Below are 144,179 nucleotides of genomic sequence, written 5' to 3' on the forward strand. Positions count from 1 at the left end.
AATTAATTCTTGAAAGGTATTCTTTCATTGGAAATTTCGTGTTGAACGGAGTGCTGGATGAATGTACGTTTAGGCTTAAGTGGCCTAAAAGTCCGAAACAACGAGTACATTTTGGCTTGATCTGTTAATATGCCTGTGATTTCAAAGCCCATAGCAAGAGTTTAAAAGTTAAATCAGGTTATTTCAAACTCTTGCTTGGAGGGCAGTTCAGACACCATTCCATTTTTGGGTAAAGCACTATATACAGCCACATAGGTCAGAAAAAAATGTTTAGAAAACATTGAAAGAACTATATTCCTAAGTATCCTCTGAGCCCTAAAACACAGCCATGCCGTTAAAAACTGTCTACATTGTATGGTTTATGTAACCCTAACCCTAGCTTCGGGTTTTGCTAGTTAGGGTTAAGTGGTCAAAACTTTCTCAAAGACAATTTTCTTAATATTCCACTCATTTGACTGGGAAATTTGCTTCTCTGAATCAAAATATGAGTCTGAAAAGACAATACAACACTGTCTAACCCAAAAAAAGTGTGACAGGAGTGGTCAAATTAATTCTTGAAAGGTATTCTTTCATTGGAAATTTCGTGTTGAACGGAGTGCTGGATGAAGGTACGTTTAGGCTTAAGTGGCCTAAAAGTCCGAAACAACTAGTACATTTTGGCTTGATCTGCTAATATGCCTGTGATTTCAAAGCCCATAGCAAGAGTTTAAAAGTTAAATCAGGTTCTTTCAAACTCTTGCTTGGAGGGCAGTTCAGACACCATTCCATTTTTGGGTAAAGCACTATATACAGCCACATAGGTCAGAAAAAAATGTTTAGAAAACATTGAAAGAACTATATTCCTAAGTATCCTCTGAGCCCTAAAACACAGCCATGCCGTTAAAAACTGTCTACATTGTAGGGGAATGTAACCCTAACCCTAGCTTCGGGTTTTGCTAGTTAGGGTTAAGTGGTCAAAACTTTCTCAAAGACAATTTTCTTAATATTCCACTCATTTGACTGGGAAATTTGCTTCTCTGAATCAAAATATGAGTCTGAAAAGACAATACAACACTGTCTAACCCAAAAGAGTGTGACAGGAGTGGTCAAATTAATTCTTGAAAGGTATTCTTTCATTGGAAATTTCGTGTTGAACGGACTGCTGGATGAATGTACGTTTAGGCTAAAGTGGCCTAAAAGTCCGAAACAACAAGTACATTTTGGCTTGATCTGCTAATATGCCTGTGATTTCAAAGCCCATAGCAAGAGTTTAAAAGTTAAATCAGGTTCTTTCAAACTCTTGCTTGGAGGGCAGTTCAGACACCATTCCATTTTTGGGTAAAGCACTATATACAGCCACATAGGTCAAAAAAAATGTTTAGAAAACATTGAAAGAACTATATTCCTAAGTATCCTTTGAGCCCTAAAACACAGCCATGCCGTTAAAAACTGTCTACATTGTATGGGAATGTAACCCTAACTCTAGCTTCGGGTTTTGCTAGTTAGGGTTAAGTGGTCAAAACTTTCTCAAAGACAATTTTCTTAATATTCCACTCATCTGACTGGGAAATTTGCTTCTCTGAATCAAAATATGAGTCTGAAAAGACAATACAACACTGTCTAACCCAAAAGAGTGTGACAGGAGTGGTCAAATTAATTCTTGAAAGGTATTCTTTCATTGAAAATTTCATGTTGAACAGAGTGCTGGATGAATGTACGTTTAGGCTTAAGTGGCCTAAAAGTCCGAAACAACGAGTACATTTTGGCTTGATCTGTTAATATGCCTGTGATTTCAAAGCCCATAGCAAGAGTTTAAAAGTTAAATCAGGTTCTTTCAAACTCTTGCTTGGAGGGCAGTTCAGACACCATTCCATTTTTGGGTAAAGCACTATATACAGCCACATAGGTCAGAAAAAAATGTTTAGAAAACATTGAAAGAACTATATTCCTAAGTATCCTCTGAGCCCTAAAACACAGCCATGCCGTTAAAAACTGTCTACATTGTATGGTTTATGTAACCCTAACCCTAGCTTCGGGTTTTGCTAGTTAGGGTTAAGTGGTCAAAACTTTCTCAAAGACAATTTTCTTAATATTCCACTCATTTGACTGGGAAATTTGCATCTCTGAAGCAAAATATGAGTCTGAAAAGACAATACAACACTGTCTAACCCAAAAGAGTGTGACAGGAGTGGTCAAATTAATTCTTGAAAGGTATTCTTTCATTGGAAATTTCGTGTTGAACGGAGTGCTGGATGAATGTACGTTTAGGCTTAAGTGGCCTAAAAGTCCGAAACAACGAGTACATTTTGGCTTGATCTGTTAATATGCCTGTGATTTCAAAGCCCATAGCAAGAGTTTAAAAGTTAAATCAGGTTCTTTCAAACTCTTGCTTGGAGGGCAGTTCAGACACCATTCCATTTTTGGGTAAAGCACTATATACAGCCACATAGGTCAGAAAAAAATGTTTAGAAAACATTGAAAGAACTATATTCCTAAGTATCCTCTGAGCCCTAAAACACAGCCATGCCGTTAAAAACTGTCTACATTGTATGGTTTATGTAACCCTAACCCTAGCTTCGGGTTTTGCTAGTTAGGGTTAAGTGGTCAAAACTTTCTCAAAGACAATTTTCTTAATATTCCACTCATTTGACTGGGAAATTTGCTTCTCTGAATCAAAATATGAGTCTGAAAAGACAATACAAGACTGTCTAACCCAAAAGAGTGTGACAGGAGTGGTCAAATTAATTCTTGAAAGGTATTCTTTCATTGGAAATTTCGTGTTGAACGGAGTGCTGGATGAATGTACGTTTAGGCTTAAGTGGCCTAAAAGTCCGAAACAACGAGTACATTTTGGCTTGATCTGTTAATATGCCTGTGATTTCAAAGCCCATAGCAAGAGTTTAAAAGTTAAATCAGGTTCTTTCAAACTCTTGCTTGGAGGGCAGTTCAGACACCATTCCATTTTTGGGTAAAACACTATATACAGCCACATAGGTCAGAAAAAAATGTTTAGAAAACATTGAAAGAACTATATTCGTAAGTATCCTCTGAGCCCTAAAACACAGCCATGCCGTTAAAAACTGTCTACATTGTATGGTTTATGTAACCCTAACCCTAGCTTCGGGTTTTGCTAGTTAGGGTTAAGTGGTCAAAACTTTCTCAAAGACAATTTTCTTAATATTCCACTCATTTGACTGGGAAATTTGCTTTTCTGAAGCAAAATATGAGTCTGAAAAGACAATACAACACTGTCTAACCCAAAAGAGTGTGACAGGTGTGGTCAAATTAATTCTTGAAAGGTATTCTTTTATTGGAAATTTCGTGTTGAACGGAGTGCTGGATGAATGTACGTTTAGGCTTAAGTGGCCTAAAAGTCCGAAACAACGAGTACATTTTGGCTTGATCTGTTAATATGCCTGTGATTTCAAAGCCCATAGCAAGAGTTTAAAAGTTAAATCAGGTTCTTTCAAACTCTTGCTTGGAGGGCAGTTCAGACACCATTCCATTTTTGGGTAAAGCACTATATACAGCCACATAGGTCAGAAAAAAATGTTTAGAAAACATTGAAAGAACTATATTCCTAAGTATCCTCTGAGCCCTAAAACACAGCCATGCTGTTAAAAACTGTCTACATTGTATGGTTTATGTAACCCTAACCCTAGCTTCGGGTTTTGCTAGTTAGGGTTAAGTGGTCAAAACTTTCTCAAAGACAATTTTCTTAATATTCCACTCATTTGACTGGGAAATTTGCTTCTCTGAATCAAAATATGAGTCTGAAAAGACAATACAACACTGTCTAACCCAAAAGAGTGTGACAGGAGTGGTCAAATTAATTCTTGAAAGGTATTCTTTCATTGGAAATTTCGTGTTGAACAGAGTGCTGGATGAATGTACGTTTAGGCTTAAGTGGCCTAAAAGTCCGAAACAACGAGTACATTTTGGCTTGATCTGTTAATATGCCTGTGATTTCAAAGCCCATAGCAAGAGTTTAAAAGTTAAATCAGGTTCTTTCAAACTCTTGCTTGGAGGGCAGTTCAGACACCATTCCATTTTTGGGTAAAGCACTATATACAGCCACATAGGTCAGAAAAAAATGTTTAGAAAACATTGAAAGAACTATATTCCTAAGTATCCTCTGAGCCCTAAAACACAGCCATGCCGTTAAAAACTGTCTACATTGTATGGTTTATGTAACCCTAACCCTAGCTTTGGGTTTTGCTAGTTAGGGTTAAGTGGTCAAAACTTTCTCAAAGACAATTTTCTTAATATTCCACTCATTTGACTGGGAAATTTGCTTCTCTGAATCAAAATATGAGTCTGAAAAGACAATACAACACTGTCTAACCCAAAAGAGTGTGACAGGAGTGGTCAAATTAATTCTTGAAAGGTATTCTTTCATTGGAAATTTCGTGTTGAACGGAGTGCTGGATGAATGTACGTTTAGGCTTAAGTGGCCTAAAAGTCCGAAACAACGAGTACATTTTGGCTTGATCTGTTAATATGCCTGTGATTTCAAAGCCCATAGCAAGAGTTTAAAAGTTAAATCAGGTTCTTTCAAACTCTTGCTTGGAGGGCAGTTCAGACACCATTCCATTTTTGGGTAAAGCACTATATACAGCCACATAGGTCAGAAAAAAATGTTTAGAAAACATTGAAAGAACTATATTCCTAAGTATCCTTTGAGCCCTAAAACACAGCCATGCCGTTAAAAACTGTCTACATTGTATGGGAATGTAACCCAAACCCTAGCTTCGGTTTTGCTAGTTAGGGTTAAGTGGTCAAAACTTTCTCAAAGACAATTTTCTAAATATTCCACTCATCTGACTGGGAAATTTGCTTCTCTGAAGCAAAATATGAGTCTGAAAACACAATACAACACTGTCTAACCCAAAAGAGTGTGACAGGAGTGGTCAAATTAATTCTTGAAAGGTATTCTTTCATTGGAAATTCCGTGTTGAACGGAGTGCTGGATGAATGTACGTTTAGGCTTAAGTGGCCTAAAAGTCCAAAACAACTAGTACATTTTGGCATGATCTGCTAATATGCCTGTGATTTCAAAGCCCATAGCAAGAGTTTAAAAGTTAAATCAGGTTCTTTCAAACTCTTGCTTGGAGGGCAGTCCAGACACCATTCCATTTTTGGGTAAAGCACTATATACAGCCACATAGGTCAAAAAAAATGTTTAGAAAACATTGAAAGAACTATATTCCTAAGTATCCTCTGAGCCCTAAAACACAGCCATGCCGTTAAAACCTGTCTACATTGTATGGGAATGTAACCCTAACCCTAGCTTCGGGTTTTGCTAGTTAGGGTTATGTGGTCAAAACTTTCTCAAAGACAATTTTCTTAATATTCCACTCATTTGACTGGGAAATTTGCTTTTCTGAAGCAAAATTTGAGTCTGAAAAGACAATACAACACTGTCTAACCTAAAAGAGTGTGACAGGAGTGGTCAAATTAATTCTTGAAAGGTATTCTTTCATTGGAAATTTCGTGTTGAACGGAGTGCTGGATGAATGTACGTTTAGGCTTAAGTGGCCTAAAAGTCCGAAACAACTAGTACATTTTGACTTGATCTGTTAATATGCCTGTGATTTCAAAGCCCATAGCAAGAGTTTAAAAGTTAAATCAGGTTCTTTCAAACTCTTGCTTGGAGGGCAGTTCAGACACCATTCCATTTTTGGGTAAAGCACTATATACAGCCACATAGGTCAGAAAAAAATGTTTAGAAAACATTGAAAGAACTATATTCCTAAGTATCCTCTGAGCCCTAAAACACAGCCATGCCGTTAAAAACTGTCTACATTGTATGGTTTATGTAACCCTAACCCTAGCTTCGGGTTTTGCTAGTTAGGGTTAAGTGGTCAAAACTTTCTCAAAGACAATTTTCTTAATATTCCACTCATTTGACTGGGAAATTTGCTTCTCTGAAGCAAAATATGAGTCTGAAAAGACAATACAACACTGTCTAACCTAAAAGAGTGTGACAGGAGTGGTCAAATTAATTCTTGAAAAGTATTCTTTCATTGGAAATTTCATGTTGAACAGAGTGCTGGATGAATGTACGTTTAGGCTTAAGTGGCCTAAAAGTCCGAAACTACTAGTACATTTTGGCTTGATCTGCTAATATGCCTGTGATTTCAAAGCCCATAGCAAGAGTTTAAAATTTAAATCAGGTTCTTTCAAACTCTTGCTTGGAGGGCAGTTCAGACACCATTCCATTTTTGGGTAAAACACTATATACAGCCACATAGGTCAGAAAAAAATGTTTAGAAAACATTGAAAGAACTATATTCCTAAGTATCCTCTGAGCCCTAAAACACAGCCATGCCGTTAAAAACTGTCTACATTGTATGGGAATGTAACCGTAACCCTAGCTTCGGGTTTTGCTAGTTAGGGTTAAGTGGTCAAAACTTTCTCAAAGACAATTTTCTTAATATTCCACTCATTTGACTGGGAAATTTGCTTCTCTGAAGCAAAATATGAGTCTGAAAAGACAATACAACACTGTCTAACCCAAAAGAGTGTGACAGGTGTGGTCAAATTAATTCTTGAAAGGTATTCTTTTATTGGAAATTTCGTGTTGAACGGAGTGCTGGATGAATGTACGTTTAGGCTTAAGTGGCCTAAAAGTCCGAAACAACTAGTACATTTTGGCTTGATCTGTTAATATGCCTGTGATTTCAAAGCCCATAGCAAGAGTTTAAAAGTTAAATCAGGTTCTTTCAAACTTTTGCTTGGAGGGCAGTTCAGACACCATTCCATTTTTGGGTAAAGCACTATATACAGCCACATAGGTCAAAAAAAAATGTTTAGAAAACATTGAAAGAACTATATTCCTAAGTATCCTCTGAGCCCTAAAACACAGCCATGCCGTTAAAACCTGTCTACATTGTATGGGAATGTAACCCTAACCCTAGCTTCGGGTTTTGCTAGTTAGGGTTATGTGGTCAAAACTTTCTCAAAGACAATTTTCTTAATATTCCACTCATTTGACTGGGAAATTTGCTTTTCTGAAGCAAAATTTGAGTCTGAAAAGACAATACAACACTGTCTAACCTAAAAGAGTGTGACAGGAGTGGTCAAATTAATTCTTGAAAGGTATTCTTTCATTGGAAATTTCGTGTTGAACAGAGTGCTGGATGAATGTACGTTTAGGCTTAAGTGGCCTAAAAGTCCGAAACAACGAGTACATTTTGGCTTGATCTGTTAATATGCCTGTGATTTCAAAGCCCATAGCAAGAGTTTAAAAGTTAAATCAGGTTCTTTCAAACTCTTGCTTGGAGGGCAGTTCAGACACCATTCCATTTTTGGGTAAAGCACTATATACAGCCACATAGGTCAGAAAAAAATGTTTAGAAAACATTGAAAGAACTATATTCCTAAGTATCCTCTGAGCCCTAGAACACAGCCATGCCGTTAAAAACTGTCTACATTGTATGGTTTATGTAACCCTAACCCTAGCTTCGGGTTTTGCTAGTTAGGGTTATGTGGTCAAAACTTTCTCAAAGACAATTTTCTTAATATTCCACTCATTTGACTGAGAAATTTGCTTCTCTGAAGCAAAATATGAGTCTGAAAAGACAATACAACACTGTCTAACCCAAAGAGTGTGACAGGTGTGGTCAAATTAATTCTTGAAAGGTATTCTTTTATTGGAAATTTCGTGTTGAACGGAGTGCTGGATGAATGTACGTTTAGGCTTAAGTGGCCTAAAAGTCCAAAACAACTAGTACATTTTGGCATGATCTGCTAATATGCCTGTGATTTCAAAGCCCATAGCAAGAGTTTAAAAGTTAAATCAGGTTCTTTCAAACTCTTGCTTGGAGGGCAGTCCAGACACCATTCCATTTTTGGGTAAAGCACTATATACAGCCACATAGGTCAAAAAAAATGTTTAGAAAACATTGAAAGAACTATATTCCTAAGTATCCTCTGAGCCCTAAAACACAGCCATGCCGTTAAAAACTGTCTACATTGTATGGTTTATGTAACCCTAACCCTAGCTTCGGGTTTTGCTAGTTAGGGTTAAGTGGTCAAAACTTTCTCAAAGACAATTTTCTTAATATTCCACTCATTTGACTGGGAAATTTGCTTCTCTGAAGCAAAATTTGAGTCTGAAAACACAATACAACACTGTCTAACCCAAAAGAGTGTGACAGGAGTGGTCAAATTAATTCTTGAAAGGTATTCTTTCATTGGAAATTTCGTGTTGAACGGAGTGCTGGATGAATGTACGTTTAGGCTTAAGTGGCCTAAAAGTCCGAAACAACGAGTACATTTTGGCTTGATCTGTTAATATGCCTGTGATTTCAAAGCCCATAGCAAGAGTTTAAAAGTTAAATCAGGTTCTTTCAAACTCTTGCTTGGAGGGCAGTTCAGACACCATTCCATTTTTGGGTAAAGCACTATATACAGCCACATAGGTCAGAAAAAAATGTTTAGAAAACATTGAAAGAACTATATTCCTAAGTATCCTCTGAGCCCTAAAACACAGCCATGCCGTTAAAAACTGTCTACATTGTATGGTTTATGTAACCCTAACCCTTGCTTCGGGTTTTGCTAGTTAGGGTTAAGTGGTCAAAACTTTCTCAAAGACAATTTTCTTAATATTCCACTCATTTGACTGGGAATTTTGCATCTCTGAATCAAAATATGAGTCTGAAAAGACAATACAAGACTGTCTAACCCAAAAGAGTGTGACAGGAGTGGTCAAATTAATTCTTGAAAGGTATTCTTTCATTGGAAATTTCGTGTTGAACGGAGTGCTGGATGAATGTACGTTTAGGCTTAAGTGGCCTAAAAGTCCGAAACAACGAGTACATTTTGGCTTGATCTGTTAATATGCCTGTGATTTCAAAGCCCATAGCAAGAGTTTAAAAGTTAAATCAGGTTCTTTCAAACTCTTGCTTGGAGGGCAGTTCAGACACCATTCCATTTTTGGGTAAAACACTATATACAGCCACATAGGTCAGAAAAAAATGTTTAGAAAACATTGAAAGAACTATATTCGTAAGTATCCTCTGAGCCCTAAAACACAGCCATGCCGTTAAAAACTGTCTACATTGTATGGTTTATGTAACCCTAACCCTAGCTTCGGGTTTTGCTAGTTAGGGTTAAGTGGTCAAAACTTTCTCAAAGACAATTTTCTTAATATTCCACTCATTTGACTGGGAAATTTGCTTTTCTGAAGCAAAATATGAGTCTGAAAAGACAATACAACACTGTCTAACCCAAAAGAGTGTGACAGGTGTGGTCAAATTAATTCTTGAAAGGTATTCTTTTATTGGAAATTTCGTGTTGAACGGAGTGCTGGATGAATGTACGTTTAGGCTTAAGTGGCCTAAAAGTCCGAAACAACGAGTACATTTTGGCTTGATCTGTTAATATGCCTGTGATTTCAAAGCCCATAGCAAGAGTTTAAAAGTTAAATCAGGTTCTTTCAAACTCTTGCTTGGAGGGCAGTTCAGACACCATTCCATTTTTGGGTAAAGCACTATATACAGCCACATAGGTCAGAAAAAAATGTTTAGAAAACATTGAAAGAACTATATTCCTAAGTATCCTCTGAGCCCTAAAACACAGCCATGCTGTTAAAAACTGTCTACATTGTATGGTTTATGTAACCCTAACCCTAGCTTCGGGTTTTGCTAGTTAGGGTTAAGTGGTCAAAACTTTCTCAAAGACAATTTTCTTAATATTCCACTCATTTGACTGGGAAATTTGCTTCTCTGAATCAAAATATGAGTCTGAAAAGACAATACAACACTGTCTAACCCAAAAGAGTGTGACAGGAGTGGTCAAATTAATTCTTGAAAGGTATTCTTTCATTGGAAATTTCGTGTTGAACAGAGTGCTGGATGAATGTACGTTTAGGCTTAAGTGGCCTAAAAGTCCGAAACAACGAGTACATTTTGGCTTGATCTGTTAATATGCCTGTGATTTCAAAGCCCATAGCAAGAGTTTAAAAGTTAAATCAGGTTCTTTCAAACTCTTGCTTGGAGGGCAGTTCAGACACCATTCCATTTTTGGGTAAAGCACTATATACAGCCACATAGGTCAGAAAAAAATGTTTAGAAAACATTGAAAGAACTATATTCCTAAGTATCCTCTGAGCCCTAAAACACAGCCATGCCGTTAAAAACTGTCTACATTGTATGGTTTATGTAACCCTAACCCTAGCTTTGGGTTTTGCTAGTTAGGGTTAAGTGGTCAAAACTTTCTCAAAGACAATTTTCTTAATATTCCACTCATTTGACTGGGAAATTTGCTTCTCTGAATCAAAATATGAGTCTGAAAAGACAATACAACACTGTCTAACCCAAAAGAGTGTGACAGGAGTGGTCAAATTAATTCTTGAAAGGTATTCTTTCATTGGAAATTTCGTGTTGAACGGAGTGCTGGATGAATGTACGTTTAGGCTTAAGTGGCCTAAAAGTCCGAAACAACGAGTACATTTTGGCTTGATCTGTTAATATGCCTGTGATTTCAAAGCCCATAGCAAGAGTTTAAAAGTTAAATCAGGTTCTTTCAAACTCTTGCTTGGAGGGCAGTTCAGACACCATTCCATTTTTGGGTAAAGCACTATATACAGCCACATAGGTCAGAAAAAAATGTTTAGAAAACATTGAAAGAACTATATTCCTAAGTATCCTTTGAGCCCTAAAACACAGCCATGCCGTTAAAAACTGTCTACATTGTATGGGAATGTAACCCAAACCCTAGCTTCGGTTTTGCTAGTTAGGGTTAAGTGGTCAAAACTTTCTCAAAGACAATTTTCTAAATATTCCACTCATCTGACTGGGAAATTTGCTTCTCTGAAGCAAAATATGAGTCTGAAAACACAATACAACACTGTCTAACCCAAAAGAGTGTGACAGGAGTGGTCAAATTAATTCTTGAAAGGTATTCTTTCATTGGAAATTCCGTGTTGAACGGAGTGCTGGATGAATGTACGTTTAGGCTTAAGTGGCCTAAAAGTCCAAAACAACTAGTACATTTTGGCATGATCTGCTAATATGCCTGTGATTTCAAAGCCCATAGCAAGAGTTTAAAAGTTAAATCAGGTTCTTTCAAACTCTTGCTTGGAGGGCAGTCCAGACACCATTCCATTTTTGGGTAAAGCACTATATACAGCCACATAGGTCAAAAAAAATGTTTAGAAAACATTGAAAGAACTATATTCCTAAGTATCCTCTGAGCCCTAAAACACAGCCATGCCGTTAAAACCTGTCTACATTGTATGGGAATGTAACCCTAACCCTAGCTTCGGGTTTTGCTAGTTAGGGTTATGTGGTCAAAACTTTCTCAAAGACAATTTTCTTAATATTCCACTCATTTGACTGGGAAATTTGCTTTTCTGAAGCAAAATTTGAGTCTGAAAAGACAATACAACACTGTCTAACCTAAAAGAGTGTGACAGGAGTGGTCAAATTAATTCTTGAAAGGTATTCTTTCATTGGAAATTTCGTGTTGAACGGAGTGCTGGATGAATGTACGTTTAGGCTTAAGTGGCCTAAAAGTCCGAAACAACTAGTACATTTTGACTTGATCTGTTAATATGCCTGTGATTTCAAAGCCCATAGCAAGAGTTTAAAAGTTAAATCAGGTTCTTTCAAACTCTTGCTTGGAGGGCAGTTCAGACACCATTCCATTTTTGGGTAAAGCACTATATACAGCCACATAGGTCAGAAAAAAATGTTTAGAAAACATTGAAAGAACTATATTCCTAAGTATCCTCTGAGCCCTAAAACACAGCCATGCCGTTAAAAACTGTCTACATTGTATGGTTTATGTAACCCTAACCCTAGCTTCGGGTTTTGCTAGTTAGGGTTAAGTGGTCAAAACTTTCTCAAAGACAATTTTCTTAATATTCCACTCATTTGACTGGGAAATTTGCTTCTCTGAAGCAAAATATGAGTCTGAAAAGACAATACAACACTGTCTAACCTAAAAGAGTGTGACAGGAGTGGTCAAATTAATTCTTGAAAAGTATTCTTTCATTGGAAATTTCATGTTGAACAGAGTGCTGGATGAATGTACGTTTAGGCTTAAGTGGCCTAAAAGTCCGAAACTACTAGTACATTTTGGCTTGATCTGCTAATATGCCTGTGATTTCAAAGCCCATAGCAAGAGTTTAAAATTTAAATCAGGTTCTTTCAAACTCTTGCTTGGAGGGCAGTTCAGACACCATTCCATTTTTGGGTAAAACACTATATACAGCCACATAGGTCAGAAAAAAATGTTTAGAAAACATTGAAAGAACTATATTCCTAAGTATCCTCTGAGCCCTAAAACACAGCCATGCCGTTAAAAACTGTCTACATTGTATGGGAATGTAACCGTAACCCTAGCTTCGGGTTTTGCTAGTTAGGGTTAAGTGGTCAAAACTTTCTCAAAGACAATTTTCTTAATATTCCACTCATTTGACTGGGAAATTTGCTTCTCTGAAGCAAAATATGAGTCTGAAAAGACAATACAACACTGTCTAACCCAAAAGAGTGTGACAGGTGTGGTCAAATTAATTCTTGAAAGGTATTCTTTTATTGGAAATTTCGTGTTGAACGGAGTGCTGGATGAATGTACGTTTAGGCTTAAGTGGCCTAAAAGTCCGAAACAACTAGTACATTTTGGCTTGATCTGTTAATATGCCTGTGATTTCAAAGCCCATAGCAAGAGTTTAAAAGTTAAATCAGGTTCTTTCAAACTTTTGCTTGGAGGGCAGTTCAGACACCATTCCATTTTTGGGTAAAGCACTATATACAGCCACATAGGTCAAAAAAAAATGTTTAGAAAACATTGAAAGAACTATATTCCTAAGTATCCTCTGAGCCCTAAAACACAGCCATGCCGTTAAAACCTGTCTACATTGTATGGGAATGTAACCCTAACCCTAGCTTCGGGTTTTGCTAGTTAGGGTTATGTGGTCAAAACTTTCTCAAAGACAATTTTCTTAATATTCCACTCATTTGACTGGGAAATTTGCTTTTCTGAAGCAAAATTTGAGTCTGAAAAGACAATACAACACTGTCTAACCTAAAAGAGTGTGACAGGAGTGGTCAAATTAATTCTTGAAAGGTATTCTTTCATTGGAAATTTCGTGTTGAACAGAGTGCTGGATGAATGTACGTTTAGGCTTAAGTGGCCTAAAAGTCCGAAACAACGAGTACATTTTGGCTTGATCTGTTAATATGCCTGTGATTTCAAAGCCCATAGCAAGAGTTTAAAAGTTAAATCAGGTTCTTTCAAACTCTTGCTTGGAGGGCAGTTCAGACACCATTCCATTTTTGGGTAAAGCACTATATACAGCCACATAGGTCAGAAAAAAATGTTTAGAAAACATTGAAAGAACTATATTCCTAAGTATCCTCTGAGCCCTAGAACACAGCCATGCCGTTAAAAACTGTCTACATTGTATGGTTTATGTAACCCTAACCCTAGCTTCGGGTTTTGCTAGTTAGGGTTATGTGGTCAAAACTTTCTCAAAGACAATTTTCTTAATATTCCACTCATTTGACTGAGAAATTTGCTTCTCTGAAGCAAAATATGAGTCTGAAAAGACAATACAACACTGTCTAACCCAAAGAGTGTGACAGGTGTGGTCAAATTAATTCTTGAAAGGTATTCTTTTATTGGAAATTTCGTGTTGAACGGAGTGCTGGATGAATGTACGTTTAGGCTTAAGTGGCCTAAAAGTCCAAAACAACTAGTACATTTTGGCATGATCTGCTAATATGCCTGTGATTTCAAAGCCCATAGCAAGAGTTTAAAAGTTAAATCAGGTTCTTTCAAACTCTTGCTTGGAGGGCAGTCCAGACACCATTCCATTTTTGGGTAAAGCACTATATACAGCCACATAGGTCAAAAAAAATGTTTAGAAAACATTGAAAGAACTATATTCCTAAGTATCCTCTGAGCCCTAAAACACAGCCATGCCGTTAAAAACTGTCTACATTGTATGGTTTATGTAACCCTAACCCTAGCTTCGGGTTTTGCTAGTTAGGGTTAAGTGGTCAAAACTTTCTCAAAGACAATTTTCTTAATATTCCACTCATTTGACTGGGAAATTTGCTTCTCTGAAGCAAAATTTGAGTCTGAAAACACAATACAACACTGTCTAACCCAAAAGAGTGTGACAGGAGTGGTCAAATTAATTCTTGAAAGGTATTCTTTCATTGGAAATTTCGTGTTGAACGGAGTGCTGGATGAATGTACGTTTAGGCTTAAGTGGCCTAAAAGTCCGAAACAACGAGTACATTTTGGCTTGATCTGTTAATATGCCTGTGATTTCAAAGCCCATAGCAAGAGTTTAAAAGTTAAATCAGGTTCTTTCAAACTCTTGCTTGGAGGGCAGTTCAGACACCATTCCATTTTTGGGTAAAGCACTATATACAGCCACATAGGTCAGAAAAAAATGTTTAGAAAACATTGAAAGAACTATATTCCTAAGTATCCTCTGAGCCCTAAAACACAGCCATGCCGTTAAAAACTGTCTACATTGTATGGTTTATGTAACCCTAACCCTTGCTTCGGGTTTTGCTAGTTAGGGTTAAGTGGTCAAAACTTTCTCAAAGACAATTTTCTTAATATTCCACTCATTTGACTGGGAATTTTGCATCTCTGAATCAAAATATGAGTCTGAAAAGACAATACAACACTGTCTAACCCAAAAGAGTGTGACAGGAGTGGTCAAATTAATTCTTGAAAGGTATTCTTTCATTGGAAATTTCGTGTTGAACGGAGTGCTGGATGAATGTACGTTTAGGCTTAAGTGGCCTAAAAGTCCGAAACAACGAGTACATTTTGGCTTGATCTGTTAATATGCCTGTGATTTCAAAGCCCATAGCAAGAGTTTAAAAGTTAAATCAGGTTCTTTCAAACTCTTGCTTGGAGGGCAGTTCAGACACCATTCCATTTTTGGGTAAAGCACTATATACAGCCACATAGGTCAGAAAAAAATGTTTAGAAAACATTGAAAGAACTATATTCCTAAGTATCCTCTGAGCCCTAAAACACAGCCATGCCGTTAAAAACTGTCTACATTGTATGGTTTATGTAACCCTAACCCTAGCTTCGGGTTTTGCTAGTTAGGGTTAAGTGGTCAAAACTTTCTCAAAGACAATTTTCTTAATATTCCACTCATTTGACTGGGAAATTTGCTTTTCTGAAGCAAAATTTGAGTCTGAAAACACAATACAACACTGTCTAACCTAAAAGAGTTGTGACAGGAGTGGTCAAATTAATTCTTGAAAGGTATTCTTTCATTGGAAATTTCATGTTGAACAGAGTGCTGGATGAATGTACGTTTAGGCTTAAGTGGCCTAAAAGTCCGAAACTACTAGTACATTTTGGCTTGATCTGCTAATATGCCTGTGATTTCAAAACCCATAGCAAGAGTTTAAAATTTAAATCAGGTTCTTTCAAACTCTTGCTTGGAGGGCAGTTCAAACACCATTCCATTTTTGGGTAAAGCACTATATACCGCCACATAGGTCAGAAAAATATGTTTAGAAAACATTGAAAGAACTATATTCCTAAGTATCCTTTCAGCCCTAAAACACAGCCATGCCGTTAAAAACTGTCTACATTGTATGGGAATGTAACCCTAACCCTAGCTTCGGGTTTTGCTAGTTAGGGTTAAGTGGTCAAAACTTTCTCAAAGACAATTTTCTTAATATTCCACTCATTTGACTGGGAAATTTGCTTCTCTGAAGCAAAATATGAGTCTGAAAAGACAATACAACACTGTCTAACCCAAAAGAGTGTGACAGGAGTGGTCAAATTAATTCTTGAAAGGTATTCTTTCATTGGAAATTTCGTGTTGAACGGAGTGCTGGATGAATGTACGTTTAGGCTTAAGTGGCCTAAAAGTCCGAAACAACGAGTACATTTTGGCTTGATCTGTTAATATGCCTGTGATTTCAAAGCCCATAGCAAGAGTTTAAAAGTTAAATCAGGTTCTTTCAAACTCTTGCTTGGAGGGCAGTTCAGACACCATTCCATTTTTGGGTAAAACACTATATACAGCCACATAGGTCAGAAAAAAATGTTTAGAAAACATTGAAAGAACTATATTCCTAAGTATCCTCTGAGCCCTAAAACACAGCCATGCCGTTAAAAACTGTCTACATTGTATGGTTTATGTAACCCTAACCCTAGCTTCGGGTTTTGCTAGTTAGGGTTAAGTGGTCAAAACTTTCTCAAAGACAATTTTCTTAATATTCCACTCATTTGACTGGGAAATTTGCTTCTCTGAAGCAAAATTTGAGTCTGAAAACACAATACAACACTGTCTAACCCAAAAGAGTGTGACAGGAGTGGTCAAATTAATTCTTGAAAGGTATTCTTTCATTGGAAATTTCGTGTTGAACGGAGTGCTGGATGAATGTACGTTTAGGCTTAAGTGGCCTAAAAGTCCGAAACAACTAGTACATTTTGGCTTGATCTGCTAATATGCATGTGATTTCAAAACCCATAGCAAGAGTTTAAAAGTTAAATCAGGTTCTTTCAAACTCTTTCTTGGAGGGCAGTTCAGACACCATTCCATTTTTGGGTAAAGCACTATATACAGCCACATAGGTCAGAAAAAAATGTTTAGAAAACATTGAAAGAACTATATTCCTAAGTATCCTCTGAGCCCTAAAACACAGCCATGCCGTTAAAAACTGTCTACATTGTATGGTTTATGTAACCCTAACCCTAGCTTCGGGTTTTGCTAGTTAGGGTTAAGTGGTCAAAACTTTCTCAAAGACAATTTTCTTAATATTCCACTCATTTGACTGGGAAATTTGCTTCTCTGAATCAAAATATGAGTCTGAAAAGACGATACAACACTGTCTAACCCAAAAGAGTGTGACAGGAGTGGTCAAATTAATTCTTGAAAGGTATTCTTTCATTGGAAATTTCGTGTTGAACGGAGTGCTGGATGAATGTACGTTTAGGCTTAAGTGGCCTAAAAGTCCGAAACAACTAGTACATTTTGGCTTGATCTGTTAATATGCCTGTGATTTCAAAGCCCATAGCAAGAGTTTAAAAGTTAAATCAGGTTCTTTCAAACTCTTGCTTGGAGGGCAGTTCAGACACCATTCCATTTTTGGGTAAAGCACTATATACAGCCACATAGGTCAGAAAAAAATGTTTAGAAAACATTGAAAGAACTATATTCCTAAGTATCCTCTGAGCCCTAAAACACAGCCATGCCCTTAAAAACTGTCTACATTGTATGGTTTATGTAAACCCTAACTAGCAAAACCCGAAGCTAGGGTTAGGGTAAGTGGTCAAAACTTTCTCAAAGACAATTTTCTTAATATTCCACTCATTTGACTGGGAAATTTGCTTCTCTGAAGCAAAATATGAGTCTGAAAAGACAATACAACACTGTCTAACCTAAAAGAGTGTGACAGGAGTGGTCAAATTACTTCTTGAAAGGTATTCTTTCATTGGAAATTTCGTGTTGAACGGAGTGCTGGATGAATGTACGTTTAGGCTTAAGTGGCCTAAAAGTCCGAAACAACGAGTACATTTTGGCTTGATCTGTTAATATGCCTGTGATTTCAAAGCCCATAGCAAGAGTTTAAAAGTTAAATCAGGTTCTTTCAAACTCTTGCTTGGAGGGCAGTTCAGACACCATTCCATTTTTGGGTAAAGCACTATATACAGCCACATAGGTCAGAAAAAAATGTTTAGAAAACATTGAAAGAACTATATTCCTAAGTATCCTCTGAGCCCTAAAACACAGCCATGCCGTTAAAAACTGTCTACATTGTATGGTTTATGTAACCCTAACCCTAGCTTCGGGTTTTGCTAGTTAGGGTTAAGTGGTCAAAACTTTCTCAAAGACAATTTTCTTAATATTCCACTCATTTTACTGGGAAATTTGCTTCTCTGAAGCAAAATATGAGTCTGAAAAGACAATACAACACTGTCTAACCTAAAAGAGTGTGACAGGAGTGGTCAAATTAATTCTTGAAAGGTATTCTTTCATTGGAAATTTCATGTTGAACAGAGTGCTGGATGAATGTACGTTTAGGCTTAAGTGGCCTAAAAGTCCGAAACAACTAGTACATTTTGGCTTGATCTGTTAATATGCCTGTGATTTCAAAGCCCATAGCAAGAGTTTAAAAGTTAAATCAGGTTCTTTCAAACTCTTGCTTGGAGGGCAGTTCAGACACCATTCCATTTTTGGGTAAAGCACTATATACAGCCACATAGGTCAGAAAAAAATTAGAAAACATTGAAAGAACTATATTCCTAAGTATCCTCTGAGCCCTAAAACACAGCCATGCCGTTAAAAACTGTCTACATTGTATGGTTTATGTAACCCTAACCCTAGCTTCGGGTTTTGCTAGTTAGGGTTAAGTGGTCAAAACTTTCTCAAAGACAATTTTCTTTATATTCCACTCATTTGACTGGGAAATTTGCTTCTCTGAAGCAAAATATGAGTCTGAAAAGACAATACAACACTGTCTAACCCAAAAGAGTGTGACAGGAGTGGTCAAATTAATTCTTGAAAGGTATTCTTTCATTGGAAATTTCATGTTGAACAGAGTGCTGGATGAATGTACGTTTAGGCTTAAGTGGCCTAAAAGTCCGAAACAACGAGTACATTTTGGCTTGATCTGTTAATATGCCTGTGATTTCAAAGCCCATAGCAAGAGTTTAAAAGTTAAATCAGGTTCTTTCAAACTCTTGCTTGGAGGGCAGTTCAGACACCATTCCATTTTTGGGTAAAGCACTATATACAGCCACATAGGTCAGAAAAAAATGTTTAGAAAACATTGAAAGAACTATATTCCTAAGTATCCTCTGAGCCCTAAAACACAGCCATGCCGTTAAAAACTGTCTACATTGTATGGTTTATGTAACCCTAACCCTAGCTTCGGGTTTTGCTAGTTAGGGTTAAGTGGTCAAAACTTTCTCAAAGACAATTTTCTTAATATTCCACTCATTTGACTGGGAAATTTGCTTCTCTGAATCAAAATATGAGTCTGAAAAGACAATACAACACTGTCTAACCCAAAAGAGTGTGACAGGAGTGGTCAAATTAATTCTTGAAAGGTATTCTTTCATTGGAAATTTCGTGTTGAACGGAGTGCTGGATGAATGTACGTTTAGGCTTAAGTGGCCTAAAAGTCCGAAACAACGAGTACATTTTGGCTTGATCTGTTAATATGCCTGTGATTTCAAAGCCCATAGGAAGAGTTTAAAAGTTAAATCAGGTTCTTTCAAACTCTTGCTTGGAGGGCAGTTCAGACACCATTCCATTTTTGGGTAAAGCACTATATACAGCCACATAGGTCAGAAAAAAATGTTTAGAAAACATTGAAAGAACTATATTCCTAAGTATCCTCTGAGCCCTAAAACACAGCCATGCCGTTAAAAACTGTCTACATTGTATGGGAATGTAACCCTAACCCTAGCTTCGGGTTTTGCTAGTTAGGGTTAAGTGGTCAAAACTTTCTCAAAGACAATTTTCTTAATATTCCACTCATTTGACTGGGAAATTTGCTTCTCTGAAGCAAAATATGAGTCTGAAAAGACAATACAACACTGTCTAACCCAAAAGAGTGTGACAGGAGTGGTCAAATTACTTCTTGAAAGGTATTCTTTCATTGGAAATTTCGTGTTGAACGGAGTGCTGGATGAATGTACGTTTAGGCTTAAGTGGCCTAAAAGTCCGAAACAACGAGTACATTTTGGCTTGATCTGTTAATATGCCTGTGATTTCAAAGCCCATAGCAAGAGTTTAAAAGTTAAATCAGGTTCTTTCAAACTCTTGCTTGGAGGGCAGTTCAGACACCATTCCATTTTTGGGTAAAGCACTATATACAGCCACATAGGTCAGAAAAAAATGTTTAGAAAACATTGAAAGAACTATATTCCTAAGTATCCTCTGAGCCCTAAAACACAGCCATGCCGTTAAAAACTGTCTACATTGTATGGTTTATGTAACCCTAACCCTAGCTTCAGGTTTTGCTAGTTAGGGTTAAGTGGTCAAAACTTTCTCAATGACAATTTTCTTAATATTCCACTCATTTGACTGGGAAATTTGCTTCTCTGAAGCAAAATATGAGTCTGAAAAGATAATACAACACTGTCTAACCTAAAAGAGTGTGACAGGTGTGGTCAAATTAATTCTTGAAAGGTATTCTTTAATTGGAAATTTCGTGTTGAACGGAGTGCTGGATGAATGTACGTTTAGGCTTAAGTGGCCTAAAAGTCCGAAACAACTAGTACATTTTGGCTTGATCTGTTAATATGCCTGTGATTTCAAAGCCCATAGGAAGAGTTTAAAAGTTAAATCAGGTTCTTTCAAACTCTTGCTTGGAGGGCAGTTCAGACACCATTCCATTTTTGGGTAAAGCACTATATACAGCCACATAGGTCAAAAAAAATGTTTAGAAAACATTGAAAGAACTATATTCCTACGTATCCTCTGAGCCCTAAAACACAGCCATGCCGTTAAAACCTGTCTACATTGTATGGGAATGTAACCCTAACCCTAGCTTCGGGTTTTGCTAGTTAGGGTTATGTGGTCAAAACTTTCTCAAAGACAATTTTCTTAATATTCCACTCATTTGACTGGGAAATTTGCTTCTCTGAAGCAAAATATGAGTCTGAAAAGACAATACAACACTGTCTAACCTAAAAGAGTGTGACAGGAGTGGTCAAATTAATTCTTGAAAGGTATTCTTTCATTGGAAATTTCATGTTGAACAGAGTGCTGGATGAATGTACGTTTAGGCTTAAGTGGCCTAAAAGTCCGAAACAACGAGTACATTTTGGCTTGATCTGTTAATATGCCTGTGATTTCAAAGCCCATAGCAAGAGTTTAAAAGTTAAATCAGGTTCTTTCAAACTCTTGCTTGGAGGGCAGTTCAGACACCATTCCATTTTTGGGTAAAGCACTATATACAGCCACATAGGTCAGAAAAAAATGTTTAGAAAACATTGAAAGAACTATATTCCTAAGTATCCTCTGAGCCCTAAAACACAGCCATGCCGTTAAAAACTGTCTACATTGTATGGTTTATGTAACCCTAACCCTAGCTTCGGGTTTTGCTAGTTAGGGTTAAGTGGTCAAAACTTTCTCAAAGACAATTTTCTTAATATTCCACTCATTTGACTGGGAAATTTGCTTCTCTGAAGCAAAATATGAGTCTGAAAACACAATACAACACTGTCTAACCCAAAAGAGTGTGACAGGAGTGGTCAAATTAATTCTTGAAAGGTATTCCTTCATTGGAAATTTCGTGTTGAACGGAGTGCTGGATGAATGTACGTTTAGGCTTAAGTGGCCTAAAAGTTCGAAACTACTAGTACATTTTGGCTTGATCTGCTAATATGCCTGTGATTTCAAAACCCATAGCAAGAGTTTAAAAGTTAAATCAGGTTCTTTCAAACTCTTGCTTGGAGGGCAGTTCAGACACAATTCCATTTTTGGGTAAAGCACTATATACCGCCACATAGGTCAGAAAAAAATGTTTAGAAAACATTGAAAGAACTATATTCCTAAGTATCCTTTCAGCCCTAAAACACAGCCATGCCGTTAAAAACTGTCTACATTGTATGGGAATGTAACCCTAACCCTAGCTTCGGGTTTTGCTAGTTAGGGTTAAGTGGTCAAAACTTTCTCAAAGACAATTTTCTTAATATTCCACTCATTTGACTGGGAAATTTGCTTCTCTGAAGCAAAATATGAGTCTGAAAAGACAATACAACACTGTCTAACCCAAAAGAGTGTGACAGGTGTGGTCAAATTAATTCTTGAAAGGTATTCTTTTATTGGAAATTTCGTGTTGAACGGAGTGCTGGATGAATGTACGTTTAGGCTTAAGTGGCCTAAAAGTCCGAAACAACTAGTACATTTTGGCTTGATCTGTTAATATGCCTGTGATTTCAAAGCCCATAGGAAGAGTTTAAAAGTTAAATCAGGTTCTTTCAAACTCTTGCTTGGAGGGCAGTTCAGACACCATTCCATTTTTGGGTAAAGCACTATATACAGCCACATAGGTCAAAAAAAATGTTTAGAAAACATTGAAAGAACTATATTCCTAAGTATCCTCTGAGCCCTAAAACACAGCCATGCCGTTAAAACCTGTCTACATTGTATGGGAATGTAACCCTAACCCTAGCTTCGGGTTTTGCTAGTTAGGGTTATGTGGTCAAAACTTTCTCAAAGACAATTTTCTTAATATTCCACTCATTTGACTGGGAAATTTGCTTCTCTGAAGCAAAATATGAGTCTGAAAAGACAATACAACACTGTCTAACCTAAAAGAGTGTGACAGGTGTGGTCAAATTAATTCTTGAAAGGTATTCTTTTATTGGAAATTTCGTGTTGAACGGAGTGCTGGATGAATGTACGTTTAGGATTAAGTGGCCTAAAAGTCCGAAACAACGAGTACATTTTGGCTTGATCTGTTAATATGCCTGTGATTTCAAAGCCCATAGCAAGAGTTTAAAAGTTAAATCAGGTTCTTTCAAACTCTTGCTTGGAGGGCAGTTCAGACACCATTCCATTTTTGGGTAAAGCACTATATACAGCCACATAGGTCAGAAAAAAATGTTTAGAAAACATTGAAAGAACTATATTCCTAAGTATCCTCTGAGCCCTAAAACACAGCCATGCCGTTAAAAACTGTCTACATTGTATGGTTTATGTAACCCTAACCCTAGCTTCGGGTTTTGCTAGTTAGGGTTAAGTGGTCAAAACTTTCTCAAAGACAATTTTCTTAATATTCCACTCATTTTACTGGGAAATTTGCTTCTCTGAAGCAAAATATGAGTCTGAAAAGACAATACAACACTGTCTAACCTAAAAGAGTGTGACAGGAGTGGTCAAATTAATTCTTGAAAGGTATTCTTTCATTGGAAATTTCATGTTGAACAGAGTGCTGGATGAATGTACGTTTAGGCTTAAGTGGCCTAAAAGTCCGAAACAACGAGTACATTTTGGCTTGATCTGTTAATATGCCTGTGATTTCAAAGCCCATAGCAAGAGTTTAAAAGTTAAATCAGGTTCTTTCAAACTCTTGCTTGGAGGGCAGTTCAGACACCATTCCATTTTTGGGTAAAGCACTATATACAGCCACATAGGTCAGAAAAAAATTAGAAAACATTGAAAGAACTATATTCCTAAGTATCCTCTGAGCCCTAAAACACAGCCATGCCGTTAAAAACTGTCTACATTGTATGGTTTATGTAACCCTAACCCTAGCTTCGGGTTTTGCTAGTTAGGGTTAAGTGGTCAAAACTTTCTCAAAGACAATTTTCTTAATATTCCACTCATTTGACTGGGAAATTTGCTTTTCTGAAGCAAAATATGAGTCTGAAAAGACAATACAACACTGTCTAACCTAAAAGAGTGTGACAGGAGTGGTCAAATTAATTCTTGAAAGGTATTCTTTCATTGGAAATTTCATGTTGAACAGAGTGCTGGATGAATGTACGTTTAGGCTTAAGTGGCCTAAAAGTCCGAAACAACGAGTACATTTTGGCTTTATCTGTTAATATGCCTGTGATTTCAAAGCCCATAGCAAGAGTTTAAAAGTTAAATCAGGTTCTTTCAAACTCTTGCTTGGAGGGCAGTTCAGACACCATTCCATTTTTGGGTAAAGCACTATATACAGCCACATAGGTCAGAAAAAATGTTTAGAAAACATTGAAAGAACTATATTCCTAAGTATCCTCTGAGCCCTAAAACACAGCCATGCCGTTAAAAACTGTCTACATTGTATGGTTTATGTAACCCTAACCCTAGCTTCGGGTTTTGCTAGTTAGGGTTAAGTGGTCAAAACTTTCTCAAAGACAATTTTCTTAATATTCCACTCATTTGACTGGGAAATTTGCATCTCTGAATCAAAATATGAGTCTGAAAAGACAATACAACACTGTCTAACCCAAAAGAGTGTGACAGGAGTGGTCAAATTACTTCTTGAAAGGTATTCTTTCATTGGAAATTTCGTGTTGAACGGAGTGCTGGATGAATGTACGTTTAGGCTTAAGTGGCCTAAAAGTCCGAAACAACGAGTACATTTTGGCTTGATCTGTTAATATGCCTGTGATTTCAAAGCCCATAGCAAGAGTTTAAAAGTTAAATCAGGTTCTTTCAAACTCTTGCTTGGAGGGCAGTTCAGACACCATTCCATTTTTGGGTAAAGCACTATATACAGCCACATAGGTCAGAAAAAAATGTTTAGAAAACATTGAAAGAACTATATTCCTAAGTATCCTCTGAGCCCTAAAACACAGCCATGCCGTTAAAAACTGTCTACATTGTATGGTTTATGTAACCCTAACCCTAGCTTCGGGTTTTGCTAGTTAGGGTTAAGTGGTCAAAACTTTCTCAAAGACAATTTTCTTAATATTCCACTCATTTTACTGGGAAATTTGCTTCTCTGAAGCAAAATATGAGTCTGAAAAGACAATACAACACTGTCTAACCTAAAAGAGTGTGACAGGAGTGGTCAAATTAATTCTTGAAAGGTATTCTTTCATTGGAAATTTCATGTTGAACAGAGTGCTGGATGAATGTACGTTTAGGCTTAAGTGGCCTAAAAGTCCGAAACAACGAGTACATTTTGGCTTGATCTGTTAATATGCCTGTGATTTCAAAGCCCATAGCAAGAGTTTAAAAGTTAAATCAGGTTCTTTCAAACTCTTGCTTGGAGGGCAGTTCAGACACCATTCCATTTTTGGGTAAAGCACTATATACAGCCACATAGGTCAGAAAAAAATTAGAAAACATTGAAAGAACTATATTCCTAAGTATCCTCTGAGCCCTAAAACACAGCCATGCCGTTAAAAACTGTCTACATTGTATGGTTTATGTAACCCTAACCCTAGCTTCGGGTTTTGCTAGTTAGGGTTAAGTGGTCAAAACTTTCTCAAAGACAATTTTCTTAATATTCCACTCATTTGACTGGGAAATTTGCTTTTCTGAAGCAAAATATGAGTCTGAAAAGACAATACAACACTGTCTAACCTAAAAGAGTGTGACAGGAGTGGTCAAATTAATTCTTGAAAGGTATTCTTTCATTGGAAATTTCATGTTGAACAGAGTGCTGGATGAATGTACGTTTAGGCTTAAGTGGCCTAAAAGTCCGAAACAACGAGTACATTTTGGCTTTATCTGTTAATATGCCTGTGATTTCAAAGCCCATAGCAAGAGTTTAAAAGTTAAATCAGGTTCTTTCAAACTCTTGCTTGGAGGGCAGTTCAGACACCATTCCATTTTTGGGTAAAGCACTATATACAGCCACATAGGTCAGAAAAAATGTTTAGAAAACATTGAAAGAACTATATTCCTAAGTATCCTCTGAGCCCTAAAACACAGCCATGCCGTTAAAAACTGTCTACATTGTATGGTTTATGTAACCCTAACCCTAGCTTCAGGTTTTGCTAGTTAGGGTTAAGTGGTCAAAACTTTCTCAATGACAATTTTCTTAATATTCCACTCATTTGACTGGGAAATTTGCTTCTCTGAAGCAAAATATGAGTCTGAAAAGATAATACAACACTGTCTAACCTAAAAGAGTGTGACAGGTGTGGTCAAATTAATTCTTGAAAGGTATTCTTTAATTGGAAATTTCGTGTTGAACGGAGTGCTGGATGAATGTACGTTTAGGCTTAAGTGGCCTAAAAGTCCGAAACAACGAGTACATTTTGGCTTGATCTGTTAATATGCCTGTGATTTCAAAGCCCATAGGAAGAGTTTAAAAGTTAAATCAGGTTCTTTCAAACTCTTGCTTGGAGGGCAGTTCAGACACCATTCCGTTTTTGGGTAAAGCACTATATACAGCCACATAGGTCAAAAAAAAATGTTTAGAAAACATTGAAAGAACTATATTCCTACGTATCCTCTGAGCCCTAAAACACAGCCATGCCGTTAAAACCTGTCTACATTGTATGGGAATGTAACCCTAACCCTAGCTTCGGGTTTTGCTAGTTAGGGTTATGTGGTCAAAACTTTCTCAAAGACAATTTTCTTAATATTCCACTCATTTGACTGGGAAATTTGCTTCTCTGAAGCAAAATATGAGTCTGAAAAGACAATACAACACTGTCTAACCTAAAAGAGTGTGACAGGAGTGGTCAAATTAATTCTTGAAAGGTATTCTTTCATTGGAAATTTCATGTTGAACAGAGTGCTGGATGAATGTACGTTTAGGCTTAAGTGGCCTAAACGTCCGAAACAACGAGTACATTTTGGCTTGATCTGTTAATATGCCTGTGATTTCAAAGCCCATAGCAAGAGTTTAAAAGTTAAATCAGGTTCTTTCAAACTCTTGCTTGGAGGGCAGTTCAGACACCATTCCATTTTTGGGTAAAGCACTATATACAGCCACATAGGTCAGAAAAAAATGTTTAGAAAACATTGAAAGAACTATATTCCTAAGTATCCTCTGAGCCCTAAAACACAGCCATGCCGTTAAAAACTGTCTACATTGTATGGTTTATGTAACCCTAACCCTAGCTTCGGGTTTTGCTAGTTAGGGTTAAGTGGTCAAAACTTTCTCAAAGACAATTTTCTTAATATTCCACTCATTTGACTGGGAAATTTGCTTCTCTGAATCAAAATATGAGTCTGAAAAGACAATACAACACTGTCTAACCCAAAAGAGTGTGACAGGAGTGGTCAAATTAATTCTTGAAAGGTATTCTTTCATTGGAAATTTCGTGTTGAACGGAGTGCTGGATGAATGTACGTTTAGGCTTAAGTGGCCTAAAAGTCCGAAACAACGAGTACATTTTGGCTTGATCTGTTAATATGCCTGTGATTTCAAAGCCCATAGGAAGAGTTTAAAAGTTAAATCAGGTTCTTTCAAACTCTTGCTTGGAGGGCAGTTCAGACACCATTCCATTTTTGGGTAAAGCACTATATACCGCCACATAGGTCAGAAAAAAATGTTTAGAAAACATTGAAAGAACTATATTCCTAAGTATCCTTTCAGCCCTAAAACACAGCCATGCCGTTAAAAACTGTCTACATTGTATGGGAATGTAACCCTAACCCTAGCTTCGGGTTTTGCTAGTTAGGGTTAAGTGGTCAAAACTTTCTCAAAGACAATTTTCTTAATATTCCACTCATTTGACTGGGAAATTTGCTTCTCTGAAGCAAAATATGAGTCTGAAAAGACAATACAACACTGTCTAACCCAAAAGAGTGTGACAGGTGTGGTCAAATTAATTCTTGAAAGGTATTCTTTTATTGGAAATTTTGTGTTGAACGGAGTGCTGGATGAATGTACGTTTAGGCTTAAGTGGCCTAAAAGTCCGAAACAACTAGTACATTTTGGCTTGATCTGTTAATATGCCTGTGATTTCAAAGCCCATAGGAAGAGTTTAAAAGTTAAATCAGGTTCTTTCAAACTCTTGCTTGGAGGGCAGTTCAGACACCATTCCATTTTTGGGTAAAGCACTATATACAGCCACATAGGTCAGAAAAAAATGTTTAGAAAACATTGAAAGAACTATATTCCTAAGTATCCTCTGAGCCCTAAAACACAGCCATGCCGTTAAAAACTGTCTACATTGTATGGTTTATGTAACCCTAACCCTAGCTTCGGGTTTTGCTAGTTAGGGTTAAGTGGTCAAAACTTTCTCAAAGACAATTTTCTTAATATTCCACTCATTTGACTGGGAAATTTGCTTCTCTGAATCAAAATATGAGTCTGAAAAGACAATACAACACTGTCTAACCCAAAAGAGTGTGACAGGAGTGGTCAAATTAATTCTTGAAAGGTATTCTTTCATTGGAAATTTCGTGTTGAACGGAGTGCTGGATGAATGTACGTTTAGGCTTAAGTGGCCTAAAAGTCCGAAACAACGAGTACATTTTGGCTTGATCTGTTAATATGCCTGTGATTTCAAAGCCCATAGGAAGAGTTTAAAAGTTAAATCAGGTTCTTTCAAACTCTTGCTTGGAGGGCAGTTCAGACACCATTCCATTTTTGGGTAAAGCACTATATACCGCCACATAGGTCAGAAAAAAATGTTTAGAAAACATTGAAAGAACTATATTCCTAAGTATCCTTTCAGCCCTAAAACACAGCCATGCCGTTAAAAACTGTCTACATTGTATGGGAATGTAACCCTAACCCTAGCTTCGGGTTTTGCTAGTTAGGGTTAAGTGGTCAAAACTTTCTCAAAGACAATTTTCTTAATATTCCACTCATTTGACTGGGAAATTTGCTTCTCTGAAGCAAAATATGAGTCTGAAAAGACAATACAACACTGTCTAACCCAAAAGAGTGTGACAGGTGTGGTCAAATTAATTCTTGAAAGGTATTCTTTTATTGGAAATTTTGTGTTGAACGGAGTGCTGGATGAATGTACGTTTAGGCTTAAGTGGCCTAAAAGTCCGAAACAACTAGTACATTTTGGCTTGATCTGTTAATATGCCTGTGATTTCAAAGCCCATAGGAAGAGTTTAAAAGTTAAATCAGGTTCTTTCAAACTCTTGCTTGGAGGGCAGTTCAGACACCATTCCATTTTTGGGTAAAGCACTATATACAGCCACATAGGTCAGAAAAAAATGTTTAGAAAACATTGAAAGAACTATATTCCTAAGTATCCTCTGAGCCCTAAAACACAGCCATGCCGTTAAAAACTGTCTACATTGTATGGTTTATGTAACCCTAACCCTAGCTTCGGGTTTTGCTAGTTAGGGTTAAGTGGTCAAAACTTTCTCAAAGACAATTTTCTTAATATTCCACTCATTTGACTGGGAAATTTGCTTCTCTGAAGCAAAATATGAGTCTGAAAAGACAATACAACACTGTCTAACCCAAAAGAGTGTGACAGGTGTGGTCAAATTAATTCTTGAAAGGTATTCTTTTATTGGAAATTTCGTGTTGAACGGAGTGCTGGATGAATGTACGTTTAGGCTTAAGTGGCCTAAAAGTCCGAAACAACTAGTACATTTTGGCTTGATCTCTTAATATGCCTGTGATTTCAAAGCCCATAGGAAGAGTTTAAAAGTTAAATCAGGTTCTTTCAAACTCTTGCTTGGAGGGCAGTTCAGACACCATTCCATTTTTGGGTAAAGCACTAAATACCGCCACATAGGTCAGAAAAAAATGTTTAGAAAACATTGAAAGAACTATATTCCTAAGTATCCTTTCAGCCCTAAAACACAGCCATGCCGTTAAAAACTGTCTACATTGTATGGTTTATGTAACCCTAACCCTAGCTTCGGGTTTTGCTAGTTAGGGTTAAGTGGTCAAAACTTTCTCAAAGACAATTTTCTTAATATTCCACTCATTTGACTGGGAAATTTGCTTCTCTGAAGCAAAATATGAGTCTGAAAAGACAATACAACACTGTCTAACCTAAAAGAGTGTGACAGGAGTGGTCAAATTAATTCTTGAAAGGTATTCTTTCATTGGAAATTTCATGTTGAACAGAGTGCTGGATGAATGTACGTTTAGGCTTAAGTGGCCTAAAAGTCCGAAACAACGAGTACATTTTGGCTTGATCTGTTAATATGCCTGTGATTTCAAAGCCCATAGCAAGAGTTTAAAAGTTAAATCAGGTTCTTTCAAACTCTTGCTTGGAGGGCAGTTCAGACACCATTCCATTTTTGGGTAAAGCACTATATACAGCCACATAGGTCAGAAAAAAATGTTTAGAAAACATTGAAAGAACTATATTCCTAAGTATCCTCTGAGCCCTAAAACACAGCCATGCCGTTAAAAACTGTCTACATTGTATGGTTTATGTAACCCTAACCCTAGCTTCGGGTTTTGCTAGTTAGGGTTATGTGGTCAAAACTTTCTCAAAGACAATTTTCTTAATATTCCACTCATTTGACTGGGAAATTTGCTTCTCTGAAGCAAAATATGAGTCTGAAAAGACAATACAACACTGTCTAACCCAAAAGAGTGTGACAGGTGTGGTCAAATTAATTCTTGAAAGGTATTCTTTTATTGGAAATTTCGTGTTGAACGGAGTGCTGGATGAATGTACGTTTAGGCTTAAGTGGCCTAAAAGTCCGAAACAACTAGTACATTTTGGCTTGATCTGTTAATATGCCTGTGATTTCAAAGCCCATAGGAAGAGTTTAAAAGTTAAATCAGGTTCTTTCAAACTCTTGCTTGGAGGGCAGTTCAGACACCATTCCATTTTTGGGTAAAGCACTATATACAGCCACATAGGTCAAAAAAAATGTTTAGAAAACATTGAAAGAACTATATTCCTAAGTATCCTCTGAGCCCTAAAACACAGCCATGCCGTTAAAACCTGTCTACATTGTATGGGAATGTAACCCTAACCCTAGCTTCGGGTTTTGCTAGTTAGGGTTATGTGGTCAAAACTTTCTCAAAGACAATTTTCTTAATATTCCACTCATTTGACTGGGAAATTTGCTTCTCTGAAGCAAAATATGAGTCTGAAAAGACAATACAACACTGTCTAACCTAAAAGAGTGTGACAGGTGTGGTCAAATTAATTCTTGAAAGGTATTCTTTTATTGGAAATTTCGTGTTGAACGGAGTGCTGGATGAATGTACGTTTAGGATTAAGTGGCCTAAAAGTCCGAAACAACGAGTACATTTTGGCTTGATCTGTTAATATGCCTGTGATTTCAAAGCCCATAGCAAGAGTTTAAAAGTTAAATCAGGTTCTTTCAAACTCTTGCTTGGAGGGCAGTTCAGACACCATTCCATTTTTGGGTAAAGCACTATATACAGCCACATAGGTCAGAAAAAAATGTTTAGAAAACATTGAAAGAACTATATTCCTAAGTATCCTCTGAGCCCTAAAACACAGCCATGCCGTTAAAAACTGTCTACATTGTATGGTTTATGTAACCCTAACCCTAGCTTCGGGTTTTGCTAGTTAGGGTTAAGTGGTCAAAACTTTCTCAAAGACAATTTTCTTAATATTCCACTCATTTGACTGGGAAATTTGCATCTCTGAATCAAAATATGAGTCTGAAAAGACAATACAACACTGTCTAACCCAAAAGAGTGTGACAGGAGTGGTCAAATTACTTCTTGAAAGGTATTCTTTCATTGGAAATTTCGTGTTGAACGGAGTGCTGGATGAATGTACGTTTAGGCTTAAGTGACCTAAAAGTCCGAAACAACGAGTACATTTTGGCTTGATCTGTTAATATGCCTGTGATTTCAAAGCCCATAGCAAGAGTTTAAAAGTTAAATCAGGTTCTTTCAAACTCTTGCTTGGAGGGCAGTTCAGACACCATTCCATTTTTGGGTAAAGCACTATATACAGCCACATAGGTCAGAAAAAAATGTTTAGAAAACATTGAAAGAACTATATTCCTAAGTATCCTCTGAGCCCTAAAACACAGCCATGCCGTTAAAAACTTTCTACATTGTATGGTTTATGTAACCCTAACCCTAGCTTCGGGTTTTGCTAGTTAGGGTTAAGTGGTCAAAACTTTCTCAAAGACAATTTTCTTAATATTCCACTCATTTTACTGGGAAATTTGCTTCTCTGAAGCAAAATATGAGTCTGAAAAGACAATACAACACTGTCTAACCTAAAAGAGTGTGACAGGAGTGGTCAAATTAATTCTTGAAAGGTATTCTTTCATTGGAAATTTCATGTTGAACAGAGTGCTGGATGAATGTACGTTTAGGCTTAAGTGGCCTAAAAGTCCGAAACAACGAGTACATTTTGGCTTGATCTGTTAATATGCCTGTGATTTCAAAGCCCATAGCAAGAGTTTAAAAGTTAAATCAGGTTCTTTCAAACTCTTGCTTGGAGGGCAGTTCAGACACCATTCCATTTTTGGGTAAAGCACTATATACAGCCACATAGGTCAGAAAAAAATTAGAAAACATTGAAAGAACTATATTCCTAAGTATCCTCTGAGCCCTAAAACACAGCCATGCCGTTAAAAACTGTCTACATTGTATGGTTTATGTAACCCTAACCCTAGCTTCGGGTTTTGCTAGTTAGGGTTAAGTGGTCAAAACTTTCTCAAAGACAATTTTCTTAATATTCCACTCATTTGACTGGGAAATTTGCTTTTCTGAAGCAAAATATGAGTCTGAAAAGACAATACAACACTGTCTAACCTAAAGGAGTGTGACAGGAGTGGTCAAATTAATTCTTGAAAGGTATTCTTTCATTGGAAATTTCATGTTGAACAGAGTGCTGGATGAATGTACGTTTAGGCTTAAGTGGCCTAAAAGTCCGAAACAACGAGTACATTTTGGCTTGATCTGTTAATATGCCTGTGATTTCAAAGCCCATAGCAAGAGTTTAAAAGTTAAATCAGGTTCTTTCAAACTCTTGCTTGGAGGGCAGTTCAGACACCATTCCATTTTTGGGTAAAGCACTATATACAGCCACATAGGTCAGAAAAAAATGTTTAGAAAACATTGAAAGAACTATATTCCTAAGTATCCTCTGAGCCCTAAAACACAGCCATGCCGTTAAAAACTGTCTACATTGTATGGTTTATGTAACCCTAACCCTAGCTTCAGGTTTTGCTAGTTAGGGTTAAGTGGTCAAAACTTTCTCAATGACAATTTTCTTAATATTCCACTCATTTGACTGGGAAATTTGCTTCTCTGAAGCAAAATATGAGTCTGAAAAGATAATACAACACTGTCTAACCTAAAAGAGTGTGACAGGTGTGGTCAAATTAATTCTTGAAAGGTATTCTTTAATTGGAAATTTCGTGTTGAACGGAGTGCTGGATGAATGTACGTTTAGGCTTAAGTGGCCTAAAAGTCCGAAACAACGAGTACATTTTGGCTTGATCTGTTAATATGCCTGTGATTTCAAAGCCCATAGGAAGAGTTTAAAAGTTAAATCAGGTTCATTCAAACTCTTGCTTGGAGGGCAGTTCAGACACCATTCCGTTTTTGGGTAAAGCACTATATACAGCCACATAGGTCAAAAAAAAATGTTTAGAAAACATTGAAAGAACTATATTCCTACGTATCCTCTGAGCCCTAAAACACAGCCATGCCGTTAAAACCTGTCTACATTGTATGGGAATGTAACCCTAACCCTAGCTTCGGGTTTTGCTAGTTAGGGTTATGTGGTCAAAACTTTCTCAAAGACAATTTTCTTAATATTCCACTCATTTGACTGGGAAATTTGCTTCTCTGAAGCAAAATATGAGTCTGAAAAGACAATACAACACTGTCTAACCTAAAAGAGTGTGACAGGAGTGGTCAAATTAATTCTTGAAAGGTATTCTTTCATTGGAAATTTCATGTTGAACAGAGTGCTGGATGAATGTACGTTTAGGCTTAAGTGGCCTAAAAGTCCGAAACAACGAGTACATTTTGGCTTGATCTGTTAATATGCCTGTGATTTCAAAGCCCATAGCAAGAGTTTAAAAGTTAAATCAGGTTCTTTCAAACTCTTGCTTGGAGGGCAGTTCAGACACCATTCCATTTTTGGGTAAAGCACTATATACAGCCACATAGGTCAGAAAAAAATGTTTAGAAAACATTGAAAGAACTATATTCCTAAGTATCCTCTGAGCCCTAAAACACAGCCATGCCGTTAAAAACTGTCTACATTGTATGGTTTATGTAACCCTAACCCTAGCTTCGGGTTTTGCTAGTTAGGGTTAAGTGGTCAAAACTTTCTCAAAGACAATTTTCTTAATATTCCACTCATTTGACTGGGAAATTTGCTTCTCTGAATCAAAATATGAGTCTGAAAAGACAATACAACACTGTCTAACCCAAAAGAGTGTGACAGGAGTGGTCAAATTAATTCTTGAAAGGTATTCTTTCATTGGAAATTTCGTGTTGAACGGAGTGCTGGATGAATGTACGTTTAGGCTTAAGTGGCCTAAAAGTCCGAAACAACGAGTACATTTTGGCTTGATCTGTTAATATGCCTGTGATTTCAAAGCCCATAGGAAGAGTTTAAAAGTTAAATCAGGTTCTTTCAAACTCTTGCTTGGAGGGCAGTTCAGACACCATTCCATTTTTGGGTAAAGCACTATATACAGCCACATAGGTCAGAAAAAAATGTTTAGAAAACATTGAAAGAACTATATTCCTAAGTATCCTCTGAGCCCTAAAACACAGCCATGCCGTTAAAAACTGTCTACATTGTATGGTTTATGTAACCCTAACCCTAGCTTCGGGTTTTGCTAGTTAGGGTTAAGTGGTCAAAACTTTCTCAAAGACAATTTTCTTAATATTCCACTCATTTGACTGGGAAATTTGCTTCTCTGAAGCAAAATATGAGTCTGAAAAGACAATACAACACTGTCTAACCTAAAAGAGTGTGACAGGAGTGGTCAAATTAATTCTTGAAAGGTATTCTTTCATTGGAAATTTCATGTTGAACAGAGTGCTGGATGAATGTACGTTTAGGCTTAAGTGGCCTAAAAGTCCGAAACAACGAGTACATTTTGGCTTGATCTGTTAATATGCCTGTGATTTCAAAGCCCATAGCAAGAGTTTAAAAGTTAAATCAGGTTCTTTCAAACTCTTGCTTGGAGGGCAGTTCAGACACCATTCCATTTTTGGGTAAAGCACTATATACAGCCACATAGGTCAGAAAAAAATGTTTAGAAAACATTGAAAGAACTATATTCCTAAGTATCCTCTGAGCCCTAAAACACAGCCATGCCGTTAAAAACTGTCTACATTGTATGGTTTATGTAACCCTAACCCTAGCTTCGGGTTTTGCTAGTTAGGGTTAAGTGGTCAAAACTTTCTCAAAGACAATTTTCTTAATATTCCACTCATTTGACTGGGAAATTTGCTTCTCTGAAGCAAAATATGAGTCTGAAAAGACAATACAACACTGTCTAACCCAAAAGAGTGTGACAGGTGTGGTCAAATTAATTCTTGAAAGGTATTCTTTTATTGGAAATTTCGTGTTGAACGGAGTGCTGGATGAATGTACGTTTAGGCTTAAGTGGCCTAAAAGTCCGAAACAACTAGTACATTTTGGCTTGATCTGTTAATATGCCTGTGATTTCAAAGCCCATAGGAAGAGTTTAAAAGTTAAATCAGGTTCTTTCAAACTCTTGCTTGGAGGGCAGTTCAGACACCATTCCATTTTTGGGTAAAGCACTATATACAGCCACATAGGTAAAAAAAAATGTTTAGAAAACATTGAAAGAACTATATTCCTAAGTATCCTCTGAGCCCTAAAACACAGCCATGCCGTTAAAACCTGTCTACATTGTATGGGAATGTAACCCTAACCCTAGCTTCGGGTTTTGCTAGTTAGGGTTATGTGGTCAAAACTTTCTCAAAGACAATTTTCTTAATATTCCACTCATTTGACTGGGAAATTTGCTTCTCTGAAGCAAAATATGAGTCTGAAAAGACAATACAACACTGTCTAACCTAAAAGAGTGTGACAGGTGTGGTCAAATTAATTCTTGAAAGGTATTCTTTTATTGGAAATTTCGTGTTGAACGGAGTGCTGGATGAATGTACGTTTAGGATTAAGTGGCCTAAAAGTCCGAAACAACGAGTACATTTTGGCTTGATCTGTTAATATGCCTGTGATTTCAAAGCCCATAGGAAGAGTTTAAAAGTTAAATCAGGTTCTTTCAAACTCTTGCTTGGAGGGCAGTTCAGACACCATTCCATTTTTGGATAAAGCACTATATACAGCCACATAGGTCAAAAAAAATGTTTAGAAAACATTGAAAGAACTATATTCCTACATATCCTCTGAGCCCTAAAACACAGCCATGCCGTTAAAACCTGTCTACATTGTATGGGAATGTAACCCTAACCCTAGCTTCGGGTTTTGCTAGTTAGGGTTATGTGGTCAAAACTTTCTCAAAGACAATTTTCTTAATATTCCACTCATTTGACTGGGAAATTTGCTTCTCTGAAGCAAATTATGAGTCTGAAAAGACAATACAACACTGTCTAACCTAAAAGAGTGTGACAGGAGTGGTCAAATTAATTCTTGAAAGGTATTCTTTTATTGGAAATTTCGTGTTGAACAGAGTGCTGGATGAATGTACGTTTAGGCTTAAGTGGCCTAAAAGTCCGAAACAACGAGTACATTTTGGCTTGATCTGTTAATATGCCTGTGATTTCAAAGCCCATAGCAAGAGTTTAAAAGTTAAATCAGGTTCTTTCAAACTCTTGCTTGGAGGGCAGTTCAGACACCATTCCATTTTTGGGTAAAGCACTATATACAGCCACATAGGTCAGAAAAAAATGTTTAGAAAACATTGAAAGAACTATATTCCTAAGTATCCTCTGAGCCCTAAAACACAGCCATGCCGTTAAAAACTGTCTACATTGTATGGTTTATGTAACCCTAACCCTAGCTTCGGGTTTTGCTAGTTAGGGTTAAGTGGTCAAAACTTTCTCAAAGACAATTTTCTTAATATTCCACTCATTTGACTGGGAAATTTGCATCTCTGAATCAAAATATGAGTCTGAAAAGACAATACAACACTGTCTAACCCAAAAGAGTGTGACAGGAGTGGTCAAATTACTTCTTGAAAGGTATTCTTTCATTGGAAATTTCGTGTTGAACGGAGTGCTGGATGAATGTACGTTTAGGCTTAAGTGGCCTAAAAGTCCGAAACAACGAGTACATTTTGGCTTGATCTGTTAATATGCCTGTGATTTCAAAGCCCATAGGAAGAGTTTAAAAGTTAAATCAGGTTCTTTCAAACTCTTGCTTGGAGGGCAGTTCAGACACCATTCCATTTTTGGGTAAAGCACTATATACAGCCACATAGGTCAGAAAAAAATTAGAAAACATTGAAAGAACTATATTCCTAAGTATCCTCTGAGCCCTAAAACACAGCCATGCCGTTAAAAACTGTCTACATTGTATGGTTTATGTAACCCTAACCCTAGCTTCGGGTTTTGCTAGTTAGGGTTAAGTGGTCAAAACTTTCTCAAAGACAATTTTCTTAATATTCCACTCATTTGACTGGGAAATTTGCTTCTCTGAAGCAAAATATGAGTCTGAAAAGACAATACAACACTGTCTAACCCAAAAGAGTGTGACAGGTGTGGTCAAATTAATTCTTGAAAGGTATTCTTTTATTGGAAATTTTGTGTTGAACGGAGTGCTGGATGAATGTACGTTTAGGCTTAAGTGGCCTAAAAGTCCGAAACAACTAGTACATTTTGGCTTGATCTGTTAATATGCCTGTGATTTCAAAGCCCATAGGAAGAGTTTAAAAGTTAAATCAGGTTCTTTCAAACTCTTGCTTGGAGGGCAGTTCAGACACCATTCCATTTTTGGGTAAAGCACTATATACAGCCACATAGGTCAGAAAAAAATGTTTAGAAAACATTGAAAGAACTATATTCCTAAGTATCCTCTGAGCCCTAAAACACAGCCATGCCGTTAAAAACTGTCTACATTGTATGGTTTATGTAACCCTAACCCTAGCTTCGGGTTTTGCTAGTTAGGGTTAAGTGGTCAAAACTTTCTCAAAGACAATTTTCTTAATATTCCACTCATTTGACTGGGAAATTTGCTTCTCTGAAGCAAAATATGAGTCTGAAAAGACAATACAACACTGTCTAACCCAAAAGAGTGTGACAGGTGTGGTCAAATTAATTCTTGAAAGGTATTCTTTTATTGGAAATTTCGTGTTGAACGGAGTGCTGGATGAATGTACGTTTAGGCTTAAGTGGCCTAAAAGTCCGAAACAACTAGTACATTTTGGCTTGATCTGTTAATATGCCTGTGATTTCAAAGCCCATAGGAAGAGTATAAAAGTTAAATCAGGTTCTTTCAAACTCTTGCTTGGAGGGCAGTTCAGACACCATTCCATTTTTGGGTAAAGCACTAAATACCGCCACATAGGTCAGAAAAAAATGTTTAGAAAACATTGAAAGAACTATATTCCTAAGTATCCTTTCAGCCCTAAAACACAGCCATGCCGTTAAAAACTGTCTACATTGTATGGGAATGTATCCCTAACCCTAGCTTCGGGTTTTGCTAGTTTGGGTTAAGTGGTCAAATCTTTCTCAAAGACAATTTTCTTAATATTCCACTCATTTGACTGGGAAATTTGCTTCTCTGAAGCAAAATATGAGTCTGAAAAGACAATACAACACTGTCTAACCCAAAAGAGTGTGACAGGTGTGGTCAAATTAATTCTTGAAAGGTATTCTTTTATTGGAAATTTCGTGTTGAACGGAGTGCTGGATGAATGTACGTTTAGGCTTAAGTGGCCTAAAAGTCCGAAACAACTAGTACATTTTGGCTTGATCTGTTAATATGCCTGTGATTTCAAAGCCCATAGCAAGAGTTTAAAAGTTAAATCAGGTTCTTTCAAACTCTTGCTTGGAGGGCAGTTCAGACACCATTCCATTTTTGGGTAAAACACTATATACAGCCACATAGGTCAGAAAAAAATGTTTAGAAAACATTGAAAGAACTATATTCCTAAGTATCCTCTGAGCCCTAAAACACAGCCATGCCGTTAAAAACTGTCTACATTGTATGGTTTATGTAACCCTAACCCTAGCTTCGGGTTTTGCTAGTTAGGGTTAAGTGGTCAAAACTTTCTCAAAGACAATTTTCTTAATATTCCACTCATTTGACTGGGAAATTTGCTTCTCTGAAGCAAAATTTGAGTCTGAAAACACAATACAACACTGTCTAACCCAAAAGAGTGTGACAGGAGTGGTCAAATTAATTCTTGAAAGGTATTCTTTCATTGGAAATTTCGTGTTGAACGGAGTGCTGGATGAATGTACGTTTAGGCTTAAGTGGCCTAAAAGTCCGAAACTACTAGTACATTTTGGCTTGATCTGCTAATATGCCTGTGATTTCAAAACCCATAGCAAGAGTTTAAAAGTTAAATCAGGTTCTTTCAAGCTCTTGCTTGGAGGGCAGTTCAGACACCATTCCATTTTTGGGTAAAGCACAATATATAGCCACATAGGTCAGAAAAAAATGTTTAGAAAACATTGAAAGAACTATATTCCTAAGTATCCTCTGAGCCCTAAAACACAGCCATGCCGTTAAAAACTGTCTACATTGTATGGTTTATGTAACCCTAACCCTAGCTTCGGGTTTTGCTAGTTAGGGTTAAGTGGTCAAAACTTTCTCAAAGACATTTTTCTTAATATTCCACTCATCTGACCTGGAAATTTGCTTCTCTGAAGCAAAATATGAGTCTGAAAACACAATACAACACTGTCTAACCCAAAAGAGTGTGACAGGAGTGGTCAAATTAATTCTTGAAAGGTATTCTTTCATTGGAAATTTCGTGTTGAACGGAGTGCTGGATGAATGTACGTTTAGGCTTAAGTGGCCTAAAAGTCCGAAACAACTAGTACATTTTGGCTTGATCTGTTAATATGCCTGTGATTTCAAAGCCCATAGGAAGAGTTTAAAAGTTAAATCAGGTTCTTTCAAACTCTTGCTTGGAGGGCAGTTCAGACACCATTCCATTTTTGGGTAAAGCACTATATACAGCCACATAGGTCAAAAAAAATGTTTAGAAAACATTGAAAGAACTATATTCCTAAGTATCCTCTGAGCCCTAAAACACAGCCATGCCGTTAAAACCTGTCTACATTGTATGGGAATGTAACCCTAACCCTAGCTTCGGGTTTTGCTAGTTAGGGTTATGTGGTCAAAACTTTCTCAAAGACAATTTTCTTAATATTCCACTCATTTGACTGGGAAATGTGCTTCTCTGAAGCAAAATATGAGTCTGAAAAGACAATACAACACTGTCTAACCTAAAAGAGTGTGACAGGTGTGGTCAAATTAATTCTTGAAAGGTATTCTTTCATTGGAAATTTCGTGTTGAACGGAGTGCTGGATGAATGTACGTTTAGGCTTAAGTGGCCTAAAAGTCCGAAACTACTAGTACATTTTGGCTTGATCTGCTAATATGCCTGTGATTTCAAAACCCATAGCAAGAGTTTAAAAGTTAAATCAGGTTCTTTCAAACTCTTGCTTGGAGGGCAGTTCAGACACCATTCCATTTTTGCGTAAAACACTATATACAGCCACATAGGTCAGAAAAAAATGTTTAGAAAACATTGAAAGAACTATATTCCTAAGTATCCTCTGAGCCCTAAAACACAGCCATGCCGTTAAAAACTGTCTACATTGTATGGGAATGTAACCCTAACCCTAGCTTCGGTTTTGCTAGTTAGGGTTAAGTGGTCAAAACTTTCTCAAAGACAATTTTCTTAATATTCCACTCATTTGACTGGGAAATTTGCTTTTCTGAAGCAAAATTTGAGTCTGAAAACACAATACAACACTGTCTAACCCAAAAGAGTGTGACAGGAGTGGTCAAATTAATTCTTGAAAGGTATTCTTTCATTGGAAATTTCGTGTTGAACGGAGTGCTGGATGAATGTACGTTTAGGCTTAAGTGGCCTAAAAGTCCGAAACTACTAGTACATTTTGGCTTGATCTGCTAATATGCCTGTGATTTCAAAACCCATAGCAAGAGTTTAAAAGTTAAATCAGGTTCTTTCAAACTCTTGCTTGGAGGGCAGTTCAGACACCATTCCATTTTTGGGTAAAGCACTATATACAGCCACATAGGTCAGAAAAAAATGTTTAGAAAACATTGAAAGAACTATATTCCTAAGTATCCTCTGAGCCCTAAAACACAGCCATGCCGTTAAAAACTGTCTACATTGTATGGTTTATGTAACCCTAACCCTAGCTTCGGGTTTTGCTAGTTAGGGTTAAGTGGTCAAAACTTTCTCAAAGACATTTTTCTTAATATTCCACTCATTTGACTGGGAAATTTGCTTCTCTGAAGCAAAATATGAGTCTGAAAACACAATACAACACTGTCTAACCCAAAAGAGTGTGACAGGAGTGGTCAAATTAATTCTTGAAAGGTATTCTTTCATTGGAAATTTCGTGTTGAACGGAGTGCTGGATGAATGTACGTTTAGGCTTAAGTGGCCTAAAAGTCCGAAACTACTAGTACATTTTGGCTTGATCTGCTAATATGCCTGTGATTTCAAAACCCATAGCAAGAGTTTAAAAGTTAAATCAGGTTCTTTCAAACTCTTGCTTGGAGGGCAGTTCAGACACCATTCCATTTTTGGGTAAAGCACTATATACCGCCACATAGGTCAGAAAAAAATGTTTAGAAAACATTGAAAGAACTATATTCCTAAGTATCCTTTCAGCCCTAAAACACAGCCATGCCGTTAAAAACTGTCTACATTGTATGGGAATGTAACCCTAACCCTAGCTTCGGGTTTTGCTAGTTAGGGTTAAGTGGTCAAAACTTTCTCAAAGACAATTTTCTTAATATTCCACTCATTTGACTGGGAAATTTGCTTCTCTGAAGCAAAATATGAGTCTGAAAAGACAATACAACACTGTCTAACCCAAAAGAGTGTGACAGGTGTGGTCAAATTAATTCTTGAAAGGTATTCTTTTATTGGAAATTTCGTGTTGAACGGAGTGCTGGATGAATGTACGTTTAGGCTTAAGTGGCCTAAAAGTCCGAAACAACTAGTACATTTTGGCTTGATCTGTTAATATGCCTGTGATTTCAAAGCCCATAGGAAGAGTTTAAAAGTTAAATCAGGTTCTTTCAAACTCTTGCTTGGAGGGCAGTTCAGACACCATTCCATTTTTGGGTAAAGCACTATATACAGCCACATAGGTAAAAAAAAATGTTTAGAAAACATTGAAAGAACTATATTCCTACGTATCCTCTGAGCCCTAAAACACAGCCATGCCGTTAAAAACTGTCTACATTGTATGGTTTATGTAACCCTAACCCTAGCTTCGGGTTTTGCTAGTTAGGGTTAAGTGGTCAAAACTTTCTCAAAGACAATTTTCTTAATATTCCACTCATTTGACTGGGAAATTTGCTTCTCTGAAGCAAAATATGAGTCTGAAAAGACAATACAACACTGTCTAACCCAAAAGAGTGTGACAGGAGTGGTCAAATTAATTCTTGAAAGGTATTCTTTCATTGGAAATTTCGTGTTGAACGGAGTGCTGGATGAATGTACGTTTAGGCTTAAGTGGCCTAAAAGTCCGAAACTACTAGTACATTTTGGCTTGATCTGCTAATATGCCTGTGATTTCAAAACCCATAGCAACAGTTTAAAAGTTAAATCAGGTTCTTTCAAACTCTTGCTTGGAGGGCAGTTCAGACACCATTCCATTTTTGGGTAAAGCACTATATACAGCCACATAGGTCAGAAAAAAATGTTTAGAAAACATTGAAAGAACTATATTCCTAAGTATCCTCTGAGCCCTAAAACACAGCCATGCCGTTAAAAACTGTCTACATTGTATGGTTTATGTAACCCTAACCCTAGCTTCGGGTTTTGCTAGTTAGGGTTAAGTGGTCAAAACTTTCTCAAAGACAATTTTCTTAATATTCCACTCATTTGACTGGGAAATTTGCTTCTCTGAAGCAAAATATGAGTCTGAAAAGACAATACAACACTGTCTAACCTAAAAGAGTGTGACAGGAGTGGTCAAATTAATTCTTGAAAGGTATTCTTTCATTGGAAATTTCGTGTTGAACGGAGTGCTGGATGAATGTACGTTTAGGCTTAAGTGGCCTAAAAGTCCGAAACAACGAGTACATTTTGGCTTGATCTGTTAATATGCCTGTGATTTCAAAGCCCATAGCAAGAGTTTAAAAGTTAAATCAGGTTCTTTCAAACTCTTGCTTGGAGGGCAGTTCAGACACCATTCCATTTTTGGGTAAAGCACTATATACAGCCACATAGGTCAGAAGAAAATGTTTAGAAAACATTGAAAGAACTATATTCCTAAGTATCTTTTGAGCCCTAAAACACAGCCATGCCGTTAAAAACTGTCTACATTGTATGGGAATGTAACCCTAACCCTAGCTTCGGTTTTGCTAGTTAGGGTTAAGTGGTCAAAACTTTCTCAAAGACAATTTTCTTAATATTCCACTCCTCTGACTGGGAAATTTGCTTCTCTGAATCAAAATATGAGTCTGAAAAGACAATACAACACTGTCTAACCCAAAAGAGTGTGACAGGTGTGGTCAAATTAATTCTTGAAAGGTATTCTTTCATTGGAAATTTCGTGTTGAACAGACTGCTGGATGAATGTACTTTTAGGCTTAAGTGGCCTAAAAGTGCGAAACAACGAGTACATTTTGGCTTGATCTGCTAATATGCCTGTGATTTCAAAGCCCATAGCAAGAGTTTAAAAGTTAAATCAGGTTCTTTCAAACTCTTGCTTGGAGGGCAGTTCAGACACCATTCCATTTTTGGGTAAAGCACTATATACAGCCACATAGGTCAGAAGAAAATGTTTAGAAAACATTGAAAGAACTATATTCCTAAGTATCCTCTGAGCCCTAAAACACAGCCATGCCGTTAAAAACTGTCTACATTGTATGGTTTATGTAACCCTAACCCTAGCTTCGGGTTTTGCTAGTTAGGGTTAAGTGGTCAAAACTTTCTCAAAGACAATTTTCTTAATATTCCACTCATTTGACTGGGAAATTTGCTTCTCTGAAGCAAAATTTGAGTCTGAAAACACAATACAACACTGTCTAACCCAAAAGAGTGTGACAGGAGTGGTCAAATTAATTCTTGAAAGGTATTCTTTCATTGGAAATTTCGTGTTGAACAGAGTGCTGGATGAATGTACGTTTAGGCTTAAGTGGCCTAAAAGTCCGAAACTACTAGTACATTTTGGCTTGATCTGTTAATATGCCTGTGATTTCAAAGCCCATAGCAAGAGTTTAAAAGTTAAATCAGGTTCTTTCAAACTCTTGCTTGGAGGGCAGTTCAAACACCATTCCATTTTTGGGTAAAGCACTATATACCGCCACATAGGTCAGAAAAATATGTTTAGAAAACATTGAAAGAACTATATTCCTAAGTATCTTTTGAGCCCTAAAACACAGCCATGCCGTTAAAAACTGTCTACATTGTATGGGAATGTAACCCTAACCCTAGCTTCGGTTTTGCTAGTTAGGGTTAAGTGGTCAAAACTTTCTCAAAGACAATTTTCTTAATATTCCACTCCTCTGACTGGGAAATTTGCTTCTCTGAATCAAAATATGAGTCTGAAAAGACAATACAACACTGTCTAACCCAAAAGAGTGTGACAGGTGTGGTCAAATTAATTCTTGAAAGGTATTCTTTCATTGGAAATTTCGTGTTGAACAGAGTGCTGGATGAATGTACATTTAGGCTTAAGTGGCCTAAAAGTCCGAAACAACGAGTACATTTTGGCTTGATCTGTTAATATGCCTGTGATTTCAAAGCCCATAGCAAGAGTTTAAAAGTTAAATGAAGTTCTTTCAAACTCTTGCTTGGAGGGCAGTTCAGACACCATTCCATTTTTGGGTAAAGCACTATATACAGCCACATAGGTCAGAAAAAAATGTTTAGAAAACATTGAAAGAACTATATTCCTAAGTATCCTCTGAGCCCTAAAACACAGCCATGCCGTTAAAAACTGTCTACATTGTATGGTTTATGTAACCCTAACCCTAGCTTCGGGTTTTGCTAGTTAGGGTTAAGTGGTCAAAACTTTCTCAAAGACAATTTTCTTAATATTCCACTCCTCTGACTGGGAAATTTGCTTCTCTGAATCAAAATATGAGTCTGAAAAGACAATACAACACTGTCTAACCCAAAAGAGTGTGACAGGTGTGGTCAAATTAATTCTTGAAAGGTATTCTTTCATTGGAAATTTCGTGTTGAACAGACTGCTGGATGAATGTACTTTTAGGCTTAAGTGGCCTAAAAGTGCGAAACAACGAGTACATTTTGGCTTGATCTGCTAATATGCCTGTGATTTCAAAGCCCATAGCAAGAGTTTAAAAGTTAAATCAGGTTCTTTCAAACTCTTGCTTGGAGGGCAGTTCAGACACCATTCCATTTTTGGGTAAAGCACAATATATAGCCACATAGGTCAAAAAAAATGTTTAGAAAACATTGAAAGAACTATATTCCTACGTATCCTCTGAGCCCTAAAACACAGCCATGCCGTTAAAACCTGTCTACATTGTATGGGAATGTAACCCTAACCCTAGCTTCGGGTTTTGCTAGTTAGGGTTATGTGGTCAAAACTTTCTCAAAGACAATTTTCTTAATATTCCACTCATTTGACTGGGAAATTTGCTTCTCTGAAGCAAAATATGAGTCTGAAAAGACAATACAACACTGTCTAACCTAAAAGAGTGTGACAGGAGTGGTCAAATTAATTCTTGAAAGGTATTCTTTCATTGGAAATTTCGTGTTGAACAGAGTGCTGGATGAATGTACGTTTAGGCTTAAGTGGCCTAAAAGTCCGAAACAACGAGTACATTTTGGCTTGATCTGTTAATATGCCTGTGATTTCAAAGCCCATAGCAAGAGTTTAAAAGTTAAATCAGGTTCTTTCAAACTCTTGCTTGGAGGGCAGTTCAGACACCATTCCATTTTTGGGTAAAGCACTATATACAGCCACATAGGTCAGAAGAAAATGTTTAGAAAACATTGAAAGAACTATATTCCTAAGTATCCTCTGAGCCCTAAAACACAGCCATGCCGTTAAAAACTGTCTACATTGTATGGTTTATGTAACCCTAACCCTAGCTTCGGGTTTTGCTAGTTAGGGTTAAGTGGTCAAAACTTTCTCAAAGACAATTTTCTTAATATTCCACTCATTTGACTGGGAAATTTGCTTCTCTGAAGCAAAATATGAGTCTGAAAAGACAATACAACACTGTCTAACCCAAAAGAGTGTGACAGGTGTGGTCAAATTAATTCTTGAAAGGTATTCTTTTATTGGAAATTTCGTGTTGAACGGAGTGCTGGATGAATGTACGTTTAGGCTTAAGTGGCCCAAAAGTCCGAAACAACTAGTACATTTTGGCTTGATCTGTTAATATGCCTGTGATTTCAAAGCCCATAGGAAGAGTTTAAAAGTTAAATCAGGTTCTTTCAAACTCTTGCTTGGAGGGCAGTTCAGACACCATTCCATTTTTGGGTAAAGCACTATATACAGCCACATAGGTCAAAAGAAATGTTTAGAAAACATTGAAAGAACTATATTCCTAAGTATCCTCTGAGCCCTAAAACACAGCCATGCCGTTAAAAACTGTCTACATTGTATGGTTTATGTAACCCTAACCCTAGCTTCGGGTTTTGCTAGTTAGGGTTAAGTGGTCAAAACTTTCTCAAAGACAATTTTCTTAATATTCCACTCATTTGACTGGGAAATTTGCTTCTCTGAAGCAAAATATGAGTCTGAAAAGACAATACAACACTGTCTAACCCAAAAGAGTGTGACAGGTGTGGTCAAATTAATTCTTGAAAGGTATTCTTTTATTGGAAATTTCGTGTTGAACGGAGTGCTGGATGAATGTACGTTTAGGCTTAAGTGGCCCAAAAGTCCGAAACAACTAGTACATTTTGGCTTGATCTGTTAATATGCCTGTGATTTCAAAGCCCATAGGAAGAGTTTAAAAGTTAAATCAGGTTCTTTCAAACTCTTGCTTGGAGGGCAGTTCAGACACCATTCCATTTTTGGGTAAAGCACTATATACAGCCACATAGGTCAAAAGAAATGTTTAGAAAACATTGAAAGAACTATATTCCTAAGTATCCTCTGAGCCCTAAAACACAGCCATGCCGTTAAAACCTGTCTACATTGTATGGGAATGTAACCCTAACCCTAGCTTCGGGTTTTGCTAGTTAGGGTTAAGTGGTCAAAACTTTCTCAAAGACAATTTTCTTAATATTCCACTCATTTGACTGGGAAATGTGCTTCTCTGAAGCAAAATATGAGTCTGAAAAGACAATACAACACTGTCTAACCTAAAAGAGTGTGACAGGTGTGGTCAAATTAATTCTTGAAAGGTATTCTTTCATTGGAAATTTCGTGTTGAACGGAGTGCTGGATGAATGTACGTTTAGGCTTAAGTGGCCTAAAAGTCCGAAACTACTAGTACATTTTGGCTTGATCTGCTAATATGCCTGTGATTTCAAAACCCATAGCAAGAGTTTAAAAGTTAAATCAGGTTCTTTCAAACTCTTGCTTGGAGGGCAGTTCAGACACCATTCCATTTTTGCGTAAAACACTATATACAGCCACATAGGTCAGAAAAAAATGTTTAGAAAACATTGAAAGAACTATATTCCTAAGTATCCTCTGAGCCCTAAAACACAGCCATGCCGTTAAAAACTGTCTACATTGTATGGGAATGTAACCCTAACCCTAGCTTCGGGTTTTGCTAGTTAGGGTTATGTGGTCAAAACTTTCTCAAAGACAATTTTCTTAATATTCCACTCATTTGACTGGGAAATTTGCTTCTCTGAATCAAAATATGAGTCTGAAAAGACAATACAACACTGTCTAACCCAAAAGAGTGTGACAGGAGTGGTCAAATTAATTCTTGAAAGGTATTCTTTCATTGGAAATTTCGTGTTGAACGGAGTGCTGGATGAATGTACGTTTAGGCTTAAGTGGCCTAAAAGTCCGAAACAACGCGTACATTTTGGCTTGATCTGTTAATATGCCTGTGATTTCAAAGCCCATAGCAAGAGTTTAAAAGTTAAATCAGGTTCTTTCAAACTCTTGCTTGGAGGGCACTTCAGACACCATTCCATTTTTGGGTAAAGCACTATATACAGCCACATAGGTCAGAAAAAAATGTTTAGAAAACATTGAAAGAACTATATTCCTAAGTATCCTCTGAGCCCTAAAACACAGCCATGCCGTTAAAAACTGTCTACATTGTATGGTTTATGTAACCCTAACCCTAGCTTCGGGTTTTGCTAGTTAGGGTTAAGTGGTCAAAACTTTCTCAAAGACAATTTTCTTAATATTCCACTCATTTGACTGGGAAATTTGCTTCTCTGAAGCAAAATATGAGTCTGAAAAGATAATACAACACTGTCTAACCTAAAAGAGTGTGACAGGTGTGGTCAAATTAATTCTTGAAAGGTATTCTTTTATTGGAAATTTCGTGTTGAACGGAGTGCTGGATGAATGTACGTTTAGGCTTAAGTGGCCTAAAAGTCCGAAACAACTAGTACATTTTGGCTTGATCTGTTAATATGCCTGTGATTTTTAAGCCCATAGGAAGAGTTTAAAAGTTAAATCAGGTTCTTTCAAACTCTTGCTTGGAGGGCAGTTCAGACACCATTCCATTTTTGGGTAAAGCACTATATACAGCCACATAGGTCAAAAAAAATGTTTAGAAAACATTGAAAGAACTATATTACTACGTATCCTCTGAGCCCTAAAACACAGCCATGCCGTTAAAACCTGTCTACATTGTATGGGAATGTAACCCTAACCCTAGCTTCGGGTTTTGCTAGTTAGGGTTAAGTGGTCAAAACTTTCTCAAAGACAATTTTCTTAATATTCCACTCATTTGACTGGGAAATTTGCTTCTCTGAAGCAAAATATGAGTCTGAAAAGACAATACAACACTGTCTAACCTAAAAGAGTGTGACAGGAGTGGTCAAAATAATTCTTGAAAGGTATTCTTTCATTGGAAATTTCATGTTGAACAGAGTGCTGGATGAATGTACGTTTAGGCTTAAGTGGCCTAAAAGTCCGAAACAACGAGTGCATTTTGGCTTGATCTGTTAATATGCCTGTGATTTCAAAGCCCATAGCAAGAGTTTAAAAGTTAAATCAGGTTCTTTCAAACTCTTGCTTGGAGGGCAGTTCAGACACCATTCCATTTTTGGGTAAAGCACTATATACAGCCACATAGGTCAGAAAAAAATGTTTAGAAAACATTGAAAGAACTATATTCCTAAGTATCCTCTGAGCCCTAAAACACAGCCATGCCGTTAAAAACTGTCTACATTGTATGGTTTATGTAACCCTAACCCTAGCTTCGGGTTTTGCTAGTTAGGGTTAAGTGGTCAAAACTTTCTCAAAGACAATTTTCTTAATATTCCACTCATTTGACTGGGAAATTTGCTTCTCTGAAGCAAAATATGAGTCTGAAAAGACAATACAACACTGTCTAACCTAAAAGAGTGTGACAGGAGTGGTCAAATTAATTCTTGAAAGGTATTCTTTCATTGGAAATTTCATGTTGAACAGAGAGCTGGATGAATGTACGTTTAGGCTTAAGTGGCCTAAAAGTCCGAAACAACTAGTACATTTTGGCTTGATCTGTTAATATTCCTGTGATTTCAAAGCCCATAGCAAGAGTTTAAAAGTTAAATCAGGTTCTTTCAAACTCTTGCTTGGAGGGCAGTTCAGACACCATTCCATTTTTGGGTAAAGCACTATATACAGCCACATAGGTCAGAAAAAAATGTTTAGAAAACATTGAAAGAACTATATTCCCAAGTATCCTCTGAGCCCTAAAACACAGCCATGCCGTTAAAAACTGTCTACATTGTATGGTTTATGTAACCCTAACCCTAGCTTCGGGTTTTGCTAGTTAGGGTTAAGTGGTCAAAACTTTCTCAAAGACAATTTTCTTAATATTCCACTCATTTGACTGGGAAATTTGCTTCTCTGAAGCAAAATATGAGTCTGAAAAGACAATACAACACTGTCTAACCTAAAAGAGTGTGACAGGAGTGGTCAAATTAATTCTTGAAAGGTATTCTTTCATTGGAAATTTCATGTTGAACAGAGTGCTGGATGAATGTACGTTTAGGCTTAAGTGGCCTAAAAGTCCGAAACAACGAGTACATTTTGGCTTGATCTGTTAATATGCCTGTGATTTCAAAGCCCATAGCAAGAGTTTAAAAGTTAAATCAGGTTCTTTCAAACTCTTGCTTGGAGGGCAGTTCAGACACCATTCCATTTTTGGGTAAAGCACTATATACAGCCACATAGGTCAGAAAAAAATGTTTAGAAAACATTGAAAGAACTATATTCCTAAGTATCCTCTGAGCCCTAAAACACAGCCATGCCGTTAAAAACTGTCTACATTGTATGGTTTATGTAACCCTAACCCTAGCTTCGGGTTTTGCTAGTTAGGGTTAAGTGGTCAAAACTTTCTCAAAGACAATTTTCTTAATATTCCACTCATTTGACTGGGAAATTTGCTTCTCTGAAGCAAAATATGAGTCTGAAAAGACAATACAACACTGTCTAACCTAAAAGAGTGTGACAGGAGTGGTCAAAATAATTCTTGAAAGGTATTCTTTCATTGGAAATTTCATGTTGAACAGAGTGCTGGATGAATGTACGTTTAGGCTTAAGTGGCCTAAAAGTCCGAAACAACGAGTGCATTTTGGCTTGATCTGTTAATATGCCTGTGATTTCAAAGCCCATAGCAAGAGTTTAAAAGTTAAATCAGGTTCTTTCAAACTCTTGCTTGGAGGGCAGTTCAGACACCATTCCATTTTTGGGTAAAGCACTATATACAGCCACATAGGTCAGAAAAAAATGTTTAGAAAACATTGAAAGAACTATATTCCTAAGTATCCTCTGAGCCCTAAAACACAGCCATGCCGTTAAAAACTGTCTACATTGTATGGTTTATGTAACCCTAACCCTAGCTTCGGGTTTTGCTAGTTAGGGTTAAGTGGTCAAAACTTTCTCAAAGACAATTTTCTTAATATTCCACTCATTTGACTGGGAAATTTGCTTCTCTGAAGCAAAATATGAGTCTGAAAAGACAATACAACACTGTCTAACCTAAAAGAGTGTGACAGGAGTGGTCAAATTAATTCTTGAAAGGTATTCTTTCATTGGAAATTTCGTGTTGAACAGAGTGCTGGATGAATGTACGTTTAGGCTTAAGTGGCCTAAAAGTCCGAAACAACGAGTACATTTTGGCTTGATCTGTTAATATGCCTGTGATTTCAAAGCCCATAGCAAGAGTTTAAAAGTTAAATCAGGTTCTTTCAAACTCTTGCTTGGAGGGCAGTTCAGACACCATTCCATTTTTGGGTAAAGCACTATATACAGCCACATAGGTCAGAAGAAAATGTTTAGAAAACATTGAAAGAACTATATTCCTAAGTATCCTCTGAGCCCTAAAACACAGCCATGCCGTTAAAAACTGTCTACATTGTATGGTTTATGTAACCCTAACCCTAGCTTCGGGTTTTGCTAGTTAGGGTTAAGTGGTCAAAACTTTCTCAAAGACAATTTTCTTAATATTCCACTCATTTGACTGGGAAATTTGCTTCTCTGAAGCAAAATATGAGTCTGAAAAGACAATACAACACTGTCTAACCCAAAAGAGTGTGACAGGTGTGGTCAAATTAATTCTTGAAAGGTATTCTTTTATTGGAAATTTCGTGTTGAACGGAGTGCTGGATGAATGTACGTTTAGGCTTAAGTGGCCCAAAAGTCCGAAACAACTAGTACATTTTGGCTTGATCTGTTAATATGCCTGTGATTTCAAAGCCCATAGGAAGAGTTTAAAAGTTAAATCAGGTTCTTTCAAACTCTTGCTTGGAGGGCAGTTCAGACACCATTCCATTTTTGGGTAAAGCACTATATACAGCCACATAGGTCAAAAGAAATGTTTAGAAAACATTGAAAGAACTATATTCCTAAGTATCCTCTGAGCCCTAAAACACAGCCATGCCGTTAAAAACTGTCTACATTGTATGGTTTATGTAACCCTAACCCTAGCTTCGGGTTTTGCTAGTTAGGGTTAAGTGGTCAAAACTTTCTCAAAGACAATTTTCTTAATATTCCACTCATTTGACTGGGAAATTTGCATCTCTGAATCAAAATATGAGTCTGAAAAGACAATACAACACTGTCTAACCCAAAAGAGTGTGACAGGAGTGGTCAAATTACTTCTTGAAAGGTATTCTTTCATTGGAAATTTCGTGTTGAACGGAGTGCTGGATGAATGTACGTTTAGGCTTAAGTGGCCTAAAAGTCCGAAACAACGAGTACATTTTGGCTTGATCTGTTAATATGCCTGTGATTTCAAAGCCCATAGCAAGAGTTTAAAAGTTAAATCAGGTTCTTTCAAACTCTTGCTTGGAGGGCAGTTCAGACACCATTCCATTTTTGGGTAAAGCACTATATACAGCCACATAGGTCAGAAAAAAATGTTTAGAAAACATTGAAAGAACTATATTCCTAAGTATCCTCTGAGCCCTAAAACACAGCCATGCCGTTAAAAACTGTCTACATTGTATGGTTTATGTAACCCTAACCCTAGCTTCGGGTTTTGCTAGTTAGGGTTAAGTGGTCAAAACTTTCTCAAAGACAATTTTCTTAATATTCCACTCATTTGACTGGGAAATTTGCTTCTCTGAAGCAAAATATGAGTCTGAAAAGACAATACAACACTGTCTAACCTAAAAGAGTGTGACAGGAGTGGTCAAAATAATTCTTGAAAGGTATTCTTTCATTGGAAATTTCATGTTGAACAGAGTGCTGGATGAATGTACGTTTAGGCTTAAGTGGCCTAAAAGTCCGAAACAACGAGTGCATTTTGGCTTGATCTGTTAATATGCCTGTGATTTCAAAGCCCATAGCAAGAGTTTAAAAGTTAAATCAGGTTCTTTCAAACTCTTGCTTGGAGGGCAGTTCAGACACCATTCCATTTTTGGGTAAAGCACTATATACAGCCACATAGGTCAGAAAAAAATGTTTAGAAAACATTGAAAGAACTATATTCCTAAGTATCCTCTGAGCCCTAAAACACAGCCATGCCGTTAAAAACTGTCTACATTGTATGGTTTATGTAACCCTAACCCTAGCTTCGGGTTTTGCTAGTTAGGGTTAAGTGGTCAAAACTTTCTCAAAGACAATTTTCTTAATATTCCACTCATTTGACTGGGAAATTTGCTTCTCTGAAGCAAAATATGAGTCTGAAAAGACAATACAACACTGTCTAACCTAAAAGAGTGTGACAGGAGTGGTCAAATTAATTCTTGAAAGGTATTCTTTCATTGGAAATTTCATGTTGAACAGAGAGCTGGATGAATGTACGTTTAGGCTTAAGTGGCCTAAAAGTCCGAAACAACTAGTACATTTTGGCTTGATCTGTTAATATTCCTGTGATTTCAAAGCCCATAGCAAGAGTTTAAAAGTTAAATCAGGTTCTTTCAAACTCTTGCTTGGAGGGCAGTTCAGACACCATTCCATTTTTGGGTAAAGCACTATATACAGCCACATAGGTCAGAAAAAAATGTTTAGAAAACATTGAAAGAACTATATTCCCAAGTATCCTCTGAGCCCTAAAACACAGCCATGCCGTTAAAAACTGTCTACATTGTATGGTTTATGTAACCCTAACCCTAGCTTCGGGTTTTGCTAGTTAGGGTTAAGTGGTCAAAACTTTCTCAAAGACAATTTTCTTAATATTCCACTCATTTGACTGGGAAATTTGCTTCTCTGAAGCAAAATATGAGTCTGAAAAGACAATACAACACTGTCTAACCTAAAAGAGTGTGACAGGAGTGGTCAAATTAATTCTTGAAAGGTATTCTTTCATTGGAAATTTCATGTTGAACAGAGTGCTGGATGAATGTACGTTTAGGCTTAAGTGGCCTAAAAGTCCGAAACAACGAGTACATTTTGGCTTGATCTGTTAATATGCCTGTGATTTCAAAGCCCATAGCAAGAGTTTAAAAGTTAAATCAGGTTCTTTCAAACTCTTGCTTGGAGGGCAGTTCAGACACCATTCCATTTTTGGGTAAAGCACTATATACAGCCACATAGGTCAGAAAAAAATGTTTAGAAAACATTGAAAGAACTATATTCCTAAGTATCCTCTGAGCCCTAAAACACAGCCATGCCGTTAAAAACTGTCTACATTGTATGGTTTATGTAACCCTAACCCTAGCTTCGGGTTTTGCTAGTTAGGGTTAAGTGGTCAAAACTTTCTCAAAGACAATTTTCTTAATATTCCACTCATTTGACTGGGAAATTTGCTTCTCTGAAGCAAAATATGAGTCTGAAAAGACAATACAACACTGTCTAACCTAAAAGAGTGTGACAGGAGTGGTCAAAATAATTCTTGAAAGGTATTCTTTCATTGGAAATTTCATGTTGAACAGAGTGCTGGATGAATGTACGTTTAGGCTTAAGTGGCCTAAAAGTCCGAAACAACGAGTGCATTTTGGCTTGATCTGTTAATATGCCTGTGATTTCAAAGCCCATAGCAAGAGTTTAAAAGTTAAATCAGGTTCTTTCAAACTCTTGCTTGGAGGGCAGTTCAGACACCATTCCATTTTTGGGTAAAGCACTATATACAGCCACATAGGTCAGAAAAAAATGTTTAGAAAACATTGAAAGAACTATATTCCTAAGTATCCTCTGAGCCCTAAAACACAGCCATGCCGTTAAAACCTGTCTACATTGTATGGTTTATGTAACCCTAACCCTAGCTTCGGGTTTTGCTAGTTAGGGTTAAGTGGTCAAAACTTTCTCAAAGACAATTTTCTTAATATTCCACTCATTTGACTGGGAAATGTGCTTCTCTGAAGCAAAATATGAGTCTGAAAAGACAATACAACACTGTCTAACCTAAAAGAGTGTGACAGGTGTGGTCAAATTAATTCTTGAAAGGTATTCTTTCATTGGAAATTTCGTGTTGAACGGAGTGCTGGATGAATGTACGTTTAGGCTTAAGTGGCCTAAAAGTCCGAAACTACTAGTACATTTTGGCTTGATCTGCTAATATGCCTGTGATTTCAAAACCCATAGCAAGAGTTTAAAAGTTAAATCAGGTTCTTTCAAACTCTTGCTTGGAGGGCAGTTCAGACACCATTCCATTTTTGCGTAAAACACTATATACAGCCACATAGGTCAGAAAAAAATGTTTAGAAAACATTGAAAGAACTATATTCCTAAGTATCCTCTGAGCCCTAAAACACAGCCATGCCGTTAAAAACTGTCTACATTGTATGGGAATGTAACCCTAACCCTAGCTTCGGGTTTTGCTAGTTAGGGTTATGTGGTCAAAACTTTCTCAAAGACAATTTTCTTAATATTCCACTCATTTGACTGGGAAATTTGCTTCTCTGAATCAAAATATGAGTCTGAAAAGACAATACAACACTGTCTAACCCAAAAGAGTGTGACAGGAGTGGTCAAATTAATTCTTGAAAGGTATTCTTTCATTGGAAATTTCGTGTTGAACGGAGTGCTGGATGAATGTACGTTTAGGCTTAAGTGGCCTAAAAGTCCGAAACAACGCGTACATTTTGGCTTGATCTGTTAATATGCCTGTGATTTCAAAGCCCATAGCAAGAGTTTAAAAGTTAAATCAGGTTCTTTCAAACTCTTGCTTGGAGGGCAGTTCAGACACCATTCCATTTTTGGGTAAAGCACTATATACAGCCACATAGGTCAGAAAAAAATGTTTAGAAAACATTGAAAGAACTATATTCCTAAGTATCCTCTGAGCCCTAAAACACAGCCATGCCGTTAAAAACTGTCTACATTGTATGGTTTATGTAACCCTAACCCTAGCTTCGGGTTTTGCTAGTTAGGGTTAAGTGGTCAAAACTTTCTCAAAGACAATTTTCTTAATATTCCACTCATTTGACTGGGAAATTTGCTTCTCTGAAGCAAAATATGAGTCTGAAAAGACAATACAACACTGTCTAACCTAAAAGAGTGTGACAGGAGTGGTCAAAATAATTCTTGAAAGGTATTCTTTCATTGGAAATTTCATGTTGAACAGAGTGCTGGATGAATGTACGTTTAGGCTTAAGTGGCCTAAAAGTCCGAAACAACGAGTGCATTTTGGCTTGATCTGTTAATATGCCTGTGATTTCAAAGCCCATAGCAAGAGTTTAAAAGTTAAATCAGGTTCTTTCAAACTCTTGCTTGGAGGGCAGTTCAGACACCATTCCATTTTTGGGTAAAGCACTATATAGAGCCACATAGGTCAGAAAAAAATGTTTAGAAAACATTGAAAGAACTATATTCCTAAGTATCCTCTGAGCCCTAAAACACAGCCATGCCGTTAAAAACTGTCTACATTGTATGGTTTATGTAACCCTAACCCTAGCTTCGGGTTTTGCTAGTTAGGGTTAAGTGGTCAAAACTTTCTCAAAGACAATTTTCTTAATATTCCACTCATTTGACTGGGAAATTTGCTTCTCTGAAGCAAAATATGAGTCTGAAAAGACAATACAACACTGTCTAACCTAAAAGAGTGTGACAGGAGTGGTCAAATTAATTCTTGAAAGGTATTCTTTCATTGGAAATTTCATGTTGAACAGAGAGCTGGATGAATGTACGTTTAGGCTTAAGTGGCCTAAAAGTCCGAAACAACTAGTACATTTTGGCTTGATCTGTTAATATTCCTGTGATTTCAAAGCCCATAGCAAGAGTTTAAAAGTTAAATCAGGTTCTTTCAAACTCTTGCTTGGAGGGCAGTTCAGACACCATTCCATTTTTGGGTAAAGCACTATATACAGCCACATAGGTCAGAAAAAAATGTTTAGAAAACATTGAAAGAACTATATTCCCAAGTATCCTCTGAGCCCTAAAACACAGCCATGCCGTTAAAAACTGTCTACATTGTATGGTTTATGTAACCCTAACCCTAGCTTCGGGTTTTGCTAGTTAGGGTTAAGTGGTCAAAACTTTCTCAAAGACAATTTTCTTAATATTCCACTCATTTGACTGGGAAATTTGCTTCTCTGAAGCAAAATATGAGTCTGAAAAGACAATACAACACTGTCTAACCTAAAAGAGTGTGACAGGAGTGGTCAAATTAATTCTTGAAAGGTATTCTTTCATTGGAAATTTCATGTTGAACAGAGTGCTGGATGAATGTACGTTTAGGCTTAAGTGGCCTAAAAGTCCGAAACAACGAGTACATTTTGGCTTGATCTGTTAATATGCCTGTGATTTCAAAGCCCATAGCAAGAGTTTAAAAGTTAAATCAGGTTCTTTCAAACTCTTGCTTGGAGGGCAGTTCAGACACCATTCCATTTTTGGGTAAAGCACTATATACAGCCACATAGGTCAGAAAAAAATGTTTAGAAAACATTGAAAGAACTATATTCCTAAGTATCCTCTGAGCCCTAAAACACAGCCATGCCGTTAAAAACTGTCTACATTGTATGGTTTATGTAACCCTAACCCTAGCTTCGGGTTTTGCTAGTTAGGGTTAAGTGGTCAAAACTTTCTCAAAGACAATTTTCTTAATATTCCACTCATTTGACTGGGAAATTTGCTTCTCTGAAGCAAAATATGAGTCTGAAAAGACAATACAACACTGTCTAACCTAAAAGAGTGTGACAGGAGTGGTCAAAATAATTCTTGAAAGGTATTCTTTCATTGGAAATTTCATGTTGAACAGAGTGCTGGATGAATGTACGTTTAGGCTTAAGTGGCCTAAAAGTCCGAAACAACGAGTGCATTTTGGCTTGATCTGTTAATATGCCTGTGATTTCAAAGCCCATAGCAAGAGTTTAAAAGTTAAATCAGGTTCTTTCAAACTCTTGCTTGGAGGGCAGTTCAGACACCATTCCATTTTTGGGTAAAGCACTATATACAGCCACATAGGTCAGAAAAAAATGTTTAGAAAACATTGAAAGAACTATATTCCTAAGTATCCTCTGAGCCCTAAAACACAGCCATGCCGTTAAAACCTGTCTACATTGTATGGTTTATGTAACCCTAACCCTAGCTTCGGGTTTTGCTAGTTAGGGTTAAGTGGTCAAAACTTTCTCAAAGACAATTTTCTTAATATTCCACTCATTTGACTGGGAAATGTGCTTCTCTGAAGCAAAATATGAGTCTGAAAAGACAATACAACACTGTCTAACCCAAAAGAGTGTGACAGGAGTGGTCAAATTAATTCTTGAAAGGTATTCTTTCATTGGAAATTTCGTGTTGAACGGAGTGCTGGATGAATGTACGTTTAGGCTTAAGTGGCCTAAAAGTCCGAAACAACGCGTACATTTTGGCTTGATCTGTTAATATGCCTGTGATTTCAAAGCCCATAGCAAGAGTTTAAAAGTTAAATCAGGTTCTTTCAAACTCTTGCTTGGAGGGCAGTTCAGACACCATTCCATTTTTGGGTAAAGCACTATATACAGCCACATAGGTCAGAAAAAAATGTTTAGAAAACATTGAAAGAACTATATTCCTAAGTATCCTCTGAGCCCTAAAACACAGCCATGCCGTTAAAAACTGTCTACATTGTATGGTTTATGTAACCCTAACCCTAGCTTCGGGTTTTGCTAGTTAGGGTTAAGTGGTCAAAACTTTCTCAAAGACAATTTTCTTAATATTCCACTCATTTGACTGGGAAATTTGCTTCTCTGAAGCAAAATATGAGTCTGAAAAGACAATACAACACTGTCTAACCTAAAAGAGTGTGACAGGAGTGGTCAAAATAATTCTTGAAAGGTATTCTTTCATTGGAAATTTCATGTTGAACAGAGTGCTGGATGAATGTACGTTTAGGCTTAAGTGGCCTAAAAGTCCGAAACAACGAGTGCATTTTGGCTTGATCTGTTAATATGCCTGTGATTTCAAAGCCCATAGCAAGAGTTTAAAAGTTAAATCAGGTTCTTTCAAACTCTTGCTTGGAGGGCAGTTCAGACACCATTCCATTTTTGGGTAAAGCACTATATAGAGCCACATAGGTCAGAAAAAAATGTTTAGAAAACATTGAAAGAACTATATTCCTAAGTATCCTCTGAGCCCTAAAACACAGCCATGCCGTTAAAAACTGTCTACATTGTATGGTTTATGTAACCCTAACCCTAGCTTCGGGTTTTGCTAGTTAGGGTTAAGTGGTCAAAACTTTCTCAAAGACAATTTTCTTAATATTCCACTCATTTGACTGGGAAATTTGCTTCTCTGAAGCAAAATATGAGTCTGAAAAGACAATACAACACTGTCTAACCTAAAAGAGTGTGACAGGAGTGGTCAAATTAATTCTTGAAAGGTATTCTTTCATTGGAAATTTCATGTTGAACAGAGAGCTGGATGAATGTACGTTTAGGCTTAAGTGGCCTAAAAGTCCGAAACAACTAGTACATTTTGGCTTGATCTGTTAATATTCCTGTGATTTCAAAGCCCATAGCAAGAGTTTAAAAGTTAAATCAGGTTCTTTCAAACTCTTGCTTGGAGGGCAGTTCAGACACCATTCCATTTTTGGGTAAAGCACTATATACAGCCACATAGGTCAGAAAAAAATGTTTAGAAAACATTGAAAGAACTATATTCCCAAGTATCCTCTGAGCCCTAAAACACAGCCATGCCGTTAAAAACTGTCTACATTGTATGGTTTATGTAACCCTAACCCTAGCTTCGGGTTTTGCTAGTTAGGGTTAAGTGGTCAAAACTTTCTCAAAGACAATTTTCTTAATATTCCACTCATTTGACTGGGAAATTTGCTTCTCTGAAGCAAAATATGAGTCTGAAAAGACAATACAACACTGTCTAACCTAAAAGAGTGTGACAGGAGTGGTCAAATTAATTCTTGAAAGGTATTCTTTCATTGGAAATTTCATGTTGAACAGAGTGCTGGATGAATGTACGTTTAGGCTTAAGTGGCCTAAAAGTCCGAAACAACGAGTACATTTTGGCTTGATCTGTTAATATGCCTGTGATTTCAAAGCCCATAGCAAGAGTTTAAAAGTTAAATCAGGTTCTTTCAAACTCTTGCTTGGAGGGCAGTTCAGACACCATTCCATTTTTGGGTAAAGCACTATATACAGCCACATAGGTCAGAAAAAAATGTTTAGAAAACATTGAAAGAACTATATTCCTAAGTATCCTCTGAGCCCTAAAACACAGCCATGCCGTTAAAAACTGTCTACATTGTATGGTTTATGTAACCCTAACCCTAGCTTCGGGTTTTGCTAGTTAGGGTTAAGTGGTCAAAACTTTCTCAAAGACAATTTTCTTAATATTCCACTCATTTGACTGGGAAATTTGCTTCTCTGAAGCAAAATATGAGTCTGAAAAGACAATACAACACTGTCTAACCTAAAAGAGTGTGACAGGAGTGGTCAAAATAATTCTTGAAAGGTATTCTTTCATTGGAAATTTCATGTTGAACAGAGTGCTGGATGAATGTACGTTTAGGCTTAAGTGGCCTAAAAGTCCGAAACAACGAGTGCATTTTGGCTTGATCTGTTAATATGCCTGTGATTTCAAAGCCCATAGCAAGAGTTTAAAAGTTAAATCAGGTTCTTTCAAACTCTTGCTTGGAGGGCAGTTCAGACACCATTCCATTTTTGGGTAAAGCACTATATACAGCCACATAGGTCAGAAAAAAATGTTTAGAAAACATTGAAAGAACTATATTCCTAAGTATCCTCTGAGCCCTAAAACACAGCCATGCCGTTAAAAACTGTCTACATTGTATGGTTTATGTAACCCTAACCCTAGCTTCGGGTTTTGCTAGTTAGGGTTAAGTGGTCAAAACTTTCTCAAAGACAATTTTCTTAATATTCCACTCATTTGACTGGGAAATTTGCTTCTCTGAAGCAAAATATGAGTCTGAAAAGACAATACAACACTGTCTAACCTAAAAGAGTGTGACAGGAGTGGTCAAATTAATTCTTGAAAGGTATTCTTTCATTGGAAATTTCGTGTTGAACAGAGTGCTGGATGAATGTACGTTTAGGCTTAAGTGGCCTAAAAGTCCGAAACAACGAGTACATTTTGGCTTGATCTGTTAATATGCCTGTGATTTCAAAGCCCATAGCAAGAGTTTAAAAGTTAAATCAGGTTCTTTCAAACTCTTGCTTGGAGGGCAGTTCAGACACCATTCCATTTTTGGGTAAAGCACTATATACAGCCACATAGGTCAGAAGAAAATGTTTAGAAAACATTGAAAGAACTATATTCCTAAGTATCCTCTGAGCCCTAAAACACAGCCATGCCGTTAAAAACTGTCTACATTGTATGGTTTATGTAACCCTAACCCTAGCTTCGGGTTTTGCTAGTTAGGGTTAAGTGGTCAAAACTTTCTCAAAGACAATTTTCTTAATATTCCACTCATTTGACTGGGAAATTTGCTTCTCTGAAGCAAAATATGAGTCTGAAAAGACAATACAACACTGTCTAACCCAAAAGAGTGTGACAGGTGTGGTCAAATTAATTCTTGAAAGGTATTCTTTCATTGGAAATTTCATGTTGAACAGAGTGCTGGATGAATGTACGTTTAGGCTTAAGTGGCCTAAAAGTCCGAAACAACGAGTGCATTTTGGCTTGATCTGTTAATATGCCTGTGATTTCAAAGCCCATAGCAAGAGTTTAAAAGTTAAATCAGGTTCTTTCAAACTCTTGCTTGGAGGGCAGTTCAGACACCATTCCATTTTTGGGTAAAGCACTATATACAGCCACATAGGTCAGAAAAAAATGTTTAGAAAACATTGAAAGAACTATATTCCTAAGTATCCTCTGAGCCCTAAAACACAGCCATGCCGTTAAAAACTGTCTACATTGTATGGTTTATGTAACCCTAACCCTAGCTTCGGGTTTTGCTAGTTAGGGTTAAGTGGTCAAAACTTTCTCAAAGACAATTTTCTTAATATTCCACTCATTTGACTGGGAAATTTGCTTCTCTGAAGCAAAATATGAGTCTGAAAAGACAATACAACACTGTCTAACCTAAAAGAGTGTGACAGGAGTGGTCAAATTAATTCTTGAAAGGTATTCTTTCATTGGAAATTTCGTGTTGAACAGAGTGCTGGATGAATGTACGTTTAGGCTTAAGTGGCCTAAAAGTCCGAAACAACGAGTACATTTTGGCTTGATCTGTTAATATGCCTGTGATTTCAAAGCCCATAGCAAGAGTTTAAAAGTTAAATCAGGTTCTTTCAAACTCTTGCTTGGAGGGCAGTTCAGACACCATTCCATTTTTGGGTAAAGCACTATATACAGCCACATAGGTCAGAAGAAAATGTTTAGAAAACATTGAAAGAACTATATTCCTAAGTATCCTCTGAGCCCTAAAACACAGCCATGCCGTTAAAAACTGTCTACATTGTATGGTTTATGTAACCCTAACCCTAGCTTCGGGTTTTGCTAGTTAGGGTTAAGTGGTCAAAACTTTCTCAAAGACAATTTTCTTAATATTCCACTCATTTGACTGGGAAATTTGCTTCTCTGAAGCAAAATATGAGTCTGAAAAGACAATACAACACTGTCTAACCCAAAAGAGTGTGACAGGTGTGGTCAAATTAATTCTTGAAAGGTATTCTTTTATTGGAAATTTCGTGTTGAACGGAGTGCTGGATGAATGTACGTTTAGGCTTAAGTGGCCCAAAAGTCCGAAACAACTAGTACATTTTGGCTTGATCTGTTAATATGCCTGTGATTTCAAAGCCCATAGGAAGAGTTTAAAAGTTAAATCAGGTTCTTTCAAACTCTTGCTTGGAGGGCAGTTCAGACACCATTCCATTTTTGGGTAAAGCACTATATACAGCCACATAGGTCAAAAGAAATGTTTAGAAAACATTGAAAGAACTATATTCCTAAGTATCCTCTGAGCCCTAAAACACAGCCATGCCGTTAAAAACTGTCTACATTGTATGGTTTATGTAACCCTAACCCTAGCTTCGGGTTTTGCTAGTTAGGGTTAAGTGGTCAAAACTTTCTCAAAGACAATTTTCTTAATATTCCACTCATTTGACTGGGAAATTTGCTTCTCTGAAGCAAAATATGAGTCTGAAAAGACAATACAACACTGTCTAACCTAAAAGAGTGTGACAGGAGTGGTCAAATTAATTCTTGAAAGGTATTCTTTCATTGGAAATTTCATGTTGAACAGAGTGCTGGATGAATGTACGTTTAGGCTTAAGTGGCCTAAAAGTCCGAAACAACGAGTACATTTTGGCTTGATCTGTTAATATGCCTGTGATTTCAAAGCCCATAGCAAGAGTTTAAAAGTTAAATCAGGTTCTTTCAAACTCTTGCTTGGAGGGCAGTTCAGACACCATTCCATTTTTGGGTAAAGCACTATATACAGCCACATAGGTCAGAAAAAAATGTTTAGAAAACATTGAAAGAACTATATTCCTAAGTATCCTCTGAGCCCTAAAACACAGCCATGCCGTTAAAAACTGTCTACATTGTATGGTTTATGTAACCCTAACCCTAGCTTCGGGTTTTGCTAGTTAGGGTTAAGTGGTCAAAACTTTCTCAAAGACAATTTTCTTAATATTCCACTCATTTGACTGGGAAATTTGCTTCTCTGAAGCAAAATATGAGTCTGAAAAGACAATACAACACTGTCTAACCTAAAAGAGTGTGACAGGAGTGGTCAAAATAATTCTTGAAAGGTATTCTTTCATTGGAAATTTCATGTTGAACAGAGTGCTGGATGAATGTACGTTTAGGCTTAAGTGGCCTAAAAGTCCGAAACAACGAGTGCATTTTGGCTTGATCTGTTAATATGCCTGTGATTTCAAAGCCCATAGCAAGAGTTTAAAAGTTAAATCAGGTTCTTTCAAACTCTTGCTTGGAGGGCAGTTCAGACACCATTCCATTTTTGGGTAAAGCACTATATACAGCCACATAGGTCAGAAAAAAATGTTTAGAAAACATTGAAAGAACTATATTCCTAAGTATCCTCTGAGCCCTAAAACACAGCCATGCCGTTAAAAACTGTCTACATTGTATGGTTTATGTAACCCTAACCCTAGCTTCGGGTTTTGCTAGTTAGGGTTAAGTGGTCAAAACTTTCTCAAAGACAATTTTCTTAATATTCCACTCATTTGACTGGGAAATTTGCTTCTCTGAAGCAAAATATGAGTCTGAAAAGACAATACAACACTGTCTAACCTAAAAGAGTGTGACAGGAGTGGTCAAATTAATTCTTGAAAGGTATTCTTTCATTGGAAATTTCGTGTTGAACAGAGTGCTGGATGAATGTACGTTTAGGCTTAAGTGGCCTAAAAGTCCGAAACAACGAGTACATTTTGGCTTGATCTGTTAATATGCCTGTGATTTCAAAGCCCATAGCAAGAGTTTAAAAGTTAAATCAGGTTCTTTCAAACTCTTGCTTGGAGGGCAGTTCAGACACCATTCCATTTTTGGGTAAAGCACTATATACAGCCACATAGGTCAGAAGAAAATGTTTAGAAAACATTGAAAGAACTATATTCCTAAGTATCCTCTGAGCCCTAAAACACAGCCATGCCGTTAAAAACTGTCTACATTGTATGGTTTATGTAACCCTAACCCTAGCTTCGGGTTTTGCTAGTTAGGGTTAAGTGGTCAAAACTTTCTCAAAGACAATTTTCTTAATATTCCACTCATTTGACTGGGAAATTTGCTTCTCTGAAGCAAAATATGAGTCTGAAAAGACAATACAACACTGTCTAACCCAAAAGAGTGTGACAGGTGTGGTCAAATTAATTCTTGAAAGGTATTCTTTCATTGGAAATTTCATGTTGAACAGAGTGCTGGATGAATGTACGTTTAGGCTTAAGTGGCCTAAAAGTCCGAAACAACGAGTGCATTTTGGCTTGATCTGTTAATATGCCTGTGATTTCAAAGCCCATAGCAAGAGTTTAAAAGTTAAATCAGGTTCTTTCAAACTCTTGCTTGGAGGGCAGTTCAGACACCATTCCATTTTTGGGTAAAGCACTATATACAGCCACATAGGTCAGAAAAAAATGTTTAGAAAACATTGAAAGAACTATATTCCTAAGTATCCTCTGAGCCCTAAAACACAGCCATGCCGTTAAAAACTGTCTACATTGTATGGTTTATGTAACCCTAACCCTAGCTTCGGGTTTTGCTAGTTAGGGTTAAGTGGTCAAAACTTTCTCAAAGACAATTTTCTTAATATTCCACTCATTTGACTGGGAAATTTGCTTCTCTGAAGCAAAATATGAGTCTGAAAAGACAATACAACACTGTCTAACCTAAAAGAGTGTGACAGGAGTGGTCAAATTAATTCTTGAAAGGTATTCTTTCATTGGAAATTTCGTGTTGAACAGAGTGCTGGATGAATGTACGTTTAGGCTTAAGTGGCCTAAAAGTCCGAAACAACGAGTACATTTTGGCTTGATCTGTTAATATGCCTGTGATTTCAAAGCCCATAGCAAGAGTTTAAAAGTTAAATCAGGTTCTTTCAAACTCTTGCTTGGAGGGCAGTTCAGACACCATTCCATTTTTGGGTAAAGCACTATATACAGCCACATAGGTCAGAAGAAAATGTTTAGAAAACATTGAAAGAACTATATTCCTAAGTATCCTCTGAGCCCTAAAACACAGCCATGCCGTTAAAAACTGTCTACATTGTATGGTTTATGTAACCCTAACCCTAGCTTCGGGTTTTGCTAGTTAGGGTTAAGTGGTCAAAACTTTCTCAAAGACAATTTTCTTAATATTCCACTCATTTGACTGGGAAATTTGCTTCTCTGAAGCAAAATATGAGTCTGAAAAGACAATACAACACTGTCTAACCCAAAAGAGTGTGACAGGTGTGGTCAAATTAATTCTTGAAAGGTATTCTTTTATTGGAAATTTCGTGTTGAACGGAGTGCTGGATGAATGTACGTTTAGGCTTAAGTGGCCCAAAAGTCCGAAACAACTAGTACATTTTGGCTTGATCTGTTAATATGCCTGTGATTTCAAAGCCCATAGGAAGAGTTTAAAAGTTAAATCAGGTTCTTTCAAACTCTTGCTTGGAGGGCAGTTCAGACACCATTCCATTTTTGGGTAAAGCACTATATACAGCCACATAGGTCAAAAGAAATGTTTAGAAAACATTGAAAGAACTATATTCCTAAGTATCCTCTGAGCCCTAAAACACAGCCATGCCGTTAAAAACTGTCTACATTGTATGGTTTATGTAACCCTAACCCTAGCTTCGGGTTTTGCTAGTTAGGGTTAAGTGGTCAAAACTTTCTCAAAGACAATTTTCTTAATATTCCACTCATTTGACTGGGAAATTTGCTTCTCTGAAGCAAAATATGAGTCTGAAAAGACAATACAACACTGTCTAACCCAAAAGAGTGTGACAGGTGTGGTCAAATTAATTCTTGAAAGGTATTCTTTTATTGGAAATTTCGTGTTGAACGGAGTGCTGGATGAATGTACGTTTAGGCTTAAGTGGCCCAAAAGTCCGAAACAACTAGTACATTTTGGCTTGATCTGTTAATATGCCTGTGATTTCAAAGCCCATAGGAAGAGTTTAAAAGTTAAATCAGGTTCTTTCAAACTCTTGCTTGGAGGGCAGTTCAGACACCATTCCATTTTTGGGTAAAGCACTATATACAGCCACATAGGTCAAAAGAAATGTTTAGAAAACATTGAAAGAACTATATTCCTAAGTATCCTCTGAGCCCTAAAACACAGCCATGCCGTTAAAACCTGTCTACATTGTATGGGAATGTAACCCTAACCCTAGCTTCGGGTTTTGCTAGTTAGGGTTAAGTGGTCAAAACTTTCTCAAAGACAATTTTCTTAATATTCCACTCATTTGACTGGGAAATGTGCTTCTCTGAAGCAAAATATGAGTCTGAAAAGACAATACAACACTGTCTAACCTAAAAGAGTGTGACAGGTGTGGTCAAATTAATTCTTGAAAGGTATTCTTTCATTGGAAATTTCGTGTTGAACGGAGTGCTGGATGAATGTACGTTTAGGCTTAAGTGGCCTAAAAGTCCGAAACTACTAGTACATTTTGGCTTGATCTGCTAATATGCCTGTGATTTCAAAACCCATAGCAAGAGTTTAAAAGTTAAATCAGGTTCTTTCAAACTCTTGCTTGGAGGGCAGTTCAGACACCATTCCATTTTTGCGTAAAACACTATATACAGCCACATAGGTCAGAAAAAAATGTTTAGAAAACATTGAAAGAACTATATTCCTAAGTATCCTCTGAGCCCTAAAACACAGCCATGCCGTTAAAAACTGTCTACATTGTATGGGAATGTAACCCTAACCCTAGCTTCGGGTTTTGCTAGTTAGGGTTATGTGGTCAAAACTTTCTCAAAGACAATTTTCTTAATATTCCACTCATTTGACTGGGAAATTTGCTTCTCTGAATCAAAATATGAGTCTGAAAAGACAATACAACACTGTCTAACCCAAAAGAGTGTGACAGGAGTGGTCAAATTAATTCTTGAAAGGTATTCTTTCATTGGAAATTTCGTGTTGAACGGAGTGCTGGATGAATGTACGTTTAGGCTTAAGTGGCCTAAAAGTCCGAAACAACGCGTACATTTTGGCTTGATCTGTTAATATGCCTGTGATTTCAAAGCCCATAGCAAGAGTTTAAAAGTTAAATCAGGTTCTTTCAAACTCTTGCTTGGAGGGCACTTCAGACACCATTCCATTTTTGGGTAAAGCACTATATACAGCCACATAGGTCAGAAAAAAATGTTTAGAAAACATTGAAAGAACTATATTCCTAAGTATCCTCTGAGCCCTAAAACACAGCCATGCCGTTAAAAACTGTCTACATTGTATGGTTTATGTAACCCTAACCCTAGCTTCGGGTTTTGCTAGTTAGGGTTAAGTGGTCAAAACTTTCTCAAAGACAATTTTCTTAATATTCCACTCATTTGACTGGGAAATTTGCTTCTCTGAAGCAAAATATGAGTCTGAAAAGATAATACAACACTGTCTAACCTAAAAGAGTGTGACAGGTGTGGTCAAATTAATTCTTGAAAGGTATTCTTTTATTGGAAATTTCGTGTTGAACGGAGTGCTGGATGAATGTACGTTTAGGCTTAAGTGGCCTAAAAGTCCGAAACAACTAGTACATTTTGGCTTGATCTGTTAATATGCCTGTGATTTTTAAGCCCATAGGAAGAGTTTAAAAGTTAAATCAGGTTCTTTCAAACTCTTGCTTGGAGGGCAGTTCAGACACCATTCCATTTTTGGGTAAAGCACTATATACAGCCACATAGGTCAAAAAAAATGTTTAGAAAACATTGAAAGAACTATATTACTACGTATCCTCTGAGCCCTAAAACACAGCCATGCCGTTAAAACCTGTCTACATTGTATGGGAATGTAACCCTAACCCTAGCTTCGGGTTTTGCTAGTTAGGGTTAAGTGGTCAAAACTTTCTCAAAGACAATTTTCTTAATATTCCACTCATTTGACTGGGAAATTTGCTTCTCTGAAGCAAAATATGAGTCTGAAAACACAATACAACACTGTCTAACCCAAAAGAGTGTGACAGGAGTGGTCAAATTAATTCTTGAAAGGTATTCTTTCATTGGAAATTTCGTGTTGAACAGAGTGCTGGATGAATGTACGTTTAGGCTTAAGTGGCCTAAAAGTCCGAAACAACGAGTACATTTTGGCTTGATCTGTTAATATGCCTGTGATTTCAAAGCCCATAGCAAAAGTTTAAAAGTTAAATCAGGTTCTTTCAAACTCTTGCTTGGAGGGCAGTTCAGACACCATTCCATTTTTGGGTAAAGCACTATATACAGCCACATAGGTCAGAAAAAAATGTTTAGAAAACATTGAAAGAACTATATTCCTAAGTATCCTCTGAGCCCTAAAACACAGCCATGCCGTTAAAAACTGTCTACATTGTATGGTTTATGTAACCCTAACCCTAGCTTCGGGTTTTGCTAGTTAGGGTTAAGTGGTCAAAACTTTCTCAAAGACAATTTTCTTAATATTCCACTCATTTGACTGGGAAATTTGCATCTCTGAATCAAAATATGAGTCTGAAAAGACAATACAACACTGTCTAACCCAAAAGAGTGTGACAGGAGTGGTCAAATTACTTCTTGAAAGGTATTCTTTCATTGGAAATTTCGTGTTGAACGGAGTGCTGGATGAATGTACGTTTAGGCTTAAGTGGCCTAAAAGTCCGAAACAACGAGTACATTTTGGCTTGATCTGTTAATATGCCTGTGATTTCAAAGCCCATAGCAAGAGTTTAAAAGTTAAATCAGGTTCTTTCAAACTCTTGCTTGGAGGGCAGTTCAGACACCATTCCATTTTTGGGTAAAGCACTATATACAGCCACATAGGTCAGAAAAAAATGTTTAGAAAACATTGAAAGAACTATATTCCTAAGTATCCTCTGAGCCCTAAAACACAGCCATGCCGTTAAAAACTGTCTACATTGTATGGTTTATGTAACCCTAACCCTAGCTTCGGGTTTTGCTAGTTAGGGTTAAGTGGTCAAAACTTTCTCAAAGACAATTTTCTTAATATTCCACTCATTTGACTGGGAAATTTGCTTCTCTGAAGCAAAATATGAGTCTGAAAAGACAATACAACACTGTCTAACCTAAAAGAGTGTGACAGGAGTGGTCAAAATAATTCTTGAAAGGTATTCTTTCATTGGAAATTTCATGTTGAACAGAGTGCTGGATGAATGTACGTTTAGGCTTAAGTGGCCTAAAAGTCCGAAACAACGAGTGCATTTTGGCTTGATCTGTTAATATGCCTGTGATTTCAAAGCCCATAGCAAGAGTTTAAAAGTTAAATCAGGTTCTTTCAAACTCTTGCTTGGAGGGCAGTTCAGACACCATTCCATTTTTGGGTAAAGCACTATATACAGCCACATAGGTCAGAAAAAAATGTTTAGAAAACATTGAAAGAACTATATTCCTAAGTATCCTCTGAGCCCTAAAACACAGCCATGCCGTTAAAAACTGTCTACATTGTATGGTTTATGTAACCCTAACCCTAGCTTCGGGTTTTGCTAGTTAGGGTTAAGTGGTCAAAACTTTCTCAAAGACAATTTTCTTAATATTCCACTCATTTGACTGGGAAATTTGCTTCTCTGAAGCAAAATATGAGTCTGAAAAGACAATACAACACTGTCTAACCTAAAAGAGTGTGACAGGAGTGGTCAAATTAATTCTTGAAAGGTATTCTTTCATTGGAAATTTCATGTTGAACAGAGAGCTGGATGAATGTACGTTTAGGCTTAAGTGGCCTAAAAGTCCGAAACAACTAGTACATTTTGGCTTGATCTGTTAATATTCCTGTGATTTCAAAGCCCGTAGCAAGAGTTTAAAAGTTAAATCAGGTTCTTTCAAACTCTTGCTTGGAGGGCAGTTCAGACACCATTCCATTTTTGGGTAAAGCACTATATACAGCCACATAGGTCAGAAAAAAATGTTTAGAAAACATTGAAAGAACTATATTCCCAAGTATCCTCTGAGCCCTAAAACACAGCCATGCCGTTAAAAACTGTCTACATTGTATGGTTTATGTAACCCTAACCCTAGCTTCGGGTTTTGCTAGTTAGGGTTAAGTGGTCAAAACTTTCTCAAAGACAATTTTCTTAATATTCCACTCATTTGACTGGGAAATTTGCTTCTCTGAAGCAAAATATGAGTCTGAAAAGACAATACAACACTGTCTAACCTAAAAGAGTGTGACAGGAGTGGTCAAATTAATTCTTGAAAGGTATTCTTTCATTGGAAATTTCATGTTGAACAGAGTGCTGGATGAATGTACGTTTAGGCTTAAGTGGCCTAAAAGTCCGAAACAACTAGTACATTTTGGCTTGATCTGTTAATATGCCTGTGATTTCAAAGCCCATAGCAAGAGTTTAAAAGTTAAATCAGGTTCTTTCAAACTCTTGCTTGGAGGGCAGTTCAGACACCATTCCATTTTTGGGTAAAGCACTATATACAGCCACATAGGTCAGAAAAAAATGTTTAGAAAACATTGAAAGAACTATATTCCTAAGTATCCTCTGAGCCCTAAAACACAGCCATGCCGTTAAAACCTGTCTACATTGTATGGGAATGTAACCCTAACCCTAGCTTCGGGTTTTGCTAGTTAGGGTTATGTGGTCAAAACTTTCTCAAACACAATTTTCTTAATATTCCACTCATTTGACTGGGAAATTTGCTTCTCTGAAGCAAAATATGAGTCTGAAAAGACAATACAACACTGTCTAACCTAAAAGAGTGTGACAGGAGTGGTCAAATTAATTCTTGAAAGGTATTCTTTCATTGGAAATTTCTTGTTGAACAGAGTGCTGGATGAATGTACGTTTAGGCTTAAGTGGCCTAAAAGTCCGAAACAACGAGTACATTTTGGCTTGATCTGTTAATATGCCTGTGATTTCAAAGCCCATAGCAAGAGTTTAAAAGTTAAATCAGGTTCTTTCAAACTCTTGCTTGGAGGGCAGTTCAGACACCATTCCATTTTTGGGTAAAGCACTATATACAGCCACATAGGTCAGAAAAAAATGTTTAGAAAACATTGAAAGAACTATATTCCTAAGTATCCTCTGAGCCCTAAAACACAGCCATGCCGTTAAAAACTGTCTACATTGTATGGTTTATGTAACCCTAACCCTAGCTTCGGGTTTTGCTAGTTAGGGTTAAGTGGTCAAAACTTTCTCAAAGACAATTTTCTTAATATTCCACTCATTTGACTGGGAAATTTGCTTCTCTGAAGCAAAATATGAGTCTGAAAACACAATACAACACTGTCTAACCCAAAAGAGTGTGACAGGAGTGGTCAAATTAATTCTTGAAAGGTATTCTTTCATTGGAAATTTCGTGTTGAACGGAGTGCTGGATGAATGTACGTTTAGGCTTAAGTGGCCTAAAAGTCCGAAACTACTAGTACATTTTGGCTTGATCTGCTAATATGCCTGTGATTTCAAAACCCATAGCAAGAGTTTAAAAGTTAAATGAGGTTCTTTCGATCTCTTGCTTGGAGGGCAGTTCAGACACCATTCCATTTTTGGGTAAAGCACTATATACAGCCACATAGGTCAGAAAAAAATGTTTAGAAAACATTGAAAGAACTATATTCCTAAGTATCCTCTGAGCCCTAAAACACAGCCATGCCGTTAAAAACTGTCTACATTGTATGGTTTATGTAACCCTAACCCTAGCTTCCGGTTTTGCTAGTTAGGGTTAAGTGGTCAAAACTTTCTCAAAGACAATTTTCTTAATATTCCACTCATTTGACTGGGAAATTTGCTTCTCTGAAGCAAAATATGAGTCTGAAAAGACAATACAACACTGTCTAACCTAAAAGAGTGTGACAGGAGTGGTCAAATTAATTCTTGAAAGGTATTATTTCATTGGAAATTTCATGTTGAACAGAGTGCTGGATGAATGTACGTTTAGGCTTAAGTGGCCTAAAAGTCCGAAACAACGAGTACATTTTGGCTTGATCTGTTAATATGCCTGTGATTTCAAAGCCCATAGCAAGAGTTTAAAAGTTAAATCAGGTTCTTTCAAACTCTTGCTTGGAGGGCAGTTCAGACACCATTCCATTTTTGGGTAAAGCACTATATACAGCCACATAGGTCAGAAAAAAATGTTTAGAAAACATTGAAAGAACTATATTCCCAAGTATCCTCTGAGCCCTAAAACACAGCCATGCCGTTAAAAACTGTCTACATTGTATGGTTTATGTAACCCTAACCCTAGCTTCGGGTTTTGCTAGTTAGGGTTAAGTGGTCAAAACTTTCTCAAAGACAATTTTCTTAATATTCCACTCATTTGACTGGGAAATTTGCTTCTCTGAAGCAAAATATGAGTCTGAAAAGACAATACAACACTGTCTAACCTAAAAGAGTGTGACAGGAGTGGTCAAATTAATTCTTGAAAGGTATTCTTTCATTGGAAATTTCATGTTGAACAGAGTGCTGGATGAATGTACGTTTAGGCTTAAGTGGCCTAAAAGTCCGAAACAACTAGTACATTTTGGCTTGATCTGTTAATATGCCTGTGATTTCAAAGCCCATAGCAAAAGTTTAAAAGTTAAATCAGGTTCTTTCAAACTCTTGCTTGGAGGGCAGTTCAGACACCATTCCATTTTTGGGTAAAACACTATATACAGCCACATAGGTCAGAAAAAAATGTTTAGAAAACATTGAAAGAACTATATTCCTAAGTATGCTCTGAGCCCTAAAACACAGCCATGCCGTTAAAAACTGTCTACATTGTATGGTTTATGTAACCCTAACCCTAGCTTCGGGTTTTGCTAGTTAGGGTTAAGTGGTCAAAACTTTCTCAAAGACAATTTTCTTAATATTCCACTCATTTGACTGGGAAATTTGCTTCTTTGAAGCAAAATATGAGTCTGAAAACACAATACAACACTGTCTAACCCAAAAGAGTGTGACAGGAGTGGTCAAATTAATTCTTGAAAGGTATTCTTTCATTGGAAATTTCGTGTTGAACGGAGTGCTGGATGAATGTACGTTTAGGCTTAAGTGGCCTAAAAGTCCGAAACTACTAGTACATTTTGGCTTGATCTGCTAATATGCCGGTGATTTCAAAGCCCATAGCAAGAGTTTAAAAGTTAAATCAGGTTCTTTCAAACTCTTGCTTGGAGGGCAGTTCAAACACCATTCCATTTTTGGGTAAAGCACTATATACCGCCACATAGGTCAGAAAAAAATGTTTAGAAAACATTGAAAGAACTATATTCCTACGTATCCTCTGAGCCCTAAAACACAGCCATGCCGTTAAAACCTGTCTACATTGTATGGTTTATGTAACCCTAACCCTAGCTTCGGGTTTTGCTAGTTAGGGTTAAGTGGTCAAAACTTTCTCAAAGACAATTTTCTTAATATTCCACTCATTTGACTGGGAAATTTGCTTCTCTGAAGCAAAATATGAGTCTGAAAACACAATACAACACTGTCTAACCCAAAAGAGTGTGACAGGAGTGGTCAAATTAATTCTTGAAAGGTATTCTTTCATTGGAAATTCCGTGTTGAACGGAGTGCTGGATGAATGTACGTTTAGGCTGAAGTGGCCTAAAAGTCCAAAACAACTAGTACATTTTGGCTTGATCTGCTAATATGCCTGTGATTTCAAAGCCCATAGCAAGAGTTTAAAAGTTAAATCAGGTTCTTTCAAACTCTTGCTTGGAGGGCAGTTCAGACACCATTCCATTTTTGGGTAAAGCACTATATACCGCCACATAGGTCAGAAAAAAATGTTTAGAAAACATTGAAAGAACTATATTCCTAAGTATTCTCTGAGCCCTAAAACACAGCCATGCCGTTAAAAACTGTCTACATTGTATGGTTTATGTAACCCTAACCCTAGCTTCGGGTTTTGCTAGTTAGGGTTAAGTGGTCAAAACTTTCTCAAAGACAATTTTCTTAATATTCCACTCATTTGACTGGGAAATTTGCTTCTCTGAAGCAAAATATGAGTCTGAAAAGACAATACAACACTGTCTAACCTAAAAGAGTGTGACAGGAGTGGTCAAAATAATTCTTGAAAGGTATTCTTTCATTGGAAATTTCATGTTGAACAGAGTGCTGGATGAATGTACGTTTAGGCTTAAGTGGCCTAAAAGTCCGAAACAACGAGTGCATTTTGGCTTGATCTGTTAATATGCCTGTGATTTCAAAGCCCATAGCAAGAGTTTAAAAGTTAAATCAGGTTCTTTCAAACTCTTGCTTGGAGGGCAGTTCAGACACCATTCCATTTTTGGGTAAAGCACTATATACAGCCACATAGGTCAGAAAAAAATGTTTAGAAAACATTGAAAGAACTATATTCCTAAGTATCCTCTGAGCCCTAAAACACAGCCATGCCGTTAAAAACTGTCTACATTGTATGGTTTATGTAACCCTAACCCTAGCTTCGGGTTTTGCTAGTTAGGGTTAAGTGGTCAAAACTTTCTCAAAGACAATTTTCTTAATATTCCACTCATTTGACTGGGAAATTTGCTTCTCTGAAGCAAAATATGAGTCTGAAAAGACAATACAACACTGTCTAACCTAAAAGAGTGTGACAGGAGTGGTCAAATTAATTCTTGAAAGGTATTCTTTCATTGGAAATTTCATGTTGAACAGAGTGCTGGATGAATGTACGTTTAGGCTTAAGTGGCCTAAAAGTCCGAAACAACTAGTACATTTTGGCTTGATCTGTTAATATTCCTGTGATTTCAAAGCCCATAGCAAGAGTTTAAAAGTTAAATCAGGTTCTTTCAAACTCTTGCTTGGAGGGCAGTTCAGACACCATTCCATTTTTGGGTAAAGCACTATATACAGCCACATAGGTCAGAAAAAAATGTTTAGAAAACATTGAAAGAACTATATTCCCAAGTATCCTCTGAGCCCTAAAACACAGCCATGCCGTTAAAAACTGTCTACATTGTATGGTTTATGTAACCCTAACCCTAGCTTCGGGTTTTGCTAGTTAGGGTTAAGTGGTCAAAACTTTCTCAAAGACAATTTTCTTAATATTCCACTCATTTGACTGGGAAATTTGCTTCTCTGAAGCAAAATATGAGTCTGAAAAGACAATACAACACTGTCTAACCTAAAAGAGTGTGACAGGAGTGGTCAAATTAATTCTTGAAAGGTATTCTTTCATTGGAAATTTCATGTTGAACAGAGTGCTGGATGAATGTACGTTTAGGCTTAAGTGGCCTAAAAGTCCGAAACAACTAGTACATTTTGGCTTGATCTGTTAATATGCCTGTGATTTCAAAGCCCATAGCAAAAGTTTAAAAGTTAAATCAGGTTCTTTCAAACTCTTGCTTGGAGGGCAGTTCAGACACCATTCCATTTTTGGGTAAAACACTATATACAGCCACATAGGTAAAAAAAAATGTTTAGAAAACATTGAAAGAACTATATTCCTAAGTATCCTCTGAGCCCTAAAACACAGCCATGCCGTTAAAACCTGTCTACATTGTATGGGAATGTAACCCTAACCCTAGCTTCGGGTTTTGCTAGTTAGGGTTATGTGGTCAAAACTTTCTCAAACACAATTTTCTTAATATTCCACTCATTTGACTGGGAAATTTGCTTCTCTGAAGCAAAATATGAGTCTGAAAAGACAATACAACACTGTCTAACCTAAAAGAGTGTGACAGGAGTGGTCAAATTAATTCTTGAAAGGTATTCTTTCATTGGAAATTTCTTGTTGAACAGAGTGCTGGATGAATGTACGTTTAGGCTTAAGTGGCCTAAAAGTCCGAAACAACGAGTACATTTTGGCTTGATCTGTTAATATGCCTGTGATTTCAAAGCCCATAGCAAGAGTTTAAAAGTTAAATCAGGTTCTTTCAAACTCTTGCTTGGAGGGCAGTTCAGACACCATTCCATTTTTGGGTAAAGCACTATATACAGCCACATAGGTCAGAAAAAAATGTTTAGAAAACATTGAAAGAACTATATTCCTAAGTATCCTCTGAGCCCTAAAACACAGCCATGCCGTTAAAAACTGTCTACATTGTATGGTTTATGTAACCCTAACCCTAGCTTCGGGTTTTGCTAGTTAGGGTTAAGTGGTCAAAACTTTCTCAAAGACAATTTTCTTAATATTCCACTCATTTGACTGGGAAATTTGCTTCTCTGAAGCAAAATATGAGTCTGAAAAGACAATACAACACTGTCTAACCTAAAAGAGTGTGACAGGAGTGGTCAAATTAATTCTTGAAAGGTATTCTTTCATTGGAAATTTCGTGTTGAACGGAGTGCTGGATGAATGTACGTTTAGGCTTAAGTGGCCTAAAAGTCCGAAACTACTAGTACATTTTGGCTTGATCTGCTAATATGCCTGTGATTTCAAAACCCATAGCAAGAGTTTAAAAGTTAAATGAGGTTCTTTCGATCTCTTGCTTGGAGGGCAGTTCAGACACCATTCCATTTTTGGGTAAAGCACTATATACAGCCACATAGGTCAGAAAAAAATGTTTAGAAAACATTGAAAGAACTATATTCCTAAGTATCCTCTGAGCCCTAAAACACAGCCATGCCGTTAAAAACTGTCTACATTGTATGGTTTATGTAACCCTAACCCTAGCTTCGGGTTTTGCTAGTTAGGGTTAAGTGGTCAAAACTTTCTCAAAGACAATTTTCTTAATATTCCACTCATTTGACTGGGAAATTTGCTTCTCTGAAGCAAAATATGAGTCTGAAAAGACAATACAACACTGTCTAACCTAAAAGAGTGTGACAGGAGTGGTCAAATTAATTCTTGAAAGGTATTCTTTCATTGGAAATTTCATGTTGAACAGAGTGCTGGATGAATGTACGTTTAGGCTTAAGTGGCCTAAAAGTCCGAAACAACGAGTACATTTTGGCTTGATCTGTTAATATGCCTGTGATTTCAAAGCCCATAGCAAGAGTTTAAAAGTTAAATCAGGTTCTTTCAAACTCTTGCTTGGAGGGCAGTTCAGACACCATTCCATTTTTGGGTAAAGCACTATATACAGCCACATAGGTCAGAAAAAAATGTTTAGAAAACATTGAAAGAACTATATTCCCAAGTATCCTCTGAGCCCTAAAACACAGCCATGCCGTTAAAAACTGTCTACATTGTATGGTTTATGTAACCCTAACCCTAGCTTCGGGTTTTGCTAGTTAGGGTTAAGTGGTCAAAACTTTCTCAAAGACAATTTTCTTAATATTCCACTCATTTGACTGGGAAATTTGCTTCTCTGAAGCAAAATATGAGTCTGAAAAGACAATACAACACTGTCTAACCTAAAAGAGTGTGACAGGAGTGGTCAAATTAATTCTTGAAAGGTATTCTTTCATTGGAAATTTCATGTTGAACAGAGTGCTGGATGAATGTACGTTTAGGCTTAAGTGGCCTAAAAGTCCGAAACAACTAGTACATTTTGGCTTGATCTGTTAATATGCCTGTGATTTCAAAGCCCATAGCAAAAGTTTAAAAGTTAAATCAGGTTCTTTCAAACTCTTGCTTGGAGGGCAGTTCAGACACCATTCCATTTTTGGGTAAAACACTATATACAGCCACATAGGTCAGAAAAAAATGTTTAGAAAACATTGAAAGAACTATATTCCTAAGTATGCTCTGAGCCCTAAAACACAGCCATGCCGTTAAAAACTGTCTACATTGTATGGTTTATGTAACCCTAACCCTAGCTTCGGGTTTTGCTAGTTAGGGTTAAGTGGTCAAAACTTTCTCAAAGACAATTTTCTTAATATTCCACTCATTTGACTGGGAAATTTGCTTCTTTGAAGCAAAATATGAGTCTGAAAACACAATACAACACTGTCTAACCCAAAAGAGTGTGACAGGAGTGGTCAAATTAATTCTTGAAAGGTATTCTTTCATTGGAAATTTCGTGTTGAACGGAGTGCTGGATGAATGTACGTTTAGGCTTAAGTGGCCTAAAAGTCCGAAACTACTAGTACATTTTGGCTTGATCTGCTAATATGCCGGTGATTTCAAAGCCCATAGCAAGAGTTTAAAAGTTAAATCAGGTTCTTTCAAACTCTTGCTTGGAGGGCAGTTCAAACACCATTCCATTTTTGGGTAAAGCACTATATACCGCCACATAGGTCAGAAAAAAATGTTTAGAAAACATTGAAAGAACTATATTCCTACGTATCCTCTGAGCCCTAAAACACAGCCATGCCGTTAAAACCTGTCTACATTGTATGGTTTATGTAACCCTAACCCTAGCTTCGGGTTTTGCTAGTTAGGGTTAAGTGGTCAAAACTTTCTCAAAGACAATTTTCTTAATATTCCACTCATTTGACTGGGAAATTTGCTTCTCTGAAGCAAAATATGAGTCTGAAAACACAATACAACACTGTCTAACCCAAAAGAGTGTGACAGGAGTGGTCAAATTAATTCTTGAAAGGTATTCTTTCATTGGAAATTCCGTGTTGAACGGAGTGCTGGATGAATGTACGTTTAGGCTGAAGTGGCCTAAAAGTCCAAAACAACTAGTACATTTTGGCTTGATCTGCTAATATGCCTGTGATTTCAAAGCCCATAGCAAGAGTTTAAAAGTTAAATCAGGTTCTTTCAAACTCTTGCTTGGAGGGCAGTTCAGACACCATTCCATTTTTGGGTAAAGCACTATATACCGCCACATAGGTCAGAAAAAAATGTTTAGAAAACATTGAAAGAACTACATTCCTAAGTATCCTCTGAGCCCTAAAACACAGCCATGCCGTTAAAACCTGTCTACATTGTATGGGAATGTAACCCTAAACCTAGCTTCGGGTTTTGCTAGTTAGGGTTATGTGGTCAAAACTTTCTCAAAGACAATTTTCTTAATATTCCACTCATTTGACTGGGAAATTTGCTTCTCTGAAGCAAAATATGAGTCTGAAAAGACAATACAACACTGTCTAACCTAAAAGAGTGTGACAGGAGTGGTCAAATTAATTCTTGAAAGGTATTCTTTCATTGGAAATTTCGTGTTGAATGGAGTGCTGGATGAATGTACGTTTAGGCTTAAGTGGCCTAAAAGTCCGAAACAACTAGTACATTTTGGCTTGATCTGCTAATATGCCTGTGATTTCAAAGCCCATAGTAAGAGTTTAAAAGTTAAATCAGGTTCTTTCAAACTCTTGCTTGGAGGGCAGTTCAGACACCATTCCATTTTTGGGTAAAGCACTATATACAGCCACATAGGTCAAAAAAAATGTTTAGAAAACATTGAAAGAACTATATTCCTAAGTATCCTCTGAGCCCTAAAACACAGCCATGCCGTTAAAAACTGTCTACATTGTATGGTTTATGTAACCCTAACCCTAGCTTCGGGTTTTGCTAGTTAGGGTTAAGTGGTCAAAACTTTCTCAAAGACAATTTTCTTAATATTCCACTCATTTGACTGGGAAATTTGCTTCTCTGAAGCAAAATATGAGTCTGAAAACACAATACAACACTGTCTAACCCAAAAGAGTGTGACAGGAGTGGTCAAATTAATTCTTGAAAGGTATTCTTTCATTGGAAATTCCGTGTTGAACGGAGTGCTGGATGAATGTACGTTTAGGCTTAAGTGGCCTAAAAGTCCAAAACAACTAGAACATTTTGGCTTGATCTGCTCATATGCCTGTGATTTCAAAGCCCATAGCAAGAGTTTAAAATTTAAATCAGGTTCTTTCAAACTCTTGCGTTGAGGGAAGTTCAGACACCATTCCATTTTTGGGTAAAGCACTATATACAGCCACATAGGTCAGAAAAAAATGTTTAGAAAACATTGAAAGAACTATATTCCTAAGTTTCCTCTGAGCCTTAAAACACAGCCATGCCGTTAAAAACTGTCTACATTGTATGGGAATGTAACCCTAACCCTAGCTTCGGATTTTGCTAGTTAGGGTTAAGTGGTCAAAACTTTCTCAAAGACAATTTTCTTAATATTCCACTCATTTGACTGGGAAATTTGCTTCTCTGAAGCAAAATATGAGTCTGAAAAGACAATACAACACTGTCTAACCCAAAAGACTGTGACAGGAGTGGTCAAATTAATTCTTGAAAGGTATTCTTTCATTGGAAATTTCGTGTTGAACGGAGTGCTGGATGAATGTACGTTTAGGCTTAAGTGGCCTAAAAGTCCAAAACAACTAGAACATTTTGGCTTGATCTGCTAATATGCCTGTGATTTCAAAGCCCATAGCAAGATTTTAAAATTTAAATCAGGTTCTTTCAAACTCTTGCGTTGAGGGAAGTTCAGACACCATTCCATTTTTGGGTAAAGCACTATATACCGCCACATAGGTCAGAAAAAAATGTTTAGAAAACATTGAAAGAACTATATTCCTAAGTATCCTCTGAGCCCTAAAACACAGCCATGCCGTTAAAACCTGTCTACATTGTATGGGAATGTAACCCTAAACCTAGCTTCGGGTTTTGCTAGTTAGGGTTATGTGGTCAAAACTTTCTCAAAGACAATTTTCTTAATATTCCACTCATTTGACTGGGAAATTTGCTTCTCTGAAGCAAAATATGAGTCTGAAAAGACAATACAACACTGTCTAACCTAAAAGAGTGTGACAGGAGTGGTCAAATTAATTCTTGAAAGGTATTCTTTCATTGGAAATTTCATGTTGAACAGAGTGCTGGATGAATGTACGTTTAGGCTTAAGTGGCCTAAAAGTCCGAAACAACGAGTACATTTTGGCTTGATCTGTTAATATGCCTGTGATTTCAAAGCCCATAGCAAGAGTTTAAAAGTTAAATCAGGTTCTTTCAAACTCTTGCTTGGAGGGCAGTTCAGACACCATTCCATTTTTGGGTAAAGCACTATATACAGCCACATAGGTCAGAAAAAAATGTTTAGAAAACATTGAAAGAACTATATTCCTAAGTATCCTCTGAGCCCTAAAACACAGCCATGCCGTTAAAAACTGTCTACATTGTATGGTTTATGTAACCCTAACCCTAGCTTCGGGTTTTGCTAGTTAGGGTTAAGTGGTCAAAACTTTCTCAAAGACAATTTTCTTAATATTCCACTCATTTGACTGGGAAATTTGCTTCTCTGAAGCAAAATATGAGTCTGAAAAGACAATACAACACTGTCTAACCTAAAAGAGTGTGACAGGAGTGGTCAAAATAATTCTTGAAAGGTATTCTTTCATTGGAAATTTCATGTTGAACAGAGTGCTGGATGAATGTACGTTTAGGCTTAAGTGGCCTAAAAGTCCGAAACAACGAGTGCATTTTGGCTTGATCTGTTAATATGCCTGTGATTTCAAAGCCCATAGCAAGAGTTTAAAAGTTAAATCAGGTTCTTTCAAACTCTTGCTTGGAGGGCAGTTCAGACACCATTCCATTTTTGGGTAAAGCACTATATACAGCCACATAGGTCAGAAAAAAATGTTTAGAAAACATTGAAAGAACTATATTCCTAAGTATCCTCTGAGCCCTAAAACACAGCCATGCCGTTAAAAACTGTCTACATTGTATGGTTTATGTAACCCTAACCCTAGCTTCGGGTTTTGCTAGTTAGGGTTAAGTGGTCAAAACTTTCTCAAAGACAATTTTCTTAATATTCCACTCATTTGACTGGGAAATTTGCTTCTCTGAAGCAAAATATGAGTCTGAAAAGACAATACAACACTGTCTAACCTAAAAGAGTGTGACAGGAGTGGTCAAATTAATTCTTGAAAGGTATTCTTTCATTGGAAATTTCATGTTGAACAGAGTGCTGGATGAATGTACGTTTAGGCTTAAGTGGCCTAAAAGTCCGAAACAACGAGTGCATTTTGGCTTGATCTGTTAATATGCCTGTGATTTCAAAGCCCATAGCAAGAGTTTAAAAGTTAAATCAGGTTCTTTCAAACTCTTGCTTGGAGGGCAGTTCAGACACCATTCCATTTTTGGGTAAAGCACTATATACAGCCACATAGGTCAGAAAAAAATGTTTAGAAAACATTGAAAGAACTATATTCCTAAGTATCCTCTGAGCCCTAAAACACAGCCATGCCGTTAAAAACTGTCTACATTGTATGGTTTATGTAACCCTAACCCTAGCTTCGGGTTTTGCTAGTTAGGGTTAAGTGGTCAAAACTTTCTCAAAGACAATTTTCTTAATATTCCACTCATTTGACTGGGAAATTTGCTTCTCTGAAGCAAAATATGAGTCTGAAAAGACAATACAACACTGTCTAACCTAAAAGAGTGTGACAGGAGTGGTCAAATTAATTCTTGAAAGGTATTCTTTCATTGGAAATTTCATGTTGAACAGAGTGCTGGATGAATGTACGTTTAGGCTTAAGTGGCCTAAAAGTCCGAAACAACTAGTACATTTTGGCTTGATCTGTTAATATTCCTGTGATTTCAAAGCCCATAGCAAGAGTTTAAAAGTTAAATCAGGTTCTTTCAAACTCTTGCTTGGAGGGCAGTTCAGACACCATTCCATTTTTGGGTAAAGCACTATATACAGCCACATAGGTCAGAAAAAAATGTTTAGAAAACATTGAAAGAACTATATTCCCAAGTATCCTCTGAGCCCTAAAACACAGCCATGCCGTTAAAAACTGTCTACATTGTATGGTTTATGTAACCCTAACCCTAGCTTCGGGTTTTGCTAGTTAGGGTTAAGTGGTCAAAACTTTCTCAAAGACAATTTTCTTAATATTCCACTCATTTGACTGGGAAATTTGCTTCTCTGAAGCAAAATATGAGTCTGAAAAGACAATACAACACTGTCTAACCTAAAAGAGTGTGACAGGAGTGGTCAAATTAATTCTTGAAAGGTATTCTTTCATTGGAAATTTCATGTTGAACAGAGTGCTGGATGAATGTACGTTTAGGCTTAAGTGGCCTAAAAGTCCGAAACAACTAGTACATTTTGGCTTGATCTGTTAATATGCCTGTGATTTCAAAGCCCATAGCAAAAGTTTAAAAGTTAAATCAGGTTCTTTCAAACTCTTGCTTGGAGGGCAGTTCAGACACCATTCCATTTTTGGGTAAAACACTATATACAGCCACATAGGTAAAAAAAAATGTTTAGAAAACATTGAAAGAACTATATTCCTAAGTATCCTCTGAGCCCTAAAACACAGCCATGCCGTTAAAACCTGTCTACATTGTATGGTTTATGTAACCCTAACCCTAGCTTCGGGTTTTGCTAGTTAGGGTTAAGTGGTCAAAACTTTCTCAAAGACAATTTTCTTAATATTCCACTCATTTGACTGGGAAATTTGCTTCTCTGAAGCAAAATATGAGTCTGAAAAGACAATACAACACTGTCTAACCTAAAAGAGTGTGACAGGAGTGGTCAAATTAATTCTTGAAAGGTATTCTTTCATTGGAAATTTCATGTTGAACAGAGTGCTGGATGAATGTACGTTTAGGCTTAAGTGGCCTAAAAGTCCGAAACTACTAGTACATTTTGGCTTGATCTGCTAATATGCCTGTGATTTCAAAGCCCATAGCAAGAGTTTAAAAGTTAAATCAGGTTCTTTCAAACTCTTGCTTGGAGGGCAGTTCAAACACCATTCCATTTTTGGGTAAAGCACTATATACCGCCACATAGGTCAGAAAAAAATGTTTAGAAAACATTGAAAGAACTATATTCCTACGTATCCTCTGAGCCCTAAAACACAGCCATGCCGTTAAAACCTGTCTACATTGTATGGTTTATGTAACCCTAACCCTAGCTTCGGGTTTTGCTAGTTAGGGTTAAGTGGTCAAAACTTTCTCAAAGACAATTTTCTTAATATTCCACTCATTTGACTGGGTAATTTGCTTCTCTGAAGCAAAATATGAGTCTGAAAAGACAATACAACACTGTCTAACCTAAAAGAGTGTGACAGGAGTGGTCAAATTAATTCTTGAAAGGTATTCTTTCATTGGAAATTTCATGTTGAACAGAGTGCTGGATGAATGTACGTTTAGGCTTAAGTGGCCTAAAAGTCCGAAACAACTAGTACATTTTGGCTTGATCTGTTAATATGCCTGTGATTTCAAAGCCCATAGCAAGAGTTTAAAAGTTAAATCAGGTTCTTTCAAACTCTTGCTTGGAGGGCAGTTCAGACACCATTCCATTTTTGGGTAAAGCACTATATACAGCCACATAGGTCAGAAAAAAATGTTTAGAAAACATTGAAAGAACTATATTCCTACGTATCCTCTGAGCCCTAAAACACAGCCATGCCGTTAAAACCTGTCTACATTGTATGGGAATGTAACCCTAACCCTAGCTTCGGGTTTTGCTAGTTAGGGTTATGTGGACAAAACTTTCTCAAAGACAATTTTCTTAATATTCCACTCATTTGACTGGGAAATTTGCTTCTCTGAAGCAAAATATGAGTCTGAAAAGACAATACAACACTGTCTAACCTAAAAGAGTGTGACAGGAGTGGTCAAATTAATTCTTGAAAGGTATTCTTTCATTGGAAATTTCATGTTGAACAGAGTGCTGGAAGAATGTACGTTTAGGCTTAAGTGGCCTAAAAGTCCGAAACAACTAGTACATTTTGGCTTGATCTGTTAATATGCCTGTGATTTCAAAGCCCATAGCAAGAGTTTAAAAGTTAAATCAGGTTCTTTCGATCTCTTGCTTGGAGGGCAGTTCAGACACCATTCCATTTTTGGGTAAAGCACTATATACAGCCACATAGGTCAGAAAAAAATGTTTAGAAAACATTGAAAGAACTATATTCCTAAGTATCCTCTGAGCCCTAAAACACAGCCATGCCGTTAAAACCTGTCTACATTGTATGGGAATGTAACCCTAACGTTAGCTTCGGGTTTTGCTAGTTAGGGTTATGTGGTCAAAACTTTCTCAAAGACAATTTTCTTAATATTCCACTCATTTGACTGGGAAATTTGCTTCTCTGAAGCAAAATATGAGTCTGAAAAGACAATACAACACTGTCTAACCTAAAAGAGTGTGACAGGAGTGGTCAAATTAATTCTTGAAAGGTATTCTTTCATTGGAAATTTCATGTTGAACAGAGTGCTGGAAGAATGTACGTTTAGGCTTAAGTGGCCTAAAAGTCCGAAACAACTAGTACATTTTGGCTTGATCTGTTAATATGCCTGTGATTTCAAAGCCCATAGCAAGAGTTTAAAAGTTAAATCAGGTTCTTTCAAACTCTTGCTTGGAGGGCAGTTCAGACACCATTCCATTTTTGGGTAAAGCACTATATACAGCCACATAGGTCAAAAAAAATGTTTAGAAAACATTGAAAGAACTATATTCCTAAGTATCCTCTGAGCCCTAAAACACAGCCATGCCGTTAAAACCTGTCTACATTGTATGGGAATGTAACCCTAAACCTAGCTTCGGGTTTTGCTAGTTAGGGTTATGTGGTCAAAACTTTCTCAAAGACAATTTTCTTAATATTCCACTCATTTGACTGGGAAATTTGCTTCTCTGAAGCAAAATATGAGTCTGAAAAGACAATACAACACTGTCTAACCTAAAAGAGTGTGACAGGAGTGGTCAAATTAATTCTTGAAAGGTATTCTTTCATTGGAAATTTCGTGTTGAATGGAGTGCTGGATTAATGTACGTTTAGGCTTAAGTGGCCTAAAAGTCCGAAACAACTAGTACATTTTGGCTTGATCTGCTAATATGCCTGTGATTTCAAAGCCCATAGCAAGAGTTTAAAAGTTAAATCAGGTTCTTTCAAACTCTTGCTTGGAGGGCAGTTCAGACACCATTCCATTTTTGGGTAAAGCACTATATACAGCCACATAGGTCAGAAAAAAATGTTTAGAAAACATTGAAAGAACTATATTCCTAAGTATCCTCTGAGCCCTAAAACACAGCCATGCCGTTAAAAACTGTCTACATTGTATAGTTTATGTAACCCTAACCCTAGCTTCGGGTTTTGCTAGTTAGGGTTAAGTGGTCAAAACTTTCTCATTGACAATTTTCTTAATATTCCACTCATTTGACTGGGAAATTTGCTTCTCTGAAGCAAAATATGAGTCTGAAAACACAATACAACACTGTCTAACCCAAAAGAGTGTGACAGGAGTGGTCAAATTAATTCTTGAAGGGTATTCTTTCATTGGAAATTCCGTGTTGAACGGAGTGCTGGATGAATGTACGTTTAGGCTTAAGTGGCCTAAAAGTCCAAAACAACTAGAACATTTTGGCTTGATCTGCTAATATGCCTGTGATTTCAAAGCCCATAGCAAGAGTTTAAAATTTAAATCAGGTTCTTTCAAACTCTTGCGTTGAGGGAAGTTCAGACACCATTCCATTTTTGGGTAAAGCACTATATACAGCCACATAGGTCAGAAAAAAATGTTTAGAAAACATTGAAAGAACTATATTCCTAAGTATCCTCTGAGCCTTAAAACACAGCCATGCCGTTAAAAACTGTCTACATTGTATGGGAATGTAACCCTAACCCTAGCTTCGGGTTTTGCTAGTTAGGGTTAAGTGGTCAAAACTTTCTCAAAGACAATTTTCTTAATATTCCACTCATTTGACTGGGAAATTTGCTTCTCTGAAGCAAAATATGAGTCTGAAAAGACAATACAACACTGTCTAACCTAAAAGAGTGTGACAGGAGTGGTCAAATTAATTCTTGAAAGGTATTCTTTAATTGGAAATTTCGTGTTGAACAGAGTGCTGGATGAATGTACGTTTAGGCTTAAGTGGCCTAAAAGTCCGAAACAACGAGTACATTTTGGCTTGATCTGTTAATATGCCTGTGATTTCAAAGCCCATAGCAAGAGTTTAAAAGTTAAATCAGGTTCTTTCAAACTCTTGCTTGGAGGGCAGTTCAGACACCATTCCATTTTTGGGTAAAGCACTATATACAGCCACATAGGTCAAAAAAAATGTTTAGAAAACATTGAAAGAACTATATTCCTAAGTATCCTCTGAGCCCTAAAACACAGCCATGCCGTTAAAAACTGTCTACATTGTATGGTTTATGTAACCCTAACCCTAGCTTCGGGTTTTTCTAGTTAGGGTTAAGTGGTCAAAACTTTCTCAAAGACAATTTTCTTAATATTCCACTCATTTGACTGGGAAATTTGCTTCTCTGAAGCAAAATATGAGTCTGAAAACACAATACAACACTGTCTAACCCAAAAGAGTGTGACAGGAGTGGTCAAATTAATTCTTGAAAGGTATTCTTTCATTGGAAATTCCGTGTTGAACGGAGTGCTGGATGAATGTACGTTTAGGCTGAAGTGGCCTAAAAGTCCAAAACAACTAGTACATTTTGGCTTGATCTGCTAATATGCCTGTGATTTCAAAGCCCATAGCAAGAGTTTAAAAGTTAAATCAGGTTCTTTCAAACTCTTGCTTGGAGGGCAGTTCAGACACCATTCCATTTTTGGGTAAAGCACTATATACCGCCACATAGGTCAGAAAAAAATGTTTAGAAAACATTGAAAGAACTATATTCCTAAGTATCCTCTGAGCCCTAAAACACAGCCATGCCGTTAAAACCTGTCTACATTGTATGGGAATGTAACCCTAAACCTAGCTTCGGGTTTTGCTAGTTAGGGTTATGTGGTCAAAACTTTCTCAAAGACAATTTTCTTAATATTCCACTCATTTGACTGGGAAATTTGCTTCTCTGAAGCAAAATATGAGTCTGAAAAGACAATACAACACTGTCTAACCTAAAAGAGTGTGACAGGAGTGGTCAAATTAATTCTTGAAAGGTATTCTTTCATTGGAAATTTCGTGTTGAATGGAGTGCTGGATGAATGTACGTTTAGGCTTAAGTGGCCTAAAAGTCCGAAACAACTAGTACATTTTGGCTTGATCTGCTAATATGCCTGTGATTTCAAAGCCCATAGCAAGAGTTTAAAAGTTAAATCAGGTTCTTTCAAACTCTTGCTTGGAGGGCAGTTCAGACACCATTCCATTTTTGGGTAAAGCACTATATACAGCCACATAAGTCAAAAAAAATGTTTAGAAAACATTGAAAGAACTATATTCCTAAGTATCCTCTGAGCCCTAAAACACAGCCATGCCGTTAAAAACTGTCTACATTGTATGGTTTATGTAACCCTAACCCTAGCTTCGGGTTTTGCTAGTTAGGGTTAAGTGGTCAAAACTTTCTCAAAGACAATTTTCTTAATATTCCACTCATTTGACTGGGAAATTTGCTTCTCTGAAGCAAAATATGAGTCTGAAAACACAATACAACACTGTCTAACCCAAAAGAGTGTGACAGGAGTGGTCAAATTAATTCTTGAAAGGTATTCTTTCATTGGAAATTCTGTGTTGAACGGAGTGCTGGATGAATGTACGTTTAGGCTTAAGTGGCCTAAAAGTCCAAAACAACTAGAACATTTTGGCTTGATCTGCTAATATGCCTGTGATTTCAAAGCCCATAGCAAGAGTTTAAAATTTAAATCAGGTTCTTTCAAACTCTTGCGTTGAGGGAAGTTCAGACACCATTCCATTTTTGGGTAAAGCACTATATACAGCCACATAGGTCAGAAAAAAATGTTTAGAAAACATTGAAAGAACTATATTCCTAAGTATCCTCTGAGCCTTAAAACACAGCCATGCCGTTAAAAACTGTCTACATTGTATGGGAATGTAACCCTAACCCTAGCTTCGGGTTTTGCTAGTTAGGGTTAAGTGGTCAAAACTTTCTCAAAGACAATTTTCTTAATATTCCACTCATTTGACTGGGAAATTTGCTTCTCTGAAGCAAAATATGAGTCTGAAAAGACAATACAACACTGTCTAACCCAAAAGAGTGTGACAGGAGTGGTCAAATTAATTCTTGAAAGGTATTCTTTCATTGGAAATTTCGTGTTGAACGGAGTGCTGGATGAATGTACGTTTAGGCTGAAGTGGCCTAAAAGTCCAAAACAACTAGTACATTTTGGCTTGATCTGCTAATATGCCTGTGATTTCAAAGTCCATAGCAAGAGTTTAAAAGTTAAATCAGGTTCTTTCAAACTCTTGCTTGGAGGGCAGTTCAGACACCATTCCATTTTTGGGTAAAGCACTATATACCGCCACATAGGTCAGAAAAAAATGTTTAGAAAACATTGAAAGAACTATATTCCTAAGTATCCTCTGAGCCCTAAAACACAGCCATGCCGTTAAAACCTGTCTACATTGTATGGGAATGTAACCCTAAACCTAGCTTCGGGTTTTGCTAGTTAGGGTTATGTGGTCAAAACTTTCTCAAAGACAATTTTCTTAATATTCCACTCATTTGACTGGGAAATTTGCTTCTCTGAAGCAAAATATGAGTCTGAAAAGACAATACAACACTGTCTAACCCAAAAGAGTGTGACAGGAGTGGTCAAATTAATTCTTGAAAGGTATTCTTTCATTGGAAATTCCGTGTTGAACGGAGTGCTGGATGAATGTACGTTTAGGCTTAAGTGGCCTAAAAGTCCAAAACAACTAGAACATTTTGGCTTGATCTGCTAATATGCCTGTGATTTCAAAGCCCATAGCAAGAGTTTAAAATTTAAATCAGGTTCTTTCAAACTCTTGCGTTGAGGGAAGTTCAGACACCATTCCATTTTTGGGTAAAGCACTATATACAGCCACATAGGTCAGAAAAAAATGTTTAGAAAACATTGAAAGAACTATATTCCTAAGTATCCTCTGAGCCTTAAAACACAGCCATGCCGTTAAAAACTGTCTACATTGTATGGGAATGTAACCCTAACCCTAGCTTCGGGTTTTGCTAGTTAGGGTTAAGTGGTCAAAACTTTCTCAAAGACAATTTTCTTAATATTCCACTCATTTGACTGGGAAATTTGCTTCTCTGAAGCAAAATATGAGTCTGAAAAGACAATACAACACTGTCTAACCCAAAAGAGTGTGACAGGAGTGGTCAAATTAATTCTTGAAAGGTATTCTTTCATTGGAAATTTCGTGTTGAACGGAGTGCTGGATGAATGTACGTTTAGGCTTAAGTGGCCTAAAAGTCCAAAACAACTAGAACATTTTGGCTTGATCTGCTAATATGCCTGTGATTTCAAAGCCCATAGCAAGAGTTTAAAATTTAAATCAGGTTCTTTCAAACTCTTGCGTTGAGGGAAGTTCAGACACCATTCCATTTTTGGGTAAAGCACTATATACCGCCACATAGGTCAGAAAAAAATGTTTAGAAAACATTGAAAGAACTATATTCCTAAGTATCCTCTGAGCCCTAAAACACAGCCATGCCGTTAAAACCTGTCTACATTGTATGGGAATGTAACCCTAAACCTAGCTTCGGGTTTTGCTAGTTAGGGTTATGTGGTCAAAACTTTCTCAAAGACAATTTTCTTAATATTCCACTCATTTGACTAGGAAATTTGCTTCTCTGAAGCAAAATATGAGTCTGAAAAGACAATACAACACTGTCTAACCCAAAAGAGTGTGACAGGAGTGGTCAAATTAATTCTTGAAAGGTATTCTTTCATTGGAAATTTCGTGTTGAACGGAGTGCTGGATGAATGTACGTTTAGGCTTAAGTGGCCTAAAAGTCCGAAACAACGAGTACATTTTGGCTTGATCTGCTAATATGCCTGTGATTTCAAAGCCCATAGCAAGAGTTTAAAAGTTAAATCAGGTTCTTTCAAACTCTTGCTTGGAGGGCAGTTCAGACACCATTCCATTTTTGGGTAAAGCACTATATACCGCCACATAGGTCAGAAAAAAATGTTTAGAAAACATTGAAAGAACTATATTCCTAAGTATCCTTTGAGCCCTAAAACACAGCCATGCCGTTAAAAACTGTCTACATTGTATGGGAATGTAACCCTAACCCTAGCTTCGGGTTTTGCTAGTTAGGGTTAAGTGGTCAAAACTTTCTCAAAGACAATTTTCTTAATATTCCACTCATTTGACTGGGAAATTTGCTTCTCTGAAGCAAAATATGAGTCTGAAAAGACAATACAACACTGTCTAACCCAAAAGAGTGTGACAGGAGTGGTCAAATTAATTCTTGAAAGGTATTCTTTCATTGGAAATTCCGTGTTGAACAGAGTGCTGGATGAATGTACGTTTAGGCTTAAGTGGCCTAAAAGTCCGAAACAACTAGAACATTTTGGCTTGATCTGCTAATATGCCTGTGATTTCAAAGCCCATAGCAAGAGTTTAAAAGTTAAATCAGGTTCTTTCAAACTCTTGCTTGGAGGGCAGTTCAGACACCATTCCATTTTTGGGTAAAGCACTATATACAGCCACATAGGTCAAAAAAAATGTTTAGAAAACATTGAAAGAACTATATTCCTAAGTATCCTCTGAGCCCTAAAACACAGCCATGCCGTTAAAACCTGTCTACATTGTATGGTTTATGTAACCCTAACCCTAGCTTCGGGTTTTGCTAGTTAGGGTTAAGTGGTCAAAACTTTCTCAAAGACAATTTTCTTAATATTCCACTCATTTGACTGGGAAATTTGCTTCTCTGAAGCAAAATATGAGTCTGAAAACACAATACAACACTGTCTAACCCAAAAGAGTGTGACAGGAGTGGTCAAATTAATTCTTGAAAGGTATTCTTTCATTGGAAATTTCGTGTTGAACGGAGTGCTGGATGAATGTACGTTTAGGCTTAAGTGGCCTAAAAGTCCGAAACAACTAGTACATTTTGGCTTGATCTGCTAATATGCCTGTGATTTCAAAGCCCATAGCAAGAGTTTAAAAGTTAAATCAGGTTCTTTCAAACTCTTGCTTGGAGGGCAGTTCAGACACCATTCCATTTTTGGGTAAAGCACTATATACCGCCACATAGGTCAGAAAAAAATGTTTAGAAAACATTGAAAGAACTATATTCCTAAGTATCCTCTGAGCCCTAAAACACAGCCATGCCGTTAAAAACTGTCTACATTGTATGGTTTATGTAACCCTAACCCTAGCTTCGGGTTTTGCTAGTTAGGGTTAAGTGGTCAAAACTTTCTCAAAGACAATTTTCTTAATATTCCACTCATTTGACTGGGAAATTTGCTTCTCTGAAGCAAAATATGAGTCTGAAAAGACAATACAACACTGTCTAACCCAAAAGAGTGTGACAGGAGTGGTCAAATTAATTCTTGAAAGGTATTCTTTCATTGGAAATTTCGTGTTGAACGGAGTGCTGGATGAATGTACGTTTAGGCTTAAGTGGCCTAAAAGTCCGAAACAACTAGAACATTTTGGCTTGATCTGTTAATATGCCTGTGATTTCAAAGCCCATAGCAAGAGTTTAAAAGTTAAATCAGGTTCTTTCAAACTCTTGCTTGGAGGGCAGTTCAGACACCATTCCATTTTTGCGTAAAACACTATATACAGCCACATAGGTCAGAAAAAAATGTTTAGAAAACATTGAAAGAACTATATTCCTAAGTATCCTCTGAGCCTTAAAACACAGCCATGCCGTTAAAAACTGTCTACATTGTATGGGAATGTAACCCTAACCCTAGCTTCGGGTTTTGCTTGTTAGGGTTAAGTGGTCAAAACTTTCTCAAAGACAATTTTCTTAATATTCCACTCATTTGACTGGGAAATTTGCTTCTCTGAAGCAAAATATGAGTCTGAAAAGACAATACAACACTGTCTAACCCAAAAGAGTGTGACAGGAGTGGTCAAATTAATTCTTGAAAGGTATTCTTTCATTGGAAATTTCGTGTTGAACGGAGTGCTGGATGAATGTACGTTTAGGCTTAAGTGGCCTAAAAGTCCGAAACAACTAGTACATTTTGGCTTGATCTGCTAATATGCCTGTGATTTCAAAGCCCATAGCAAGAGTTTAAAAGTTAAATCAGGTTCTTTCAAACTCTTGCTTGGAGGGCAGTTCAGACACCATTCCATTTTTGGGTAAAGCACTATATACCGCCACATAGGTCAGAAAAAAATGTTTAGAAAACATTGAAAGAACTATATTCCTAAGTATCCTTTGAGCCCTAAAACACAGCCATGCCGTTAAAAACTGTCTACATTGTATGGGAATGTAACCCTAACCCTAGCTTCGGGTTTTGCTAGTTAGGGTTAAGTGGTCAAAACTTTCTCAAAGACAATTTTCTTAATATTCCACTCATTTGACTGGGAAATTTGCTTCTCTGAAGCAAAATATGAGTCTGAAAAGACAATACAACACTGTCTAACCTAAAAGAGTGTGACAGGAGTGGTCAAATTTATTCTTGAAAGGTATTCTTTCATTGGAAATTTCGTGTTGAACAGAGTGCTGGATGAATGTACGTTTAGGCTTAAGTGGCCTAAAAGTCGGAAACAACGAGTACATTTTGGCTTGATCTGTTAGTATGCCTGTGATTTCAAAGCCCATAGCAAGAGTTTAAAAGTTAAATCAGGTTCTTTCAAACTCTTGCTTGGAGGGCAGTTCAGACACCATTCCATTTTTGGGTAAAGCACTATATACAGCCACATAGGTCAAAAAAAATGTTTAGAAAACATTGAAAGAACTATATTCCTAAGTATCCTCTGAGCCCTAAAACACAGCCATGCCGTTAAAACCTGTCTACATTGTATGGTTTATGTAACCCTAACCCTAGCTTCGGGTTTTGCTAGTTAGGGTTAAGTGGTCAAAACTTTCTCAAAGACAATTTTCTTAATATTCCACTCATTTGACTGGGAAATTTGCTTCTCTGAAGCAAAATATGAGTCTGAAAACAAAATACAACACTGTCTAACCCAAAAGAGTGTGACAGGAGTGGTCAAATTAATTCTTGAAAGGTATTCTTTCATTGGAAATTTCGTGTTGAACGGAGTGCTGGATGAATGTACGTTTAGGCTTAAGTGGCCTAAAAGTCCGAAACAACTAGAACATTTTGGCTTGATCTGTTAATATGCCTGTGATTTCAAAGCCCATAGCAAGAGTTTAAAAGTTAAATCAGGTTCTTTCAAACTCTTGCTTGGAGGGCAGTTCAGACACCATTCCATTTTTGCGTAAAACACTATATACAGCCACATAGGTCAGAAAAAAATGTTTAGAAAACATTGAAAGAACTATATTCCTAAGTATCCTCTGAGCCCTAAAACACAGCCATGCCGTTAAAAACTGTCTACATGGTATCGTTTATGTAACCCTAACCCTAGCTTCGGGTTTTGCTAGTTAGGGTTAAGTGGTCAAAACTTTCTCAAAGACAATTTTCTTAATATTCCACTCATTTGACTGGGAAATTTGCTTCTCTGAAGCAAAATATGAGTCTGAAAAGACAATACAACACTGTCTAACCCAAAAGAGTGTGACAGGAGTGGTCAAATTAATTCTTGAAAGGTATTCTTTCATTGGAAATTTCGTGTTGAATGGAGTGCTGGATGAATGTACGTTTAGGCTTAAGTGGCCTAAAAGTCCGAAACAACTAGTACATTTTGGCTTGATCTGCTAATATGGCTGTGATTTCAAAGCCCATAGCAAGAGTTTAAAAGTTAAATCAGGTTCTTTCAAACTCTTGCGTTGAGGGCAGTTCAGACACCATTCCATTTTTGGGTAAAGCACTATATACAGCCACATAGGTCAGAAAAAAATGTTTAGAAAACATTGAAAGAACTATATTCCTAAGTATCCTTTGAGCCCTAAAACACAGCCATGCCGTTAAAAACTGTCTACATTGTATGGGAATGTAACCCTAATCCTAGCTTCGGGTTTTGCTAGTTAGGGTTAAGTGGTCAAAACTTTCTCAAAGACAATTTTCTTAATATTCCACTCATTTGACTGGGAAATTTGCTTCTCTGAAGCAAAATATGAGTCTGAAAACACAATACAACACTGTCTAACCCAAAAGAGTGTGACAGGAGTGGTCAAATTAATTCTTGAAAGGTATTCTTTCATTGGAAATTCCGTGTTGAACGGAGTGCTGGATGAATGTACGTTTAGGCTGAAGTGGCCTAAAAGTCCAAAACAACTAGTACATTTTGGCTTGATCTGATAATATGCCTGTGATTTCAAAGCCCATAGCAAGAGTTTAAAAGTTAAATCAGGTTCTTTCAAACTCTTGCTTGGAGGGCAGTTCAGACACCATTCCATTTTTGGGTAAAGCACTATATACCGCCACATAGGTCAGAAAAAAATGTTTAGAAAACATTGAAAGAACTATATTCCTAAGTATCCTCTAAGCCCTAAAACACAGCCATGCCGTTAAAACCTGTGTACATTGTATGGGAATGTAACCCTAAACCTAGCTTCGGGTTTTGCTAGTTAGGGTTATGTGGTCAAAACTTTCTCAAAGACAATTTTCTTAATATTCCACTCATTTGACTGGGAAATTTGCTTCTCTGAAGCAAAATATGAGTCTGAAAAGACAATACAACACTGTCTAACCTAAAAGAGTGTGACAGGAGTGGTCAAATTTATTCTTGAAAGGTATTCTTTCATTGGAAATTTCGTGTTGAACAGAGTGCTGGATGAATGTACGTTTAGGCTTAAGTGGCCTAAAAGTCCGAAACAACGAGTACATTTTGGCTTGATCTGTTAATATGCCTGTGATTTCAAAGCCCATAGCAAGAGTTTAAAAGTTAAATCAGGTTCTTTCAAACTCTTGCTTGGAGGGCAGTTCAGACACCATTCCATTTTTGGGTAAAGCACTATATACAGCCACATAGGTCAAAAAAAATGTTTAGAAAACATTGAAAGAACTATATTCCTAAGTATCCTCTGAGCCCTAAAACACAGCCATGCCGTTAAAACCTGTCTACATTGTATGGTTTATGTAACCCTTACCCTAGCTTCGGGTTTTGCTAGTTAGGGTTAAGTGGTCAAAACTTTCTCAAAGACAATTTTCTTAATATTCCACTCATTTGACTGGGAAATTTGCTTCTCTGAAGCAAAATATGAGTCTGAATACACAATACAACACTGTCTAACCCAAAAGAGTGTGACAGGAGTGGTCAAATTAATTCTTGAAAGGTATTCTTTCATTGGAAATTCCGTGTTGAACGGAGTGCTGGATGAATGTACGTTTAGGCTTAAGTGGCCTAAAAGTCCGAAACAACTAGAACATTTTGGCTTGATCTGTTAATATGCCTGTGATTTCAAAGCCCATAGCAAGAGTTTAAAAGTTAAATCAGGTTCTTTCAAACTCTTGCTTGGAGGGCAGTTCAGACACCATTCCATTTTTGCGTAAAACACTATATACAGCCACATAGGTCAGAAAAAAATGTTTAGAAAACATTGAAAGAACTATATTCCTAAGTATCCTCTGAGCCCTAAAACACAGCCATGCCGTTAAAAACTGTCTACATGGTATCGTTTATGTAACCCTAACCCTAGCTTCGGGTTTTGCTAGTTAGGGTTAAGTGGTCAAAACTTTCTCAAAGACAATTTTCTTAATATTCCACTCATTTGACTGGGAAATTTGCTTCTCTGAAGCAAAATATGAGTCTGAAAAGACAATACAACACTGTCTAACCCAAAAGAGTGTGACAGGAGTGGTCAAATTAATTCTTGAAAGGTATTCTTTCATTGGAAATTTCGTGTTGAATGGAGTGCTGGATGAATGTACGTTTAGGCTTAAGTGGCCTAAAAGTCCGAAACAACTAGTACATTTTGGCTTGATCTGCTAATATGCCTGTGATTTCAAAGCCCATAGCAAGAGTTTAAAAGTTAAATCAGGTTCTTTCAAACTCTTGCTTGGAGGGCAGTTCAGACACCATTCCATTTTTGGGTAAAGCACTATATACCGCCACATAGGTCAGAAAAAAATGTTTAGAAAACATTGAAAGAACTATATTCCTAAGTATCCTTTGAGCCCTAAAACACAGCCATGCCGTTAAAAACTGTCTACATTGTATGGGAATGTAACCCTAACCCTAGCTTCGGGTTTTGCTAGTTAGGGTTAAGTGGTCAAAACTTTCTCAAAGACAATTTTCTTAATATTCCACTCATTTGACTGGGAAATTTGCTTCTCTGAAGCAAAATATGAGTCTGAAAACACAATACAACACTGTCTAACCCAAAAGAGTGTGACAGGAGTGGTCAAATTAATTCTTGAAAGGTATTCTTTCATTGGAAATTCCGTGTTGAACGGAGTGCTGGATGAATGTACGTTTAGGCTGAAGTGGCCTAAAAGTCCAAAACAACTAGTACATTTTGGCTTGATCTGCTAATATGCCTGTGATTTCAAAGCCCATAGCAAGAGTTTAAAAGTTAAATCAGGTTCTTTCAAACTCTTGCTTGGAGGGCAGTTCAGACACCATTCCATTTTTGGGTAAAGCACTATATACCGCCACATAGGTCAGAAAAAAATGTTTAGAAAACATTGAAAGAACTATATTCCTAAGTATCCTCTGAGCCCTAAAACACAGCCATGCCGTTAAAACCTGTCTACATTGTATGGGAATGTAACCCTAAACCTAGCTTCGGGTTTTGCTAGTTAGGGTTATGTGGTCAAAACTTTCTCAAAGACAATTTTCTTAATATTCCACTCATTTGACTGGGAAATTTGCTTCTCTGAAGCAAAATATGAGTCTGAAAAGACAATACAACACTGTCTAACCTAAAAGAGTGTGACAGGAGTGGTCAAATTTATTCTTGAAAGGTATTCTTTCATTGGAAATTTCGTGTTGAACAGAGTGCTGGATGAATGTACGTTTAGGCTTAAGTGGCCTAAAAGTCCGAAACAACTAGAACATTTTGGCTTGATCTGCTAATATGCCTGTGATTTCAAAGCCCATAGCAAGAGTTTAAAAGTTAAATCAGGTTCTTTCAAACTCTTGCTTGGAGGGCAGTTCAGACACCATTCCATTTTTGGGTAAAGCACTATATACAGCCACATAGGTCAAAAAAAATGTTTAGAAAACATTGAAAGAACTATATTCCTAAGTATCCTCTGAGCCCTAAAACACAGCCATGCCGTTAAAACCTGTCTACATTGTATGGTTTATGTAACCCTAACCCTAGCTTCGGGTTTTGCTAGTTAGGGTTAAGTGGTCAAAACTTTCTCAAAGACAATTTTCTTAATATTCCACTCATTTGACTGGGAAATTTGCTTCTCTGAAGCAAAATATGAGTCTGAAAACACAATACAACACTGTCTAACCCAAAAGAGTGTGACAGGAGTGGTCAAATTAATTCTTGAAAGGTATTCTTTCATTGGAAATTTCGTGTTGAACGGAGTGCTGGATGAATGTACGTTTAGGCTTAAGTGGCCTAAAAGTCCGAAACAACTAGTACATTTTGGCTTGATCTGCTAATATGCCTGTGATTTCAAAGCCCATAGCAAGAGTTTAAAAGTTAAATCAGGTTCTTTCAAACTCTTGCTTGGAGGGCAGTTCAGACACCATTCCATTTTTGGGTAAAGCACTATATACCGCCACATAGGTCAGAAAAAAATGTTTAGAAAACATTGAAAGAACTATATTCCTAAGTATCCTCTGAGCCCTAAAACACAGCCATGCCGTTAAAAACTGTCTACATTGTATGGTTTATGTAACCCTAACCCTAGCTTCGGGTTTTGCTAGTTAGGGTTAAGTGGTCAAAACTTTCTCAAAGACAATTTTCTTAATATTCCACTCATTTGACTGGGAAATTTGCTTCTCTGAAGCAAAATATGAGTCTGAAAAGACAATACAACACTGTCTAACCCAAAAGAGTGTGACAGGAGTGGTCAAATTAATTCTTGAAAGGTATTCTTTCATTGGAAATTTCGTGTTGAACGGAGTGCTGGATGAATGTACGTTTAGGCTTAAGTGGCCTAAAAGTCCGAAACAACTAGAACATTTTGGCTTGATCTGTTAATATGCCTGTGATTTCAAAGCCCATAGCAAGAGTTTAAAAGTTAAATCAGGTTCTTTCAAACTCTTGCTTGGAGGGCAGTTCAGACACCATTCCATTTTTGCGTAAAACACTATATACAGCCACATAGGTCAGAAAAAAATGTTTAGAAAACATTGAAAGAACTATATTCCTAAGTATCCTCTGAGCCTTAAAACACAGCCATGCCGTTAAAAACTGTCTACATTGTATGGGAATGTAACCCTAACCCTAGCTTCGGGTTTTGCTTGTTAGGGTTAAGTGGTCAAAACTTTCTCAAAGACAATTTTCTTAATATTCCACTCATTTGACTGGGAAATTTGCTTCTCTGAAGCAAAATATGAGTCTGAAAAGACAATACAACACTGTCTAACCCAAAAGAGTGTGACAGGAGTGGTCAAATTAATTCTTGAAAGGTATTCTTTCATTGGAAATTTCGTGTTGAACGGAGTGCTGGATGAATGTACGTTTAGGCTTAAGTGGCCTAAAAGTCCGAAACAACTAGTACATTTTGGCTTGATCTGCTAATATGCCTGTGATTTCAAAGCCCATAGCAAGAGTTTAAAAGTTAAATCAGGTTCTTTCAAACTCTTGCTTGGAGGGCAGTTCAGACACCATTCCATTTTTGGGTAAAGCACTATATACCGCCACATAGGTCAGAAAAAAATGTTTAGAAAACATTGAAAGAACTATATTCCTAAGTATCCTTTGAGCCCTAAAACACAGCCATGCCGTTAAAAACTGTCTACATCGTATGGGAATGTAACCCTAACCCTAGCTTCGGGTTTTGCTAGTTAGGGTTAAGTGGTCAAAACTTTCTCAAAGACAATTTTCTTAATATTCCACTCATTTGACTGGGAAATTTGCTTCTCTGAAGCAAAATATGAGTCTGAAAAGACAATACAACACTGTCTAACCTAAAAGAGTGTGACAGGAGTGGTCAAATTTATTCTTGAAAGGTATTCTTTCATTGGAAATTTCGTGTTGAACAGAGTGCTGGATGAATGTACGTTTAGGCTTAAGTGGCCTAAAAGTCGGAAACAACGAGTACATTTTGGCTTGATCTGTTAGTATGCCTGTGATTTCAAAGCCCATAGCAAGAGTTTAAAAGTTAAATCAGGTTCTTTCAAACTCTTGCTTGGAGGGCAGTTCAGACACCATTCCATTTTTGGGTAAAGCACTATATACAGCCACATAGGTCAAAAAAAATGTTTAGAAAACATTGAAAGAACTATATTCCTAAGTATCCTCTGAGCCCTAAAACACAGCCATGCCGTTAAAACCTGTCTACATTGTATGGTTTATGTAACCCTAACCCTAGCTTCGGGTTTTGCTAGTTAGGGTTAAGTGGTCAAAACTTTCTCAAAGACAATTTTCTTAATATTCCACTCATTTGACTGGGAAATTTGCTTCTCTGAAGCAAAATATGAGTCTGAAAACAAAATACAACACTGTCTAACCCAAAAGAGTGTGACAGGAGTGGTCAAATTAATTCTTGAAAGGTATTCTTTCATTGGAAATTTCGTGTTGAACGGAGTGCTGGATGAATGTACGTTTAGGCTTAAGTGGCCTAAAAGTCCAAAACAACTAGTACATTTTGGCTTGATCTGATAATATGCCTGTGATTTCAAAGCCCATAGCAAGAGTTTAAAAGTTAAATCAGGTTCTTTCAAACTCTTGCTTGGAGGGCAGTTCAGACACCATTCCATTTTTGGGTAAAGCACTATATACCGCCACATAGGTCAGAAAAAAATGTTTAGAAAACATTGAAAGAACTATATTCCTAAGTATCCTCTAAGCCCTAAAACACAGCCATGCCGTTAAAACCTGTGTACATTGTATGGGAATGTAACCCTAAACCTAGCTTCGGGTTTTGCTAGTTAGGGTTATGTGGTCAAAACTTTCTCAAAGACAATTTTCTTAATATTCCACTCATTTGACTGGGAAATTTGCTTCTCTGAAGCAAAATATGAGTCTGAAAAGACAATACAACACTGTCTAACCTAAAAGAGTGTGACAGGAGTGGTCAAATTTATTCTTGAAAGGTATTCTTTCATTGGAAATTTCGTGTTGAACAGAGTGCTGGATGAATGTACGTTTAGGCTTAAGTGGCCTAAAAGTCCGAAACAACGAGTACATTTTGGCTTGATCTGTTAATATGCCTGTGATTTCAAAGCCCATAGCAAGAGTTTAAAAGTTAAATCAGGTTCTTTCAAACTCTTGCTTGGAGGGCAGTTCAGACACCATTCCATTTTTGGGTAAAGCACTATATACAGCCACATAGGTCAAAAAAAATGTTTAGAAAACATTGAAAGAACTATATTCCTAAGTATCCTCTGAGCCCTAAAACACAGCCATGCCGTTAAAACCTGTCTACATTGTATGGTTTATGTAACCCTAACCCTAGCTTCGGGTTTTGCTAGTTAGGGTTAAGTGGTCAAAACTTTCTCAAAGACAATTTTCTTAATATTCCACTCATTTGACTGGGAAATTTGCTTCTCTGAAGCAAAATATGAGTCTGAATACACAATACAACACTGTCTAACCCAAAAGAGTGTGACAGGAGTGGTCAAATTAATTCTTGAAAGGTATTCTTTCATTGGAAATTCCGTGTTGAACGGAGTGCTGGATGAATGTACGTTTAGGCTTAAGTGGCCTAAAAGTCCGAAACAACTAGAACATTTTGGCTTGATCTGTTAATATGCCTGTGATTTCAAAGCCCATAGCAAGAGTTTAAAAGTTAAATCAGGTTCTTTCAAACTCTTGCTTGGAGGGCAGTTCAGACACCATTCCATTTTTGCGTAAAACACTATATACAGCCACATAGGTCAGAAAAAAATGTTTAGAAAACATTGAAAGAACTATATTCCTAAGTATCCTCTGAGCCCTAAAACACAGCCATGCCGTTAAAAACTGTCTACATGGTATCGTTTATGTAACCCTAACCCTAGCTTCGGGTTTTGCTAGTTAGGGTTAAGTGGTCAAAACTTTCTCAAAGACAATTTTCTTAATATTCCACTCATTTGACTGGGAAATTTGCTTCTCTGAAGCAAAATATGAGTCTGAAAACACAATACAACACTGTCTAACCCAAAAGAGTGTGACAGGAGTGGTCAAATTAATTCTTGAAAGGTATTCTTTCATTGGAAATTCCGTGTTGAACGGAGTGCTGGATGAATGTACGTTTAGGCTGAAGTGGCCTAAAAGTCCAAAACAACTAGTACATTTTGGCTTGATCTGCTAATATGCCTGTGATTTCAAAGCCCATAGCAAGAGTTTAAAAGTTAAATCAGGTTCTTTCAAACTCTTGCTTGGAGGGCAGTTCAGACACCATTCCATTTTTGGGTAAAGCACTATATACCGCCACATAGGTCAGAAAAAAATGTTTAGAAAACATTGAAAGAACTATATTCCTAAGTATCCTCTGAGCCCTAAAACACAGCCATGCCGTTAAAACCTGTCTACATTGTATGGGAATGTAACCCTAAACCTAGCTTCGGGTTTTGCTAGTTAGGGTTATGTGGTCAAAACTTTCTCAAAGACAATTTTCTTAATATTCCACTCATTTGACTGGGAAATTTGCTTCTCTGAAGCAAAATATGAGTCTGAAAAGACAATACAACACTGTCTAACCTAAAAGAGTGTGACAGGAGTGGTCAAATTTATTCTTGAAAGGTATTCTTTCATTGGAAATTTCGTGTTGAACAGAGTGCTGGATGAATGTACGTTTAGGCTTAAGTGGCCTAAAAGTCCGAAACAACTAGAACATTTTGGCTTGATCTGCTAATATGCCTGTGATTTCAAAGCCCATAGCAAGAGTTTAAAAGTTAAATCAGGTTCTTTCAAACTCTTGCTTGGAGGGCAGTTCAGACACCATTCCATTTTTGGGTAAAGCACTATATACAGCCACATAGGTCAAAAAAAATGTTTAGAAAACATTGAAAGAACTATATTCCTAAGTATCCTCTGAGCCCTAAAACACAGCCATGCCGTTAAAACCTGTCTACATTGTATGGTTTATGTAACCCTAACCCTAGCTTCGGGTTTTGCTAGTTAGGGTTAAGTGGTCAAAACTTTCTCAAAGACAATTTTCTTAATATTCCACTCATTTGACTGGGAAATTTGCTTCTCTGAAGCAAAATATGAGTCTGAAAACACAATACAACACTGTCTAACCCAAAAGAGTGTGACAGGAGTGGTCAAATTAATTCTTGAAAGGTATTCTTTCATTGGAAATTTCGTGTTGAACGGAGTGCTGGATGAATGTACGTTTAGGCTTAAGTGGCCTAAAAGTCCGAAACAACTAGTACATTTTGGCTTGATCTGCTAATATGCCTGTGATTTCAAAGCCCATAGCAAGAGTTTAAAAGTTAAATCAGGTTCTTTCAAACTCTTGCTTGGAGGGCAGTTCAGACACCATTCCATTTTTGGGTAAAGCACTATATACCGCCACATAGGTCAGAAAAAAATGTTTAGAAAACATTGAAAGAACTATATTCCTAAGTATCCTCTGAGCCCTAAAACACAGCCATGCCGTTAAAAACTGTCTACATTGTATGGTTTATGTAACCCTAACCCTAGCTTCGGGTTTTGCTAGTTAGGGTTAAGTGGTCAAAACTTTCTCAAAGACAATTTTCTTAATATTCCACTCATTTGACTGGGAAATTTGCTTCTCTGAAGCAAAATATGAGTCTGAAAAGACAATACAACACTGTCTAACCCAAAAGAGTGTGACAGGAGTGGTCAAATTAATTCTTGAAAGGTATTCTTTCATTGGAAATTTCGTGTTGAACGGAGTGCTGGATGAATGTACGTTTAGGCTTAAGTGGCCTAAAAGTCCGAAACAACTAGAACATTTTGGCTTGATCTGTTAATATGCCTGTGATTTCAAAGCCCATAGCAAGAGTTTAAAAGTTAAATCAGGTTCTTTCAAACTCTTGCTTGGAGGGCAGTTCAGACACCATTCCATTTTTGCGTAAAACACTATATACAGCCACATAGGTCAGAAAAAAATGTTTAGAAAACATTGAAAGAACTATATTCCTAAGTATCCTCTGAGCCTTAAAACACAGCCATGCCGTTAAAAACTGTCTACATTGTATGGGAATGTAACCCTAACCCTAGCTTCGGGTTTTGCTTGTTAGGGTTAAGTGGTCAAAACTTTCTCAAAGACAATTTTCTTAATATTCCACTCATTTGACTGGGAAATTTGCTTCTCTGAAGCAAAATATGAGTCTGAAAAGACAATACAACACTGTCTAACCCAAAAGAGTGTGACAGGAGTGGTCAAATTAATTCTTGAAAGGTATTCTTTCATTGGAAATTTCGTGTTGAACGGAGTGCTGGATGAATGTACGTTTAGGCTTAAGTGGCCTAAAAGTCCGAAACAACTAGTACATTTTGGCTTGATCTGCTAATATGCCTGTGATTTCAAAGCCCATAGCAAGAGTTTAAAAGTTAAATCAGGTTCTTTCAAACTCTTGCTTGGAGGGCAGTTCAGACACCATTCCATTTTTGGGTAAAGCACTATATACAGCCACATAGGTCAAAAAAAATGTTTAGAAAACATTGAAAGAACTATATTACTACGTATCCTCTGAGCCCTAAAACACAGCCATGCCGTTAAAACCTGTCTACATTGTATGGGAATGTAACCCTAACCCTAGCTTCGGGTTTTGCTAGTTAGGGTTAAGTGGTCAAAACTTTCTCAAAGACAATTTTCTTAATATTCCACTCATTTGACTGGGAAATTTGCTTCTCTGAAGCAAAATATGAGTCTGAAAACACAATACAACACTGTCTAACCCAAAAGAGTGTGACAGGAGTGGTCAAATTAATTCTTGAAAGGTATTCTTTCATTGGAAATTTCGTGTTGAACAGAGTGCTGGATGAATGTACGTTTAGGCTTAAGTGGCCTAAAAGTCCGAAACAACGAGTACATTTTGGCTTGATCTGTTAATATGCCTGTGATTTCAAAGCCCATAGCAAAAGTTTAAAAGTTAAATCAGGTTCTTTCAAACTCTTGCTTGGAGGGCAGTTCAGACACCATTCCATTTTTGGGTAAAGCACTATATACAGCCACATAGGTCAGAAAAAAATGTTTAGAAAACATTGAAAGAACTATATTCCTAAGTATCCTCTGAGCCCTAAAACACAGCCATGCCGTTAAAAACTGTCTACATTGTATGGTTTATGTAACCCTAACCCTAGCTTCGGGTTTTGCTAGTTAGGGTTAAGTGGTCAAAACTTTCTCAAAGACAATTTTCTTAATATTCCACTCATTTGACTGGGAAATTTGCATCTCTGAATCAAAATATGAGTCTGAAAAGACAATACAACACTGTCTAACCCAAAAGAGTGTGACAGGAGTGGTCAAATTACTTCTTGAAAGGTATTCTTTCATTGGAAATTTCGTGTTGAACGGAGTGCTGGATGAATGTACGTTTAGGCTTAAGTGGCCTAAAAGTCCGAAACAACGAGTACATTTTGGCTTGATCTGTTAATATGCCTGTGATTTCAAAGCCCATAGCAAGAGTTTAAAAGTTAAATCAGGTTCTTTCAAACTCTTGCTTGGAGGGCAGTTCAGACACCATTCCATTTTTGGGTAAAGCACTATATACAGCCACATAGGTCAGAAAAAAATGTTTAGAAAACATTGAAAGAACTATATTCCTAAGTATCCTCTGAGCCCTAAAACACAGCCATGCCGTTAAAAACTGTCTACATTGTATGGTTTATGTAACCCTAACCCTAGCTTCGGGTTTTGCTAGTTAGGGTTAAGTGGTCAAAACTTTCTCAAAGACAATTTTCTTAATATTCCACTCATTTGACTGGGAAATTTGCTTCTCTGAAGCAAAATATGAGTCTGAAAAGACAATACAACACTGTCTAACCTAAAAGAGTGTGACAGGAGTGGTCAAAATAATTCTTGAAAGGTATTCTTTCATTGGAAATTTCATGTTGAACAGAGTGCTGGATGAATGTACGTTTAGGCTTAAGTGGCCTAAAAGTCCGAAACAACGAGTGCATTTTGGCTTGATCTGTTAATATGCCTGTGATTTCAAAGCCCATAGCAAGAGTTTAAAAGTTAAATCAGGTTCTTTCAAACTCTTGCTTGGAGGGCAGTTCAGACACCATTCCATTTTTGGGTAAAGCACTATATACAGCCACATAGGTCAGAAAAAAATGTTTAGAAAACATTGAAAGAACTATATTCCTAAGTATCCTCTGAGCCCTAAAACACAGCCATGCCGTTAAAAACTGTCTACATTGTATGGTTTATGTAACCCTAACCCTAGCTTCGGGTTTTGCTAGTTAGGGTTAAGTGGTCAAAACTTTCTCAAAGACAATTTTCTTAATATTCCACTCATTTGACTGGGAAATTTGCTTCTCTGAAGCAAAATATGAGTCTGAAAAGACAATACAACACTGTCTAACCTAAAAGAGTGTGACAGGAGTGGTCAAATTAATTCTTGAAAGGTATTCTTTCATTGGAAATTTCATGTTGAACAGAGAGCTGGATGAATGTACGTTTAGGCTTAAGTGGCCTAAAAGTCCGAAACAACTAGTACATTTTGGCTTGATCTGTTAATATTCCTGTGATTTCAAAGCCCGTAGCAAGAGTTTAAAAGTTAAATCAGGTTCTTTCAAACTCTTGCTTGGAGGGCAGTTCAGACACCATTCCATTTTTGGGTAAAGCACTATATACAGCCACATAGGTCAGAAAAAAATGTTTAGAAAACATTGAAAGAACTATATTCCCAAGTATCCTCTGAGCCCTAAAACACAGCCATGCCGTTAAAAACTGTCTACATTGTATGGTTTATGTAACCCTAACCCTAGCTTCGGGTTTTGCTAGTTAGGGTTAAGTGGTCAAAACTTTCTCAAAGACAATTTTCTTAATATTCCACTCATTTGACTGGGAAATTTGCTTCTCTGAAGCAAAATATGAGTCTGAAAAGACAATACAACACTGTCTAACCTAAAAGAGTGTGACAGGAGTGGTCAAATTAATTCTTGAAAGGTATTCTTTCATTGGAAATTTCATGTTGAACAGAGTGCTGGATGAATGTACGTTTAGGCTTAAGTGGCCTAAAAGTCCGAAACAACTAGTACATTTTGGCTTGATCTGTTAATATGCCTGTGATTTCAAAGCCCATAGCAAGAGTTTAAAAGTTAAATCAGGTTCTTTCAAACTCTTGCTTGGAGGGCAGTTCAGACACCATTCCATTTTTGGGTAAAGCACTATATACAGCCACATAGGTCAGAAAAAAATGTTTAGAAAACATTGAAAGAACTATATTCCTAAGTATCCTCTGAGCCCTAAAACACAGCCATGCCGTTAAAACCTGTCTACATTGTATGGGAATGTAACCCTAACCCTAGCTTCGGGTTTTGCTAGTTAGGGTTATGTGGTCAAAACTTTCTCAAACACAATTTTCTTAATATTCCACTCATTTGACTGGGAAATTTGCTTCTCTGAAGCAAAATATGAGTCTGAAAAGACAATACAACACTGTCTAACCTAAAAGAGTGTGACAGGAGTGGTCAAATTAATTCTTGAAAGGTATTCTTTCATTGGAAATTTCTTGTTGAACAGAGTGCTGGATGAATGTACGTTTAGGCTTAAGTGGCCTAAAAGTCCGAAACAACGAGTACATTTTGGCTTGATCTGTTAATATGCCTGTGATTTCAAAGCCCATAGCAAGAGTTTAAAAGTTAAATCAGGTTCTTTCAAACTCTTGCTTGGAGGGCAGTTCAGACACCATTCCATTTTTGGGTAAAGCACTATATACAGCCACATAGGTCAGAAAAAAATGTTTAGAAAACATTGAAAGAACTATATTCCTAAGTATCCTCTGAGCCCTAAAACACAGCCATGCCGTTAAAAACTGTCTACATTGTATGGTTTATGTAACCCTAACCCTAGCTTCGGGTTTTGCTAGTTAGGGTTAAGTGGTCAAAACTTTCTCAAAGACAATTTTCTTAATATTCCACTCATTTGACTGGGAAATTTGCTTCTCTGAAGCAAAATATGAGTCTGAAAAGACAATACAACACTGTCTAACCCAAAAGAGTGTGACAGGAGTGGTCAAATTAATTCTTGAAAGGTATTCTTTCATTGGAAATTTCATGTTGAACAGAGTGCTGGATGAATGTACGTTTAGGCTTAAGTGGCCTAAAAGTCCGAAACAACTAGTACATTTTGGCTTGATCTGTTAATATGCCTGTGATTTCAAAGCCCATAGCAAAAGTTTAAAAGTTAAATCAGGTTCTTTCAAACTCTTGCTTGGAGGGCAGTTCAGACACCATTCCATTTTTGGGTAAAACACTATATACAGCCACATAGGTCAGAAAAAAATGTTTAGAAAACATTGAAAGAACTATATTCCTAAGTATGCTCTGAGCCCTAAAACACAGCCATGCCGTTAAAAACTGTCTACATTGTATGGTTTATGTAACCCTAACCCTAGCTTCGGGTTTTGCTAGTTAGGGTTAAGTGGTCAAAACTTTCTCAAAGACAATTTTCTTAATATTCCACTCATTTGACTGGGAAATTTGCTTCTTTGAAGCAAAATATGAGTCTGAAAACACAATACAACACTGTCTAACCCAAAAGAGTGTGACAGGAGTGGTCAAATTAATTCTTGAAAGGTATTCTTTCATTGGAAATTTCGTGTTGAACGGAGTGCTGGATGAATGTACGTTTAGGCTTAAGTGGCCTAAAAGTCCGAAACTACTAGTACATTTTGGCTTGATCTGCTAATATGCCGGTGATTTCAAAGCCCATAGCAAGAGTTTAAAAGTTAAATCAGGTTCTTTCAAACTCTTGCTTGGAGGGCAGTTCAAACACCATTCCATTTTTGGGTAAAGCACTATATACCGCCACATAGGTCAGAAAAAAATGTTTAGAAAACATTGAAAGAACTATATTCCTACGTATCCTCTGAGCCCTAAAACACAGCCATGCCGTTAAAACCTGTCTACATTGTATGGTTTATGTAACCCTAACCCTAGCTTCGGGTTTTGCTAGTTAGGGTTAAGTGGTCAAAACTTTCTCAAAGACAATTTTCTTAATATTCCACTCATTTGACTGGGAAATTTGCTTCTCTGAAGCAAAATATGAGTCTGAAAACACAATACAACACTGTCTAACCCAAAAGAGTGTGACAGGAGTGGTCAAATTAATTCTTGAAAGGTATTCTTTCATTGGAAATTCCGTGTTGAACGGAGTGCTGGATGAATGTACGTTTAGGCTGAAGTGGCCTAAAAGTCCAAAACAACTAGTACATTTTGGCTTGATCTGCTAATATGCCTGTGATTTCAAAGCCCATAGCAAGAGTTTAAAAGTTAAATCAGGTTCTTTCAAACTCTTGCTTGGAGGGCAGTTCAGACACCATTCCATTTTTGGGTAAAGCACTATATACCGCCACATAGGTCAGAAAAAAATGTTTAGAAAACATTGAAAGAACTATATTCCTAAGTATTCTCTGAGCCCTAAAACACAGCCATGCCGTTAAAAACTGTCTACATTGTATGGTTTATGTAACCCTAACCCTAGCTTCGGGTTTTGCTAGTTAGGGTTAAGTGGTCAAAACTTTCTCAAAGACAATTTTCTTAATATTCCACTCATTTGACTGGGAAATTTGCTTCTCTGAAGCAAAATATGAGTCTGAAAAGACAATACAACACTGTCTAACCTAAAAGAGTGTGACAGGAGTGGTCAAAATAATTCTTGAAAGGTATTCTTTCATTGGAAATTTCATGTTGAACAGAGTGCTGGATGAATGTACGTTTAGGCTTAAGTGGCCTAAAAGTCCGAAACAACGAGTGCATTTTGGCTTGATCTGTTAATATGCCTGTGATTTCAAAGCCCATAGCAAGAGTTTAAAAGTTAAATCAGGTTCTTTCAAACTCTTGCTTGGAGGGCAGTTCAGACACCATTCCATTTTTGGGTAAAGCACTATATACAGCCACATAGGTCAGAAAAAAATGTTTAGAAAACATTGAAAGAACTATATTCCTAAGTATCCTCTGAGCCCTAAAACACAGCCATGCCGTTAAAAACTGTCTACATTGTATGGTTTATGTAACCCTAACCCTAGCTTCGGGTTTTGCTAGTTAGGGTTAAGTGGTCAAAACTTTCTCAAAGACAATTTTCTTAATATTCCACTCATTTGACTGGGAAATTTGCTTCTCTGAAGCAAAATATGAGTCTGAAAAGACAATACAACACTGTCTAACCTAAAAGAGTGTGACAGGAGTGGTCAAATTAATTCTTGAAAGGTATTCTTTCATTGGAAATTTCATGTTGAACAGAGTGCTGGATGAATGTACGTTTAGGCTTAAGTGGCCTAAAAGTCCGAAACAACTAGTACATTTTGGCTTGATCTGTTAATATTCCTGTGATTTCAAAGCCCATAGCAAGAGTTTAAAAGTTAAATCAGGTTCTTTCAAACTCTTGCTTGGAGGGCAGTTCAGACACCATTCCATTTTTGGGTAAAGCACTATATACAGCCACATAGGTCAGAAAAAAATGTTTAGAAAACATTGAAAGAACTATATTCCCAAGTATCCTCTGAGCCCTAAAACACAGCCATGCCGTTAAAAACTGTCTACATTGTATGGTTTATGTAACCCTAACCCTAGCTTCGGGTTTTGCTAGTTAGGGTTAAGTGGTCAAAACTTTCTCAAAGACAATTTTCTTAATATTCCACTCATTTGACTGGGAAATTTGCTTCTCTGAAGCAAAATATGAGTCTGAAAAGACAATACAACACTGTCTAACCTAAAAGAGTGTGACAGGAGTGGTCAAATTAATTCTTGAAAGGTATTCTTTCATTGGAAATTTCATGTTGAACAGAGTGCTGGATGAATGTACGTTTAGGCTTAAGTGGCCTAAAAGTCCGAAACAACTAGTACATTTTGGCTTGATCTGTTAATATGCCTGTGATTTCAAAGCCCATAGCAAAAGTTTAAAAGTTAAATCAGGTTCTTTCAAACTCTTGCTTGGAGGGCAGTTCAGACACCATTCCATTTTTGGGTAAAACACTATATACAGCCACATAGGTAAAAAAAAATGTTTAGAAAACATTGAAAGAACTATATTCCTAAGTATCCTCTGAGCCCTAAAACACAGCCATGCCGTTAAAACCTGTCTACATTGTATGGGAATGTAACCCTAACCCTAGCTTCGGGTTTTGCTAGTTAGGGTTATGTGGTCAAAACTTTCTCAAACACAATTTTCTTAATATTCCACTCATTTGACTGGGAAATTTGCTTCTCTGAAGCAAAATATGAGTCTGAAAAGACAATACAACACTGTCTAACCTAAAAGAGTGTGACAGGAGTGGTCAAATTAATTCTTGAAAGGTATTCTTTCATTGGAAATTTCTTGTTGAACAGAGTGCTGGATGAATGTACGTTTAGGCTTAAGTGGCCTAAAAGTCCGAAACAACGAGTACATTTTGGCTTGATCTGTTAATATGCCTGTGATTTCAAAGCCCATAGCAAGAGTTTAAAAGTTAAATCAGGTTCTTTCAAACTCTTGCTTGGAGGGCAGTTCAGACACCATTCCATTTTTGGGTAAAGCACTATATACAGCCACATAGGTCAGAAAAAAATGTTTAGAAAACATTGAAAGAACTATATTCCTAAGTATCCTCTGAGCCCTAAAACACAGCCATGCCGTTAAAAACTGTCTACATTGTATGGTTTATGTAACCCTAACCCTAGCTTCGGGTTTTGCTAGTTAGGGTTAAGTGGTCAAAACTTTCTCAAAGACAATTTTCTTAATATTCCACTCATTTGACTGGGAAATTTGCTTCTCTGAAGCAAAATATGAGTCTGAAAAGACAATACAACACTGTCTAACCTAAAAGAGTGTGACAGGAGTGGTCAAATTAATTCTTGAAAGGTATTCTTTCATTGGAAATTTCGTGTTGAACGGAGTGCTGGATGAATGTACGTTTAGGCTTAAGTGGCCTAAAAGTCCGAAACTACTAGTACATTTTGGCTTGATCTGCTAATATGCCTGTGATTTCAAAACCCATAGCAAGAGTTTAAAAGTTAAATGAGGTTCTTTCGATCTCTTGCTTGGAGGGCAGTTCAGACACCATTCCATTTTTGGGTAAAGCACTATATACAGCCACATAGGTCAGAAAAAAATGTTTAGAAAACATTGAAAGAACTATATTCCTAAGTATCCTCTGAGCCCTAAAACACAGCCATGCCGTTAAAAACTGTCTACATTGTATGGTTTATGTAACCCTAACCCTAGCTTCGGGTTTTGCTAGTTAGGGTTAAGTGGTCAAAACTTTCTCAAAGACAATTTTCTTAATATTCCACTCATTTGACTGGGAAATTTGCTTCTCTGAAGCAAAATATGAGTCTGAAAAGACAATACAACACTGTCTAACCTAAAAGAGTGTGACAGGAGTGGTCAAATTAATTCTTGAAAGGTATTCTTTCATTGGAAATTTCATGTTGAACAGAGTGCTGGATGAATGTACGTTTAGGCTTAAGTGGCCTAAAAGTCCGAAACAACTAGTACATTTTGGCTTGATCTGTTAATATGCCTGTGATTTCAAAGCCCATAGCAAAAGTTTAAAAGTTAAATCAGGTTCTTTCAAACTCTTGCTTGGAGGGCAGTTCAGACACCATTCCATTTTTGGGTAAAACACTATATACAGCCACATAGGTCAGAAAAAAATGTTTAGAAAACATTGAAAGAACTATATTCCTAAGTATGCTCTGAGCCCTAAAACACAGCCATGCCGTTAAAAACTGTCTACATTGTATGGTTTATGTAACCCTAACCCTAGCTTCGGGTTTTGCTAGTTAGGGTTAAGTGGTCAAAACTTTCTCAAAGACAATTTTCTTAATATTCCACTCATTTGACTGGGAAATTTGCTTCTTTGAAGCAAAATATGAGTCTGAAAACACAATACAACACTGTCTAACCCAAAAGAGTGTGACAGGAGTGGTCAAATTAATTCTTGAAAGGTATTCTTTCATTGGAAATTTCGTGTTGAACGGAGTGCTGGATGAATGTACGTTTAGGCTTAAGTGGCCTAAAAGTCCGAAACTACTAGTACATTTTGGCTTGATCTGCTAATATGCCGGTGATTTCAAAGCCCATAGCAAGAGTTTAAAAGTTAAATCAGGTTCTTTCAAACTCTTGCTTGGAGGGCAGTTCAAACACCATTCCATTTTTGGGTAAAGCACTATATACCGCCACATAGGTCAGAAAAAAATGTTTAGAAAACATTGAAAGAACTATATTCCTACGTATCCTCTGAGCCCTAAAACACAGCCATGCCGTTAAAACCTGTCTACATTGTATGGTTTATGTAACCCTAACCCTAGCTTCGGGTTTTGCTAGTTAGGGTTAAGTGGTCAAAACTTTCTCAAAGACAATTTTCTTAATATTCCACTCATTTGACTGGGAAATTTGCTTCTCTGAAGCAAAATATGAGTCTGAAAACACAATACAACACTGTCTAACCCAAAAGAGTGTGACAGGAGTGGTCAAATTAATTCTTGAAAGGTATTCTTTCATTGGAAATTCCGTGTTGAACGGAGTGCTGGATGAATGTACGTTTAGGCTGAAGTGGCCTAAAAGTCCAAAACAACTAGTACATTTTGGCTTGATCTGCTAATATGCCTGTGATTTCAAAGCCCATAGCAAGAGTTTAAAAGTTAAATCAGGTTCTTTCAAACTCTTGCTTGGAGGGCAGTTCAGACACCATTCCATTTTTGGGTAAAGCACTATATACCGCCACATAGGTCAGAAAAAAATGTTTAGAAAACATTGAAAGAACTACATTCCTAAGTATCCTCTGAGCCCTAAAACACAGCCATGCCGTTAAAACCTGTCTACATTGTATGGGAATGTAACCCTAAACCTAGCTTCGGGTTTTGCTAGTTAGGGTTATGTGGTCAAAACTTTCTCAAAGACAATTTTCTTAATATTCCACTCATTTGACTGGGAAATTTGCTTCTCTGAAGCAAAATATGAGTCTGAAAAGACAATACAACACTGTCTAACCTAAAAGAGTGTGACAGGAGTGGTCAAATTAATTCTTGAAAGGTATTCTTTCATTGGAAATTTCGTGTTGAATGGAGTGCTGGATGAATGTACGTTTAGGCTTAAGTGGCCTAAAAGTCCGAAACAACTAGTACATTTTGGCTTGATCTGCTAATATGCCTGTGATTTCAAAGCCCATAGTAAGAGTTTAAAAGTTAAATCAGGTTCTTTCAAACTCTTGCTTGGAGGGCAGTTCAGACACCATTCCATTTTTGGGTAAAGCACTATATACAGCCACATAGGTCAAAAAAAATGTTTAGAAAACATTGAAAGAACTATATTCCTAAGTATCCTCTGAGCCCTAAAACACAGCCATGCCGTTAAAAACTGTCTACATTGTATGGTTTATGTAACCCTAACCCTAGCTTCGGGTTTTGCTAGTTAGGGTTAAGTGGTCAAAACTTTCTCAAAGACAATTTTCTTAATATTCCACTCATTTGACTGGGAAATTTGCTTCTCTGAAGCAAAATATGAGTCTGAAAACACAATACAACACTGTCTAACCCAAAAGAGTGTGACAGGAGTGGTCAAATTAATTCTTGAAAGGTATTCTTTCATTGGAAATTCCGTGTTGAACGGAGTGCTGGATGAATGTACGTTTAGGCTTAAGTGGCCTAAAAGTCCAAAACAACTAGAACATTTTGGCTTGATCTGCTCATATGCCTGTGATTTCAAAGCCCATAGCAAGAGTTTAAAATTTAAATCAGGTTCTTTCAAACTCTTGCGTTGAGGGAAGTTCAGACACCATTCCATTTTTGGGTAAAGCACTATATACAGCCACATAGGTCAGAAAAAAATGTTTAGAAAACATTGAAAGAACTATATTCCTAAGTTTCCTCTGAGCCTTAAAACACAGCCATGCCGTTAAAAACTGTCTACATTGTATGGGAATGTAACCCTAACCCTAGCTTCGGATTTTGCTAGTTAGGGTTAAGTGGTCAAAACTTTCTCAAAGACAATTTTCTTAATATTCCACTCATTTGACTGGGAAATTTGCTTCTCTGAAGCAAAATATGAGTCTGAAAAGACAATACAACACTGTCTAACCCAAAAGACTGTGACAGGAGTGGTCAAATTAATTCTTGAAAGGTATTCTTTCATTGGAAATTTCGTGTTGAACGGAGTGCTGGATGAATGTACGTTTAGGCTTAAGTGGCCTAAAAGTCCAAAACAACTAGAACATTTTGGCTTGATCTGCTAATATGCCTGTGATTTCAAAGCCCATAGCAAGATTTTAAAATTTAAATCAGGTTCTTTCAAACTCTTGCGTTGAGGGAAGTTCAGACACCATTCCATTTTTGGGTAAAGCACTATATACCGCCACATAGGTCAGAAAAAAATGTTTAGAAAACATTGAAAGAACTATATTCCTAAGTATCCTCTGAGCCCTAAAACACAGCCATGCCGTTAAAACCTGTCTACATTGTATGGGAATGTAACCCTAAACCTAGCTTCGGGTTTTGCTAGTTAGGGTTATGTGGTCAAAACTTTCTCAAAGACAATTTTCTTAATATTCCACTCATTTGACTGGGAAATTTGCTTCTCTGAAGCAAAATATGAGTCTGAAAAGACAATACAACACTGTCTAACCTAAAAGAGTGTGACAGGAGTGGTCAAATTAATTCTTGAAAGGTATTCTTTCATTGGAAATTTCATGTTGAACAGAGTGCTGGATGAATGTACGTTTAGGCTTAAGTGGCCTAAAAGTCCGAAACAACGAGTACATTTTGGCTTGATCTGTTAATATGCCTGTGATTTCAAAGCCCATAGCAAGAGTTTAAAAGTTAAATCAGGTTCTTTCAAACTCTTGCTTGGAGGGCAGTTCAGACACCATTCCATTTTTGGGTAAAGCACTATATACAGCCACATAGGTCAGAAAAAAATGTTTAGAAAACATTGAAAGAACTATATTCCTAAGTATCCTCTGAGCCCTAAAACACAGCCATGCCGTTAAAAACTGTCTACATTGTATGGTTTATGTAACCCTAACCCTAGCTTCGGGTTTTGCTAGTTAGGGTTAAGTGGTCAAAACTTTCTCAAAGACAATTTTCTTAATATTCCACTCATTTGACTGGGAAATTTGCTTCTCTGAAGCAAAATATGAGTCTGAAAAGACAATACAACACTGTCTAACCTAAAAGAGTGTGACAGGAGTGGTCAAAATAATTCTTGAAAGGTATTCTTTCATTGGAAATTTCATGTTGAACAGAGTGCTGGATGAATGTACGTTTAGGCTTAAGTGGCCTAAAAGTCCGAAACAACGAGTGCATTTTGGCTTGATCTGTTAATATGCCTGTGATTTCAAAGCCCATAGCAAGAGTTTAAAAGTTAAATCAGGTTCTTTCAAACTCTTGCTTGGAGGGCAGTTCAGACACCATTCCATTTTTGGGTAAAGCACTATATACAGCCACATAGGTCAGAAAAAAATGTTTAGAAAACATTGAAAGAACTATATTCCTAAGTATCCTCTGAGCCCTAAAACACAGCCATGCCGTTAAAAACTGTCTACATTGTATGGTTTATGTAACCCTAACCCTAGCTTCGGGTTTTGCTAGTTAGGGTTAAGTGGTCAAAACTTTCTCAAAGACAATTTTCTTAATATTCCACTCATTTGACTGGGAAATTTGCTTCTCTGAAGCAAAATATGAGTCTGAAAAGACAATACAACACTGTCTAACCTAAAAGAGTGTGACAGGAGTGGTCAAATTAATTCTTGAAAGGTATTCTTTCATTGGAAATTTCATGTTGAACAGAGTGCTGGATGAATGTACGTTTAGGCTTAAGTGGCCTAAAAGTCCGAAACAACGAGTGCATTTTGGCTTGATCTGTTAATATGCCTGTGATTTCAAAGCCCATAGCAAGAGTTTAAAAGTTAAATCAGGTTCTTTCAAACTCTTGCTTGGAGGGCAGTTCAGACACCATTCCATTTTTGGGTAAAGCACTATATACAGCCACATAGGTCAGAAAAAAATGTTTAGAAAACATTGAAAGAACTATATTCCTAAGTATCCTCTGAGCCCTAAAACACAGCCATGCCGTTAAAAACTGTCTACATTGTATGGTTTATGTAACCCTAACCCTAGCTTCGGGTTTTGCTAGTTAGGGTTAAGTGGTCAAAACTTTCTCAAAGACAATTTTCTTAATATTCCACTCATTTGACTGGGAAATTTGCTTCTCTGAAGCAAAATATGAGTCTGAAAAGACAATACAACACTGTCTAACCTAAAAGAGTGTGACAGGAGTGGTCAAATTAATTCTTGAAAGGTATTCTTTCATTGGAAATTTCATGTTGAACAGAGTGCTGGATGAATGTACGTTTAGGCTTAAGTGGCCTAAAAGTCCGAAACAACTAGTACATTTTGGCTTGATCTGTTAATATTCCTGTGATTTCAAAGCCCATAGCAAGAGTTTAAAAGTTAAATCAGGTTCTTTCAAACTCTTGCTTGGAGGGCAGTTCAGACACCATTCCATTTTTGGGTAAAGCACTATATACAGCCACATAGGTCAGAAAAAAATGTTTAGAAAACATTGAAAGAACTATATTCCCAAGTATCCTCTGAGCCCTAAAACACAGCCATGCCGTTAAAAACTGTCTACATTGTATGGTTTATGTAACCCTAACCCTAGCTTCGGGTTTTGCTAGTTAGGGTTAAGTGGTCAAAACTTTCTCAAAGACAATTTTCTTAATATTCCACTCATTTGACTGGGAAATTTGCTTCTCTGAAGCAAAATATGAGTCTGAAAAGACAATACAACACTGTCTAACCTAAAAGAGTGTGACAGGAGTGGTCAAATTAATTCTTGAAAGGTATTCTTTCATTGGAAATTTCATGTTGAACAGAGTGCTGGATGAATGTACGTTTAGGCTTAAGTGGCCTAAAAGTCCGAAACAACTAGTACATTTTGGCTTGATCTGTTAATATGCCTGTGATTTCAAAGCCCATAGCAAAAGTTTAAAAGTTAAATCAGGTTCTTTCAAACTCTTGCTTGGAGGGCAGTTCAGACACCATTCCATTTTTGGGTAAAACACTATATACAGCCACATAGGTAAAAAAAAATGTTTAGAAAACATTGAAAGAACTATATTCCTAAGTATCCTCTGAGCCCTAAAACACAGCCATGCCGTTAAAACCTGTCTACATTGTATGGTTTATGTAACCCTAACCCTAGCTTCGGGTTTTGCTAGTTAGGGTTAAGTGGTCAAAACTTTCTCAAAGACAATTTTCTTAATATTCCACTCATTTGACTGGGAAATTTGCTTCTCTGAAGCAAAATATGAGTCTGAAAAGACAATACAACACTGTCTAACCTAAAAGAGTGTGACAGGAGTGGTCAAATTAATTCTTGAAAGGTATTCTTTCATTGGAAATTTCATGTTGAACAGAGTGCTGGATGAATGTACGTTTAGGCTTAAGTGGCCTAAAAGTCCGAAACTACTAGTACATTTTGGCTTGATCTGCTAATATGCCTGTGATTTCAAAGCCCATAGCAAGAGTTTAAAAGTTAAATCAGGTTCTTTCAAACTCTTGCTTGGAGGGCAGTTCAAACACCATTCCATTTTTGGGTAAAGCACTATATACCGCCACATAGGTCAGAAAAAAATGTTTAGAAAACATTGAAAGAACTATATTCCTACGTATCCTCTGAGCCCTAAAACACAGCCATGCCGTTAAAACCTGTCTACATTGTATGGTTTATGTAACCCTAACCCTAGCTTCGGGTTTTGCTAGTTAGGGTTAAGTGGTCAAAACTTTCTCAAAGACAATTTTCTTAATATTCCACTCATTTGACTGGGTAATTTGCTTCTCTGAAGCAAAATATGAGTCTGAAAAGACAATACAACACTGTCTAACCTAAAAGAGTGTGACAGGAGTGGTCAAATTAATTCTTGAAAGGTATTCTTTCATTGGAAATTTCATGTTGAACAGAGTGCTGGATGAATGTACGTTTAGGCTTAAGTGGCCTAAAAGTCCGAAACAACTAGTACATTTTGGCTTGATCTGTTAATATGCCTGTGATTTCAAAGCCCATAGCAAGAGTTTAAAAGTTAAATCAGGTTCTTTCAAACTCTTGCTTGGAGGGCAGTTCAGACACCATTCCATTTTTGGGTAAAGCACTATATACAGCCACATAGGTCAGAAAAAAATGTTTAGAAAACATTGAAAGAACTATATTCCTACGTATCCTCTGAGCCCTAAAACACAGCCATGCCGTTAAAACCTGTCTACATTGTATGGGAATGTAACCCTAACCCTAGCTTCGGGTTTTGCTAGTTAGGGTTATGTGGACAAAACTTTCTCAAAGACAATTTTCTTAATATTCCACTCATTTGACTGGGAAATTTGCTTCTCTGAAGCAAAATATGAGTCTGAAAAGACAATACAACACTGTCTAACCTAAAAGAGTGTGACAGGAGTGGTCAAATTAATTCTTGAAAGGTATTCTTTCATTGGAAATTTCATGTTGAACAGAGTGCTGGAAGAATGTACGTTTAGGCTTAAGTGGCCTAAAAGTCCGAAACAACTAGTACATTTTGGCTTGATCTGTTAATATGCCTGTGATTTCAAAGCCCATAGCAAGAGTTTAAAAGTTAAATCAGGTTCTTTCGATCTCTTGCTTGGAGGGCAGTTCAGACACCATTCCATTTTTGGGTAAAGCACTATATACAGCCACATAGGTCAGAAAAAAATGTTTAGAAAACATTGAAAGAACTATATTCCTAAGTATCCTCTGAGCCCTAAAACACAGCCATGCCGTTAAAACCTGTCTACATTGTATGGGAATGTAACCCTAACGTTAGCTTCGGGTTTTGCTAGTTAGGGTTATGTGGTCAAAACTTTCTCAAAGACAATTTTCTTAATATTCCACTCATTTGACTGGGAAATTTGCTTCTCTGAAGCAAAATATGAGTCTGAAAAGACAATACAACACTGTCTAACCTAAAAGAGTGTGACAGGAGTGGTCAAATTAATTCTTGAAAGGTATTCTTTCATTGGAAATTTCATGTTGAACAGAGTGCTGGAAGAATGTACGTTTAGGCTTAAGTGGCCTAAAAGTCCGAAACAACTAGTACATTTTGGCTTGATCTGTTAATATGCCTGTGATTTCAAAGCCCATAGCAAGAGTTTAAAAGTTAAATCAGGTTCTTTCAAACTCTTGCTTGGAGGGCAGTTCAGACACCATTCCATTTTTGGGTAAAGCACTATATACAGCCACATAGGTCAAAAAAAATGTTTAGAAAACATTGAAAGAACTATATTCCTAAGTATCCTCTGAGCCCTAAAACACAGCCATGCCGTTAAAACCTGTCTACATTGTATGGGAATGTAACCCTAAACCTAGCTTCGGGTTTTGCTAGTTAGGGTTATGTGGTCAAAACTTTCTCAAAGACAATTTTCTTAATATTCCACTCATTTGACTGGGAAATTTGCTTCTCTGAAGCAAAATATGAGTCTGAAAAGACAATACAACACTGTCTAACCTAAAAGAGTGTGACAGGAGTGGTCAAATTAATTCTTGAAAGGTATTCTTTCATTGGAAATTTCGTGTTGAATGGAGTGCTGGATTAATGTACGTTTAGGCTTAAGTGGCCTAAAAGTCCGAAACAACTAGTACATTTTGGCTTGATCTGCTAATATGCCTGTGATTTCAAAGCCCATAGCAAGAGTTTAAAAGTTAAATCAGGTTCTTTCAAACTCTTGCTTGGAGGGCAGTTCAGACACCATTCCATTTTTGGGTAAAGCACTATATACAGCCACATAGGTCAGAAAAAAATGTTTAGAAAACATTGAAAGAACTATATTCCTAAGTATCCTCTGAGCCCTAAAACACAGCCATGCCGTTAAAAACTGTCTACATTGTATAGTTTATGTAACCCTAACCCTAGCTTCGGGTTTTGCTAGTTAGGGTTAAGTGGTCAAAACTTTCTCATTGACAATTTTCTTAATATTCCACTCATTTGACTGGGAAATTTGCTTCTCTGAAGCAAAATATGAGTCTGAAAACACAATACAACACTGTCTAACCCAAAAGAGTGTGACAGGAGTGGTCAAATTAATTCTTGAAGGGTATTCTTTCATTGGAAATTCCGTGTTGAACGGAGTGCTGGATGAATGTACGTTTAGGCTTAAGTGGCCTAAAAGTCCAAAACAACTAGAACATTTTGGCTTGATCTGCTAATATGCCTGTGATTTCAAAGCCCATAGCAAGAGTTTAAAATTTAAATCAGGTTCTTTCAAACTCTTGCGTTGAGGGAAGTTCAGACACCATTCCATTTTTGGGTAAAGCACTATATACAGCCACATAGGTCAGAAAAAAATGTTTAGAAAACATTGAAAGAACTATATTCCTAAGTATCCTCTGAGCCTTAAAACACAGCCATGCCGTTAAAAACTGTCTACATTGTATGGGAATGTAACCCTAACCCTAGCTTCGGGTTTTGCTAGTTAGGGTTAAGTGGTCAAAACTTTCTCAAAGACAATTTTCTTAATATTCCACTCATTTGACTGGGAAATTTGCTTCTCTGAAGCAAAATATGAGTCTGAAAAGACAATACAACACTGTCTAACCTAAAAGAGTGTGACAGGAGTGGTCAAATTAATTCTTGAAAGGTATTCTTTAATTGGAAATTTCGTGTTGAACAGAGTGCTGGATGAATGTACGTTTAGGCTTAAGTGGCCTAAAAGTCCGAAACAACGAGTACATTTTGGCTTGATCTGTTAATATGCCTGTGATTTCAAAGCCCATAGCAAGAGTTTAAAAGTTAAATCAGGTTCTTTCAAACTCTTGCTTGGAGGGCAGTTCAGACACCATTCCATTTTTGGGTAAAGCACTATATACCGCCACATAGGTCAGAAAAAAATGTTTAGAAAACATTGAAAGAACTATATTCCTAAGTATCCTCTGAGCCCTAAAACACAGCCATGCCGTTAAAACCTGTCTACATTGTATGGGAATGTAACCCTAAACCTAGCTTCGGGTTTTGCTAGTTAGGGTTATGTGGTCAAAACTTTCTCAAAGACAATTTTCTTAATATTCCACTCATTTGACTGGGAAATTTGCTTCTCTGAAGCAAAATATGAGTCTGAAAAGACAATACAACACTGTCTAACCTAAAAGAGTGTGACAGGAGTGGTCAAATTAATTCTTGAAAGGTATTCTTTCATTGGAAATTTCGTGTTGAATGGAGTGCTGGATGAATGTACGTTTAGGCTTAAGTGGCCTAAAAGTCCGAAACAACTAGTACATTTTGGCTTGATCTGCTAATATGCCTGTGATTTCAAAGCCCATAGCAAGAGTTTAAAAGTTAAATCAGGTTCTTTCAAACTCTTGCTTGGAGGGCAGTTCAGACACCATTCCATTTTTGGGTAAAGCACTATATACAGCCACATAAGTCAAAAAAAATGTTTAGAAAACATTGAAAGAACTATATTCCTAAGTATCCTCTGAGCCCTAAAACACAGCCATGCCGTTAAAAACTGTCTACATTGTATGGTTTATGTAACCCTAACCCTAGCTTCGGGTTTTGCTAGTTAGGGTTAAGTGGTCAAAACTTTCTCAAAGACAATTTTCTTAATATTCCACTCATTTGACTGGGAAATTTGCTTCTCTGAAGCAAAATATGAGTCTGAAAACACAATACAACACTGTCTAACCCAAAAGAGTGTGACAGGAGTGGTCAAATTAATTCTTGAAAGGTATTCTTTCATTGGAAATTCTGTGTTGAACGGAGTGCTGGATGAATGTACGTTTAGGCTTAAGTGGCCTAAAAGTCCAAAACAACTAGAACATTTTGGCTTGATCTGCTAATATGCCTGTGATTTCAAAGCCCATAGCAAGAGTTTAAAATTTAAATCAGGTTCTTTCAAACTCTTGCGTTGAGGGAAGTTCAGACACCATTCCATTTTTGGGTAAAGCACTATATACAGCCACATAGGTCAGAAAAAAATGTTTAGAAAACATTGAAAGAACTATATTCCTAAGTATCCTCTGAGCCTTAAAACACAGCCATGCCGTTAAAAACTGTCTACATTGTATGGGAATGTAACCCTAACCCTAGCTTCGGGTTTTGCTAGTTAGGGTTAAGTGGTCAAAACTTTCTCAAAGACAATTTTCTTAATATTCCACTCATTTGACTGGGAAATTTGCTTCTCTGAAGCAAAATATGAGTCTGAAAAGACAATACAACACTGTCTAACCCAAAAGAGTGTGACAGGAGTGGTCAAATTAATTCTTGAAAGGTATTCTTTCATTGGAAATTTCGTGTTGAACGGAGTGCTGGATGAATGTACGTTTAGGCTGAAGTGGCCTAAAAGTCCAAAACAACTAGTACATTTTGGCTTGATCTGCTAATATGCCTGTGATTTCAAAGTCCATAGCAAGAGTTTAAAAGTTAAATCAGGTTCTTTCAAACTCTTGCTTGGAGGGCAGTTCAGACACCATTCCATTTTTGGGTAAAGCACTATATACCGCCACATAGGTCAGAAAAAAATGTTTAGAAAACATTGAAAGAACTATATTCCTAAGTATCCTCTGAGCCCTAAAACACAGCCATGCCGTTAAAACCTGTCTACATTGTATGGGAATGTAACCCTAAACCTAGCTTCGGGTTTTGCTAGTTAGGGTTATGTGGTCAAAACTTTCTCAAAGACAATTTTCTTAATATTCCACTCATTTGACTGGGAAATTTGCTTCTCTGAAGCAAAATATGAGTCTGAAAAGACAATACAACACTGTCTAACCCAAAAGAGTGTGACAGGAGTGGTCAAATTAATTCTTGAAAGGTATTCTTTCATTGGAAATTCCGTGTTGAACGGAGTGCTGGATGAATGTACGTTTAGGCTTAAGTGGCCTAAAAGTCCAAAACAACTAGAACATTTTGGCTTGATCTGCTAATATGCCTGTGATTTCAAAGCCCATAGCAAGAGTTTAAAATTTAAATCAGGTTCTTTCAAACTCTTGCGTTGAGGGAAGTTCAGACACCATTCCATTTTTGGGTAAAGCACTATATACAGCCACATAGGTCAGAAAAAAATGTTTAGAAAACATTGAAAGAACTATATTCCTAAGTATCCTCTGAGCCTTAAAACACAGCCATGCCGTTAAAAACTGTCTACATTGTATGGGAATGTAACCCTAACCCTAGCTTCGGGTTTTGCTAGTTAGGGTTAAGTGGTCAAAACTTTCTCAAAGACAATTTTCTTAATATTCCACTCATTTGACTGGGAAATTTGCTTCTCTGAAGCAAAATATGAGTCTGAAAAGACAATACAACACTGTCTAACCCAAAAGAGTGTGACAGGAGTGGTCAAATTAATTCTTGAAAGGTATTCTTTCATTGGAAATTTCGTGTTGAACGGAGTGCTGGATGAATGTACGTTTAGGCTTAAGTGGCCTAAAAGTCCAAAACAACTAGAACATTTTGGCTTGATCTGCTAATATGCCTGTGATTTCAAAGCCCATAGCAAGAGTTTAAAATTTAAATCAGGTTCTTTCAAACTCTTGCGTTGAGGGAAGTTCAGACACCATTCCATTTTTGGGTAAAGCACTATATACCGCCACATAGGTCAGAAAAAAATGTTTAGAAAACATTGAAAGAACTATATTCCTAAGTATCCTCTGAGCCCTAAAACACAGCCATGCCGTTAAAACCTGTCTACATTGTATGGGAATGTAACCCTAAACCTAGCTTCGGGTTTTGCTAGTTAGGGTTATGTGGTCAAAACTTTCTCAAAGACAATTTTCTTAATATTCCACTCATTTGACTAGGAAATTTGCTTCTCTGAAGCAAAATATGAGTCTGAAAAGACAATACAACACTGTCTAACCCAAAAGAGTGTGACAGGAGTGGTCAAATTAATTCTTGAAAGGTATTCTTTCATTGGAAATTTCGTGTTGAACGGAGTGCTGGATGAATGTACGTTTAGGCTTAAGTGGCCTAAAAGTCCGAAACAACGAGTACATTTTGGCTTGATCTGCTAATATGCCTGTGATTTCAAAGCCCATAGCAAGAGTTTAAAAGTTAAATCAGGTTCTTTCAAACTCTTGCTTGGAGGGCAGTTCAGACACCATTCCATTTTTGGGTAAAGCACTATATACCGCCACATAGGTCAGAAAAAAATGTTTAGAAAACATTGAAAGAACTATATTCCTAAGTATCCTTTGAGCCCTAAAACACAGCCATGCCGTTAAAAACTGTCTACATTGTATGGGAATGTAACCCTAACCCTAGCTTCGGGTTTTGCTAGTTAGGGTTAAGTGGTCAAAACTTTCTCAAAGACAATTTTCTTAATATTCCACTCATTTGACTGGGAAATTTGCTTCTCTGAAGCAAAATATGAGTCTGAAAAGACAATACAACACTGTCTAACCCAAAAGAGTGTGACAGGAGTGGTCAAATTAATTCTTGAAAGGTATTCTTTCATTGGAAATTCCGTGTTGAACAGAGTGCTGGATGAATGTACGTTTAGGCTTAAGTGGCCTAAAAGTCCGAAACAACTAGAACATTTTGGCTTGATCTGCTAATATGCCTGTGATTTCAAAGCCCATAGCAAGAGTTTAAAAGTTAAATCAGGTTCTTTCAAACTCTTGCTTGGAGGGCAGTTCAGACACCATTCCATTTTTGGGTAAAGCACTATATACAGCCACATAGGTCAAAAAAAATGTTTAGAAAACATTGAAAGAACTATATTCCTAAGTATCCTCTGAGCCCTAAAACACAGCCATGCCGTTAAAACCTGTCTACATTGTATGGTTTATGTAACCCTAACCCTAGCTTCGGGTTTTGCTAGTTAGGGTTAAGTGGTCAAAACTTTCTCAAAGACAATTTTCTTAATATTCCACTCATTTGACTGGGAAATTTGCTTCTCTGAAGCAAAATATGAGTCTGAAAACACAATACAACACTGTCTAACCCAAAAGAGTGTGACAGGAGTGGTCAAATTAATTCTTGAAAGGTATTCTTTCATTGGAAATTTCGTGTTGAACGGAGTGCTGGATGAATGTACGTTTAGGCTTAAGTGGCCTAAAAGTCCGAAACAACTAGTACATTTTGGCTTGATCTGCTAATATGCCTGTGATTTCAAAGCCCATAGCAAGAGTTTAAAAGTTAAATCAGGTTCTTTCAAACTCTTGCTTGGAGGGCAGTTCAGACACCATTCCATTTTTGGGTAAAGCACTATATACCGCCACATAGGTCAGAAAAAAATGTTTAGAAAACATTGAAAGAACTATATTCCTAAGTATCCTCTGAGCCCTAAAACACAGCCATGCCGTTAAAAACTGTCTACATTGTATGGTTTATGTAACCCTAACCCTAGCTTCGGGTTTTGCTAGTTAGGGTTAAGTGGTCAAAACTTTCTCAAAGACAATTTTCTTAATATTCCACTCATTTGACTGGGAAATTTGCTTCTCTGAAGCAAAATATGAGTCTGAAAAGACAATACAACACTGTCTAACCCAAAAGAGTGTGACAGGAGTGGTCAAATTAATTCTTGAAAGGTATTCTTTCATTGGAAATTTCGTGTTGAACGGAGTGCTGGATGAATGTACGTTTAGGCTTAAGTGGCCTAAAAGTCCGAAACAACTAGAACATTTTGGCTTGATCTGTTAATATGCCTGTGATTTCAAAGCCCATAGCAAGAGTTTAAAAGTTAAATCAGGTTCTTTCAAACTCTTGCTTGGAGGGCAGTTCAGACACCATTCCATTTTTGCGTAAAACACTATATACAGCCACATAGGTCAGAAAAAAATGTTTAGAAAACATTGAAAGAACTATATTCCTAAGTATCCTCTGAGCCTTAAAACACAGCCATGCCGTTAAAAACTGTCTACATTGTATGGGAATGTAACCCTAACCCTAGCTTCGGGTTTTGCTTGTTAGGGTTAAGTGGTCAAAACTTTCTCAAAGACAATTTTCTTAATATTCCACTCATTTGACTGGGAAATTTGCTTCTCTGAAGCAAAATATGAGTCTGAAAAGACAATACAACACTGTCTAACCCAAAAGAGTGTGACAGGAGTGGTCAAATTAATTCTTGAAAGGTATTCTTTCATTGGAAATTTCGTGTTGAACGGAGTGCTGGATGAATGTACGTTTAGGCTTAAGTGGCCTAAAAGTCCGAAACAACTAGTACATTTTGGCTTGATCTGCTAATATGCCTGTGATTTCAAAGCCCATAGCAAGAGTTTAAAAGTTAAATCAGGTTCTTTCAAACTCTTGCTTGGAGGGCAGTTCAGACACCATTCCATTTTTGGGTAAAGCACTATATACCGCCACATAGGTCAGAAAAAAATGTTTAGAAAACATTGAAAGAACTATATTCCTAAGTATCCTTTGAGCCCTAAAACACAGCCATGCCGTTAAAAACTGTCTACATTGTATGGGAATGTAACCCTAACCCTAGCTTCGGGTTTTGCTAGTTAGGGTTAAGTGGTCAAAACTTTCTCAAAGACAATTTTCTTAATATTCCACTCATTTGACTGGGAAATTTGCTTCTCTGAAGCAAAATATGAGTCTGAAAAGACAATACAACACTGTCTAACCTAAAAGAGTGTGACAGGAGTGGTCAAATTTATTCTTGAAAGGTATTCTTTCATTGGAAATTTCGTGTTGAACAGAGTGCTGGATGAATGTACGTTTAGGCTTAAGTGGCCTAAAAGTCGGAAACAACGAGTACATTTTGGCTTGATCTGTTAGTATGCCTGTGATTTCAAAGCCCATAGCAAGAGTTTAAAAGTTAAATCAGGTTCTTTCAAACTCTTGCTTGGAGGGCAGTTCAGACACCATTCCATTTTTGGGTAAAGCACTATATACAGCCACATAGGTCAAAAAAAATGTTTAGAAAACATTGAAAGAACTATATTCCTAAGTATCCTCTGAGCCCTAAAACACAGCCATGCCGTTAAAACCTGTCTACATTGTATGGTTTATGTAACCCTAACCCTAGCTTCGGGTTTTGCTAGTTAGGGTTAAGTGGTCAAAACTTTCTCAAAGACAATTTTCTTAATATTCCACTCATTTGACTGGGAAATTTGCTTCTCTGAAGCAAAATATGAGTCTGAAAACAAAATACAACACTGTCTAACCCAAAAGAGTGTGACAGGAGTGGTCAAATTAATTCTTGAAAGGTATTCTTTCATTGGAAATTTCGTGTTGAACGGAGTGCTGGATGAATGTACGTTTAGGCTTAAGTGGCCTAAAAGTCCGAAACAACTAGAACATTTTGGCTTGATCTGTTAATATGCCTGTGATTTCAAAGCCCATAGCAAGAGTTTAAAAGTTAAATCAGGTTCTTTCAAACTCTTGCTTGGAGGGCAGTTCAGACACCATTCCATTTTTGCGTAAAACACTATATACAGCCACATAGGTCAGAAAAAAATGTTTAGAAAACATTGAAAGAACTATATTCCTAAGTATCCTCTGAGCCCTAAAACACAGCCATGCCGTTAAAAACTGTCTACATGGTATCGTTTATGTAACCCTAACCCTAGCTTCGGGTTTTGCTAGTTAGGGTTAAGTGGTCAAAACTTTCTCAAAGACAATTTTCTTAATATTCCACTCATTTGACTGGGAAATTTGCTTCTCTGAAGCAAAATATGAGTCTGAAAAGACAATACAACACTGTCTAACCCAAAAGAGTGTGACAGGAGTGGTCAAATTAATTCTTGAAAGGTATTCTTTCATTGGAAATTTCGTGTTGAATGGAGTGCTGGATGAATGTACGTTTAGGCTTAAGTGGCCTAAAAGTCCGAAACAACTAGTACATTTTGGCTTGATCTGCTAATATGGCTGTGATTTCAAAGCCCATAGCAAGAGTTTAAAAGTTAAATCAGGTTCTTTCAAACTCTTGCGTTGAGGGCAGTTCAGACACCATTCCATTTTTGGGTAAAGCACTATATACAGCCACATAGGTCAGAAAAAAATGTTTAGAAAACATTGAAAGAACTATATTCCTAAGTATCCTTTGAGCCCTAAAACACAGCCATGCCGTTAAAAACTGTCTACATTGTATGGGAATGTAACCCTAATCCTAGCTTCGGGTTTTGCTAGTTAGGGTTAAGTGGTCAAAACTTTCTCAAAGACAATTTTCTTAATATTCCACTCATTTGACTGGGAAATTTGCTTCTCTGAAGCAAAATATGAGTCTGAAAACACAATACAACACTGTCTAACCCAAAAGAGTGTGACAGGAGTGGTCAAATTAATTCTTGAAAGGTATTCTTTCATTGGAAATTCCGTGTTGAACGGAGTGCTGGATGAATGTACGTTTAGGCTGAAGTGGCCTAAAAGTCCAAAACAACTAGTACATTTTGGCTTGATCTGATAATATGCCTGTGATTTCAAAGCCCATAGCAAGAGTTTAAAAGTTAAATCAGGTTCTTTCAAACTCTTGCTTGGAGGGCAGTTCAGACACCATTCCATTTTTGGGTAAAGCACTATATACCGCCACATAGGTCAGAAAAAAATGTTTAGAAAACATTGAAAGAACTATATTCCTAAGTATCCTCTAAGCCCTAAAACACAGCCATGCCGTTAAAACCTGTGTACATTGTATGGGAATGTAACCCTAAACCTAGCTTCGGGTTTTGCTAGTTAGGGTTATGTGGTCAAAACTTTCTCAAAGACAATTTTCTTAATATTCCACTCATTTGACTGGGAAATTTGCTTCTCTGAAGCAAAATATGAGTCTGAAAAGACAATACAACACTGTCTAACCTAAAAGAGTGTGACAGGAGTGGTCAAATTTATTCTTGAAAGGTATTCTTTCATTGGAAATTTCGTGTTGAACAGAGTGCTGGATGAATGTACGTTTAGGCTTAAGTGGCCTAAAAGTCCGAAACAACGAGTACATTTTGGCTTGATCTGTTAATATGCCTGTGATTTCAAAGCCCATAGCAAGAGTTTAAAAGTTAAATCAGGTTCTTTCAAACTCTTGCTTGGAGGGCAGTTCAGACACCATTCCATTTTTGGGTAAAGCACTATATACAGCCACATAGGTCAAAAAAAATGTTTAGAAAACATTGAAAGAACTATATTCCTAAGTATCCTCTGAGCCCTAAAACACAGCCATGCCGTTAAAACCTGTCTACATTGTATGGTTTATGTAACCCTAACCCTAGCTTCGGGTTTTGCTAGTTAGGGTTAAGTGGTCAAAACTTTCTCAAAGACAATTTTCTTAATATTCCACTCATTTGACTGGGAAATTTGCTTCTCTGAAGCAAAATATGAGTCTGAATACACAATACAACACTGTCTAACCCAAAAGAGTGTGACAGGAGTGGTCAAATTAATTCTTGAAAGGTATTCTTTCATTGGAAATTCCGTGTTGAACGGAGTGCTGGATGAATGTACGTTTAGGCTTAAGTGGCCTAAAAGTCCGAAACAACTAGAACATTTTGGCTTGATCTGTTAATATGCCTGTGATTTCAAAGCCCATAGCAAGAGTTTAAAAGTTAAATCAGGTTCTTTCAAACTCTTGCTTGGAGGGCAGTTCAGACACCATTCCATTTTTGCGTAAAACACTATATACAGCCACATAGGTCAGAAAAAAATGTTTAGAAAACATTGAAAGAACTATATTCCTAAGTATCCTCTGAGCCCTAAAACACAGCCATGCCGTTAAAAACTGTCTACATGGTATCGTTTATGTAACCCTAACCCTAGCTTCGGGTTTTGCTAGTTAGGGTTAAGTGGTCAAAACTTTCTCAAAGACAATTTTCTTAATATTCCACTCATTTGACTGGGAAATTTGCTTCTCTGAAGCAAAATATGAGTCTGAAAAGACAATACAACACTGTCTAACCCAAAAGAGTGTGACAGGAGTGGTCAAATTAATTCTTGAAAGGTATTCTTTCATTGGAAATTTCGTGTTGAATGGAGTGCTGGATGAATGTACGTTTAGGCTTAAGTGGCCTAAAAGTCCGAAACAACTAGTACATTTTGGCTTGATCTGCTAATATGCCTGTGATTTCAAAGCCCATAGCAAGAGTTTAAAAGTTAAATCAGGTTCTTTCAAACTCTTGCTTGGAGGGCAGTTCAGACACCATTCCATTTTTGGGTAAAGCACTATATACCGCCACATAGGTCAGAAAAAAATGTTTAGAAAACATTGAAAGAACTATATTCCTAAGTATCCTTTGAGCCCTAAAACACAGCCATGCCGTTAAAAACTGTCTACATTGTATGGGAATGTAACCCTAACCCTAGCTTCGGGTTTTGCTAGTTAGGGTTAAGTGGTCAAAACTTTCTCAAAGACAATTTTCTTAATATTCCACTCATTTGACTGGGAAATTTGCTTCTCTGAAGCAAAATATGAGTCTGAAAACACAATACAACACTGTCTAACCCAAAAGAGTGTGACAGGAGTGGTCAAATTAATTCTTGAAAGGTATTCTTTCATTGGAAATTCCGTGTTGAACGGAGTGCTGGATGAATGTACGTTTAGGCTGAAGTGGCCTAAAAGTCCAAAACAACTAGTACATTTTGGCTTGATCTGCTAATATGCCTGTGATTTCAAAGCCCATAGCAAGAGTTTAAAAGTTAAATCAGGTTCTTTCAAACTCTTGCTTGGAGGGCAGTTCAGACACCATTCCATTTTTGGGTAAAGCACTATATACCGCCACATAGGTCAGAAAAAAATGTTTAGAAAACATTGAAAGAACTATATTCCTAAGTATCCTCTGAGCCCTAAAACACAGCCATGCCGTTAAAACCTGTCTACATTGTATGGGAATGTAACCCTAAACCTAGCTTCGGGTTTTGCTAGTTAGGGTTATGTGGTCAAAACTTTCTCAAAGACAATTTTCTTAATATTCCACTCATTTGACTGGGAAATTTGCTTCTCTGAAGCAAAATATGAGTCTGAAAAGACAATACAACACTGTCTAACCTAAAAGAGTGTGACAGGAGTGGTCAAATTTATTCTTGAAAGGTATTCTTTCATTGGAAATTTCGTGTTGAACAGAGTGCTGGATGAATGTACGTTTAGGCTTAAGTGGCCTAAAAGTCCGAAACAACTAGAACATTTTGGCTTGATCTGCTAATATGCCTGTGATTTCAAAGCCCATAGCAAGAGTTTAAAAGTTAAATCAGGTTCTTTCAAACTCTTGCTTGGAGGGCAGTTCAGACACCATTCCATTTTTGGGTAAAGCACTATATACAGCCACATAGGTCAAAAAAAATGTTTAGAAAACATTGAAAGAACTATATTCCTAAGTATCCTCTGAGCCCTAAAACACAGCCATGCCGTTAAAACCTGTCTACATTGTATGGTTTATGTAACCCTAACCCTAGCTTCGGGTTTTGCTAGTTAGGGTTAAGTGGTCAAAACTTTCTCAAAGACAATTTTCTTAATATTCCACTCATTTGACTGGGAAATTTGCTTCTCTGAAGCAAAATATGAGTCTGAAAACACAATACAACACTGTCTAACCCAAAAGAGTGTGACAGGAGTGGTCAAATTAATTCTTGAAAGGTATTCTTTCATTGGAAATTTCGTGTTGAACGGAGTGCTGGATGAATGTACGTTTAGGCTTAAGTGGCCTAAAAGTCCGAAACAACTAGTACATTTTGGCTTGATCTGCTAATATGCCTGTGATTTCAAAGCCCATAGCAAGAGTTTAAAAGTTAAATCAGGTTCTTTCAAACTCTTGCTTGGAGGGCAGTTCAGACACCATTCCATTTTTGGGTAAAGCACTATATACCGCCACATAGGTCAGAAAAAAATGTTTAGAAAACATTGAAAGAACTATATTCCTAAGTATCCTCTGAGCCCTAAAACACAGCCATGCCGTTAAAAACTGTCTACATTGTATGGTTTATGTAACCCTAACCCTAGCTTCGGGTTTTGCTAGTTAGGGTTAAGTGGTCAAAACTTTCTCAAAGACAATTTTCTTAATATTCCACTCATTTGACTGGGAAATTTGCTTCTCTGAAGCAAAATATGAGTCTGAAAAGACAATACAACACTGTCTAACCCAAAAGAGTGTGACAGGAGTGGTCAAATTAATTCTTGAAAGGTATTCTTTCATTGGAAATTTCGTGTTGAACGGAGTGCTGGATGAATGTACGTTTAGGCTTAAGTGGCCTAAAAGTCCGAAACAACTAGAACATTTTGGCTTGATCTGTTAATATGCCTGTGATTTCAAAGCCCATAGCAAGAGTTTAAAAGTTAAATCAGGTTCTTTCAAACTCTTGCTTGGAGGGCAGTTCAGACACCATTCCATTTTTGCGTAAAACACTATATACAGCCACATAGGTCAGAAAAAAATGTTTAGAAAACATTGAAAGAACTATATTCCTAAGTATCCTCTGAGCCTTAAAACACAGCCATGCCGTTAAAAACTGTCTACATTGTATGGGAATGTAACCCTAACCCTAGCTTCGGGTTTTGCTTGTTAGGGTTAAGTGGTCAAAACTTTCTCAAAGACAATTTTCTTAATATTCCACTCATTTGACTGGGAAATTTGCTTCTCTGAAGCAAAATATGAGTCTGAAAAGACAATACAACACTGTCTAACCCAAAAGAGTGTGACAGGAGTGGTCAAATTAATTCTTGAAAGGTATTCTTTCATTGGAAATTTCGTGTTGAACGGAGTGCTGGATGAATGTACGTTTAGGCTTAAGTGGCCTAAAAGTCCGAAACAACTAGTACATTTTGGCTTGATCTGCTAATATGCCTGTGATTTCAAAGCCCATAGCAAGAGTTTAAAAGTTAAATCAGGTTCTTTCAAACTCTTGCTTGGAGGGCAGTTCAGACACCATTCCATTTTTGGGTAAAGCACTATATACCGCCACATAGGTCAGAAAAAAATGTTTAGAAAACATTGAAAGAACTATATTCCTAAGTATCCTTTGAGCCCTAAAACACAGCCATGCCGTTAAAAACTGTCTACATTGTATGGGAATGTAACCCTAACCCTAGCTTCGGGTTTTGCTAGTTAGGGTTAAGTGGTCAAAACTTTCTCAAAGACAATTTTCTTAATATTCCACTCATTTGACTGGGAAATTTGCTTCTCTGAAGCAAAATATGAGTCTGAAAAGACAATACAACACTGTCTAACCTAAAAGAGTGTGACAGGAGTGGTCAAATTTATTCTTGAAAGGTATTCTTTCATTGGAAATTTCGTGTTGAACAGAGTGCTGGATGAATGTACGTTTAGGCTTAAGTGGCCTAAAAGTCGGAAACAACGAGTACATTTTGGCTTGATCTGTTAGTATGCCTGTGATTTCAAAGCCCATAGCAAGAGTTTAAAAGTTAAATCAGGTTCTTTCAAACTCTTGCTTGGAGGGCAGTTCAGACACCATTCCATTTTTGGGTAAAGCACTATATACAGCCACATAGGTCAAAAAAAATGTTTAGAAAACATTGAAAGAACTATATTCCTAAGTATCCTCTGAGCCCTAAAACACAGCCATGCCGTTAAAACCTGTCTACATTGTATGGTTTATGTAACCCTAACCCTAGCTTCGGGTTTTGCTAGTTAGGGTTAAGTGGTCAAAACTTTCTCAAAGACAATTTTCTTAATATTCCACTCATTTGACTGGGAAATTTGCTTCTCTGAAGCAAAATATGAGTCTGAAAACAAAATACAACACTGTCTAACCCAAAAGAGTGTGACAGGAGTGGTCAAATTAATTCTTGAAAGGTATTCTTTCATTGGAAATTTCGTGTTGAACGGAGTGCTGGATGAATGTACGTTTAGGCTTAAGTGGCCTAAAAGTCCAAAACAACTAGTACATTTTGGCTTGATCTGATAATATGCCTGTGATTTCAAAGCCCATAGCAAGAGTTTAAAAGTTAAATCAGGTTCTTTCAAACTCTTGCTTGGAGGGCAGTTCAGACACCATTCCATTTTTGGGTAAAGCACTATATACCGCCACATAGGTCAGAAAAAAATGTTTAGAAAACATTGAAAGAACTATATTCCTAAGTATCCTCTAAGCCCTAAAACACAGCCATGCCGTTAAAACCTGTGTACATTGTATGGGAATGTAACCCTAAACCTAGCTTCGGGTTTTGCTAGTTAGGGTTATGTGGTCAAAACTTTCTCAAAGACAATTTTCTTAATATTCCACTCATTTGACTGGGAAATTTGCTTCTCTGAAGCAAAATATGAGTCTGAAAAGACAATACAACACTGTCTAACCTAAAAGAGTGTGACAGGAGTGGTCAAATTTATTCTTGAAAGGTATTCTTTCATTGGAAATTTCGTGTTGAACAGAGTGCTGGATGAATGTACGTTTAGGCTTAAGTGGCCTAAAAGTCCGAAACAACGAGTACATTTTGGCTTGATCTGTTAATATGCCTGTGATTTCAAAGCCCATAGCAAGAGTTTAAAAGTTAAATCAGGTTCTTTCAAACTCTTGCTTGGAGGGCAGTTCAGACACCATTCCATTTTTGGGTAAAGCACTATATACAGCCACATAGGTCAAAAAAAATGTTTAGAAAACATTGAAAGAACTATATTCCTAAGTATCCTCTGAGCCCTAAAACACAGCCATGCCGTTAAAACCTGTCTACATTGTATGGTTTATGTAACCCTAACCCTAGCTTCGGGTTTTGCTAGTTAGGGTTAAGTGGTCAAAACTTTCTCAAAGACAATTTTCTTAATATTCCACTCATTTGACTGGGAAATTTGCTTCTCTGAAGCAAAATATGAGTCTGAATACACAATACAACACTGTCTAACCCAAAAGAGTGTGACAGGAGTGGTCAAATTAATTCTTGAAAGGTATTCTTTCATTGGAAATTCCGTGTTGAACGGAGTGCTGGATGAATGTACGTTTAGGCTTAAGTGGCCTAAAAGTCCGAAACAACTAGAACATTTTGGCTTGATCTGTTAATATGCCTGTGATTTCAAAGCCCATAGCAAGAGTTTAAAAGTTAAATCAGGTTCTTTCAAACTCTTGCTTGGAGGGCAGTTCAGACACCATTCCATTTTTGCGTAAAACACTATATACAGCCACATAGGTCAGAAAAAAATGTTTAGAAAACATTGAAAGAACTATATTCCTAAGTATCCTCTGAGCCCTAAAACACAGCCATGCCGTTAAAAACTGTCTACATGGTATCGTTTATGTAACCCTAACCCTAGCTTCGGGTTTTGCTAGTTAGGGTTAAGTGGTCAAAACTTTCTCAAAGACAATTTTCTTAATATTCCACTCATTTGACTGGGAAATTTGCTTCTCTGAAGCAAAATATGAGTCTGAAAAGACAATACAACACTGTCTAACCCAAAAGAGTGTGACAGGAGTGGTCAAATTAATTCTTGAAAGGTATTCTTTCATTGGAAATTTCGTGTTGAATGGAGTGCTGGATGAATGTACGTTTAGGCTTAAGTGGCCTAAAAGTCCGAAACAACTAGTACATTTTGGCTTGATCTGCTAATATGCCTGTGATTTCAAAGCCCATAGCAAGAGTTTAAAAGTTAAATCAGGTTCTTTCAAACTCTTGCTTGGAGGGCAGTTCAGACACCATTCCATTTTTGGGTAAAGCACTATATACCGCCACATAGGTCAGAAAAAAATGTTTAGAAAACATTGAAAGAACTATATTCCTAAGTATCCTTTGAGCCCTAAAACACAGCCATGCCGTTAAAAACTGTCTACATTGTATGGGAATGTAACCCTAACCCTAGCTTCGGGTTTTGCTAGTTAGGGTTAAGTGGTCAAAACTTTCTCAAAGACAATTTTCTTAATATTCCACTCATTTGACTGGGAAATTTGCTTCTCTGAAGCAAAATATGAGTCTGAAAACACAATACAACACTGTCTAACCCAAAAGAGTGTGACAGGAGTGGTCAAATTAATTCTTGAAAGGTATTCTTTCATTGGAAATTCCGTGTTGAACGGAGTGCTGGATGAATGTACGTTTAGGCTGAAGTGGCCTAAAAGTCCAAAACAACTAGTACATTTTGGCTTGATCTGCTAATATGCCTGTGATTTCAAAGCCCATAGCAAGAGTTTAAAAGTTAAATCAGGTTCTTTCAAACTCTTGCTTGGAGGGCAGTTCAGACACCATTCCATTTTTGGGTAAAGCACTATATACCGCCACATAGGTCAGAAAAAAATGTTTAGAAAACATTGAAAGAACTATATTCCTAAGTATCCTCTGAGCCCTAAAACACAGCCATGCCGTTAAAACCTGTCTACATTGTATGGGAATGTAACCCTAAACCTAGCTTCGGGTTTTGCTAGTTAGGGTTATGTGGTCAAAACTTTCTCAAAGACAATTTTCTTAATATTCCACTCATTTGACTGGGAAATTTGCTTCTCTGAAGCAAAATATGAGTCTGAAAAGACAATACAACACTGTCTAACCTAAAAGAGTGTGACAGGAGTGGTCAAATTTATTCTTGAAAGGTATTCTTTCATTGGAAATTTCGTGTTGAACAGAGTGCTGGATGAATGTACGTTTAGGCTTAAGTGGCCTAAAAGTCCGAAACAACTAGAACATTTTGGCTTGATCTGCTAATATGCCTGTGATTTCAAAGCCCATAGCAAGAGTTTAAAAGTTAAATCAGGTTCTTTCAAACTCTTGCTTGGAGGGCAGTTCAGACACCATTCCATTTTTGGGTAAAGCACTATATACAGCCACATAGGTCAAAAAAAATGTTTAGAAAACATTGAAAGAACTATATTCCTAAGTATCCTCTGAGCCCTAAAACACAGCCATGCCGTTAAAACCTGTCTACATTGTATGGTTTATGTAACCCTAACCCTAGCTTCGGGTTTTGCTAGTTAGGGTTAAGTGGTCAAAACTTTCTCAAAGACAATTTTCTTAATATTCCACTCATTTGACTGGGAAATTTGCTTCTCTGAAGCAAAATATGAGTCTGAAAACACAATACAACACTGTCTAACCCAAAAGAGTGTGACAGGAGTGGTCAAATTAATTCTTGAAAGGTATTCTTTCATTGGAAATTTCGTGTTGAACGGAGTGCTGGATGAATGTACGTTTAGGCTTAAGTGGCCTAAAAGTCCGAAACAACTAGTACATTTTGGCTTGATCTGCTAATATGCCTGTGATTTCAAAGCCCATAGCAAGAGTTTAAAAGTTAAATCAGGTTCTTTCAAACTCTTGCTTGGAGGGCAGTTCAGACACCATTCCATTTTTGGGTAAAGCACTATATACCGCCACATAGGTCAGAAAAAAATGTTTAGAAAACATTGAAAGAACTATATTCCTAAGTATCCTCTGAGCCCTAAAACACAGCCATGCCGTTAAAAACTGTCTACATTGTATGGTTTATGTAACCCTAACCCTAGCTTCGGGTTTTGCTAGTTAGGGTTAAGTGGTCAAAACTTTCTCAAAGACAATTTTCTTAATATTCCACTCATTTGACTGGGAAATTTGCTTCTCTGAAGCAAAATATGAGTCTGAAAAGACAATACAACACTGTCTAACCCAAAAGAGTGTGACAGGAGTGGTCAAATTAATTCTTGAAAGGTATTCTTTCATTGGAAATTTCGTGTTGAACGGAGTGCTGGATGAATGTACGTTTAGGCTTAAGTGGCCTAAAAGTCCGAAACAACTAGAACATTTTGGCTTGATCTGTTAATATGCCTGTGATTTCAAAGCCCATAGCAAGAGTTTAAAAGTTAAATCAGGTTCTTTCAAACTCTTGCTTGGAGGGCAGTTCAGACACCATTCCATTTTTGCGTAAAACACTATATACAGCCACATAGGTCAGAAAAAAATGTTTAGAAAACATTGAAAGAACTATATTCCTAAGTATCCTCTGAGCCTTAAAACACAGCCATGCCGTTAAAAACTGTCTACATTGTATGGGAATGTAACCCTAACCCTAGCTTCGGGTTTTGCTTGTTAGGGTTAAGTGGTCAAAACTTTCTCAAAGACAATTTTCTTAATATTCCACTCATTTGACTGGGAAATTTGCTTCTCTGAAGCAAAATATGAGTCTGAAAAGACAATACAACACTGTCTAACCCAAAAGAGTGTGACAGGAGTGGTCAAATTAATTCTTGAAAGGTATTCTTTCATTGGAAATTTCGTGTTGAACGGAGTGCTGGATGAATGTACGTTTAGGCTTAAGTGGCCTAAAAGTCCGAAACAACTAGTACATTTTGGCTTGATCTGCTAATATGGCTGTGATTTCAAAGCCCATAGCAAGAGTTTAAAAGTTAAATCAGGTTCTTTCAAACTCTTGCTTGGAGGGCAGTTCAGACACCATTCCATTTTTGGGTAAAGCACTATATACCGCCACATAGGTCAGAAAAAAATGTTTAGAAAACATTGAAAGAACTATATTCCTAAGTATCCTTTGAGCCCTAAAACACAGCCATGCCGTTAAAAACTGTCTACATTGTATGGGAATGTAACCCTAACCCTAGCTTCGGGTTTTGCTAGTTAGGGTTAAGTGGTCAAAACTTTCTCAAAGACAATTTTCTTAATATTCCACTCATTTGACTGGGAAATTTGCTTCTCTGAAGCAAAATATGAGTCTGAAAAGACAATACAACACTGTCTAACCTAAAAGAGTGTGACAGGAGTGGTCAAATTTATTCTTGAAAGGTATTCTTTCATTGGAAATTTCGTGTTGAACAGAGTGCTGGATGAATGTACGTTTAGGCTTAAGTGGCCTAAAAGTCGGAAACAACGAGTACATTTTGGCTTGATCTGTTAGTATGCCTGTGATTTCAAAGCCCATAGCAAGAGTTTAAAAGTTAAATCAGGTTCTTTCAAACTCTTGCTTGGAGGGCAGTTCAGACACCATTCCATTTTTGGGTAAAGCACTATATACAGCCACATAGGTCAAAAAAAATGTTTAGAAAACATTGAAAGAACTATATTCCTAAGTATCCTCTGAGCCCTAAAACACAGCCATGCCGTTAAAACCTGTCTACATTGTATGGTTTATGTAACCCTAACCCTAGCTTCGGGTTTTGCTAGTTAGGGTTAAGTGGTCAAAACTTTCTCAAAGACAATTTTCTTAATATTCCACTCATTTGACTGGGAAATTTGCTTCTCTGAAGCAAAATATGAGTCTGAAAACAAAATACAACACTGTCTAACCCAAAAGAGTGTGACAGGAGTGGTCAAATTAATTCTTGAAAGGTATTCTTTCATTGGAAATTTCGTGTTGAACGGAGTGCTGGATGAATGTACGTTTAGGCTTAAGTGGCCTAAAAGTCCGAAACAACTAGAACATTTTGGCTTGATCTGTTAATATGCCTGTGATTTCAAAGCCCATAGCAAGAGTTTAAAAGTTAAATCAGGTTCTTTCAAACTCTTGCTTGGAGGGCAGTTCAGACACCATTCCATTTTTGCGTAAAACACTATATACAGCCACATAGGTCAGAAAAAAATGTTTAGAAAACATTGAAAGAACTATATTCCTAAGTATCCTCTGAGCCCTAAAACACAGCCATGCCGTTAAAAACTGTCTACATGGTATCGTTTATGTAACCCTAACCCTAGCTTCGGGTTTTGCTAGTTAGGGTTAAGTGGTCAAAACTTTCTCAAAGACAATTTTCTTAATATTCCACTCATTTGACTGGGAAATTTGCTTCTCTGAAGCAAAATATGAGTCTGAAAAGACAATACAACACTGTCTAACCCAAAAGAGTGTGACAGGAGTGGTCAAATTAATTCTTGAAAGGTATTCTTTCATTGGAAATTTCGTGTTGAATGGAGTGCTGGATGAATGTACGTTTAGGCTTAAGTGGCCTAAAAGTCCGAAACAACTAGTACATTTTGGCTTGATCTGCTAATATGGCTGTGATTTCAAAGCCCATAGCAAGAGTTTAAAAGTTAAATCAGGTTCTTTCAAACTCTTGCGTTGAGGGCAGTTCAGACACCATTCCATTTTTGGGTAAAGCACTATATACAGCCACATAGGTCAGAAAAAAATGTTTAGAAAACATTGAAAGAACTATATTCCTAAGTATCCTTTGAGCCCTAAAACACAGCCATGCCGTTAAAAACTGTCTACATTGTATGGGAATGTAACCCTAATCCTAGCTTCGGGTTTTGCTAGTTAGGGTTAAGTGGTCAAAACTTTCTCAAAGACAATTTTCTTAATATTCCACTCATTTGACTGGGAAATTTGCTTCTCTGAAGCAAAATATGAGTCTGAAAACACAATACAACACTGTCTAACCCAAAAGAGTGTGACAGGAGTGGTCAAATTAATTCTTGAAAGGTATTCTTTCATTGGAAATTCCGTGTTGAACGGAGTGCTGGATGAATGTACGTTTAGGCTGAAGTGGCCTAAAAGTCCAAAACAACTAGTACATTTTGGCTTGATCTGATAATATGCCTGTGATTTCAAAGCCCATAGCAAGAGTTTAAAAGTTAAATCAGGTTCTTTCAAACTCTTGCTTGGAGGGCAGTTCAGACACCATTCCATTTTTGGGTAAAGCACTATATACCGCCACATAGGTCAGAAAAAAATGTTTAGAAAACATTGAAAGAACTATATTCCTAAGTATCCTCTAAGCCCTAAAACACAGCCATGCCGTTAAAACCTGTGTACATTGTATGGGAATGTAACCCTAAACCTAGCTTCGGGTTTTGCTAGTTAGGGTTATGTGGTCAAAACTTTCTCAAAGACAATTTTCTTAATATTCCACTCATTTGACTGGGAAATTTGCTTCTCTGAAGCAAAATATGAGTCTGAAAAGACAATACAACACTGTCTAACCTAAAAGAGTGTGACAGGAGTGGTCAAATTTATTCTTGAAAGGTATTCTTTCATTGGAAATTTCGTGTTGAACAGAGTGCTGGATGAATGTACGTTTAGGCTTAAGTGGCCTAAAAGTCCGAAACAACGAGTACATTTTGGCTTGATCTGTTAATATGCCTGTGATTTCAAAGCCCATAGCAAGAGTTTAAAAGTTAAATCAGGTTCTTTCAAACTCTTGCTTGGAGGGCAGTTCAGACACCATTCCATTTTTGGGTAAAGCACTATATACAGCCACATAGGTCAAAAAAAATGTTTAGAAAACATTGAAAGAACTATATTCCTAAGTATCCTCTGAGCCCTAAAACACAGCCATGCCGTTAAAACCTGTCTACATTGTATGGTTTATGTAACCCTAACCCTAGCTTCGGGTTTTGCTAGTTAGGGTTAAGTGGTCAAAACTTTCTCAAAGACAATTTTCTTAATATTCCACTCATTTGACTGGGAAATTTGCTTCTCTGAAGCAAAATATGAGTCTGAATACACAATACAACACTGTCTAACCCAAAAGAGTGTGACAGGAGTGGTCAAATTAATTCTTGAAAGGTATTCTTTCATTGGAAATTCCGTGTTGAACGGAGTGCTGGATGAATGTACGTTTAGGCTTAAGTGGCCTAAAAGTCCGAAACAACTAGAACATTTTGGCTTGATCTGTTAATATGCCTGTGATTTCAAAGCCCATAGCAAGAGTTTAAAAGTTAAATCAGGTTCTTTCAAACTCTTGCTTGGAGGGCAGTTCAGACACCATTCCATTTTTGCGTAAAACACTATATACAGCCACATAGGTCAGAAAAAAATGTTTAGAAAACATTGAAAGAACTATATTCCTAAGTATCCTCTGAGCCCTAAAACACAGCCATGCCGTTAAAAACTGTCTACATGGTATCGTTTATGTAACCCTAACCCTAGCTTCGGGTTTTGCTAGTTAGGGTTAAGTGGTCAAAACTTTCTCAAAGACAATTTTCTTAATATTCCACTCATTTGACTGGGAAATTTGCTTCTCTGAAGCAAAATATGAGTCTGAAAAGACAATACAACACTGTCTAACCCAAAAGAGTGTGACAGGAGTGGTCAAATTAATTCTTGAAAGGTATTCTTTCATTGGAAATTTCGTGTTGAATGGAGTGCTGGATGAATGTACGTTTAGGCTTAAGTGGCCTAAAAGTCCGAAACAACTAGTACATTTTGGCTTGATCTGCTAATATGCCTGTGATTTCAAAGCCCATAGCAAGAGTTTAAAAGTTAAATCAGGTTCTTTCAAACTCTTGCTTGGAGGGCAGTTCAGACACCATTCCATTTTTGGGTAAAGCACTATATACCGCCACATAGGTCAGAAAAAAATGTTTAGAAAACATTGAAAGAACTATATTCCTAAGTATCCTTTGAGCCCTAAAACACAGCCATGCCGTTAAAAACTGTCTACATTGTATGGGAATGTAACCCTAACCCTAGCTTCGGGTTTTGCTAGTTAGGGTTAAGTGGTCAAAACTTTCTCAAAGACAATTTTCTTAATATTCCACTCATTTGACTGGGAAATTTGCTTCTCTGAAGCAAAATATGAGTCTGAAAACACAATACAACACTGTCTAACCCAAAAGAGTGTGACAGGAGTGGTCAAATTAATTCTTGAAAGGTATTCTTTCATTGGAAATTCCGTGTTGAACGGAGTGCTGGATGAATGTACGTTTAGGCTGAAGTGGCCTAAAAGTCCAAAACAACTAGTACATTTTGGCTTGATCTGCTAATATGCCTGTGATTTCAAAGCCCATAGCAAGAGTTTAAAAGTTAAATCAGGTTCTTTCAAACTCTTGCTTGGAGGGCAGTTCAGACACCATTCCATTTTTGGGTAAAGCACTATATACCGCCACATAGGTCAGAAAAAAATGTTTAGAAAACATTGAAAGAACTATATTCCTAAGTATCCTCTGAGCCCTAAAACACAGCCATGCCGTTAAAACCTGTCTACATTGTATGGGAATGTAACCCTAAACCTAGCTTCGGGTTTTGCTAGTTAGGGTTATGTGGTCAAAACTTTCTCAAAGACAATTTTCTTAATATTCCACTCATTTGACTGGGAAATTTGCTTCTCTGAAGCAAAATATGAGTCTGAAAAGACAATACAACACTGTCTAACCTAAAAGAGTGTGAAAGGAGTGGTCAAATTTATTCTTGAAAGGTATTCTTTCATTGGAAATTTCGTGTTGAACAGAGTGCTGGATGAATGTACGTTTAGGCTTAAGTGGCCTAAAAGTCCGAAACAACGAGTACATTTTGGCTTGATCTGTTAATATGCCTGTGATTTCAAAGCCCATAGCAAGAGTTTAAAAGTTAAATCAGGTTCTTTCAAACTCTTGCTTGGAGGGCAGTTCAGACACCATTCCATTTTTGGGTAAAGCACTATATACAGCCACATAGGTCAAAAAAAATGTTTAGAAAACATTGAAAGAACTATATTCCTAAGTATCCTCTGAGCCCTAAAACACAGCCATGCCGTTAAAAACTGTCTACATGGTATCGTTTATGTAACCCTAACCCTAGCTTCGGGTTTTGCTAGTTAGGGTTAAGTGGTCAAAACTTTCTCAAAGACAATTTTCTTAATATTCCACTCATTTGACTGGGAAATTTGCTTCTCTGAAGCAAAATATGAGTCTGAAAAGACAATACAACACTGTCTAACCCAAAAGAGTGTGACAGGAGTGGTCAAATTAATTCTTGAAAGGTATTCTTTCATTGGAAATTTCGTGTTGAATGGAGTGCTGGATGAATGTACGTTTAGGCTTAAGTGGCCTAAAAGTCCGAAACAACTAGTACATTTTGGCTTGATCTGCTAATATGCCTGTGATTTCAAAGCCCATAGCAAGAGTTTAAAAGTTAAATCAGGTTCTTTCA

This window comes from Lepisosteus oculatus, chromosome 10, assembly GCF_040954835.1.
Source record: "Lepisosteus oculatus isolate fLepOcu1 chromosome 10, fLepOcu1.hap2, whole genome shotgun sequence".
In the NCBI taxonomy this organism is placed as follows: Eukaryota; Metazoa; Chordata; class Actinopteri; order Semionotiformes; family Lepisosteidae; genus Lepisosteus; species Lepisosteus oculatus.